At 40.5% G+C, this 144,179-nt stretch overlaps 1 protein-coding gene and 1 long non-coding RNA gene across 6 annotated transcripts; one reads left to right on the top strand and one right to left on the bottom strand.

The window, feature by feature from the left end:
• Nucleotides 1-25,993: 25,993 nt before the first annotated feature.
• On the top strand, nt 25,994-124,832 carry RBM33 (RNA binding motif protein 33). Of its 5 annotated transcripts, none has more exons than XM_068174602.1 (19): nt 25,994-26,238; nt 37,554-37,632; nt 42,643-42,691; nt 44,528-44,604; nt 47,038-47,338; nt 48,428-48,538; nt 55,185-55,356; nt 60,224-60,429; nt 62,244-62,553; nt 67,707-67,765; nt 83,656-83,815; nt 84,704-85,035; nt 85,525-85,767; nt 86,551-86,838; nt 94,209-94,847; nt 108,463-108,666; nt 110,056-110,244; nt 121,314-121,402; nt 121,585-124,832. In XM_068174602.1, exons 1-19 carry the CDS (start codon nt 26,211-26,213, stop codon nt 121,631-121,633), a joined length of 3,585 nt encoding a protein of 1,194 aa, XP_068030703.1. In that variant the 5' UTR covers nt 25,994-26,210; the 3' UTR covers nt 121,634-124,832. The 5 variants fall into 5 exon arrangements, with proteins under 5 accessions (XP_068030703.1, XP_068030695.1, XP_068030725.1 ...); XM_068174594.1 differs by having other exon boundaries at nt 108,460-108,666; XM_068174609.1 differs by having other exon boundaries at nt 25,997-26,238; nt 62,397-62,553; nt 108,460-108,666.
• LOC137463436 (uncharacterized) lies at nt 124,331-125,472 on the bottom strand. The gene is made up of 2 exons (XR_010993920.1): nt 125,355-125,472; nt 124,331-125,322 (listed from the first exon to the last, which is right to left on the bottom strand). It is a non-coding gene; the product is annotated as an uncharacterized lncRNA (long non-coding RNA).
• Between the last annotated feature and the right edge of the window lie 18,707 nt (nt 125,473-144,179).

Raw genomic sequence — 144,179 nt, 5'->3', positions numbered from 1 at the left:
TGTGTGTAAGTCCATTATACTGATATTTGACACGAACTGCCGAAGGTCTGCTAACAATGAAACCATGCTGAAGTGTGTCCTCTGCTTGGCATATTTTATATGAGATAAAAATCTGTTAAGTCTACAGTAACTGAAACTTTTCTTCTTTAACTAAAATAAACAGAGATGTGAAATGTTGCTGTAACTCATACTAGGACCACCATGATCCACACGGGTTTTGGAGCTAGTCCTTTTATCACACCTCTATCACAGCTGCGCTCTCAAATCAGTCAGGAAAGCTTTTTGTGATTGTTTATCTGTGTGGCTTACAAAGAACAGGCAGAGGTTTCATAATAAAGCTCTGATGGAAGATTTGATCATACTCCCTCCAAAAGCAACGGCACTGTCACCAACTCCAGTGGAAGTTGGACTGCTGCTCAAGCCCCTGGGAAATGGACTTGAGGAAGAGTCTTCTGGCTGAGGATCTTCCCAAGGAGGAACAGCACCCCAGTGCAGCAGCTTGCAGGGGAAGGAAGCACAACCAGACCCATTTCTCCACAGAAAGGAACAGCTCCATTCTATATGCCATTATATTGCAAATGGGAACGATAACTGAAGGAACTCTGGCTCTGTGGCTTAAAAATATTTTCCAGTGCCCTACAAATTCAGTTTCCCACTCCTACCACCTGTGCTTCAGCTACAGCCTCAATGCAATCCCGTGAGACTGTGATGTCTGATGTAATATATTATGGGTCTTTTACCATGAGAGAAATATAAAACTTGAGAAAATGGCTAGCTGATGGATATGAAGACTGCTCAGCCTGCCACTTCTTGAGATTTATAAACCTAACAATTTTTCAGTAGTAGTAGGTAACATTTGCTCACAGCCAAGGGAGCTGTGAGTACACAAGAGCAATGGAAAATAACAGTCAATGGCAGGCACTGACAACTTTCTGGCTCAAAAGATCACTTTAAACTGAAAATCCAAACTAATTAATTTTGAATATGTTAAAGATTTACCGTGAAGTGGGCAGAGGAACACTTAATTTTTGGAAATTTGGTCATTAGAAAATGCATTTTTTCACAAACAAATGCAATAATTGATAGGGGAAAAAAACCCTAAACAATCCCACCTGAGACATTCTCTGAGACTTTGGTTCCCATAATATTTGCAGCAGACAATCCCAACCAGTATCGAAGTGGAGCGAGCCCCAGGCAGACACGGGTCCTGCCCTGCCCTGTGTGATGGCTCCCACTAATGGCAGCAAGGGAAAGCTCGGGCAGTCCCAACAGAGCAGACAGAAAAAACCCAGTGCAAATCCTCCCTCTACCCATTTTTGGTGTTTGGTATTAAATGTCTAAAAGTATTGTTACCAACTAGATTTTCATTATTTTTTTCTATTGTCAGAATATGATCGTGACAGAAAATAATCTGTATATTAGAATCCTTGGATGGGTTTTATCTCACCATCAGGCAGCTGCAATGGAGACTTCTAGAGATACAAGGGAGCAAGATCCAGGGTCTGATTCCCATTGATGGTCTGACCTATTTCAGGCATGGGCTGAGTCATGAATTCGATTTTCCTACTCACTTCTATCTTGATTACATATGGAGTTGGGGCAACTGGTCCAGACACATGATGGATATGGCCCCAGCATGACTGCAAGGTGATGTCACACAGAAAACACCATCTTTGTGCTCAGCCAGTGAGGAAAACCATGTTTGAAATGAGGACACTATGTAGGACTCCCTTCTAGGGAGCCCAAACTGTGGGATCAGGGCCATGGGATGGAGGCTCTTGTTGATGGCTGGGGAGACTTTCAACCCCCTTACCATGAGGTCTTGGGATTTTGGTCAAGTGTGCGCTCCACTTCTGTTTACAAGGAGAGAAAGTCCAAAAAACTTGGGTGAAGACTGGTAACCATGGAAGGAGATGGACAAATATATTTGTTTTACATTTCAGTTTTGAGTACAACAGAGATTGCTAAAACAGCTGAGTAATTTTCTCTTTGTAACATTGCAGAGATATCTTCTTGCAATCAGACGCAGAAACCAGGTGCAGACCATCCTTGGGTCCCACTTCTAAATCTCAGATACATTTTTATAGGTTCTCTGATTCAAGGAATAAACATGAGAGGATTACAGCTAATCAGATAAGTATGTCTTTATTTAACTGCAACATCAAAAATTAAGCTTGCAGTATGTTCTTAAGAGATAGAGTCTTCAATCTAATTCAAAGATTTTTTTGAAAGTTTTTTTTCCTTGTAATTAAATTGTGTTGATTTTATTTGACATTTGATTTGAAGCAAGCCGCCAGAGTTTCTCCTTCACCGTCTGCCTCAAATCTATGTGTAACATGTCACAGTCAAAAGGCCTCCCCACTTCTCCTGAGCATTGCTGCATTTCAGGTTCTCTTTGGGTGAGACAGATCAGCCCAGGTACAGATCAGCCCCTGGAACATTTCCCACTGAGGATTTCTGTCCTGTGCAGGTAGCACGGTCGGCATTTGGCATATATACGTGCAGCAAAAGTGAACCTGCTGGCACAGGATGGGCTTTCCTCGTGCCAAAGACCAAGTAATGCTGGGATCAGCAACAAAGCAAACACCTTGCAAATACCCAGGAAGATATCTTGAATAGCTTGTCCCCCTGCACTGGTCCACAGAGGGGTCAGACCAGCACCTAACAGGTATGACCAATAGCAGGAGGCTGAAGAGAAGTAATATTGTTCCTTTTCAGTAGCCTGTCCAAATCCAATGTATTTTCTATTTCAGCTCCATGGGTGAAAGCCTTAGGGCTTATCTGGGGTCATTTCTCTGGTCTGGACCCAGTCACATACCTGCCATGGTAGCACAGTGGTGGAGAGGGGAAGGGCAAAGTTGTCACTCTTGATAGCAGTGTTGCAGGACCACAGCGGTGGCCTGTGAGAAATTCCTCATGTTCAAGTCCACACACATAACACAGAACCCAAGGAGGAAGCTACAGAGATACTCCACCAGCAGCAAAAGGAAGATTAGAGAAAATGTGGGGCTGCTGATGAACCAGATGGGTGTCCCGGTAATGGAAAATATGGAAAAGGTGGAATTACTGAACGCTGCATTTGCCTCAGCCTTTGCTGATGTCATAACTGCTGGGAAAGAGCCCTGTACCCACTCAATTCCCCTCTCATTTGTTGCTGAAACTGGAAACTGCCCAGTGAACAAGGCAGGAAATCTGAGGAAGAAGGAGACATGGTGAAGGCAGCTGAATGGTGTCCTGGGGCACTGGCTGTTATCTCTGTCCCTGCTGAAGACTTTTTCTGAGATACTGCCAAGTCATCCAAACCATACATTGAAAGCTGTGTCTCGGTAATTGTGTGGGGTTTTGTTTTTTGAATGCATAAATTAATACCCCAAGTTCTGATTCACAAAACTGCTGAGCACTCATTGCTGTGAAAGAAAACAAGGGCATTGTCCTTCCAGCACATAAAATGCTAAAGAACGTGAAGTGTTCAGAAAAATCAGGTCATTAGGCATGCAAATTGGGTCATCAAAATTAGTGGATCTTTTTGACATTAATCTCTCTAGACTTCTTCCTGGGAAAACAGGGAGATCCCATACCCTACAGGAGAGTTGTGAACTAAATTAATTTAATGTTTGTTTCTCTACCAGCTCCAACCCCATCTGATGCTGATGCTATTTGCATGTCAGGTGGGTTGTTTCTTCCTCTTTCTCACTCACCACTATCACTGAGGACATGGCTGTACTGGCATGAAGCATCCCAAGCCCTGGACAGACATGGAATGGGAGTCCTGCCCCATCCCCTAAAGACACGCCAAGCATCTCTGGTGCTGATGGTTCTGTCTGGGCTGCTGACCACTATGATTTTTGAGCTCCCAAATTTTCAAATTTGCTCACATTTCAGCATTGCTTCACACGTCCAGAGTATTCTTAGGATGACATGACCACTGCCCAGCTTTAGGGCAGCGTTCCACTATACAGAGCTTCCCAACAGCAAAAGCAACTTCTGAACGTGCTTTTTCCTCAAAGTGCTTCTGCTCCCCTTCCATTTAGACAAGCCCAAGTCTATTATCCCTAAAGTAAAACACTAAAACTCCTACCACAGATGTTTAAAGTTAGAATGCCTCAGAACAAAGAGCTTATTCAGCTTGAAAATACTTACTACCTACGGAGAAGTGCTAAGTCTTAGCTCCCCGCTGCTCCAGTCCCTGGCATCTGGGGGCCGTCTCAGTCAGTGCTCAGCTTGCCGCCCCAAATCCTGCTGCAGGCACAGGCAGCAAGGTGGGACCCCTCAAAACTGCTGTGCCTCCATCACCCACGGCTTTGTCAGGGGATTCGGGGAGAGAGATACGGCTGCGTCTGAAGTCACGGCGATCATCAGGGAGGACTTATTTCAATATGTTCTTGAAACTATCTGATGTCAAGTTATGTGTCTCAGGGGGACGCGAGTTCCGTGTAGCTTGTTATGCCATCTGTTAAGAAAGGCAGCCACTCGTCTCTCCGCTCTGTGACCACAGATGGGGAGTCTTTCCCCCTGTGTGCATTACTGTCAATACATGCCAAAGCCTTCCTAGCTGGAGCCAGGTGGAATCACCACCACGACGAGCACGCCCGGGAAGAAGGGTGCTGCTGCATGGGCCTTCCCAAGAACTTTGGCTCACAGCGTGCAGATGAGCTGAACAAACAGAGCAAGCCTGCACTGGCGAGGACAGGTCCCCAAAATCCCTCTGACTTGCAGGACACTGAGCAAAAGCTCCAGCAGAGGAGCTCAAGGAGGAGGCTGTGAGGCGCCATGCAACATATGCAGCCCCACTGCAGACTTGATCCTCCTGTTGGTTGGCTGTGGATAGTGCTTACCCCAAATCACCGTCTGGCAAGAGCACTGTGAACCTCAGACACAGATAGAAAATGCAAAGCTTCAGCTGCTGCTTCTGTGGAGATGCCTCAGCTCTCAGTGGAGGCTTGGTGTGAGCTTAACTGAACACGGTGCCCCAGTGCCCCAGACTGCAAAGGAAACCTGCTCTGCTGACTGACCCACCAAGTCCTGCAGGGAAAAAGCAAACATGGAGTGAGCACCACGTCCTCCAATGGCCATAAGCAGCCATTGACTTCATCAATAATGCTCCTTTTTTCCAGGGCTGATTATCATACCTTTTAATATTGAGCTGACACTTTTCCAGAGTAACTGGGTCCATTTCTGAGCCTGTGGGCTGGAAGTTTTAAAGGGAGACTTTACAGAGAGAAAACTATAACAGGAAGTTGAATTCAAAATCGGAAGTCTTATGGAAAGGGGATGTTGGTTGGGAAGGAAAGTTTTACAGAAAGAGCCCACTCAGACCACTCCCACTTGTGATCCTTTTGGAACAGGTACTTCACCCAAGCAGAATAGAAACTGACATTGTATTTCTTTTCACTGGAAAGCAAATGTTTGTCCTGCTCTCACAGCACTTCTCCCATCACAAGGGTGACAGCAGCCAGTGGCATTTCCCAGTGCAAGCAGCTCTGCTGTCCTCTGGGAAGACACAATTCAGCAGCAAAAGCACCAAAGCATTTGCGTATGAGGACGCATCTCTGAGGTGGGCATGCCAAAAAGGCCTTCTGAAAATGAATCAAAAATATCATTTTTTACACCAGCGTTAGAAACATCTTCCCCTCTTCATCCCCAGCCCTGCTCCCAGCAGCCAGAGGTGCTCAGCTCTCCTGCAAATCTGCTTTCTAAGCTCAGACCTAGATGCTCCCTAGGAGAGAGGCAGCATTTTGGGGTGCCAGCAAATGTTTACATCTGTCACTTCTTACAGAAGCCAAGCAGGACTCAGTGAACGCAGAGCTCAACCAAACCTTCCACCCTGGCAAAGCCTCAAGGGCTCTTGCTGCTCACACCTGCTCTGACCAGGCTCTGTGCATCTGCAAAGGCAGCTGAGGTGGTCCCTGCTTCAGATGTGCCACACTGGGCACCAGGTGTGAACCTCAGGAATAATGAGGGACGTGGGGAGAGCCTGGGGTGCCACGGAGGCACCAAAGGACCAGCACTTCTCAACATAGATTTTTCCAGACACATACAGCTTTTGACTGATGCCAGTTCATCCACGCAGAGATTTCACCTTTGAAGTTTGTGTGGAGTTAATGCTCCTTCCTCTCATCTCACCCAGCAGAATCAGGAATTAATTTACCAAGTAATGTAACTAAAAAAAAAAAAAAATTAAACCACTTAAATAGAACACTCTGACTAGAGGAAAGGATAACTTAATTTGCAGATCTCTTCTCTACTTCCTCCATTAATTTACTTCTACTATAATTTAAGTCCACACATGCCTATGAAACAACCTTAAACTCTTAAAGCTCTTTTCAAAAAAACAGGTAAGTTATGCACATACATCTTTGAGGCACGTGACTCTCTGTATTTAAAGCAACTTCCAGAAGAACTCTGCCTGTCATGAGCTCTCAGCAGGGTCTGCCTGCACACATTCATTCTGAGTGCCCACATATTGCACCTGAATGTCTGATGGCATGGCAAGGGGACAGCTGGCAGGGTCCCCTGGCTTGGGGATGCCTCAGCCATGGACCAAGCTCACCAGCATTTATGTGGGGACCCACAAAATCAAAATTTTCCTCCGGGTCTCTTACAACTGGGAATCTGCCAGTGCTACATCTGCTTCTAGAAGCTGAGTCCCATAACAAGAATTTGGACTCCAAAAAAGAGGACCCCAGGAGGGAAAGGATTAGGCATAACCCTTAAAACAAATGAAGTCTTTGTGTTTTGATATCTGCATTCACATTTCAGCCTCTGTCAAGCTTTTCTCCCAGTGCTTTGGGGGGTGGGCAGGCCAGAGTCATGACACCTTAGAGGGATCTGCTGGTTGAGGGAGCATGTCCTTAGACACCAGGAAGGGCAGAAACAACAGAGACCTTTGAAAAGAGAAACACTTGCTCCTTTCTGCACCTGTATAATTCCCCAGATGGACACCCACTAGGGCTGCCAGATCTAAAATCTGATAGCATGAGGTGCAGCAGCCAGAGCAACTGGAGGAAGCTGTGAGGAACTATTTTTTCATCATGTCATTCCAAAAAAATATTGGAAATGGAAAAGAAGATTGGAATGGAATTAAAGTAGAGGGAAAAAAACCCAAAAAAGAGAAAAGGAAGAATAAAAGCTGCAGACAGCCCAGGGCAGAAAGGAGAGGAGCAGAATCAACAGAAAACAGGAAAAACCTCCATCACTTTCAGCCCTGAAAATGAGTACTTTTGGAGAAAAATAACAATTTTGCTCTTACAAAATTTTAAAGCAAAACCCAAAGAACTCTAAATGGGCAAAAATGCCGGCCCTAATAAAAAACTCAAGATCTCAATTTTTTAGGCAAATGACCAGCAACATCACAACTTTTACACATCGATCCTTAGGAAATAGCTCTCTCCCCTGACTCCTGTCAAGGAGGACAAGGGATTAGCTCAGGCACTGAGGAGCTGACATAGTTAAACACTGCTGCTGGCAGATACAATCCAGTTTGTAACTGAGGTTGTAAAAATACGCATGAAAGCAAATTCGTAAGAAAGAGGCTCTAATGAAGATGTATAGAAGGGCTGTAATGCCACGTAGCCTCTTGATAGCTAAGGCCCTGATCCTGCAAATTAAGCTAAGCGGCGAAGTTAATCAGATGCATAAGCATTTGCAACATCAGTGGTTTTTTTTCCTCCCCAAATGAGCTAAATTCAAAAAGCCTTGGTTTAAATTACACAAAGATATTAGCAACATCAGTTCTTTATTAGGAACAGTTTATTCATTCAGGGTGTACAGTACGGAGCAACACGCCTGGCATGGTTAGCGATGCGTGAACCTGAAGGGGAAGAAATCCCTTTGCATTCCCTTCAAAGCCAAATTGCACAACAATTCAGGCTGCTGCCTCAGCAGCCAAATGGGCATTTTTCCAAGCCTAAAAGTCAGCAACAAACCCAAGTGTTAAGGCAGCTTTGTTCTCCTTAAAGCTGACCAGATATCCTTCGAAAACTCCCTTGGATTACCCTTCTTCCTCCCCATCTTCTCCCTGACAGCCTCTTTCTCTAAAGTATCACAACCATGATGTTCCACTCCAAATCAAGGGGTGAAAGCATCACATGGCATCACAGAGTGAACAGCAAAACCTCTGGTTGATGGCAAAACTCTGGAAATCCTGGTGAGGATGGCAAAACCAAAGCAGTACACCTGAGGTATGAGGAGAAGTAACACTCCAGGCTCTCCAGCACTTCTGTCTCAAAAGTAAGTTTAAAGCTGTGGCAAACAGCTTTAAACCAAACAGCTGTGTTTGGTAGGGTGACACTCAGGAGTCATCCTGTGCTTTTCTTCACGGCAGGGAACGAAGCCAGGCAGCAAATCCTGCTTATAATTTGCACACCTCAAACACATAATTAAAAACACCTCTTTTGTGTCAGAAGCTGAACAGGCAAAGGAGAGTGAGAATCTTGCTCCATGAGCAGGGCATCTTCATGATCACAATATAACATGCTCAAAGCTGGGAGGCCAGGGGACTTTGTTGTCCCCTCAGTACACCCATCAGCACCCAGGTAAGGCTTTCTGAGTTTATCACTGGAATGGTAATGGTTTCTTATTTGAGTAAATTTTTAGAGAGGATAACAAAGCTCATGAGACACTGCTGTGAGGTGAGTGGGGATGACCTTCTCCACAGTGACAGGCAGGGAATGTTGGGATGAGATGTTTAAGCTAAACCTTGATATACAACAATCCTGTATAAAGGGTAAAACTCTGTAAACCTTTTAGAAAGAAATTACTTTATTCAGGAAGAAATACAGCACCACAGAGAAAGAAAAGGAACAAGCAAACAAATGGCTTTTGATCTTCTCCAACACTTCTTAAGAGTCTTAACTGAAAATTTCTAAACATATTTTTCTCAGTATATATCCTCTCCATTTTCTATTGTCTCTGATAAGATTAATTTCTCACTCAAGCATTCCAGCAACCTCCTTGACTAGTATTGCCTAGTTAACAAATATTTTCATCCCACATCATGGTTGTATTTGACACCTTCATGCAAGTCTGGGCTGAATAGCCACAATGCATTTAGAAACCAAGAGTGCCTATAAAAACTTCACTGTGCAAGACCTGAAATTTCAGGGAAATCCCCCAAATTCAGAGGTCACTTGTAGTCATTCATGACTTAAGTTTTGCAACAGGAGCAAAGGATCTAACCTTGTCTTTGAACCTTGGTCTTGTACTGAGAAGCAAGATAGCAATGACAAGAGTGAAACAGTTTTACTCACAAATATGTAATTTTTAGTTCCTCAGTCACAAATGTATGGAAAATATTTTGAGTACATATAATTGTTCTTCCTTTTTTGGTCTTGGCTCTAAATATCTCTTACTGGTCTTTCCTGGAGATAAATACCGCGTCAGATGGATTTTTGTTCTGACCTAGTACACAACTTACATGGTTGTAGGACTAAGACCTAGCTTTCCAAAATCCTCCAGGATTGGAAGCATTGAAAAATACAAAAGAAAAAAAAAAAAAAAAAAGGATTGCCATCAATCTAGTAACAGTTTTAAGTTTTGGTGGCTGTTACTATTATTAATATTATTATCCTCTGCACTATTCATAATAACCAGGAAAGTATTAAGTAGTAACAGGGTGACAAGAAGAAAAACAAAGGAAAAGAAAGGAATCCCCAGCCCCTCATTTTATTTCCTACAAGTCAAAAAGAGATGAAATGAGTATTAAATTTATCTTAAGAAGTGAAAAGAAATGCTAAAAGTTATTAGCTAAAACAAAATGCTGCTTCAAAAATGCATTTCAAATCTGCAAGAGAAAACTGGATATTTTAAAAATTTATTAAATATTAATTAAATTAATTCCATTCATTCATGAGGTAACCTCTTTATTTCGGTTTAACCTCTCTGCAACAGAGTGCCGGATGAAGGGGACACAACAGGAAAAGAAGAGGGAGCTTCCTGGAGTGCTTTGTGCTGAGCCTATTTTGGGTTGCGTAGCAGCTGATGGGCACTGTGGGCAGCATCCATGAGCTATAGCAACGCTTGGGGTGACGGCTGGCAGCTGTGCCAGCCCTTGGATCAGTCCCGAAGCCCAGAAAGGCAAAGACATCATGAAGCTGTTTTCCTCCCTTGTCTTGTGTTGAGCCTCCTGGGAGGCACGAGACAAAACCTGGCACTGGCGTCCTTCTTGATCTCTGTCAGGCAGAGCTTCCACGCCCAGACACATCCAGCCCATATGCACCCACAGAATTGGACCAATGTGTGTCAGAGAGCTCTTCTTACAGTCAGGACCACAACAGACTCCACACATACTTCAGCTCTTAGAATAACTGCTGGAACAAGACCAAACTGGTAGGCAGGATGTTCAGACCAACAAAACCTGGCTTTCAAACTCAGGAAAGTTTGATAGCAGTGCTCCCTTAGCTGGATACAGAAGATTCCTTTTGCTAAATTTAGGCACTAAACAGCATTGTTGACCTATTCTCTTTGTAGGATGCCTGGCATGGTGCAAAAGCACTTTCTGGAATAATCTGTTCATCACAACACCATGTGTGCTGCAGTGCATACTTAAGGATACACCATGAGCTGGTACTTGTGCAATCACTGACATTTGCTCTTGAGTGGATTTGTATTGTCAGTATAAATATAAAGGTTGTTGCTGCAGGCCCCCAGCCGAGTAATAATTAGCATTGACTCCATGATTGCAGAAGGCTGATCAATTGCTTTATTATTATCCTATCCTATACTTATTAAGAAACTCAGTAACCCTTCCAGCCCATCCGATCCAGCTTTGACCTAATTGGTCAATCCATCCAAACACCACCCAGTGCCCAATTAAGAAATCACCCTTTGGTAAACAAATCTCCATGACACATTCCACATGTGCACAACAGCAGGTGCAACAAGTGGAGATCAGAATTGTTTCTCATTCTTTCTCTGATCTTCTCACAGCCTTCCCTGGGATAATGCCTGGGAAAGTCTGTGCCTGCTCTCTGTGGCCTGAGAGCTGCTGCCACAAAAGGTGAATAGGTTCTGGGAGGTACAATGCAAAGTCAGCACCGTTGATACCAGAGCAGGCAGCACAGGCCCATGACAGGTAGCAAATGTGCATTTCAGCACAGCTCCTGCTGGAAAGAGAGGAATGCAACCATCATTCCCTGGCTTCTGGCTATCTAAACACAAAATACTTGTCAACAAAAAACCAACAAAATCAATCCTGTTTATAAATGGCTGCCAAACCTGAAGTAGCCAAAACATCAAGTGGGAGAAAGATGCTGCATTTTCCCCTGCAAATTTCTGCCCGCAGAGAGCACTTGGACACAGTTCTCCCCAGATTACCAAGGTCAGCAGGTCCCATCAAAGAGCAGCCTTTGCTCTGCAGCTGAAGCCTGACACCTGTCAGCTTAATCAGCTGGATTTGAAACCTTCCCCAAACCCACCACCTCCATCTGGGAGCAGGCAGCCCAACTTGAGTTCAGGCTGGACTCATTCAGAGCCCAAGGCTGATCAATAAATGTCTTTCCTTCTGCTGGCATCTGCCATCTGGCACCTATGCTGAAGAGACACTGCACTTTGCTGGTATGTCACAGGTCTGTTTCAAGGGCTCTCTGCTACTGCCACCACCCTAGGAGGTGACAACAGCGGCCAGGAGAACCAGGGAGCCTCGGCAGCAGAGCCTCCTGCCATGCCTGCCATGGAGCTCTGGCCAGGTAGTATCATGGTGAGGCTGGAATTGGAGTTCTCATGGCAAAGTACCTGGGGCAAAATGACCTCACTGGAGACTTAGTACAGGATTTCTGGATGATGCAGTAAAGCTGACTGTAATGCTAATTGTCTTACAGGACCTGAGTGTCAATGGTTGCAGGATCTGTCCCCTCCCCTTCAGGGAATTTGCATCCTGCTTTACATCATCAGTTAAAATAGGATTTCACTAATTCCCAGTTGATTGTGTCACACACACACACACACACACACACACACACACACACACACACACAGAGTGTCTTCTCCAGAGAGATTGAGAGCAAGGATTTTGAGTCCATGAGGAGGTTTGGGTGGCAGCTTGTGATGGCGTCAGCACTGGTTGCTGCAGTCACAGAATCACACAACAGTCTGAGTTGGAAAGGACCCAGAAAGATCATTGAGTCCCACTCTTAAGCGAATGGCCCATACAGGGATCGAGCCTGTGACCTTGCTGGCACCATGCTCTAACCAAGGGAGTTAACCTCAGTTTTGCTCAACTTTCTTATTAATTCTTATAATCCTTATAAATGCTCTCATAATAAGCATAGTCCCCTCATCCCATGGCAAAGGTGAATTATGCTTCCAAAATAACCTTAAATGCAGCAGATTGAATGGCTAGGCTGCCTGGAGCTTTTGCAGTACCTTATGCAACAGGACAATTCTCTTGCTTCCATCTTTTGGTTGACACTGGAAGGTTGGAATTTTCAGTTTTTCACCCCTGCTTTGGAAAGACTGGAGATAAAGACTTCATCTCGCCCACCTTCACTTCCCATCACAGCCAAATCGAAGGAAGCTCCCACAGCTGTCGTTCTGAAATCAGACGACATGAACAGTCAATAAGCAAAGAGCCATGCAGCTAGTTCTGCTCTTGTCCCTGGGATTGCCCAGGGATGTGGAGCAGGGACACTTCCCTCCCAAGACCCAGCTGCCACTGCTCTCCCTGGACAGCAGGACATGAAGTCACCAGTCTGTACAGCAGGTGCTTCTCAGTATAGTATCCATACAACCTTCATATAGACATCTCTAGTCCTCCAGTACCTCTCAATTCATTTCATATTCTTGCTTTAAGCAATGAAAAAATGTTGCAGTTTGTTGGGTTTTTCCTAAAAAGTAAAACTAAATCTTGTTCCATATTGTTAAGCCGATTTTTGTCTGGGAGCTACTGAGAAGAATTTTTATGGTATTTTGTGGTTTGACGTTGAAAAGTGCTCCTGTCTTGAAATATTTTGTCTAAGCTTAGTTTCTTTGTCTAACTAGATCAGTAAACTAATGTGTGACTCAAACATAATGACTTCCTTTTTAGATCAGTAAAAACTTCAAAGGAACATGTTCATTGCACGCTACAAAACTGCCCTAGAATATTCACTGAGATACATCAGAAAACATACATATTCATTAGCAGCATTTATTTATCTTCAAAACACTACAGATCTGAAAAAAACAAATCAAACAGAAGTCTAAAAAGCCTTTGTGTTCAGCCAAGACTACTTGGGAAATGATTAGTATTACTGCAGTTGTACTGAGTAGACAGGGTTTTAATTAAGACATACTGGTTTGCTCTGGCGCACTCTATCCTCAGCAGAAGATCTGTCAAGTTATTGTGGTTTGTACAAAAGTTTTTTCCACATTTCTCATTTATTTTAGAGAACATTTATCATGTTTTCTAAAATAAAAACCACTTGAGGTCTTCATGCTTTCAAATTTCTCAGGGCTCTATTCACTGAAAGCAATGTCAAAAATCCTACCCACCACAATGCTAATGGACTCAATTTAGAAATGTATTTGCTACAATTTAAAAGTATATTTCTGTTCTCTCAGTAAATAACCCCATAATTTGTTTTATGGGCCTTCGAGTCTGGGAACAACTGCCAGCAGTCTGTGTTCTGTGGAACAACAATCTTCTGGAGATTTGTGTTTGATTCGCCACAGAAATGAAATCTAACCTCCTAAGAAGGGAACAATGACCCAATAGTCCTGTATGAGGCTGAGAATTAGGGCAGAGGAATTCAGTTTTGCCATAACATCAAACTTCTTGTGTGATCTTGGACAACATCCTTGTGAAGGTCCATGCTGCTCTGCCTGGGAAGCAGCGTGACTGTGATGAATTGGTGTATCTGGAGCTGCACGTCACTGCTCTATTCCTGCCTCCTGAGCCAGGTCCAAACAAGCCATGCTGGTATCCCTGCACTGGTCTGCATTGTAACCCTGGGAGTGTCTGTGGTCACAGACCCAAGAAGTCTAGAAAATGAGCTTTGATTCCTGTGACATTAGGCTTCAGCAGTTTCTGACGTAGCTCATATGTCTCTATAGACCCTTAATTCTCCTGTGGCATTTTATTCTTAATTTTAAAATGGTAATAATGGTGGTGAGTGGTGAGGAGAGCCTGGCCACCCTCTTCTGGGGGGTAACAAGAGTTCAGTGAGCTGGACCATTCATCCTGGGGACCAGAGGGTGACCTCTGATGTCTTCTCTTTACTGACACAGGTGTAGCCATTCTCTTAAGAGAAGGACTAATTTGCTTTTTAAATAATGGTCCTATGGTGGGTAGTGTGACCTGAGATTGTGCTGACTGAATAAATGACCTGTAAATATATCATAATAATACAGTATTGATGTCTAACAGAAGGAAATCTGTATTTTCCCTAAACCAAACTGCAAAGAAATATAAGCAAATTTGACCCAGACTTCAATAAAAGACAGTGCACATTATTTTTCTTCTGTTTCTTTAGCTAATTTTGCTAGTAGCTGCTCAAAGTAGAACTGCACACTGATTCCTAATCTTCCTCAAGTTCTGACCAAAGTGATGCTCTTATGAGATCTTTGTGTTTCTTTCTCCTATTGAGACTAGGATTTGCCTTCTCCTAGCTTTTGTGAGTGTCTCTACCTCAAAGAACTCACAGACTAAACATACAAAGCAATAAAAACAATATCTTGAAAATATAATGAGGACAGTAATGAGGATCATAAAGGAACAGAGGGGCAATGATGGGAAATAAAATGGCCACTGTCACAGCACACCAACTCCACAGAAAGCAAGTTGCATGGTTTATGTCCTACGGTAGGCACAGCCACCTGAGCATTGCATGAAGGAGCTCTGAGATAAGCACAGCAACTCTTTACCCCTCACACACTCAACACACAGGCCAAGGCTGCAGACTGCACTGGGACGAGCCTCTATTTGCAACTCCTATTAAAACTGGCCTTTCTTGAAAAGTATTCCACCTGGAAATTTCAGAGATAATACTTTGTCTGAAAAAAATCATCAAATGCCTTTTGGAGATGGGTTTTTTAATTCTTCCCTCAAAGTTAAGAAGAACATTTCAGTCTCAATGGAAAATTTCAAAACACTTAATTGATATTCTTATCTTTTCTCTGACAAGTAGACATTACTGGATTCAGCCCAAATCCCTGTGTCCAGCAAAGCCTGAATTATCATCAGCAACCTGGTATGACTATTGTTTAAGTTCTGATGTGCTTAGCTGGAGATACATTTTCTTCTTTTTACAGCTTTTACAGTTCCTCACCTTTTTTATTTTTCAACTCTCCTTACTCCACAAGTCCTTCAACTCCTTTTCCTTCATTCAGGTTCTCTGTAAGAGACTTCTCATGCCCTGCACTAGGAGGACATACACAAAAGTGTTACACTTTCAGCTTCTCTGAGTCTGCTTCTGAGCCTGGAAGTTCCCTCTGCAATACAGGTCATCTCTCAATGTGAAAGCTTTAGCCTAGATTGATGCTGTCAAATACTCCATGGAAAATCCTATGACTATTCCAATTAAAATGGGTAGTCTTCATACACCATCTAGCAGAGGGAGCAAGACTTGATCTTTGAATTTACCAAAAGGCTCTTGGCAAACATTAGGGGATTGTCTGTGCTGAGGTAAAAACTCTTCTACTTCAGTGGATTTGAGGTCAAGCTGTCAAAGCAAAGCAACCATATGGAGCCCACTACAGAGCTTCCTACAGCTTGCTGGTTTCTTCAGGAGTCTACCAGATGAGATGTTGGTGCTAAAGATTTGTGCACACACACACACACACACACCAAAAAAAAAAAAAAATCAGTGCTTTGAAATAGTGTAAGCATCTAAAATTCCTTTGGATGGTTATACTATGAAGAGTACACAACATACATGTGGAGGATGGGAAGGAAATAAAAGCAGAGGAGGTGTCATGTCTTGAGGAAGGTCATGGAATAGGTTGGTAGCAAGATTCAGAACACAAAGCAGGTGTTCTGGGTGGGGTTTTTGTTACAAGAAAAGACTGCCTCCTTTCTGATAGCGATTGCTCATCTTACCATAATGCTGCAATAACTGCTGCAGGGATCCCACAAACACAAGCAGCAGCCAGCTACCTTTTCCAGAACATAAACTCTAAGAAATCTTGGTAGGTATCAAATGATCTCTTCCCCAGAACTCAACACCAGCGTATGGTTGTGACACATGCAACATCATGGCATTGTATCAGCAATACCTGGCAATGCCCTTTGAAAAAAAAACTCTTGCATTAGATGGCACATTCAGATGCACACAACTTGAAAACAGTAATAACAAAGGTAACAGCTATAGAGTCACCCCTGGTGGACTGGCCATTTCTACCAGAACTGTTTCACCTGCAGGCAATATTTTTCCTTCAATTCTTGTTTAAAGATTAAAGGACTTTTTCTTCCTTATTTTCTCACATGATACAAGGTATTCTAATTACTTTTGGACGATGATTGTAATGTTAACACTATATAATTTACAAAATTTATGTCCATATTGACACCAGAATAAAACCTGAGATTGCACCACAGTACTGTGGTTTTATTATACTGTAAGTACAGTTTCAAACATAATAGGATTTATTCATAGCATATTTACTCTGCTGAAGTGAACATAAATATGTAAATATCTAAGGCTTAAACTGGGAATTGCCTACTGCTGCTTTCAAGTCATGCAGCACTCTCTGCACTCTAAATACAGGCTGACAGCAGGAACGGCAGAACTGTACTTCCAAGGAAAGTATTACAGATGGATCAACCTTGCATATCATTACCTTACCCCTGACTTCTAACACAGAATGACAGTGGACACACAGTTGTAGCTTTCACACTACTTTAATGGAACAACTACAGCGAGAGAGAGAGCACACATTGCTGACTGGGGCAGCTCCTGCTGGAGTGTGATTTCAAGGAAGAAATATCCCTTTTTATAAGATACCATTCAAATGTACTAAGCAAAATAATTTTCATTTTTAAATACATGTAAGTGAAGGGCTGTTGAATTTGTTCCCACATTGTCAGGGAAGAAGAGAACAACAGAAGTGCCCGCAGGTAACACTCAGACAAAATCTTTTTCTGAGTGAAATAAACATGAAGTGTGTGGTGGGAAAGTTATTCTGCTGAAGCCAGTGGATGAATCTTCATTGGTTTCTTTGGAGTATGAGGCAGCAAAACCCTGTTTCAAAGACTTGCAGGCATAAGAGGCCACACCAATGTAAGGGAACTCCATGTGGGGTATATTAAAGTGAAGGGACCCTACTTATAGCTATCTCAGAAGCAGAAAGCTCAATCAGTTTTCAAAGTTGCAAATAAATAAGTAAAAAGGCACAGCAGAATTGCTCATGGGGCAATTACTGGAGGATAGTTGGAGCAACAGAGAATAATACCAGCTTCGCAGTCAGAATTTGAGATCTAAGTAAATACCTGAGTTTTCGTCTTTAGCTGTGTACATATTTTAATTCACACCTTTCCACTCACTTATTGCCTCTGTGCCAGATAGTTTTTAAGAATGGGAATCAATTGCCCATAAAAGGTGTCATATTTTCAACAATGGAAATGAAATCCCCTGGTTCCTGAACAAACAGGCTCAAAGCAGCACTACAAACTTCTGCTCACCGCTGAGGCAATTTGCCTCTCGTGTAACCTGGAGGGTATCTCTCATTATAATTGCTACTCGGTCCTGGCTTGAATTGCTCCAAGCTCTTCTAATACAATCTGATCCCTTCAGACTCTGCTTTACTGCCCTTGTTCAAGCATGAAGAATTCAAGCTGGAACAGGTGCAGAGCAGGATGATTAACAATCTGGGGAACAGGGGGTCTTTCACAAGCAGAGCTGCCAACGCTATCAATTTATGTGGTAGACAACTGCTTTGGGCAGTAACCTACTGAATTTCCAGTATGTGGCAGCTTAGGTTCTTGGATGCCTGGAAATTCAGGAGAATTTCACAGAGCATACACAAAGCAACTCGAGGTGGAACGAACAGTGAGTCTGATACGTCCCCGGTCCCAGAAGGGGCACAGAGTCAATTGGTGGCTGTCACTTCTGGACCAGCAAGGACAGAATGGCCCAAGGAGGGTACTGTGGTAAAGGGTGACTGATATCTGGGCTTACATGAGGATGGGAATAAAAAACACTGGGAAGGAAGAAATGTCACTACCCTAAAAGATAGCATCAGCAGGGAAGAAAACACATGTATGGACTGGCCAGGGATACAGTCATACTGTAAGCTGGAAGATGCCAGGTAATTATGAGTGTACAGATGTTGCACAACAGCCTTCCTCCAAGGGAGGGGGAGGCAACAGCCCAGCTACTCCGAAAAAGAGCTTGAGGCTTTATGAAACGATTCTATTAAAAAAGTGCCTGTAACATTAGGGACTTAATCAGCTAAATCCAAAAATCCTGTCCTGTTTTCAACCATGCATTAGCCCTTATGTCTGCCTTTCTCATAAAAAACATATGCTCCTCTCTCCTTTCTCTGGAATTTACTCTGTGTTTTTCTCTACTGAGCATTAGCAGTACTATTGTTTTGTGTTTTCCAGTGTGTTAATCTCATTCTAAGTGCCAGTTCTTTGCATTAGCTTTAATTTCTTTATATGTTTTCTGCTTACATATCTTTACAACACATAGGTAAAGGACTAGGGATCATTTAGCTTAGCTGACAGAACAGTCATTAAAAGAACTGTCTTTAAATTATTTTTCCTCTATTTTTGTCTATTGCAAAATCACAATTTTTCCTAAACTTCACAACATAATCACAATTACAACTCTCTGAAATTGTCAATGAATGAATCTTTTTTATGGCCATGGGATCATGAAGTCACTGGAAAAATCAGAGGCTGAATTTCTATTCATCTGAGAGCTGGTACATTGTGAATAAAAATGACATAAATCCTATTAATTTCACACAGTGAAGGTGACTGGTAACATTCCTCCCTACTATAACCTCCCTCACAAAAATCCATCTGAATCTTTAATACTAAGTCATGAAGAAAAAACAACCTAGAACTTAAAAAAATACGGTCTTTCAATTAAAGATTTAAAAGCAGAAGGCACCTTATGTACCTTTTTCTTATCTTTCAGATAAAGACCTCTTGGGTAAGCTTGGTAAATCCTTATCTGCTAGATAAAGGGCCACTATGATGGGCCTTATCGCTTAATTAAATCCTAGTACTATGTACAATGAAGTCAATAATTTGTTATACAAGATAGCACTTCAACTTGTGCATTGGATAATGCATCTCTATAGGTTCCCTGTACCTCAGCCCACTGTAATGGCTCATGTTCCATAACCTGCTCCTGGGCTGCCAGGAATTCATTACAAAAAGGGTACTCAGCTTAACATGGACAGGCTGTGCTAAATAAATCAGTTGGATCAACTAGATAATTAAAGTTCTCAAATCAAACTGATTTGATACATAAACTCTAATTCTATCATTCTTCCTTGTAAGTAATTTAGCTGAATGTAAAAAATTTGTGGATTTTAGACCAAATAAAATACTGGTTCTGCTAATGACTGTATTGGAAAAACAGTATAACCAAAGTTAATGCTAGAAGGTGTTGCAAAACCTGTGGACCAAATGTAGCTACTGAAAAAAAACACATGATAAGGTCTAAATCCTGAGCATCCTTGTGTTCATTAAGGCTCACATCACTGGTTGCATTTGAATCCACACATATCAGGATGAAAAGAGAAACTGATCAATAACAGCTATAGCAACTATCACCACATATCATACTGGCAGGTCTTCCTGAATATAAACCCAGTTCAAATGATTCTGTTTTCTACACAAACATATTTTCATAAAGCAGTCTATTACTTGCAATGCTTCATTTCACTAATTGGCTTATTAGTAATGTGATAGAATGATCTGTCCCTGAGTCTGTTTGGCAACAACACTTTTGTACATATGGAAAACCCATAAAATCAGGTGCATTGTATCCCCGAGTCTTTGAAGCTCCCCATTACAGCCTCAACCCGTTACCCATTAGGCCCAGCAAACACAGAAATGGCTTGGTTCTGTAACAATGCACTGAAGCTCTCCAAGCCAGGAGTCCTTCCCTGGTAAATGTGGAAAATGTTGGACTCGAGATCCGCTACGGCACTAATCTTGCTCAGTACTATAAAATTAGAGACTCTGGCTGGGATTTATTTCCCTTCACTTTGACCAAGAGAGGTCTCCCAGAGCTGAGGCACCATTCAGCCCATCTAATGTAACTCAGTGAAGGAGGTTACACAACGAGCTTAGCTCTGACCTTTACACGACCAGAGGCAGAGAACATTTATCCTGCCCTTAGAAAGAAGCCCTGAGGAGCATCTAATCATGGAGCTCTATCAGTGATACAAGGCAAGATGTCTGTCCATGAAGGATGGGACATTAAAATTCTCAGGTGCTCAGTAAGGTCCAGATGAGGATGTGGTTCATGCTAAAGATGCTGAGAGCTTTGGAGTGTGTTATCTTTACTAATTTATGCCAATGATGTGCTCAGACCTGCACTCTCAATGTTAAGCAGAGACAGCTCCTAGCCACTGGGATAAACTATAAACCAACTCTATGCCACTCTAAATCACCCCCATTAGGATTATTCTGTAAATTTAGCATCTCCACACATTTACAGGGTTTCTTGCTATCACATTCTGCTTTCATAAAGCTGAGGGTGCAAAAACTGCTTCCAGGAATGGCTGGTATTGACGCCAGGCTAAATATGCTCTAAGTTGCTGGAGCTGTGTGCAGGAGTTCCTGGATTTCACAGCTGGCTACTTCTAGCAAATTGTACTCCTTTCTGTGCATAGTCCCAGAGGATTTACCCATAAATGCATAGACCTAGTTCTTGCATGTCTGGCAAACTCCTCTTGTATGCTTGCCAAGTTTTAAAGGGCAAGGAATCAACAGCTGATAATTTATGCCAGGAACCTACAATGATCCAAACTCACCCCTCGTGTAATTCTGGTAAAGACAGCAGAGTTCCAGGGGAGAAGTTGTTGGCTTAGCAAAGCAAATTTTCACTGACATTTGAGGAATACACAGTATCAATTAAAGCAGAGCTAATTATTGCTGCTATTATTTGCATTGCAGTAGTTCCCAGAGGCTTTTAACGGGATTATAGCCTTCTGGCACGAGGAGTTCTTAGGAACATGAGCTTGTATCTGGAAGTTCATACACAACTGCTGACATTTGGTACCTGTGCACAATGTTCAATGGGGCTCCACAGAGCACCGTGCTTTGCTTACAGGTATGGGTCACAGGAATCTGAGCCACAGGAGTTCCTTGTGATGCCCTGAGGTTTGCCTAGAGCCATCACATGTCCTTCTGCTCTTTTACAGCCTGGCCTGTGTCCAGAGAAAGCAAGCTCTTCCCAAAGCTCAGCATTTGGGCAAGGCCAACAATGCTGTATATTGGCTCCTCGTCAGGAAGTCTTGGGAAACACTCCTAATCTTTATTTATTCTGACATGTTTATCATGGGGTACCACTCCCTTTACCTAAGAATGGGGGATCTTAGACATTATCCACTACATTGAGTCATTCTTGAAAGGAAGAGCTGCCTTACATTTGTCAACTTCACCCTGATTCATGTGCTGTCCTTGACATCAGATGGGATCCTGGTGAAATGAAGCAAAGTTCAATAAGATTTCCAGCATCCAGACTGAAAAAAATATTAGAAATAAACCACTGTGAAACATTTAACACTTGGATTTCCTTGGTGTTTCTTGATTTCTTTTCACTAGATTCCTAAAATATATTGCAAACACTGGGGTCCGGAGCACTACCCAGGCTTCTGAGTGCTGCTCTCTATTCAGAACCCAAAACACAGCCCAAACCTCCCTGCAGCCAGTTGGAGCTGTTAAAAATGAATATATTTTACACTACAACAAGGCATGTGTTCTGTTGAGATTTTGATCTTTGGTGGTTGACCAGCTTTCTAGGGACTCCACACGTGACACACCAATAACACACTTGACATGTTGCTTGCTCAGGCCATTTCTCAGCTCACAAGCTCCCCTGCTCTCCACCCTCGCAGCTGCTTAAGTGGTTCCAGGGTCACATTGCTCTGAAGAAATTACGGTTGAAATAAGATGCATCAAGTGGATTGCAGACTACAAGGCAGATAAGCCGCAACAAGGGGAAAAGTATGCAACAAGAATGCAGAAGGAAACAGAAAGAAAAATTACAGTGAAACCAAAATTGGATACACATGAATGCTGCCCACAGCTCTGAAACTATAGTTTGTCATACACACTCAGAAATGTTTCTGTTCAAAGTTTATCACCAGTGTTTTTCATATACTTTGTTGTAAACTTCATACTGCTCTTTTTCCTTAAGTACGACATTTATTAGTTTTTAAGACTTTGAAATTTCCTAAACTGCCTCGGCCCTTCCAGGGGATTGGCTCAAAGGGAAAGCACCTTTCATCTGTGTCTCTTTTTCAAGAGGTACTGCTGCCTCCTATCATTGCTGGCACTGCCAACAGGTCATAGATCAGGTCCAGTGACACCAACAAGAGAAAAAAATTGTTTTTGCACCTCTCATTTGTACACTTTAAATCCAGAATTTTCTGTCAGGTGTGACAGAACATTTGCTGCATCACAGGATGTTGCTGAAATAACCCAGGAACTGCTAAGTGTCTGGTTTGGAGGACTTCACCCAAAGACAGGTTTAACTTTGGATGGAAGATGTCAGGTGACACTGAGAAATTCAGCACAAGGAGGTTGTGAGCCAAACCCAGACTGGATCACCCATCTGGGCCAGCCTGCCATGCTGTGAAAACTCAGTCTGGTTTTGCCAGACTAGAAAGCAAGCTCACAAAGAGGTAACTGTGGTTCAAAAGTAAATAAAAAGTATATTTTGTCTATGGAATTAGGAAGCAACACTGTTCTAAACACCCTTATATTAATTCCAAGTGTTTAATGGAATTAAACTTGGAAGGTTGCTGTACTGGATTTCTCACTGATTTTTAACCATTCTAGATTGCAAAAATAAATAATGATTTAAGTATAAAAAATATTTTAAAATAGATTATGTCCAGAAATAAGTTACAAATTATTTTGAAAAGAAAATGTTAACATCCAAACCCACTGTAAATAAAACTGATAATGACTATTACTGTAGAAATAGGTTAACGGAGAGAAGTTAGGACACAACAATTTTTACTGAAAGATCTAAAAGAAATCTGAGGCAGGAAATGCAGCATGTGAATCAGGGTGAAGTTGACAACCTGCTCCAGTAATGCAGTGAATGCACAACCAGGATTATTGGATCTTGAGTTCTTTCTCTGTCGTTTACTTAATCCCCTTGCAAGACAATCTGTTGCATTCCTGACTGCAACAAGATTTGCTTGGAAGATGCACAGGCAAATATGTTATTCATGCAGAACTTCCAGAAGTATTTTTTTAAACAGATGATGATTAGTTCACCTAAATTAATTTTAACTCATGGGTTCCAGAAGCTCTATGTTAACTTAGCGAGAAGACACGAGGACATTTGCATTTTATAGCATTGTGTAGGTAGTACAGAGAAAAAGTTGGAGCTTTTATACAGAATCCAGAGCAAGTAGAGCACCTGGAATTTGAAAATTCATAGGAAGTTCTGAGTGAAGGTGAGTAGAGTTACCATACCTGTCTCTGTCATTATTATTTAGGTCTCTGTTTCACACCTGCTGAAGTTCGGACACCTGGGAATGGCCATTTTTTTTGTACCAGAGCTGTGCAAAGTGGCTAAAGTGTTTGTATACTAACAAAATAATAGTTAAGTGTCCTGTTATTCCTCTTTAACATTGGACTGGTCTGTTAAGAAAATGGTAAATTGGTTTCTGTTTGGACTGTCAGTCAAAGAAAATTTGCTATTAAAATGAGCAAAAATATAGAGCATAAAATATCCATAAAATGCAGTCCTCTACATATCTGAATTCCACAAAGCTGCCCATTGTGAACACTGTTTATATTTAAAAATTTCCCAGCATCAAACAAAAGGGATACAGACAATTTTGACAAGAGAGCTGTGAACTGTAAAAGGCTGCAGCTGAGCCTGGCTGAGTCTTGCCCCACACAGCCTTTAAAGGGTCCAGGAAACTCCTTCCCTTGCCAGGAAACCCTTTTGTATTGCAAACCAGCTTCAGGAAAGAAGGATCAATACCAAGAAGCAATCGGTGAACTCCTGGCCCCCCACTGCAATCCTCATGGGTTTTTACCATTGGTAGTTGTTGTATTCACTTATCACCCCTATGTCAGGCAATCAGAGCTGGGCTGATGGACTAGACATTAAATTATCAGCAAGCATCACCTACCGATGGCCTGTTTCCCACATTAAAGGCAGAATTTGGCTGTGAGTTTGTAGGAATGCATAAAGAATAAACCTCTGGCTGTATGGTTGTGAAGAAAACCTGAAAAATGAGATCAAATGCAATGTAGAGACAAGTCTGCAGGGAGCACAGAACAAAGTGACATGAGAACTTCCCTATTCTCATAGCGAGGGTTTAATCAGATAACGCTGATAATTTAAATACTAACATTGTTAATTATTTCCATGGGGACTTGTCCACCTGGGAAAGTTTTGCCGTTTACTTGAACTAGGCTTGTTATAGTAGGCTCCATTAAATTGTTTTAGGTCAGATTTGGTTTCCTTACAAGTAGCATAACCTAGAAGTTTGTTTTATATCATGGCATAATTTTATATTGCATTTAACCTGGCCTGTGCAGAAGTCTGGATTTCCCTGTTAAAACTTGGAGAAGTCAGGAAGGAAGGTTGGAAGGGAAACTTTTTGGTAATTACTTTTCTGATCAGTCATCCAAGCTGATGTACTCAGCAGCCACACTGGGTCCTTTGAAAATGAGAGGGGAGCAAGTAGCCAAGCAGCCAGGAGGGCAGTGCTTGGAGTGCCAGCAGGAAGGGATTCGCAGCCTGCAGTGAACTAAACTGAGCGTGTTGTAACTCTGAACCTGTAAAGGGAGAACTCAGGGGAGGTTTGAGTGGGGAAGCAAGAACCACATGATCTGAACTTCTTCACTTCAATTAATACATGGGTTAACTTCCCTGCATGCTCAAATCTTGAAAGATGGGGGACCACAGATCTCCCTAACACACCCTGATCCATCCCCTTCACGGTGTATTTAATTAATTAACTCGTGAACATTTTTGTCACCCAACAGGCAGCTGAACTCGGTGGTCCAAGCTGCACCTGGGACTCCTGAAGCCTCAATACAGCCCCATGCGTGCGGCTCTGGGACCTCCATTCAGGAAGGACGTTGGACCCGCTGGAGCCGCAGAAAGGAAACGGAGCTGGTGCAGGGTCTGAGGAGGAGCAGCGGGGGGAGCTCAGCCTGGAGAAAAGGAGACTCAGGGCGACCTTATCACTCTTCACAACCACCTGAAAGGAGGGTGTGGTCGACGGAGAGTCGATCTCATCTCTAAAGCAATCTGCGTTAGGACAAGAGGAAATAGTCTTGAGCTGCACCAGGGGAAGTTTAGGTTGGACAAAATGCGCGATTAGAGATTGGAATGGGCTGCCCGGGGTGGTGAGGAGTCCCGGTTCCCGGAAGCGTTTGATGAAAGACTGGACGTGGCACTCGGTGCCGGGGTGCAGCTGGCATGCTGGTGTTCCGTCACGGGTGGGCCTCGATGATCTCAGGGGTCTTTCCTAAGCTGAGACCGGGATTCAGTGCGAGCCGCGCATTTCAGCGGTGGAACGAGGAGTCACCCGCGTCCGCAAGAGACATGTACAGACCGCCATGAGGGAACGTCTCCCTCCCACTCCCCCTGTTCGCCGAGGCCAGGGGAACCTGTACCAGCACCAGCTCGGCCGCCCCGCCCGCAGCCGGGACGGCGAACCCTGCCCCTGCCCCTGCCCGTGCCCGTGCCCCGCCCCGGCCGCCATTCCGCCCTCACGCCGCCCCCGCGCGCGCGCCCCGCCCTCCCGCCCCGCGCGCGCGCGCGCCGGGGGCGCGGGAGGGACCAACCAGCGGCGCGCGCCGCCCGCCCGCCCCCGCCGCGGGAGGAGGGAGCGAGGTCCGCCGCCGTCCCAGGATGCAGCGCGGCGGCGACAGCGGTGCCGGCCGCCATGTTGTGCTAGTTTGTTGTTCTCCGGCGGCGGGAGCGGGGCCCGCCGGGCGCTGAATCCGAGCCCTTCCCGGCCCGTTGCCCGTGTCATTCGCCGCGGCACCGGCACCCGCCGCTCCGGCGGGCGGCACCGCGGCGCTGCCGCGACCCGCCGCCGCAGCCGCCTGGGCCGGGCGAAGAGCCATGGCTGCCGCGCTGGGAGGAGGCGCAGGTGGGTGCTCGGGGGCCGCGCCCGGGGGAGCGGGGCCGGCTCGGGGCGGCGCGGCCCGCGGGGTGCGGGGACCGCGGGCTCCTGCGGGGCCCGCCCGGGGCGGAGGCGCCTCCGCGGCCGCGGGCCTGGCTGGGGGCGGCGCGTCCCGCGTGGTCGGGGCCGGGGGGGCGCGGACCGGGGGCAGCAGGAGCTGCCCTGGCGCCGCAGGTTCCCGGGAGCGCCGCTCCGGTCCTGGGCGTCGTGCGGCGATGGGGGCTGCCGCGGCCGCTCGGCGGGGCAGGGCCCGGAGGGACAGCGGCCTCGCCGCGGGTGCGGGGCCTTCGGGGAACGTGAGTGGGTTTTATTGAAAGATATTCACGGAGTCACAGGATCAGTTAGGTTGGAAAACATCTCTGAGACCATCCAGTCCAATCTATGACCGAACAGGACCCTATCAACTAAACCGTGCTACTAAGTGCCACGTTCAGCCTTTCTTTAAACACCTCTAGGGATGGCGGCTATTTTTTCACACAGTTTTTACAGATACAGGCTTGAATAACACGACTTTAATCTGCGGTGTAGTTATAATTTATTTCATAGACTGTGCAGAAGTGGAATATCTGACTTGAGGAGTGTAAAATGAAGTCAGTGTTTGACTCCAAGACTCTCAGGTGTTGCACTGTGCTGCTGCATGACTACGGACACCTCTACACGTGGCATTTTAATAGACAGCTGTGTGGTTCTGCTTAAACAAACCTTAAAATGATACTATTTAATTGGGTGATTAAAAGGAAGTCTTTCAGGGGTCTTTCCGGAGTCTTCAGGAGAGGTACAGTTAAGAGGATTTGTGTGTTTCTGTGCTTGCTTTCATCAGGAGCAGCAGTTTTCGATAAAGACTGATCATCGTGGTCAGTTGACCCACTTGTCTTCGTCTGTACAAAAGATTTTGGTGATTTAGTCTCTGTAAGTTGTTGTCGAGGAGGAGAGGGATGATTGGTTCATTGCTCACTCAGCTGAGGGATCTGACTGTGCTCCATGTTGGTTTGATGGATAACAAGGCACATAAACATAATTACATTTTTATGGGAAGTCTTGCCATACATAAAGGTAAATGTTACAAAGAAATTCCCAAATTTAGGAGTTGAGTTTGGGGATAAGGCTGGGAAGGACAGCACTACTAGTAAAACAGCAAATAGTTTAATACCTTGAGCATTGTTATAATAGTGTTAAATATACTGCAGTATTGGAGTTACTTTTCAAAAATCTTTGTGTGAATTTCTGTGGTTCAGATCTGTGGTTCCACTTGTGATGTGGAAGGAAGGTTGCCATTCATGTACTAGGTGGAAGTTTTTGTGATATTATGAGGATGGAGTAATTTAAAGAAAGTTTCATTTTTCAAGCATTTTGCTTCTTATGTTTAAAACTGCTTCAAGTTGAATGAACGTGTTTTGTGTACAAGGACAGGTGCTGCAGCACATAACCTTCAGCAAAGTGGTGAAACTGCCACTTCAAGGCTGATTTTTGTTGCTGTTCTGGAGTTCCATTTGTGTCCAAAGGTGAATTGGGACCCCTTTGTTTTAAGTGGGCACAATGAGTTGTTTGTTCAGTGTTCACACTGTGCTCATCAATAAATGGTGGCCACTTAAATCTGATCCCTCCCACATATAGACAATGTTTGTTTAGGCTTGGTGCAACACTTGCTGAATGGAGGAACCACAGGTCACACACATTCCTGGTTGAGGACGTTCAATACACTTCTAAAGCCCAGTCAAAAAACCTAGAACTTACAGAAATGGAATATGCAACTGTTTTTGGAAAGGGACTGCTATCTAAAGTCAGTAGTGGTAGCATGCGAAAGAAGTTCCGACCTAAGTGGTTTCGATAATTTAAAATTTTAACTGTAGAAACTAATGTTTTGGATTTAGTTTTTGAATTTTTGGGGTGAGGAAAAGACTTCAAAATTCGGACATAACAGCACCCCACTGTTTAAAAAAAAAAAAAAGGGCTAATGATTGGTAAAATAGTACAAAATAGGTATTAGGAATATAAATTAGTGTTAGTTTGATGACATTGTAGCATAACAGCTGACAGAATTAGGTAGTTTTGGCTTTGAGGATGCAGATTAAAGTTTAAGTCCTCTGTAAGTGTATGTTACAGGACTTAGAATGAAATGTGGCATGTCTGCATTGGCTGAACATTTAAATGTATTTGATGGAAGGAAAGTGATGTGTCTGTTGGACAGCATGTATGCACTCATCAGTCATTTATAATCTTTAAAGCTTTGGGGGAATGCTGGTGTGATTCTTTAGAATAAAGCATTCACGTGTACTTTTGTGACCAGATGTTGGTGCAGCAAAGCTTTCTAAGGATGAAGGTTAAGGCTCTTTTGGTGTTGGGTTTCACAAACTAGAAAGTTTTGACATGATGGTCTGTGAGGTCTCTGGGAGTAATTCACAATTGCGTAATAGTTTGCAAATTCTTTAACTAATCAGCCTGATCCAACCTGCTTGAAGTTCTAGAATGGCTGCATGTTGAAACATGAAAAGTCGAGGTGAGTGTGCTAGTGATGAGGGACCTTGAGGGCTCATAGTTACTCATTGATAAGGCAGTGCTTCCCAAACTTCATTCCAATTTTGCATACAAAAACGGAACCAGAGGAAACACTGAATATTGAGTAACATAAAGGGTGAGTACAGAGAGGATGGAGGCTTTCTCTTTACAAGGATCCATGCAGAGCAGGCAAGGGACAGTGGCTACAAATTGCACCAGGAGAGGCTTCACTTGCTACAAGAAAGACTCTTAACAGGGAGGATAATCAGTCACTGGAAAAATTTCCTCAGGGACATGATGGAACCTCTGTTACTGGAGACTTTCAGGATATGTTTGGACAGGGTGCTTGATAAAATATCTCATCTAGGCTCCCTTTTTCATGGAAGACCAGGTGGTGTTGGAGGGTCCCTTCCAACCTGGACTGTTACATGATTTAATGATGATACAAGATAACAACCATTTTGTATAGATGCTGAAATTTTTTCTTGATATTTACTGCAATCACTGTGCAGCTAGATATTAGTATCATTTAGGGAGAGATGGTTACAGGTTAAACAACAAACCGTGTTTAAAACAAAGCAAGGAGAATATTTTCATTGTCTGCCATACTGCAGTAAGGGCAAATTATTGTAAATTTTCTTTTCAGATTAGTTTACTTCTGATGAACATCAGTGGCCTAGAAGACTTTGGGTGGAGATGTCCTGGGGTTGTGAGGCATGACATGGGATGGAGTGGGGGAGGAGTTGGAGAGGCTCCCATCGACAGATTTGTCCCTTCCTGCTGGAAGTCCTGCACGGAGAGCAGCAGAATGGGTGTTTCTTTACCTCTGAGGCTGTCAGCAGCTTCATTTCATTTGAGCATGTATGAGGTTTGCTGTTGCACTCTCAGCAATGTCAGGGCTTTAAAAGCCTCTTGTGAAGCAGTTGATAAAAAGGGGAGCAAAGCTGATCCTGCTAGCACAGCATGTGTGGTACATTCTGTGTGGTGTGGATCACTGTCCAAGGATGCAGTAGAAATTGTCCAGTGTGACAAATTCAGTTGAACTTGTTGTGCTTTGGGCTATTCAGCAGTGGCCTCCAGGGACCAGAAATAGATTCTGCATTTGTGTCTAGGTGATGCATACATTAAAACTTCTCCAAGTCTTAGGTGGTCTATAAAGTTTACAGTTCATGAAATAATATGCTCAGGGGTGTACCAAAAACTAGTGCCCTTGTGTTGTACTTAGTATTGTACTAAGAGCTAGTGCCAAAAAACAAAGCTACTTCTTTGTGCTTGAGGCAGGGAGATGTCCTTTAAACACAGCAATTTTTAATCTCACTGCTTTTTTGACATGGTTTCACTGTTATGAATGTCTTCTTTTTTCAGGTCATCTGATATCAACATAGCCTTGGTATCAGTTGTTTTTACAAAAGCCAGGCCAAACTATTTTATATCAAATACTAAACCTCAGATTTTAGATCACATAGAGTTTGTTATCGGAATAATTTGACTGCTGTCACAGACTTGACCAAAAAACCTCTAAGTAAGTGATGTGATTCATCCTGTGTTATGTTGTGCTGTGATGCAGCCTCAGTTTTAAGTATAACTTTTGGTTGCTGTGAAAGATGCTGGAGAATTTCTGGAGAGTTGCAGTTTCTCATCATTGTCCAAATCCATTTGGGAAACAAGCTCATGTGGATTTTGTGTAAACTCTTGGCCTTTCTTCTCTGTTCAGCATTTGTAAAACGAGGACTATAGGACTTCTGTTTTCCAAAGCAAATGTATTTTCTAGTTCAACCAGACTTTGGATATCATTACTTTTTACTTGAAAGTAGTTTGGGGGTTTTTTTTGTGACTTGGTGGTTTTGTGTTTATATGTAGTTTATTAATTAAAAAAGAAAAGGAAGAAGAGGCCCTGTTTCTTTCAAGCATTGATTAGAAAATTTCAGTTCCAGACAGCATATCATAATTAGTTCTGATCTTGCATATTGCTAGTGACTTGCTTTGCATGCAAACTCTAAATCAAAGTTGGTTGTAAGAAGATAAAAATAATTTCTTTCCTGTAGAACTTACTTTTTTTTTTTTTTGCTTTATTTCTTTGAGGAAGCTAAACTTCATCTATAGGAATAATTTGGAAACAAAACATGAAATACACTAATTGAGGAATGTGTTAGGCAATTGTTAGGTTGTTATACTTAGTCACCAAGTACTTAAGGCTTCTATGAGTAATTGTTTACCAATATCAAGGCTGCCTGGTGTCTGTTCCTGAACGGATAAACAAAACTGTTTGTGTGGTGTATTTGTGCATAATGTATAGTAAGACTGAATGTGATTTCTGTGATGGTATACAAAGGTTGATTTTTTTGCAATAAGTGGGACTAGATTTGTAGTGAGCTTCATTAAGTGTTGGGTTTGTGGCACAGACTTGGGTTCAGAAATTCCTGTTGACCTCATGGGTTTTTTCCAGACAGATGCTGTCAGGATTTGTTACCAGAAGTTTTAGTTAAACTGAGTACAGTTACATTGCCAGCCTGTGCTACAGGCACAGACATTGCTCATGAAACCTGTTATTTTGTGTTGCATAGCAAGAGATACCAAAATTCACTTCACTGTTCATTGTTTTTACATGGTGTACGCAGGTGCTGAAAATCAAGTTTTTACAATTCCTGTGTGTTGTGCAAACTTTAACAATGAAATATGAAGAAAAATATTTTGTAGAAATATGCTATTACATAAAGACAATCTGGTAGAATGTTTTTAATCTGGAGTCTTGCTCTTGAAATGCTGCCAAGTTGTCATGTTCAGTGTTTTGAATGGGATAGAGCAAGATGGGCTTGTTATATTCAGTATTATTTGAAGAACAGAGAAATGGTGTTTTTTCTCATGTGGTAAATGACCTTTTCTCCTCTAATTTTCTGTTTTTTTTGTTCTTTTACTAGCTCCCTTACCTATCACAGAATCATATTTGGTTTATTTTTATTTTGCCTGACAGCAGTGAGTTTTAGTGACTTCATTGAAAGATCTGTTGGGTAAAGAGTACATAGGACTTTTTTATCCATTGATCTATAGAATCATGTGGCATCTCCATCTTGTTTTTGATAAGGAGAAGTCTTCAGTGTCATTTCAGTGCCTGAAACTACAATAATAAGCTTTGTGTTCATGAAAGTGTAATGCTGAAGCAAACCAGAACACAGAATTTTGAAGTGTTCAGGTTTATGAGACAGCACCTGGTTAGTGTTCCAGAAAGCTTTCAGGTGTAGGTCTGGGAGGACTAAAAATGCAGTTGTCAAATGTTTTCCTTACTCCAGAAATCTTGGCCATGGCAGTGCAGTAAAATACTCCATCGTAGCAACAGTTGCTATGTGTGACTACCTTTTTAGGCTGTTAGTACCATTTTAAGATGTTAAGAGCCCTGCAGTGTTCTGCTGATTCACCTCCTACACTTGTGAGACTTAAACTATGCAGCTTAAGATTTCCATTTTACACAAAAAAAAAAAAAAAAAATAGTGAGGATTTTGTTGAAGGGGTATCCACAGAATTAGAAACTGCCATCAGCACAGCCAGAGAATAAATGAGGGTTGCATTTTGTGGATTTCTGGTTTGGATGATCTGTTCTCATAGAACAGGAAAAAAGATACCAGTTTTGGCCATATATCATAGAACCAGAACATAAGCTGTATGGAACAACTTGCATCACTGCTGGTGCAGCACCAGGGTAAATATCGATAAAATAGGAACCTTTCAGTGTGGGACCCGAGTGTGTTTGTGTTTACTTCACAGCTGGCCAGAGCCTTGCATGGTGGGCTGGGCTAACAAATTTAGTCCTTCTCTACAGCATCCTGGACCTTCCCTGCCACTGCTATCACGGTGATTTTCTTAGAACTGCCGTAGGAAGAGCCAAGTGGTGGATTGGTTTGGGTTTTCCCTCTATAACCGGCCTCTTCTGCTTCCTTATTCAGATAATGCTTTTTTTTTGGTTTTCAATAGGTCTCCTCTGGTTTGCTGTGGATTTATTTTGTTTTACTTACTAGTTTTGCCTGGAAATTAGAGGGGTCTTAATGTGTTTAGAGATCACCTATCAGCATCTTCCAGTTGGTACCCAGCTGATACACAAACATGGTCTTGGTGAGCTTTGCCTTTGCCATGGGTGCCTGGAATTGGTAGGAGGAGCTGTGGCCAGTGCCTGGTGTGTCTTAGCAACAGTTGCTGTTGTTTGGCTGCACCGAGACTGCTGGAAGAGATACAGAACTTCTTCCCTGCCGTAGACATTTTAATGCTTTAAAATCTTACGTTCATGGATTTCTACCATCCATTTTTTCCTACTATCTTCCACACAGTAATACTGAGAATTATAAAAAAAAAAAAAACAGAAAAAAAAAAAACAACTGGCTGTTGCTCTCAGTGGTTGTGAACTCTGCTGATGCTGAGTGGTTTTATTTCTGTGCAAGTTAATGTTTTACAAGCATTTAACCACCCGTGACACAAACATTGACTTACAAGTTTCTCAAGGAGAAGCAGCTGTTAATGTTACGTTGATTATTATTTACTGGTATTTTACGATGTTATTGCCTGGACAGGTTGAAGAAAAATAAAAGTCTGTGTGGTTTCAGAAATGGAGAGAAAATGATGCCTCATGAGGACTGTTAGGTATCACGTCACATTGCAGGTGCAAGGCCTGAGTCCATTTCAGAGCTGCTGTCTCACAAATAAAGCTGGCACAGAATGCTGTTTGTAGGTGTGTGACTGTTGTGACCTCCTTTTCTAAAGGAAAGTTGCAACCTGCTCTGGGCTCTGACAGTCCTTAATGTCAAAATGGCATAATTTGTAATGCTCATTGTCAGTGTCAGCTGTCACAGAACAAATAAGCATGAAAAAGAAAACCTTCTGTCCCAAAGATCTTCATATTATGTGTGTTGAGATGGAGAGAGATGAGAACAGGGAGCTGAAGGGGAAGTGTGGAACAGTGCTTGCAAGGTGTGGTCCCTACATGCAAATGGACCAATCATTTTGGAGGATTTTGTGTGCATCCTGCTAGAGGGCACTTGGGAAAAGAGCTTTGCTGCATGTGATTCAGCTCTGAATTTTGGTAGAAGTTTCTCATAAGTAAGGAATAAGATGTGAGAAATTTGGAGGGGTTGGAAGAGCTGGAGCGTGGAGGTTTCATGATGTTGGCTGAGTGGTGAAAGTTCAGGTCCACACTTGTCAGGTTCAGAAACTTGCCAGGATATGGGACTGTCCTTTGCTATAATTTCTTCACTAGCAGCAGGAATAGGTTAAAACATTTTTATGGCTGTGAAACTTTGAACATCTGGGTTGTAAACGTCAACCTTGAGTTGTATCAAAAAGTGTTTCACTGTGCTGTGGAGAGAAGAAGGGTTTGGTGTGTAATTTTGTGTTGTCTAGATTTAAACCTGGCTGTTGTGAATGTCCATCTCTGGAAGGATTGTGTGCTAAGAGCTCAGATCTTCAGGTGCTCTTGGTTTATTTATAATGCAACTCTAGTGCTACAGGGGTGCCTGGCATGAAAAAATATATATTGCAAGCAGGCATAGCTTTAAAAGAATTTACTCTTTTCCTGATGGTGGTCATTGTCTTGAGCTGTGTTAGGCAATATGTGGACACTTGCTATTTGGGTTCTTGCCAAACCAATTACTTTACCTTAAAAAATTATCTTTGGTGGTTACATCAAGTCAGTGGATTACTGTAATCCAGCTGTAAGAACAGTGTCAGTGTAGGATATTTCTGCCCTTAAAATGTCAGTGCACTAAGACAGGCACTGCAGCATGGTTTTGAGTGACCATAGAGAGGGCAATGTGGCTTTTTTTTCCCCCCAGAGACCACAGAATTAGTTAATTTAGTGTTCAAGAGAAAGATGGGAAATACTTGTGTATTTAGTTTTCCTCTGTGAGTAATATAGGAATTGGAATAGGAGGTTGCAATACGTACGTGTTTGAGCACAGAAATGTTAAACAACTGTTTTCAATGGTTTTAGCTTATGTAAATCAGTTAAATGTAAAAGATTTAATTAAAATATAGACGTATCTGTTGATAGTAAAGGGGAAAACATCGTCAAGGAGAATTATTTCTAGCTACTGTTTCAAAATAAGAGTGTCCACACTTGCATTGTAATTCATACTGAGCACTCTTTCTTTCATAGTTATTTATGATTGAAATTTCTGGTTTCAGTGTTCTTAATATAGTGATGTTGCAAGATCTGGATTTTCTCTTTTTAATGTTTTTACATTCTTTTAAACTTCCATCAATCACTAACACTGATATTTTGATAAGATGAAGTGAGAAGTGAATAGGTTTGTCATGGCATATGGGAAATAGTCACTTAAGGATACTGGGCTGAGTGTAAAGAGCTGAAGACAGATTTGGTTTTGTAGGTTTATTAAAGAAACCAACCAAACAAAAACCCCAGTTGAATAAAACAGTTGTTCCTTGGCAGTGTACTTTGTCAAGGAGTTGAATGCAGATAGACTCAGGGGAGTGAGTGGATTTATGGCATCTCAGTGATCCCAATTCAGAGTGTCAGACTGCAAGGGCTGGATTGCTTGACCTCCTGTATCTTGCAGGCCATTAAACTGCAGCAGCTTTCCCTCTATGTTGAGCATAACTTTTGTCTACTTGTTAAATTCTTACCAAAGTTGTTAAAATGTGTGAAAAGAGAGTGAATCCAGGTGTTCATTCTCTGTTGGGCTGAGAGAAGGGGAGAGTGGAGGTTGAGTGTATATGAGGGTATGTGTTTCCAGTTTCCATGTGACAAAACATGATGTCTGAACAGAGCAAATGACCTTTGCATATTCTCATAGAGAAATGGAAGTTTTTATATTTTTAAGTAACAAAATTGTCATTTGCAAACTAAGCTATGCAAGAGGAAGTGGTGGGCTAAATTAGGGTATTTGTTGAGAGAAATATGGAGCAGCAGTTGTTTCTTGGAAGGCAAGGGCATGTTTAGGTACAGAGTGTAATCTTTAGTGACTTCTGGTGGTTTTACTGCCCCAGTTGAGATGACTGATGGTTTTTCCACCTGACTTCTCTCGTCATTGTTGCGTTGCTGCTGCTGACCTGCCCTGTGCTGTCCTGACGCTGACTCTTATTTTCAAAGTGCCTTTGCAGGCTCAATGTTAGTAGATGAGTTTGGGGCCTCCAAGAGAAGCAAAGATTTGGCAGATGATGCTAAATCACCTCCACTGCACCTCAGTTTCATGCATTTCTGGGGAGCTGCTGTTCCTGGAATGACCTTCACTGGCACATTTTGCCAGTGATTTAGCTCGTGCTCTGTTTCCCTTGGATGATCCTTGTTGCAACAGTGAGAAAAGGCAAAGCTGTGTAGTACATTCTGGGTTTTTTTATTGTTGAAGCATGAAGATGCCACTTGATAGTGGCTGACCATGAGCCAGAAGTGTGCCCAGGTGGTCAAGATGGCCATTTTGGATTGTGTGTGTGGCCAGCAAGGCAAAGTCTGTGATCTTCCCTTTTTACTTGATACTGGTGAGGCCACACCTCAAATCCAGTGTTCAGTTTTGGGCCTCTCACTACAAGAAAGACACTGAGGTGCTGGACTGTGTCCAGAGAAAGGCAGGGAAGTTGGTGCAGGGTCTGGAGCCCAAGTCTGACAAGGAGCAGCTGTGGGAGCTGGGGGTCAGCCTGGAGAAAAGGAGGATCAGGAGAACCTTATCTCTCTGAGAGGACCACCTAAGAGGAGACTGTAGCTAGGTGGGTCTGTCTCTTCCCCCAGGTAACAAGGGACAGGGGGAGAGGACATGGCCTCAGGTTATGCCAAGGGAGGTTTAGATTACATATTTGAAAGGATTATAAAGCTTTGGAACAGGCTTCCTAGGGAAGTGAAGTCATCATTCCTGGAAGGTTCAAAAACGTGTGGATATGGCACTGAGGACATGGTTTAATGGTGAACATGGTGGTGCAACTGGTTGATGGTTGAACTTGGCAATCTTACAGGTCTTTTCCAACCTTAATGATTCTATAATTCTATGCTGGTTTTTGTCTGTTTTCTTCATGTTAATTGAGAAGTAGAAAAAGGTATTTTTACATCTTCTAAACAGCATGCACACCCCACACCCACGCAGAAAATCCCATCTGTGTGGTTGCTTTGGCAACCTCTCATTTTGAATCAAAGGTTTAAAGAAATTGAAAGAGTTAAGAGTTTAGCTAGATTTAGTTAGGAGGATAAAAACAATTTATAATGATTAAGAGTATACCAAGAAGAGTAGAAGTAATGGGGAATAGTTAATTATTAGCAGATAGGATAGTTAAGGCTAAGATATCAATCACTTACTTGTCTTACTGTGTTTGAAGAAGCAGGATAAATATTTGGAGCTGTTGTGAAAATGAAGAAACTGTGACCTGCACCTAGGCCCTGAAACTTGAGCTATGGCCAAGGGGTCCAAAGCCTGCCAACAAGGCAGAAGCAGAAGGTCGCTGTGATCTCAGAAGACCACAGACCCATTTCAAAGCCCACTGACTTAATTCAATCAAGAGACTGCGCAGATGTAAAAAGAACTTTGGACTCATTTTAATACATTTTAATACAAGGTGGGGGTGTGTGGGGTAATGCATTTGTATAGTTGTATTGGGTAATTACATGAATATGTAAGACTTTTGTGAATAAATGGAGAGCCAGAGCTCTGTGAATTTTGTACATCTTTGGGAGGTTACTCCCAAAGTGTACCCGGTGCTGTCACTGAGCACACCACTTTCTAACTTTAACTAGTTAGAGAGTTCTGTTCTGTGCTTCAATTTCAGTAAGAATTATTTAATGTAGTCACATTTTTTTTTTACAGATGATGACTTTGATCAGTTTGATAAGCCTGGTGCAGAAAGGTCTTGGAGAAGAAGAGCTGGAGATGACGACTGGGACAGGTAGGTAGAATATTTTTGTGTTCAGTTTCTGTATGCTGAATTGTGTTGTTCCGTTTTCCCATTCTGGCATTTTGTACTCTAACATTTAGAGCAGTGCACATTTAGATTCTAATGAAGATGTTGGTTGTTTTGCATGTGTCAGCCAATGCTAGATTGTGCCAAACGTGTACTTGCCTTGAGGACTATAGAGCATTGTGAAGAGATGCCATTTAAAATTGGATAAATACAAAGTATTTCTGGTGTGTAATTTTGCAATTAATATTTTGGCTTTGCTTTTAAATATTTAGTAGACCTAAGTGATTTAAATAGAATTTGCTAGTACTTGAATTTGCTCAACTTAATTTTTATTTATTTTTTTTTATTTTAACTTGATGTTTAAATTTCTATCCTCAAAGCTCTACTTCAGTTTTAAATAGGGGAAGAGGAGGAGAGCTTAGGCATGGGCTTCTTCAACATGACTGTTCTAAAGATAGAGAAGTGTGTGTGCTCTGGGTTATTTTAGGGGAGAATGTGTGTTCTTTTATGAGACAGGAATCAAGCTGCTAGCTACACTGGTCTACTCTTTCTGGGAGAAAACACTTCACTTATATCTGTTATTTTTCTATGATTCCTTTGTAGTAATAGACTTGTTCAGACTTTGCCAGTGGTTTTCACTCTAAAAGGGAGAAAAAAAATTCCAAGTAGATTTCTGTCTTCTCTAATAATCACTCAAGTGATCGTAGTAAACAAATTTTACTGTAAGCAGGTTTCCACTGAGCTGAGCCCTTGGAGTAAATCAATTGCTCTAAATTTATTGCCATTCCAGAGGCATGAGTTTCCTCTTCCTTGGTTTTCTGCTTGGTTGAGTGTGTAGTTTTCATGGCTGCAGCAGGCGAGTATGTGACTGAGGAATTTGGGCAGTAGCTCTTGTCCATCCAGGGTGTTCTGCTGTTTGCTGATGAGCAGTGCCTGCTCTCTGTCAGGCCAGTTCAGCTGTTAGAGGGTTGGATGCTGAAGTGCACCAAGGAGCTGCTCTGGTTTGAGAGTGTAATTAAAATAACTTGCTCATGCTGGGTCTCTCCTGTGCTGCCTCCCGTCCCCAGGACTGGCTGTTCAGAAACCTTAAAATCAGTGTCACAGGCAGAATGTTTTGTATTAGAATATTTTCTGAACTTTTGGCCTTTGTTGCATAAATGGGTGGGCTCTTAGCTGCTAACTGGTCACATTTGGGTATAGCTGCCCTACTCATCACTTGATAAGGTTTGAAAGACCAAGCAGCTGTTGCATCAAAAGTTGGAAACTTTTACCCAGAGGTAAACTGCTTATGCAAAGCTGGTTTTAATAGGGCTTGACAGTAGTTTTAGAGTATTTTCACAGAGCCGAGTCTTTGAAGTATACAAGGACTTAGGTTTAGAAAAAAGTTTTAATTTATGTGTTTATTATTAGCTGTATCTAGTTAAAGAGAGATGATAAAACTTCAACAGTGAAATTGTGAGGGAAGTGTTTTCAGGTGCAGAGCAGAAGATTCTAGAGTTTTATCTTGCTGATCATTTCAGAATGATCAACTACATCTATTTTATTTTTATGTATCTATTGCATTTTATTTTACAGCTGCATCTAATAAAATACTATTTGCATGTGTTGGAATACTTTTTTTGTTGCTATTATTCTCTTCAAATTGCAAAGCTCTCTTTGTAAGTGTTGAGTTCTGTGGGTGTCTTCGCAATTACAAATGCTGTACTGGATATGTTGCCTAATGCAATTGTTTGGGGGTTTTACCTACTGGCGTAATTCAGTGTAGGACATAGTTTCTCAAAGATGGAAAAAAGGCTGAATGAACACAGTAATCTCGGTGTTTTAATCCTTCATGTGTTGTTTTCAGCTAAAGCATCATTTGGGAGGGGGAGATGAAGGAGTTCTGATAGTCACACGTCCTCATCAACCATCAGCTCCTACTGTGTTGTTACTTGACTGAGTCTCATCCCCCAGTCACTTAAATGATTAAAATAAATAATAAAATTTTGAATATAGAGGTGATATATTTATTAGTAGTATGTTTATTTTATATATAACGTTGAATTTTCAGATATGTCCTTTCTTAAACCCTGGAGGGTGTTAACTGAGAGCTGGAAGGCCCCAGTTATTTGGGAGTACAAATGTAGCATTGTTCTTGGAGAATTTTCCCCATTTTTTCCAAGTTCTTTTCCTGAAACATTTGTGTCCTTGCTACTGCTCATGTTTAATGAGGCATGCTTATGAAATTGGAGGCTTAAAAGGGCCAGTCTGACGTCTTTATCACGTTAATTTGTACATTTATCTCATTAAGTAGCCCAAAGCTTGAGTTTGGGGAAACCTGCATTTCTGGTGCTCTCCTTCAAGATGACAGGGCAGATTAAGTAGCTGATTTTTGCTGAAATTCACTTATTCAGACCCTTCTTTGAGATTACTGATTTCTCTATGCTGACTGAAAACTTTCCATTTTTATTGTCTGGTTTTTTTTGTTATTTCTTTCTTACTTGAGTAGGCTAAGTTTAGTCAGTGAGGAAAATGTTGGGTATTGGGAGTTGAGGAAAGGGAGGAAAATCTGTCTCTTTCTTGTGAGAGCAGCAAACCCAAAATGACCTTAACCAAAAATTTCCTAGTATTGTGGTTTTGGAATGACTTTCGTGTCTTGATGATAGCAAGGGTGAGTTGCTTTTGGAACTAGCATTGGTGTGTACTTTTATTCCCGTTTATTTTATGTGGATTTGTGTGATATCAAATTGCAATCATTAATTTTTGTCTATTTCTCTCAGGTAGCCTAAGATCTGTTAGTGTCTGGGGGTTTTCTCTGTGTTTTCTTGCTTTATTCTTTTGTTTGTTTGCTTTGTTCTTTAATGGTCAGATGTAGTCCTTTTGGTACCTCTTTTTCTCTATAGACAGCTTCAGATTTGGCTACTTAAAAAGGAGCTGGAGATAATTCCACTTTACTGTGCAGGTTTTTCACTCTTACTTTGTTTACTCAAAAAGTTACTCATGGTCTTTTTTCTTCTAATTTATCACTGAAAATACTGAATGACACTGAGTATTTTAATAGGTTTTGAAGGGCACCCCATGAATGTTTTGCTTCTCTTACAAACTTCATCTGTATCCCGGTGTTAATTTTTTTGACTGTCAAGCAATAGGTCAGAGTTTCTGAAAATCTAGACTATGTTTGCAGTTAATTCTAGAGATAAAATGTTACTTTTTTTCTAAAGTCAAGGATGCTTTTTAGTAGTGTGGTAAATAGACCTAGGTATGTTTAGATAATTAATTTAATCTTTCACTTCCTTTTGCATTCCTTTCCCTAATCTGAATTTCTTGCTACCTGAACTTGTTTTTTATCTTTGAATGCTGCTGTAACATATAATCTTGCCATCTCTTGGAATTTCTCTAGTGCAGTTTTATTAAAAGCTGTCAATAGTGGGCCATAGTGCTGGAAATATTTTCAAACATTTTGATGCATTTGTTGGATTCCTGGCAGTTGAAAAGATTAGTGATTCTTTTTTTTTTTTTTGAGACAAAATTGAAGTAGGAAATTCTTCTGCAACCATTTCTGTTACATAGAGGTTACTGTCTCTGAAAGAAAAGGCTGAAATTCTAGTCAGTTTGCTCTTTGGAATGTGTGATATGTCTTATCTCCCATTTCTTGTTTAATATTACATTGAGCACAAAACAATTGCTATTTGTTAATGTTCAGTCATTCCTGGAACTATTTGTGATCAGTAACAGTGGATAAATTCTGTATACTGATGATAATGTCCTATTTAGGGCTTATTTAGTGTATGATTTGTTCTTTCCTAGCCCACAAGATTTTTACTGCTCTCACTACTCCTTCCCTCCTGTGTTATCTGTACAGTAATTGGCTGTGAAAGAGATCGATCCATCTGCAAAACCAGCTGATTTAAGTTTTGGGATTATCTCCCCATTTTCAAGTATTTGCCATGTAGTCCTAAGGAACTGTTACACAAATTCCTTTTCAGTTCATATAGGCCAGTCTCACTTGGGATGATTTGATTTTTATGTGCTACCTAAGGCATGGTGGTTTTTGTGTCTCTGGTTTTTTAAGGTGTGCAGGTAGAAATAGTCTCCTCTTAAAGTACAGCTCATATTTCAAATCCCTGGCATCTCATTTTAGCATTGATACTTGTATTCTAATACATGTTTTTGTCAGTAACAAGTGATTATTATTGAAGGAGAATCTGGTCATCCATGTCACTAGATAGTTCTTTCACTGAAGGAGGAATGAAATCAGCATTTTTTTCCTGAAGTTTAGCTCACCTTGAATGTAGTTCCTTGCACTAAATTGTATTTATGGGGCAGTTGCACTGTGATGGCAGAAGTTTTTTAGCCAATATTTCTGTGCTTCCTGAATTCTTGTGCACAAATATAAAACTGATGAAACATGCATTAGATTTTGTCACCCTACGAATGTGTGTTTGACCTTACCCTCAACTTGAGGAGGAGGGAATAAAGTATTTATGAAAGATCAAGGCCTAAGCCTGGCCTTCAGGACAGATGCAGGCTCCCAAGCCAGCCAGCTTCTCAGCCTCCCAGCTCCTTGCGGAGGTGCAGCTCGGGCCCCCTGTACACTGAATCTTGCCCACAGGACATTCCTGTCTCATGTTCTCCCTGGGGAGCTGGAAAGCAGCAATTTGGAGTTTGCACAATGTGTCCAAGTGGCCTTGGAGTGAAGGGTCTAGAATGGCTGTGTTTTGGCTGGCTGTGCCTATGCTTGGCTAGGTTTCTCTGCTGTGTTTAGTTGAGAGGATATGGAAAGGAGAGCATATAGAAATGAAATGACTCTGCAATAGCAGACTTATTTAATGTGTATGATTTGTTGTTTCACTGAAATGTTAAAACCTTTTATTCCCTGAATGCTTTGCTAAAAAAGACTTTGTGCTGGCTTGGCAACAGTTCTCCTTGAGGCAGTTTTTAAAGACATATGCCCTGTAAGGTTTGTGGTTTTGTTTTGTTTTGTTCAGCTTTTAAGAAGTTGTTACTGTTTTACAGTGAACTTGATGATGACTTGCTTGGAGAGGATTTGCTAACTGGAAAAAAGGTAAGAGATAGGCATTAAAGTGAATTGTTGCAGATATTAAATGTGAATGTTGTTCAGCTTAGACAGTTTTGGTGTTTGGTTTGACCTCATGTATTTTACAGTCACCTCCCCAAAGCCTGACAGCCACAGATAACCTGAGGTCTGCCTTACTGCCAGAGCATTCTGCACCCAGGGCTTTGTTTCCTTTTGTGAAATACCTCCAAGTGTGGCTTTTTAAAATAAAACTTAGAGAAACATTTGTTTTCAACCCAGTTAGGTCTCCTGAATGCTAATCAGCATGATGGAAAATGTAATCCAAGTGCCGTTTCCTGGCTATTAAAAATCACTTGTTAAAATACCAGCAGTATTTACCAGAGAGGAAATAAAAGAGCAGTCATTGTTGTCTTTGAATGTTCACACTCATTGTGAATTTTCCTGCTACCTTGCTGTCTGATGAATATGCAGAGGATTTCCCCTTGCAACAGCTAAAACTGAGGAACATAAACAAGTTTTCCCTGTGTCTGCTATAGGCTCTTCCTGCTGGTGCCTATTTCCAGAATTGAACTCTGTGAAAAGAGCTAAATGTATCTTTGGATTTGCCAGATATCAGTAAGAGAAGACAGGACTTCTGTTTGAGAAATCAAATTGACTGGTCACCTCTTGCTATATTTTATCTTCTAAATGAACTAAATTTGAAAGTAGTTTCTGAAGTTCCAGTTGGAGATGAATAGGTTGTTAAGAAACCCAGCTCTATTAATAGTTGAGTTTTATTTGTTATAGTTTTTTATAACCATCCTCTAAGTGTTGGATGTTAGCTTCTTGAAATTATTATAGTATCTGTAAGCATTTCCTATTAAAGATAGGAAGTTCTTTATTCTCATGTGCTGGTTTAAAGAGAATAAAATTCCAGGAGGATAATGATTGCAAATGTTTGTTACACAGTTACCAAAACCAGAAGTAATTAACATTGAATGGAGGTGATAAAGCTACTTACTTATCTTTAAAAATTATATGTGTGAATACTAACCAGTACTTGATTCTCCAGTGTATTATGGTTATTTTTGCTTTTTCTATTATTCTTTTTGATTTACCATGTTATAGGGCAGTATCTATGGGTATGGACTCATGTGATGGGGTAATAATGGATTTCTCAGAAAGTTTTCCCTGGGTTATTTAGGCTGAACTTCCTTCTATGTAATCTCATCTCAGTACTTTTAGATAAATCTATCTTTGTGTAACCTTTCTGGCCCTATTACTTTAGGGGTTGGAAGTGTTGCTCAGCAGAACTGCAGTTATCTCTCCCTAGGGGGTAATTACTAAAAAAAAAAAAAAAGAAAAAAAAAGAACAGCTGAAAGTTGCTTAATTTGTAATTTGACAGACAAATTAGGAGGTGACACAGTATTTTCTTATGTTTTTTTCTTCTCTTACAAAATAATAATGATTTTTCAGTTTTCTTTCTCATATCCTTTCCTCCAGTCACCTATCTCTTCTCTCTAAAAGTTGCCATTCATGCATTTGCTTGACCTGCCTAATGCATCAAGGTCACAAGGCTGTGTACAAGAGCTAACCTTCCTTCCTGGTCTGTCTTAATTGAGTTATCATCTTTGGCCATATTTGAGAATGGATCAGTGAAAAAGAAGTGTTGATAGATAAACAAATTTGAGTTCTGGAAATTTCCATAGGATTGTCTAAGATGTATTTTAAAATTTGGGATCTCGTGTGCTTTTTTCTCATTGAATTAGGTAATTTCTTTGAGGATATGGTCTTACTTTTCTTCATGAAAAATATTTGGCATTCAGTACTTTGTTAAAAGTTTGTATCTTTTGTGTTCATGGTTGACTTGTTTTGAAACCTAGAATCAGTCAGACTTGTCAGATGAAGAGCTGAATGATGATCTCCTGCAAAGTGACAATGAAGAGGAACAAGAGTTTCGGTATTTCTTTTTTGAATCTTGTTTTTGATAACTCAAAGCTATAATTGTCTCCTATTACTGATAACTAATAACTTTTAAACTAAACTAAAGTTTTTGGTATATACTTAAAATAGTTTTGCTTTTTACCTAGCCAGCTACTTAGTGATGAATATATAATGTACTCAGTACCATTCTTAACATTTCAATAAAATTATTTGTTGTTTATTTTGATCTAATAAATTTATTCAAATCTCTGAAAAGCTTATAAACAGAATTTGTGTAATCTGCTGTGCATACAGAATTAATTATAAGCACTTACAGAGCTTTCTTTACTGCCTCTGTATTGCTTACTGTGGTAAGCTTCCTTCTCCTGATGCCAGATGATATTTTGCCTTTTCTTTTATATACAATTTATATCGCTTTTATGTATCCTCAGTACTCTTAGCATGCATTTTTGTAATTCCTTAAGTCTGATAATGTACATAGTCCTAGTATTCTGTTAGGCCAGGAGACCAAACATCCTAAAGACCTCATAGTAGGAGGCTGGAAGACCCTATGCTATCTTGAGACACCAAGGTCCTCTCTAGAATCCATCCTGTAAAGTGGAGATTTGGCCTCTGCAGGGGGGAATTCCTTGGGGTGGGAGGATATTGCACTATTCATTCAAGCCTCTCACTGGGGCATCTTTGTTAGATATGCTAATTTGTAAGGTCTATATATTGTGTATGGGATCTGTCATGTGTTGTGTGCATTTTGGTACATTCCACTTTGGTGAAATGGTGCACCATAAGGATCCTTATTAAATACCAAGGTAAAAACCCTTTATCATCCCTTAACCGTGTCTGGCTCCTAATTTTTAGGTCCAGGGGAAAGGCATCACTCATATATAGTCCTTTTCTGCCATCTTTCCTTTAAAAATCTATCTTACCTCCTGAGACTCCGAGGAGGGGAATTTGTGACTTAAATATTTGTGTACAATTACATAGCAGAAAATTTTGAATAGACGGGAGCAGATATTTCCATGGGAGTTTACTGAGAATCCTGCCCTGTGAATACCCTGTGGTAGTACAGTTCCTCAGCTGAATTATGGGCATTACAAGTCAAAGTGAGTGTCTTGTTGTTTTTACTCTTCAAGCTGGACTGAAGTAGGAGAGAAGGTGCTTGTAATGCCGAAGTAATGCCGAATGGATGTATGTGTATGACATACATAGGTGTATCTCCATCTCTGAGATGTCCTGTATTGGCTGTAATTAGGATAAGGACTCCTGTCCTTATGTCAGACCGATGAGGATGTGATAAAATGCTGCACCATCAATCTCTTCTTTGGCTGCCATTTTCCTTCCTGCAGGAGTGAGGGTGGGATTGTTCCCTTCAAGAAGGGGAATCCCAGTTAGAATTCTTGGCTGTTTTTTTTTGCTGTATGTCCTCCTTGAGACCCCTGGGTAGCAGGGATGGCTGTGCGACCAAACACAGTGGTGATAAAATATCTCAAATGTGATAATATTGCTCAGTGGAAGCAGGTTTCTGTAGACAAGTTTTGCATTTTTAGCAGTTTTCTTGCCAGAGAGAGCCTTTCCCTTCCTCTTATGTTTCAAGTCAACCTCTTGTTTCTGTAGTTGGGAGGATAATGATAATCCTGCATAATGTCTTCACTTTCGTGTAAAATCTTCTCTCTCTTAGAGATGCAAATAGCTCAAAGCTGCCTGGATCTTGGTCCCCCAAACTTAGGAAAATGGAGAATAATAGGAATGTTATTTAAAAAAAAATCTTTCTATTCCTTATACACAGAGCTCTTAAATCAAGAACAAGTCTGCTCTTGGTTAGTTGCTTTTTTTGTGTTGATGGCACTGGCTTTTATAAATAGAAAACCCTGAGCTTTGCTTTGCTTGCCTGCAGATTATAAACTTGCCAGTTTTTGTATTGATTGGTTTTTTTAGTGTCTCTGTGAGTTAAGAATGTCTTAATCATTTACATTACAGTTCTTTACTATTTGTTTTATATTAAGTAGAACACTAAATCTATCATAAAAATGCAAGTTTGAATTAAAGATAATCAAGAATGAACAATGTTAATACATTTAGTAAAAAGTATTTTACTAGTGTATTCTGAAACATTGGGAAAACAGATGCAGTTATAGTCATTTTGTGTATGGTTTTTTGTTAGTCTTGGAATTAAAATTGAATCTGGTCTGCTTTGGTTACCAAGCAGGACTTTTGCCAGTTTGACCTGCTAAACCATCTGGTTGGTTTGATTCCCCTGGTCAAATAGCCTGCAGCTGGTGATAAGCTGCATTTTAGTATGCATTATGAGAACATGGCATGGAGTCAAATAGTGTATGGGGCATCATTCTATCCACCAACTTGGAGATCTTATGTTTGTTGGCTTTGTGTTGCTGAATCTTTGTGAGTAGTTGCCAGTTAGACTTTAGCCTCTGAATTTCCCCCTTTCCCACAGCTCTCCAGGTGTCACAGTGAGCCTCAATGCCACATCTGGCATGCTGACATCCTACGAACTCTCCAAGTCCATCAACGATCCCTCACTGGAACATGAGTCTGAGTATGACCAAGGGGAAGATGAAATTGGTTATGACAAATCTGAAGCACCTGAAGAATATGCCTCAGAGTATGCAGAGGAAGGACATTATGAAGGCAATGATCCTGAACTGACAGAAGACCAAATAGAATATGGAGAAGAGCCCGGAGAAGAAGATGAAGTGCTAGACCTTGAAATCAATGAACCCCTAGATGAATTTCCAGTGAGTTTCCTTCTATTGTATCTTCAAAGATAACATTGCTTCACGTGCATAGGGTTTTAGACTGATTTAAAATCTGTTTACCTCCCTGGGGAGGAGGGGAAATTAGACCTATTATCACTGTCTGCCAGTTTCTTTATCTAGGCTGTGACAAAGTTTGTGTTGACAGCTTGTTTGGCGGTAGGTAATGCTCCTTTGTCATGCTGGAAAGCAGTTGAGAATCATGACCTTGAGGGTTGTATCCTTAAGGAAGAAAACAGCTTTGTGTGGTGGAGATACACTGCCAATTGTTAGAAGTACTTAATGCAAAAGCTTTTATCCAGGCTTTAGACAAGATCTGATAAAGTCCTTCCAAGGTGAAAAGATTATTGACCTGCTAAAGACATCTTTAAGGTGCTAATATCCCAAAGTGATTGATGTCCTGCTTGTTCATCCTTTTTGTAACTGAGAGCTGTCTAAACCTGAATAAAGAGATTGGAGGTTAGTTCAGAAAATGTCACCTGCATAATTCAATATAATTTAGGCAGCATATTAGAGAACATGCACTGACTTTAATTGTTAATGAAATGATTTAATCTTAATTAAAACTGTATGTGATCAGTGAGGTGTTTGAAAATACAAGCAAACTTAAGCAAGATTTTACTTTTGTTTTATGTTCATAATTTTTCAGAGTTGAACCCACTCATATGTAAGCACTTGCAGAATGCTTTAAAAATGTTTATATTTGATGGGATGAAATCTGATGTTAATGTATATGTGCTATGGGCCAGAAAGTCCTGCAGTGTTTGCTTCATGAATTTGTAATCAGTGGATGCAGGTGTATAGAAGTAGTTGGGACAAACAGTATTAAATGGGATCTTTATGATGACATTGCTGGGATATGAATGGAAACTGGTTTGGTTTTGATAATACTGAAATCATTGTCTAGTTAAAAGCCCTGCTAATTAAGCTGTATGTGTGCCATATCACTTATAGTTGACTATTCCCAGAGATGCCATACTTCTCTTCTACTCTGGAAGCTGCAGCAATGCAGTCAGACCCAACCTATTCAGCTTGCCTTGTGTTTTTTCACCTTCCTGTTTACTGCTTTAGGATGAAGATTACATGCAATCATATAATGAGCAAGCAATGGAAGAACAAGAAGAGTATGCAGCTGATGAGGAGTTGGAAGAATCCCAGACAATGGCTAATGAATCAGAAGAGGTATGTAATGAATTTAATGGAAACTTAAAATAACTAGTTCTCTTACAATTTGATTTTGTAGAATTGTACATACTGCTGGGTAAGAATTGATGCAACTTTGCCAGTGTCGAATTATTGGTGGTAGTATTCTGTGTATAAAGTAAATTGTGATAGCATCTATATTGTCAAATACATCAGATCCCCTCTCCCCCTTGGGATTAGAGTCATAAGGGGGAGCCCAAAATGTGCATATTTAGTCTTGGCTTCAACATTAGAAACTTAAGGAGCCCATTTGGGTAGGAGATGACAGTAATGCTGCACAGTCTGTTAAATCTCCAGGACTGTGCTGCTTCCCTTCCCAGATGGATCATTGGTGTTGTTGGGATGTACATACAGTTCTTGGGTATCCCCCTCTGAGGGAGGGGAGTGTAAGCATGGAAGGTTTGGTATTGTAGACAGGCAAAGAGGTGGTTGTTTTGAAAGTTGTGTTGAGACTGAAATTCCTGTGAGATTGATCTTCTTCAGTGAGGAAAATGGAGAGTTCCTTCATTTGCAATAATAAATCTTATGCTAAAGTCTGCCAAGTATGCATTCACTAATTATAGCCTGGTAGTGATGCCTAAAGGTTTTTTAGCATTTTTATATGTTTTTCATATATCTGTAGCCTTTTAGATTTTTAATACGTATTTGTGTAGCTTCTAGTATTTTCCTGCCCTCTCTCACAGTTAAACAAACCTTTACTATACATTCTTGAAATTCTGTTTAGTCTTATTCTTAAGAAGATAATTCCTGACAAGGGCATCTTATGTTCTACCAGAACCTAAGAGACACAACAAGAAAAAAGGGAAAGAAGCCCCTGGACTAACTGACCTAGGGTTGGGTTACTGGCATAACTGATTTCCTATTGGATGTACTGACTAGATAAGCTAATTAATTAACCTTATAAAAATTACAGAAATCCTGTATCATGCATGTGCAATGCCAAATTTTGTGCACCTGCAAGCTTTCATAAAAGAATTGTTTTTTTATCTTACCACTTCAACTCTGTTGCAAGACTTTCCCTTTTGTTATTAGGCAAGAGTATCACAACTGTTTTTAATTTGCAGCAAGTTTTTTGATGTAAGATTTTTTTCCTTTCCCCACCAGGAATCTGCTTTAATATTACTTTTATTCCAGTTCTTAATTAAATAGGATTGAATGGATTACCTGCTGAGAAGTGTAGTCAGAGTGTATTTCCTCTTTGGAGCTTTAACTCATCAGGAAATTAATTCCTCAAAGACACAGCAGCATTACTGTATGAAGTTCTCACAACTGGTTGTGCTGTGATGCTCCAGTTGTATCAAACCTATCTTGGTAAAAAAACATTTTTTGGTAGGTGGAGATCTGCATTGAAAGGGACCACCTGCATCCTTCAGCCTCCACTGTTGCAAGTGTAACATCTTGCAGCAAATACACTTTCTTGTCAGTAATTTCCTACTTCCCAGGTGTTAAATTTACCCTTCAGAAGAATTGTAAAATCCTTGAACACTTTTTATTCCTTCACTGTATTGGTGATACACACTTTTGGTGTTTTGGAGGTGAACTGATTTATTTGTGGTGTCTGCAGCTGCAGTGTGAGGTGATGGACACAATGCACATCATGTAAAATTAAATTCATAGCTGTGGCTCAGTGCTAAACTTATTGCTGTAAAAAAGCACAGCTCCATTTTGGGAGTATGAACTCCACAGTGAGAATTGTCTAATAATCACATTGTCTAAATTTGTCTAATTCAGAATTAAATTTGTTTCATTCAAAAGGTACTATCGATGCAAGTTTTTAATTGATTTTGTAAATAGAACATTTATGGAATTTATTCATCATATAAGGTGAATGTTTTGGCCATACCTTCAGTTACTCTACATTTTGGCTTTACTCTGATGGATTGTAGATTGTCACAGGTTTCTTTTTTCCAAAAGAATACCATCTTTTTGTTCCTTTATTATTTTGTATGGATCTTACTTCCATTTGGCAGTAGGCTCACAGTTGCACTCTCCAAAGAATACCACCATGGGAGAGAAACTTTGTATTCACTTCTATTTGTTGCCTGGTTAGGTGCCTGCCTCCAGCTCTGAAGAGTTTTGTTCTTTATTCAAGTGTTATTTAACAGCACTTTTCCTTAAATCTCATAATATTCAGTGCTTGTAAACAGGGGTAAGGATTGGTATTCTCCTGCATCACAAGAGTGGAGCTGTAATGGATGTGGTACAAAGAAAGAGCATTATTGTCTCGTGGTTGAAATTTGGCATCTGAATAACAGAGAAGGATGTTAGGTGATGTTTTATTTTAAACAGTTACCACATTAAAACCACCTAAAGCCTCTTATTGTATTGCATGAAGAAATAAGAAATCTTTTTGTAGACCAAAAGAAAAGCTGACTGGCTGGGGAATTGGAACATGATGGGGGAAACAAGTGAATAAGGGAAGTGAGACTGTTGTTACAAGTGGCACTCAGGTGGGAGAAGTGGGGAATAGGCAGATAAAGTTTGTTTTGAAACAGTGCTTAAAATTGTAGAACTTGGATTTTAAATAAGCAACACTCTGTGGCTTCCTTGGAAAATGTAGCTGTGCTTCAGAAAATATTTTTGCCTTCCTAAGGTATAAAGCAAAAACCAACACCTAGAAGTTTCAGCAGCAAATAGGTGTGGTAGAGCAGCCACATGACATATCATGTCCTACATATTTTAGAGGAAAAATATCACTAAATACCTCTGTGAAATGTTCGTAAGAATTAATCCTCATGAAATTAGAATTCATAGTGTCTTTGTTTTATATTGGAAGTAATCTGTGAAGTCAATGGTAGGGGATTTATCATTGCATAATTTAAACCGTGTCTTGGGTTATGCTGATAAGAAATGAAGAGTACTTTTAATCAAGAAAGCATTTCATGAAGAAATGCTGCATACTGCTTTTCTTTTGATAGAATAAAGGCTTGGGAAAAAATGGCTAATGTGTCTGTCTGATTTGTCCCATCTGTGTTTAGCCAAAACTTCTGCACTTCAGTTCTGTTGTTCAAGGTTGAAAACATGACCTGCCAGCCTGGAGGAAAGTGGTGAAAAGAGTGCAAATCAAAACAGCCAATTTTAAAGCATATTTTAAGGCACTTAGATTTGTTTTTTGGTTCCATTTTTCTTCTGTGGAATTGAGGTGCCCTTGGAATAGGTTCAATATCCTCTTATCTGCCCTGTTATTTCTTGATCCCCTGGGTTTGAACAACTGCAGCTTCTTTGTGTTAACCTGTAGTAGATGCCTCCACTTCCTTTTTTTACAGCTTGTTAGTAAAAGTTCTTTGTTCCACCTTTAATTTAGTTGGTTTTGCACATCTTATGAATCTCTGGCACAAAGCCCTCCTGAGCACTTTGGGAGGATCCCATGTTTGGGAGGATCATGTTGTCAGTGTTTCTGCAGCATCCCTTGAGCTGTGTCTGTTCCCATTCCTGCAGCTGCCTGTAAGCAGGGCAGGAGCACTCACCCCTTCTCCATAGCAGATCATCACCCAGTGTGAGGAGTCCTGCTCAGTGCCTGGGATTTTAGGGCATAGTTATTTAATGAGGATTGCAGGAACCCCTGACCTTGTGGCAGAAGAAAGGTCATTCTCTTTCTATGTAAGGGTCAGCAAAGCTCTTTGGTAGCTTTGTGCAAGGTGTCATAGTGGGAAATGTAAAGCTCCCTTTGAGAAGCCTGGGCTGGTGAGTCCAGTCCAGTGACCTCAAGTGGCCACTCAAGGACTGTTAATATATATGCAGAGATATTAATGATTAGCAGGTATTAAAGCCAATCCTGTAAGTAATAATATGTCTTAATTCTGTGTCTCCAGTTGTGTCTTTTTGAAATATAGAATCCATTCATGCTGTGATCTTGGCAAAACAGCTTCTTCTGTGAGGCTGGAAAAGATCATGTAGGAATCATGCAGGAATCTTGCATTTTACAACTGCAGAACAAAATGCAGGGCAAAGGTGTGTGCTCCTATCCTGCTCAGCCAACCTTTCCTGGAGCTGTATGGAGAGAACATATGGGTGGCTCAGACATGTTTGTGCCTCCATTGCATAAATCCCTCAATAAAAGGTGTAATCAGGTTTGTTCATGGGTCATTTACCATTCTCCAGCACTGCTTTGCCTTGGTGCCTGTTTTTTCATTGGCTCCTTTGATATTTATTTTGTCTTTGATATTTAATGCTTGTATGACTGTTGCTGGCTGATGGGTGGCATGAGCATTATGCTGCTGAATAAAGTGAGTCAGACCAAGACTTAGAATTAGTATAAGTGGATAAGAGTAGAATAATGCTAGTCTAGAAAAGTTAGGATTTTTTATTGTTCTGTAGGTAAGTAGTTGTCTGATAGTCTGTCAGAAATTGGGATGTTTTCTTTTTAGAATAGATTTTTTTTCCCTCAGAATAAGTAATTGTCAAAATGCAACAGAGTTTCAGGGTTTTTTAATAGCACTTAATTAAAACGTAGCAGAAGTTTTCAGGACAATGTGGACTTCATTACCCTTTCTAGTTCTGATTCTGAAGTTTAAGCTACACATAGAGCCTTGCACGATTAAGTTTAGCACTCAGAGATGAGATTACATGACTGAGACCAGTCTTTGATTAATAAAAACCAGAACTTCAATGTAGCCTTTAAGGGCTGTGGATGTAGAGAGTGGGTGTGTCTGGGATTTGTGCTTTAGAATAGGTAAAATAGGAGGCTCAGTGTAGTGTGAGAATGTCTTGTGAAGCAGCTGCTCCAGTTCTGACTTCCAAATCCTGATCCTGAAGGAAAAGTTTCTAAAAAGAAGCAGTGAGACAGTAAAATTATAGGGTTTATGGTATTTATAAAAACAAGATTTGATAGAGATATTGCTACTCCTTGCTCTTTTGGGAGTCCTTTTTTTCAAAGTAAAATGCCAGCCCTGTCTTTCTCTCAGTGTTGTTTGTTTTCATTAAACCATGTTAGCATCTCTTTCCTTGCTAACATCCCTCCTCTGTTCCACTAGTATCACCTCCTTGCCCTCAAAGGTATTTTGATTATATGTGGATATGTTAATTAGACCAGTTGTGCTCCGTTGGGTTTGCTTTTGAGGTTTGGATTTCTTTCAGTCTTGTTGAAGGTGTTTTTTTTTTCTCCTGCTTTCCCTGTTTTTTTTTTTTTTTTCTCCTGCTTTTTTTGAATATGATAAAGTTGTTACACCAAAATAAATATATTTGTAACCTGAAAGCCTTTTGTATAATTTGACTGTTCTTTTAGCTATATCTTAAAGAAGTTTTGTGAGGACAGGAAATGGAGTGCTTAAAAGTTTGTCTGGAATGGATAAAACACAACTTGGGATCAGTAGCCCATTAATGCCCTGTAACTAAGTATACAGATCATTTATTTACCAGACCAAAGCTGGAGTAGTGCTGTCTTTTTTAAAGCAGAAACTGTTTTGCCAGATCACCCTGTCTCTGAGCTTGCTTCACACTTTTTTTCCTTTGGTTATGGATGAAGTTAGGCTGCTGGATAGGGAAATTTGCAATCTCTTGCACAATTATGCCATTAATTCTTTCTTGATTTGTGATTTAATATCTGTCCACCTGACTGTCACACTTGCTGTGCCTTTCTCATATAAATTTCTGCACTGATCTGGTTAATTAGAAGATTAAACCATTTTTGCATGTTAGATTTGGCTCATTTTTTAACTGTCCTCAAGCAGCATAAAATTTATCATGTATTTAGTGGCTTTGCATAGAATTAAAATGCATGTGCATTTTTATTTAACAGGCTCTAAGAAATGAACAAGTTGGCTTGTACAAGAAATAATCAAATACCCAGTAACAAAAAATTTTTATGGAGAATCACACGATATTAGAACACTTCTAATTTTCAGCTGTAGAAATCCAGTATAATTTGTGTAACACTGGACATTTTCATCAGGCCTACATAGGAAAAGGAAATTTTTTTAAAGTTTCTATTAATCTGAAGGAGAGGGATCCATTTTCATTTGGAGCACTGTTTTATTTAAATAAATGTTCTCTGTTTTAGAGAGAACTGGAAAGTAAATTCCATTAGCATTCCAATAGCATCCAGAATACAAATTTAGTATTTTCAAATTTATCCAATCCTATTCTTTTTCTCCCCATTAATTACTGAATTGAAACTGGGAAGTATTTGAGGAGCAAAGTAAAGGCATACATACCTGGAGGAATGGGATTGAGATACTAGGTTATGTTTGTTGTTGGTTGGGTTTTTTTAACAGCATGGTACTGAGAGTTAAACGATTAAAAAAAAAATAGGATTTTACTGTTCCTATTATTTGAATCTGGTAGTAGCCAAGGTTTGCACCATAGTCAATTCAGTGGTAAAAATCTGTGTGCAGAAGTACCTACTAATCAGATGGAGGGAGGTTCTAACTGGAGTTTCAGTATTTCCTTAAATATTACAGCAAATTTGTTTTCTAAATATATTTTATTTATTATTTATTATGTAGTACATATATTTTTATTTAAAAAATCACCAGCTCTTAAATGTTCACTGAAATATATATGAGCACAATGTATAATAGCAACAAAATTTGTAGAAAGGGGCTTTTAAAGAAAGTTTTGCTTTTGATACTGTTTACAAGAGACTTGGTTTTTTGAGGCTGCATGTCCTCTGGTTTTTGTCCTTTAGGCAGCTATTGGGTCTCTGGAACTTCAAGAAGAAACAAAAGAAGAGTCTGATGAAGAGGAGGATGATGATGAAGAGTCTGGACGATTACGTTTCAAAACTGAACGGAAAGAAGGAACGATCATCAGGCTCTCAGATGTGACAAGAGAAAGGAGAAACATTCCAGAAACATTGGGTGAGGTTTTGTGGCAATGGATTGTTTTGCAGAGCTGTAATGAGTGATAGTAAAAGGCAAAGGATGTTTTAGCTGAGGTGCATTCCAAATATGTTTGCAATCATAAGACCTTATTTCTACAAGGCACAAACAGACTGTATCTTGTTTATACAAAAGGTGTTGGCTTGACAAAACAGAATATTTTAAAAACAAGAGTGCACTGGAATAACCAAATTACTGCACATAATTGCAAGATAAAGGACAGTTGCATTTTTTTTTCAGGTATCTGTGGATTTATTCTTTAGTTTAATATAAAAACAAGACCAGCCAATAAGGAGAAAACCTGTAGTGGAGCTTGACTATTAAAGGAACAGTGATTTGAATTAGACTTTTAAATGTAATTCTAAGTGATCTGAGATGTAGCTCTGAGATACAAGGAAAAGATAAGTGCACATGTGGATGATTCTGTGAAGAGGTTTTTAAACTGTTTGGCAAAAACACAGTATTACTGTTGTGAAATGATTTCTAGTCACACTAGTTTTTCTTAATAATTTGCTGATAGAGACTAGATAACTGACCATGTGGTAGAAGGTTAAACCACAAAAAATTCTGTTTGCATATAAATAATCTGCTTCCTTTTAAGAATATAGAGCAAATTTTTGCAGCTGCTATGGTTTAAAAATGAAATTTCATTGCAGACCTACATCTCCTTACTCTAAAATATGAACATAGTTCAGAAAACACTTAAAGAGGAATTAACATTTCAGTTGAAGTTACAAACGTAATTTCCATCCTGTCACATTTTGGTGACCTTTTGTGACAGCTTGTCTCTATTGGAGGAGTGCATTCTTACTTACTGATTAAAGATGTCATTTGAAACCATTTTATTACCAGCAATAGTGAAATTAATCTTGACACTTAGAGACACTAGAAAAATAATTGCTGATTCACTGCATTAACTGTGTGTGTGAGAACTGTACAGTCAAGATGAGACCAAGTGTGTGCTGGTAGAAAAGATGTAAAAATACAGTGTTCTCAGTAATGTGGCTAAGACCTTTCCTAAACATTTCTTCATCCAAGATAATGTAAAGAATGGATTTTCAAAGTTCAGAAGAGAGGTATTGTAGGACAGCTCTGCAATTGATTTCTAGCAATACCAAGTTTGTCACCTTTGATAGGAAGTACATATCTTTTTTCAGTGCCTGTAGGTGAACCCTTCTCAGAGTGGGAATTGCATTATTCTCTGGACATAGTTACCTGTTAAGGAATGTGAAGAGGAAAAATATCTTTGGTGTTACTAAACGAAAGTATTCCCTTTGTATCTTACGAAAATACACAACCCAAACCCTTAGATTTAGACAGAACCAATTGCAAATTGCTAGCAAAAGTCAGTTGGATGTGGCAGTGCTTCTTGTTATGGCCTGCTTAGTTGGCTTATGTTCAGTGTGATGCCTCATGTCTGAGATTTCAGGCAGGGCTGGGAACTTAAAGTGAGTGTTTTAAATTTGTCCAGTTGCTCTGTGTCTGGAAGCACGGAGTATAATTGGTTTGCAGATCTGGATGATGAGGAGAAATAACAACATGCTGCAAATATATGAAAATGAATATGTTTGTAGTTGTGCACGAGTTCTTAGCCAGGGAGAAGCTGTATTCATGTGAATACCTGGCTGTGCTTTGGAAGAGCCCAGGGAGGAAAGAGAATATCTTCTTCCTCTGCTCATCACATCTTTTCTTGAGCAGTCTGAGGTTGCTTTCAGGGAAGCAAGGACTGTTTCTGTTGCTTCCCTCCTTGCAAAACCATCTCCCATGCCTTCTCCTCTGCTTGATCTCTGTGTGTGGGACACTGCTCTCAAATTCAATATGCAGCCCCCCCTCCCCCCACAATAGAGCTTACTGTATTTTTCTGTTTGGTGATGTGTAGCTACATGCAGCACTTCGAGGTGCTCATGGCATCAGTCTTAAAGTTAGCAAGAAGGCTCTGAACCTGCACTTATGTGTCTAGGCAAAATTCTTCACAGGTAGGACAGTTGTCCTCAGTGGCATGTTGTAGAGGAAGTATGCTTGATATTGATGTAATCTTCTTAATTTTAAAATACGGTGCTTATATTGTACTTCTGTGGTCATAGATGTAGTATGAATTTGAATTTGTGTGTGGTTTTGCTTCGGATTTTTTTCCAAAGTTGGTCCCTACTCTGGCTGAAAAACTGAGTGTGTGGACTGTGCCTTTAAGGACATGGCCTTAAAAATCTGAGAAATTTTGTGTAAAATGAGGAGGAAAACAATTTATGTATTTTAAAGAGTGATTCTGCGCATCTGTGATTGACAGACTTGACTGCATGGATGCTGTCATCCCTTCCCCAAGCTTAATCAGCACAGTGCTCTGAGGTAATTTTCTTTGGAGCAGCCCACTCTTTCTTTCAGAGTTGTTTTTATTCAGTGTCCTTCAATGTGTGCTTAAGAGGCTGAGAGACTTGGCCATAGTCTTGCTTTCTAAGAAGCCTAGCTCTGTTCCCAGGTTCATTAAAAATTGCTTTCCACACATATGATTTCTAAGCTATTTAATAGGAACTTGCTTTTTATCTTACTTGACCATCAGTGGTAGGTACTTGTTGCAATGACCAAACTTTATTTTCCAGACTACAGCCCTGCTGAATTCAGAATTGTAGTGTGGAAGATGTCAGAAAAATTGCCCTGCCTGTCCTATTCCAGAGAAAGCAAAACAACTGTCCGAGCAGCAGAATGCTCAGGATGCCCTGCAGGGCTTGGATAATTTCTGGATAAGGGAAAGAGAGTTACTCTTTTGCAACATGGTGGCACTGTTTTCCCCCATGGATAGATGGGAAGTAGGGGTCTGTCTTCCAGGCAGGTCAGGTCAAAGCCCACATTGGCCCTTCCGTGTTTGTGGGTTTCTGGAGAAGCACAACTTGCTTCAGGTGGTGGAGAGGAAGAAGACTTGAAATCAGAGCTCAGTTTTTTCCCACCTAACCATCTTTTTTGATCCCTGGCAGCCAGAGATGGCTGTGGCAGTTGTTTTACTTGCATCTAATGCTTTTGATTGCTTTGGGCAAGAGTACATTTCTCTTAGTTTTTGTCAGAAATGTGCATTTTATACCTAAGACTTGAGGGACTGTGGTACCTGCCCTCATTCTAAGCATTCTGTAAGATTTTCCTGATAAAGCCTGATTGTCTTGGGCTCTGCTGTGCAGGTGCCTTGAGGGCAAAGGTAGCATTTCATTAGAGTATTTGTTAAGGCTTTATGCCGTTCAGTTGTGGTGTCAAGAGTTGAGAAAAAAGGAGGTAGAGAAACTTGTCTCATCACCAACATGCAAAAATGACACAGGAAACTTGGGCTTTTAGAAGTCTGTCATTTTGCTGTGGTCTTACAGGCCATCAGCAAGTTCAAAAGTTTTAAAAATTGGAAAGCTCCTGCTTTGTGGAGGTGCTGAATACTTCTGAAAACTGGGACATGCAAATCTATAGTCATTGCAGCTCAGTCATGCAGGTAGTTTTTGTAGGCAAGTAAGAACAACTGCCGCAGAGGGAATGCTCAGTGCTCACCCTTTTCTGCCCTTCTGTCAATCCTCCACTTCAAAGACTAATGGAGATTATTTATGAAGATGTAAGATGGTGGTGGTTTAAGTAGCTTTGGCCTTTAGACTCACAAGAAATTGTAAGAATTTTCTAATTGATTTAGTTATGTATTCTTGGGAGACGTTATCTAGTGGTGTGGAGACATAGTAGTAATGTCTCCTGCCAGACACTAATTACTTTAATTCTGATATTCAGATATTATGGCCACTGTATGTAGTATTGACAAGTAAATACCATATTAATTCAAAATATGCTTTTATTTGTCAGGAGTGTGTTTGCTTTTAGTAGTTTAATTTTGCCTTGTTAGAGGCAGAAATCAATATTAGTGGTAACAAAGGATCTGACTAGCACATGGCAAAAGATTCAGCTGCATGTTTGAGGCAAAAGATTCAGGTGCATGTCTGAGTTAAAATTTATTACCTCTTGTAAGTGACTGAAAGCTGGTGAGTGGTTCTGCTTATACTTTCATGGTATGTTTCCTGAAGTCTGTTGTTGACCTTTTCTGTATTTTAAAGTGATTTCATTACCTGAGCCTATTACTGCATCATTTCTTACTTAATGTTGTCAGCATTGTCCAAGGCTTCAAGCAAATTTGTCGTCTTTGCCGAGTACCACGTGGTCTCTGGTGCTTACCTGTGATGTGAGTTGGGTGGGTGTTATCAGCAGCCATGTGTTTGACTTGAGCTGAGCACTGATTTTAATGTGTGCTCTCTCTTCAGTGGAATTACCACTTGTGAAGTATCGCTGGTTTGTAAACTACATATAATAAAACAAAAATTAAGGAGTTACATACTAGAAACACTTCAGCAAGCATAAAGTCCTCCTTTGGAATAGGCCAATGTGCAGAGGAGTCTAGTGCATAAAATTTCTTTATATGGAAGACTCAACAGATCCTTTACTGTAAAGTTTATTACAGATTCATTGTCTTGCCTGATACCTGCAGATAAGTGAGATGTTAAAGATAACAAAACTTTGAGAGGAGCCACAGCCTCCTCTTAGAGCAGAAGGCAGATTCATTACCATCTTCAAAAAAAAACAACCAAACATTTTTGTTCATTTTTGTTTAATTTATCTGCTGCTTTTTGCCTGTGCAAAAGACACAAGTATCTGTCCTTTTTCCTTTTTAAAATGTTTTTAACAAAATGTTAACATGCCACCTAAAGGAGATCAAATGCCTGCAAATTTTATGTTAGTTGCAGGGATTCTTCTGTAGTTCTGGCACTGTTTTATTTGTCATTGTGTTTTCCACCTTTTCAGCACAAAGCTAAAATAATTTTCCCCATTTTTCTCTCAACAGAGCTTTCTGCAGAAGCCCAAGCAGCATTACGTGAATTTGAAGAGAGGGAAAGGCAGCTTAAGCAGGGGCGATACGGCTCCAGGAGAGGAGGGAGAAGAGGAGGCTCAGTTATGTGCCACGGAATGGGAGAACAAAGGAGAGACAATAATGATAGGGGAAGAATGAAGGATCACAGGCCTGCACTGCTGCCAAACCAGCCATCAATGGTACCTTTCAATCCTTAGTGTTATCTGAGCATCCTTGCAGAAAGCTGTGGAAAAATGCATTTTAAATCATGAATCTTTGCAAAGGTGGAATATATATTCCAGTGTAGACCTTCTGCTCTTTCAGGGCACTCTTAGGCAGTATGAGCTTTGTGTGATGTGATGATTGTAAAGTATGTGCTTAGTCCTGTTACTGGCTTCACCTTGAGCAATCTCAAGACCTCCAAATGAAAAGTGCATTTTGACTGATGAATCACAGTCAGACTTACCTTCTGGTTTGCATGAGGATGGAGGAGAAACTGAATTTCTCTGAAAAGTCTACATGCAACATGAAAACATGTTCAGTTCCCTGTTATTTATAATAATGTAGTTTAAAAAATATGATTCTGTAAAACACTTGTTCGGTTCTGTCAAGGTAGTATTTTTGCTGATACCTCTTCAAAAAATCTATTTGCATATAAGCTATGCTACTATGGAGGTAAATAAAACCCTAGGACAGTAATCAGCACTTCACTAATAGATAAAGTTATTATTTTGGGATTTCAAGTGAAATTTATCTTTGTTACTGCTTTCTGTTTCTCTGCTGTGCTTTGTATCACAATACTAAGACTTTACTTTTTCCTTAAAAAAAAACCTTACAAAAACCAAAACCATGTCCAGCAAGTGATCAAGAGGTCAACACTTATTTTTGTTCACTGTCATAAAATATACTGGAAGCTGAGATTGTAGAACAAAGTCTTTGTATATCTTTGCAGGACAAGGTCATCTGTGTTAAGCAAAGGTGATTTTTTCCAACAGCAGTAAGTAGGTGCTGGTCACTGGCAGGAGTCGGTGGCTATCTCAGTGCTTCAGAGCTCTGCAGTAGTAAATTCCATGCTTTTTTAAGGAGTGAAGGTTGAATAATTTTTTTTTCTGTTTTGCTGCAGTCATTGCAGGCTATTTGGATTTTAAATGTAAATATTTTTGTGCTCATCACAGTGTCTTCTTGTGCATACTGTGTAGCTGCTTTGCTTTATGTATAGGCTGCTGAAAGAAACAAGAAACAGTCTGTCACCCCTTTGTTGCTAAAAGGTTGCCTCTTCTGGTCTCTTCTTGCTCTGCCACTTGGAAGTTACTGGTCTAGGACTGAAATCTAGTAACTGTGACTTGAGAGGCAGAAGAATGTCTCTGAAAAGAGACAGTATTTTTTTTTTTATTAGCACAGATTTTGGCCATTTGTTTTTGAGAGCTGAGCACCAAGAGACTTTCTTCTGTGTTCGGAAGGATACCTTTGAAAGGTATCTTCAAATGAGTTTTTTCTTCAAGCAGTATGGATAGGTGTGCTGCACTGATATTGAAGAGTATTTGAATTTGTGCTGCACTGATATCTGAATTTCTATTTTGACTTTTGTTGATAGGTCTGTTATCTCAGAGAGCCTCTTGTATACATGTATCAAAAGGTAGTGGATTTGTTTTGGTACTAGGACTCAGATTTGTAGTGATACTCACATAAACCTTATTGCAGTTAATAACACTGACATATGGAGAACCCTGACTATATATGAAACTAGTCAGTTTCACTGTTAAAAATGAGTGAATGTCTGCATTCCCTATGCTTCTTTGCTCTTTGCTGTCTTCTTCTTCATATGAATGTTTTTGCTTCTTTGCTTTCCTGTGCTGATGGTTTTTAGTGGTTCCAGTTGATTATAGGGAAAAGAAGTTTCTCTGTTCATAATTGGCCTTAATTGTTCTTCAGAGATGTCTTGGTTTTGTGCTCATTTATGTCAGGATATTTTAACTTTAAAGCCTAGTGACTCTGTTCTTTTGTCTGACTTTAGACTCACTCACAGAGGTTAATTCCAACACACCAACAACCTGTTATGAGTCTGTTCCAGCAGCAACAGCAGCAGCAGCAACAACAACAACAACAGCAACAGCAGCAGCAACAACAGCAGCAGCAGCAACAGTTACAATCTCTGCTTCCTTTACAGCATCAGCATCATTCTTCTCCTCCTCCAGGGCTACATATGCCCCCTCAGATAGAAACACCTCGAATAATGATGACTCCCCCTCCAGTGACACCTCAGCAACCGAAGAACATACACATAAACCCACATTTCAAGGGGACAGTAGTGACGCCTGTACAAGGTGAGCTTTCTGAGCACCTTCCCAGCCATGCAGGCATGACTCAGCTCATTCTTTGCCAGAGATGGAACAATTTGTTTGTTTATCACTTCATGGAAATGTGCTTCAGGCTGCTGTTTTGTTTTTTTTTTTTCCTTGAAGCTTGAAACAAATGTTTTGCCTGAAGTAAGACATAATGTTGTTGGACTGTGGCCATCTGAGCAAGCAAAGCCTTTTCAGCTTTTATCATGTTTACTATTTTAATGTAAAGCCTGAGAAAAGCAGTAAAAATGGAAACTGAAAAGAGAATGTGCTTTTTAAAAAATAAATAACAGTTTTCAAAACTAAGAAAGTACTACAATTTGTAAATTTCCCAGGACTGTCTACCTCTTTCGGTGAGAGGGTACTGAGGCACTCCTTGCAATGTAATTTCTCTGTGAAAGATACCAGTTACTGTCCTTTCTTGACAAGATACATGCCCTCAATTCTCCTTTTACAGAATCACATCTGTAATTGTTTTGATTTGCAAATATGTTTTTTCTCTAACACAAATAGTTGGGCTACGCTTCTTAGGGTAGCTCTCAGGAAATCTGTTCATGTTACTGCTTATTTGGGAAGTGTTTAATCCCAAAGAGGGTTAAAAAAAGAGACACCAGCATTGCTCTGATTTCTGATTATATTGGGACAAGACAGACTAAAGAAATACATAAGTATTTATACATATTAAATATTAGATTTTCTGTATTTTCCCCCCTTCACATCAGCAGAACTCCAAGCTAGTGCTGTCTTTGCTTCATTGATTTGACCAATGAAAAGCAGGAATTTGGCAGGGTAGAATATTGCCAGTGTATGGAAGGAGGTCTGTTGTGCTTCTCACAGATGGCTTTGTAGTAGCTGTGTCAGAGAGCTTATTTTGCTTTTCCCTGTGGTGCTTCCCACAAAATTATGCATCAGGACAGATTATCTGGAAACACTCCAAAAGATCCTTTTACTTCTGGATTTGTATCTTCTGTGCATTTTTCTAGCACTACCAAAGTAAGTTACTGTTTAATAAGAAGTAAAAATTGCTTTTAGACTATTCTAGATGCCTTTTCTCTGTCCCTGTAAAACAGTACCAGATCTTTTCTGTCTAGGTAAGCAAATGTGATCATAATACTGGGAATGGCTAGTGAGGGTTTGTACTTTTGCCTAATGTCAGAAGTATCCCAGTGTATTTTCTTCCTTCTGTCTGAAGAAGTTTTTTTCACATTACTGGGCAGCTTCAGGCTCTTGCCAGCTTTACCACTGTCTGTGGCACTGTAGCTGTTGCAGGTCTCTTGCTTGATCTTGTTCACAGTCTGTTTTTCAGTCTTCATGCACAACCTCATTTCCAGAAAGTTGTGTACCTCCTGCAGGTTGGGAGATCTTCAGTATTGGATTTGTAAAGGGGAGGGTGTTTGTGGGTGTTTTTAGATCTTACATCTGCTGACTATGTGCACATTCATTTCTTGACTTGTAAAAGTTCAGGTGTTCTCTTACACTGAGCAGCCCTGGAGAGTGAGTGAGCGATTGTTGAATGGTGTTAAAACCTGCATTCAGCAAGGACATTCTTGCTCTCTGTATCAATGGCAGCTGCTTCATATGAAATCCCTTCGTGCCATTCATTTTGCTGAAAGAGTCCTTGGCAAGACTACTGAATTTTTCTGCTAATAGGTGTGCAGCATACTATTAAATATGATCTTTTAAGTCATTGTAGGAATTTCATCTTCTTGATTAGAGAGCATATATTGGAAGCTGAGTCTCCTGCAGTGACTGAGAGTAATGGCCATCTCAGTCTTAATCTGTAGCAGTACAATTAATGTTACATGAAAGTAAACACACACATAAGGAAAGTATGAAAATGTGTTGGAAATTAGGAGCTTTTTGTAGATAAATGAGCATAATTCTAACATCTTCAATGGTATTTGCATATTAAGGTGGATTTTAAAGCAGTCACTGCAGGCAAATGGTAGATAGAAATTCCAGTGTAGGAAGTGCTGTTCCAAACTTGCTTTTAAAAACTCTTCCTTTAATTCATCTACTTGAAGCCCCAGTAGGCAGAGACTGGTGGTTGGCAGCAAAAGTATGTGATTCATTTCCAGCATCATTTCTTTCAGGATAATAGGAAGGATAAAAGATCAGATTGACTTTGTGTTCTTGATGATGTCCTGCTCCTTCTTGGCTGAATACATTTCCAGATACATGAGGGGCTTTACACATTGGAGAATACAGTCACATAGGTGCAAAGTTTATTGGGATTCTGTTGTTGAAAATGTGATGCCTGGAAGCTAAAAATGCCATGTCTGGAAATGCATGATATGCACACTTAGGTTCTCGTAATTTTAATGGTGTGCTGTCATGTTTTAGTGCAGACTGGCATTTTTGCTCTCTAATTTTATGGCAGGATAAAGCTCACACATTTCTAATTGTCAGCACCAGGGACACTCTTCCTAACTGCAGATCATAGAAATACACTTTTTAAACATCTTTTTGGTTTGAGTTAGTCTTGAAATGCATCAAGTGTATCAGTATTCTCTAAAATAGACTCAAACCTCCTGTAAATTGTTACAAAATTTTCATGTGAATAAAATACCTTGTATAAGAGCTCTTAGTAGACAGCTACTTCAGCCTGAAAAGGAGTAGAAATACTGTTGAAGAATCCTATCATAGGCTTATTCCTTTGATGTTTCAAAGGCAAATCTCTTTACAGTGGTCACCATCTCCCTGCCCAGCCTTGAATCCTGATTCGAAAAAACCAGTTACTTTCAAGTCAGTTTTGTTTCAAATGGATTGGTACTTTTTTTAGTCTTTGAAGCTTTATAAATGATTAAGGACTTGGTCTATCAAACTCCTCGAAGATGCGTCTGTGGATACTTGCTGCAGGTACTGTGCAGTTGGTGTTCATCTGTGACTCCTGTGGCATTTGAATCCCTTATCTTTTAGCTTGTCTCATAGTTTTACCTTTTGTTTATGTCCTGTTCTGCAAGTTAGTTTTGAGCTGTAGGTAGTAATTTTTGCTGAATGTGTGTCCAAACTTGAGTATGATCAATTTATTAGTGCTGGAGAACTGTACATAGATGTCCTGTGAAGTACTGATTTAACCTGTGATAATAGGTGTTGCATTTTTTCCCCTTAAGTGTTTATACCACAAGTAACTATTTCAGGGATACTGTGGCACTGCCAAAATTGACATGAACTAATGAGCAGTTTATGGCAGCTCACTATGCCATTCACCTTGGTGTCTTGGGAAAAATCACGTTGTAATTCTCCTGAATAATCAGTGTGGGAATTACTTCTTCATCTTTTCAGGTATAGCATTGGAAATTATAGCAAGAAGCAATTTAATCTTCTTAAAATAGTGTCTTACAACATGCTGTGTATTATTTTTGAAACATACTTTTTACACCTATGGAATGTTTGACATGAAGAAAATGAGGACTTGAGACTTCTTTGCTGCTTAAGTAAGTGTCCAAGGATTGAAAGGGCACAGAGTTTGAACTACTATCTTTAATGAGTATTAAATTAATTTAAAATATATAAATATATGAATTTATATGCTACTGCTGGAGGCAGGATACTGAAACAGACTCTAGTTCAGTTGACATTTCTCCACATTTCCCACCTTATGTTTTTTTTCTCAGTGCCTCTTTGGCCCTTAATACCTGAAAACTATTTTAGCACTAGGTCTGTCAAGAGCATCTTACCATTTTTTTTTTCTGTGTGGCCATGGCTGTTTGATACCAACAGATGTTCATTAGAAGCCAGGATGAAACTATTCCATTCGTTTTCTGGTGTAATGTGATACAAAGCTTGCACACAGTCCTCCTATGCTGAAAGACTGCTGCAATTAGTTTACCCCATCAGTCTCTGAACCAGCAAACCACAAGTACTTAATGAAAGTGGATAGAAGCCAGACATGGACATGAACTGAAAAAAAAAAAAAACACTAATGCATTAATTCTTGTGCCTTGGTTACCAAGGGAAAAGGGATTTTTGAGGCATCTTAGCCAACTTCTGTGTTGGGAAATGCGCCCAACTTCTCAATATCTTTCCTGCTCGGAAGTGTAACACAGTAGCTGTCTGCAAAGTCAGTGTTCAACCCTGCCTGGAAAATGTTTCCCTATCACTTTCAGAATTGCTAAAAACAAACGGGAAAAGAATCTTGCTAAAAGCTAGTAAATGAGTAAACACATTATGTGGTTGGAAATGCTTTATTTAACTTCTCTAGGCCTTTCGTTTAACATGGAAATGTTTGTATTTTTAACCATTTACACAACTGTGAGAGGAGATAAAAAGTGCTCTGGAAAATAGGAAAGCTGTTATAACACTTTGTGTCTGAGATTCAAATATAGGCTCAGTTCCCAAGGTGATCCAGCTGTAGCACTTTGTGCATTTTGCCATAACATTAAGTGAATGTTTTGGGAAACAGCTTTTTGTGACTAGCATTTCAAAGTGCAGTTGTAAGGAGAGATCATCCATGTTAATCCCCCTGAAATACTAGTTTTAGAGGTTATTTTTTTTTCAGGAAAAGGTCTCCTGATTCTTCTTGGTATCTCTATGCAATCACTGTCTTTCATCTCAGATCAGCAGTTCTGTGACCACAGTTGCGCACACCACTGTGGTGGCAAGGCCAGACAGACTAAGTAGTTTTTGTGTGCTGTTAATTGCAGATGTTTGCCTCATTTTACCCTCATGAGCAGTGATTTTTACCAGTTAGTGTCTCTCATGTCCATGCTTCTTGTGGTAGCTTGGTGGTGAGACTGGGAGATGCCTAGGAAACGTTGAGTGGCATGAAGTTGAGAAGGCAAATTAATCATGTATCCTTCCATTTGAAACATGAAATTATTGTTAGTGTCTCTGTCAGCTTTGTCTAAGGGACATCTTTGAATAACCATTCTAGTTTGCCTTCCTGCAACAAGGAGCAATTTAATTCTGGAAAAAGCAGAACTAAATTATGTAAATTAACTAGGAGAATCTTAATTGCCCTGTTGCATGTTGTAGGGAGGGAACAGTTGGTTAAAGTTAATTGTAGGAACTGTGACATGTGAGGGTAAAAGTAGCAGATTTTAATCATGGCTTTTTATTGCAACTGCTTTTGGAAATAGCTACAACAACTGTTAGGTAAAACAAATGGTGTTAAAAGGTGCTTCTTGTTTCAGTGCCCTTGCTGCCAGTTCCCGCCCAGCCAAGACCTGCTGTAGGACCCCAGAGATTTCCTGTGAGTAGCAGCTGTTTCTTCTTCTCTGGTATGGATAAGCATACATTTGCAAGGAAATATTAATATAGCAAATAAAAGCTGTTCTAGTGAAATATAATTTTAAGGATTTGTAAATATTGACAATACACTCTGCAGTTGAAAATGTTTGTTAAAAGCTTAAGGTCAATGGATTTTTGAGAGTAGAATTAATTCTGTTGAACTGTAAAATTGTTGAACCAGTCTCTCCAGTGGGAAAGGCATGAATGCATCTTGTCTTAAGGAATATGGGCTTCATTTTATTACTCGACTCTTTCTGTATAAATAGAATCCTTATTTTATTTGATATAATAAAAGGCTATTTGAAATAATCCCTAAGCTTAAAAAGCAGTAATATGTATTTATTGTAAAATGCAGCAATCATTTTTATCATTACTGAAGGTATTTCAACACGCTCATGTATTTTATATAAAAAAATAGAACTGGCATTGCATGACCTTGCTATCTTTTTATGTTTCTAATTTTGAAAACAAACAAGACACTTAGCTGCTTCACTAGGCTAATTTCACTTCATAATTTTTTTAACTCTATGAATGGAAAGAGTATATGCTTCTAGAACTTTACTCATAATTTCACTTTTGTTACACTAAATTTCTTGTTGAAATGGCTAGCAGGGTATCAAAATAAACAAAAGACCTAGGCTGCAATATTACCTAAAGTATTTTCAAGTAAAAACCTGTATATTATAGTTCCCATAAAACACACAAAAAATATGTTGATATGTGCATTGCTGAAGGAGGAAAATAGATGTCTGAACATCTGTGTAGTATCTCTGGCATAGAGATCAGATGTGCTGGAAAGAAGCAGATTTCAGAAACCTGCTGTGACTTTTGATTGCCCAGTGTAGACCTGGTTGTTTTTAGTGCAGAATATTTTTCATACAGGACTTATGGCTGAGGAAATGTGATATCTGTGTTTTGCAGAGAAACAGTCGTGATATTGCTGTATTTCTTCTGTGAAGTCTTAAAAAATTAAGTTGTAAACCCACAGTTTCATTAAGTAAATTAATCTTATATCTTCAAGAAAATATTTTTGAGTTTTTTAATTAAAAATACTGTGGTTTTCAGAGGAAATAGTTTACTTCAACAGTCTTTAGTATTATGGGGAGACCTTATTTACATTTTGAAAGTAGTTTTAATTGTTGTTTTTTATGAAAACAAGTGTCTTGCATTTGTTTTTCTTTGATACTAAGTTGATTTGCTAGTAAACACAGTTTGGGATGGAAAAGAAATCAAGGATAAGGAGTATCTGTAAAGGCATTGTAATTGGCATCTTTGAAGTGTGTTTACATCAGCATAGAAAAATTGGAAATTAATTTTTTTTAAAAATTGAGTGTGAAATTAGATTTTAGTTCTGTTCATTTTTGGGGCTGCAAGTTGAGAAGTATTGCAAACCCAACTAATCTGTATGCAGCAGTTTTTAAAAGGGAATAAAGCAAACTGAACATTTTTTGGTTGGACTCTTGTTCCTTTAGCCTGCAGGAAAAACTTGACTGCTTGCTGTCTTTTTACTTATACAAGCAGTGCACCAGAAAAGAGTCAGTATAATTAAATTTTCATAAGGAGGAGGTGGAGGGCTGACTTAACTACAAGGGTTTGGCTCTGTCATTTGGTTGCCCTGACTGGTTTTTTCCTACTTCAGCAGTAACGTGCTGCATGACCCTGAGAAAGTTGCTTCATCTTTCCATGGCTCACTGAGTTATAAAGTGGACTTCCCCTATGAAATACTTTATAAATTTTGCATGGGTTATCAGTCATATTAGGATTAGGAATTAAGTGTCACTGTGTACATATCTCATGTTTGTTTTATTAAATGTAGTATGTTAGCTCTTGAGCTGAAGACAAATTTACTTTCTGACTAACGTTTTATCTTGCAGAACTACCTTTTTTGCTGTTACATGTCAGATGCCTTTGTGCTATTATAATTCTCTTGTTTATGTATAAATGTTGACTTAAAGCAATGCAGCAGTGGTTAGACAATTTTGACAAGCCATTTGAAAAGGATCAAAGACTTACTCCAGACTATGTACAGTTTATTCAGCCTTTTCTTCATTGAACAAAGAATCTCTGGATGTATAATATCTTGAATTTGCTCTTGTTTTTAGGATTGCATAATCAAAGGATAATAGTTAACTGGTTTTCCTGATTGCTTTGCTGCTAAAAGATAGTGGGATTAGGATTAAATATTTGCATTCTGTTTTCCCCTTGAACTTTGAACTGGATGGTTTCTTTTGATTGAATGTGACAGAGGTGGAAACATGAAGAGTAATTAAATTCTTGCAAGAAGAGACCAGAAGTGGGCAATGCCCCTTCCCAATACGGAAGGAAAATTTGTTTCTGAATTTCTGTCTTATCTAGGAGAGAAACTTCTCAGTGCAGAGAGCCTGTGTGCTCCAAATATGAGAAGAATTTCAATCAGAGCTAATCAATTGCCAGTCATAAATCTATTTGAAGCCAGGTGTTGTTAATTTAAGGCTGATGAAATGACTTTGTAAGCATGTAATGGTTAATTTTACAACCTTCTGCAGAAGGATATAACTGAAGAGTTGAACAAAGTTGTAATGAGCATGTTAACATATGGTGTGAGACCTGAATTATGGGAAATAACATAGTGCTATGTCAGGCTAGTGTTGATCAGGACTGAACCTGCTTAGAGTGGGGGCTGATTAAATTCCCTTAATCTTGAATCTCAGTTCTAGTATTTCAAGGTAGAGCTCATTGTTCAGTTACTTCTTCCTTAAAACTTAACTCCTGGAATGTTTAGGGAGGGAGTACTGGAAAAGATGCAAGGGAATGAATCTGTGTTGTGTACACAGAGTTATTTTACTTCCAGTAATCTTGAATCAAGCAATCAAGTTGTCTTACCTGTTACTCTGTAAGCATTTGAGGTGACTTGGTGTGAATGGTGTTTGAGAGCTATATGCAGCTGATAAGGACTGAATAAAAGGTGGATCTGAGGTGTGTCACAGCTGAGAAACATGGTGCACTTGTGGGATCTGGGAGTTAAGGATGTGAATTCTGTTTGTCTGAATTGCTGCACTGTGGCTGCACCACAGTACTCGTGGCTGTAGTTCATAGTAATCCAGTCTACAAGCATGGTTTGAATTAACCTGGACCTGTGAAAGTGCCAGCTACATGTTTTGTTTAAACAGTTTAAAGAATAGATTAAATAACCTCTTCGGCAGAGTCCTTCTGAAGGTCTAATTTTATCATCTGCCTTTGCTTTAAAGTGGTTAAGAGGCCTTTTCCAGAGTTCTTGTCCCGATGTCACAGTTGGTGACACAGTTTACTTTGCAGACTGATCCATTTACAGGAAGGTCACAGAAGACTTTATTCACAGACTGCTCATATGGTTCTTCTGAACTTTTCATGTGTTTTCTGACCAATTTACTAATTCTTGCAGATGCCCCAGTGCAGGGAAGGGAGCTGGAGGGTTTTATGTTACACAAGAGGGACTACTGTGATTTCTGTCCTTCATCCAGTGTTTGTTATTTGGGCTAATTTCTCTTTCAATTCCTGTGTTCTGTGAAGAAAGATGGGATAAAACAAGGGAAGATGAGATTAAATAGAAAATGGAAGAGGTATTTCAAAACACTTTCTGTTATATAAGGGCTGCTGCTAACTGACTATTACAGAGGCCGGAGCATTAGTGAGTGTGAAGCTGGAAGTTAAGGGATGAAAAAGTCTGGACCATCAGCTTTTTTGAGTCCACCAGCACATTCCATGTCTGAAATATTTCAGTGTTTGCCTGAAGAAAAATGTATAGAAGCTTTTGGCTTCAAACATCATTTATTTAACTTATGAACACTAAAATAATAGTACTACATGAGACGTGTGCAGTGTTTTGTGGACCTACAGAAGTGAAAGAAGTGTTCTCATGTCCACTTTGGGATGGAATGTGGCAGAGGGAGGGTGTCTGTTCTTCAGCCAGAAATTATGAGGTATCCCTAGCATCCAGATTTGTGGCTGGAGTGTGGGGCATTTGGGGAGAAGAGGAAGCTGGGGACAACCTTCCTCCCACTGCTAAAGACAGAAGAGAGGGGTTCCTCAGGTCTGAGGCCATTCCCCCTCTGTCCATGACCTGGATCCTCCTCTGCAGCTGCTGCGGAGAGAGCAGAGCCTGTTAATGGAGCTGTGTGCCTTTGGCCAGGAAAGCTTTCAGGAACTTGGGATCACTTCTCATTCAGCTGTTGTCCTTAGGCTGTCACCCTGGGTGTGGTGTGAGCTGGGCAGGTGCCCAGCCCACAGACATGCTTGGTCAACTTGAGTTTCAGAGCTGAAGTTGGAAACAGTCTGAAGTGGCACCAAACACAAGATGAAGTGGCACCAGTGTCTACCTGACTAATTTGTGCCAGGAAGGCTTTGCTATTTTTTAATGCACAAAGCTTTTCTCTTTTGATAGGACACCTCAGTGCCCTGGGTGAGTGTCTTTCAGATAACTGTGGGATTCATGTCTGAAGAAGCTGAATTGTAAAACATAAATAATGTTTTATTTAGTATTTTTAAGACTTTATCCTCATGCCTTGTGAATAGCCTATGTTGTATGTCTTTTTTATTCCCAGGGGGATTTTTCATTATTTGTTTTTGGAACTTAGAACTTATTTTTAAAACAACCTTTATCTCAAAGAATACTTTTTTTTTTTTCTTTAAACAGCAAAAACCTTAATAAACTTTCTTCATGTTCTCATTCAGCATGCTTCCACTTGATCTCCAGCACATCAGGTGGTGTCTCAAATGGATGCTGTGAAGGGCAGTTGATTAGTTTGGATTCATTTTTTCCATCATTTCTGGAATCAGTAGTTTGATTTCTGAGTTTTCAAGTGTTGTTTGTGTTCCAGACACTGTTTTTAAATACTTCTTTATGATTTAATCTGTGAGAGGTTTTTAAACAAGTGACTTCTCAAAACAGAAGTTGCTGTTCTTCATGGTCAATTGTTTGAAACATATATTTTAAAAAGCAATATATTAGTGCTATACAAATTAATTATAAAAGGTACATTAGAATATAGCATACTTATTTTTTCCCAGGTGATTCTTGGACTGACAAGGATCATCCACCATCATTTTAGCAAACATGGGTTGGCTTAATGGTATTACAGTGGGCCTGGGTCTGTGGCTGCACCACTTCTTTCTTACAGGATGTAGAGGCAGAAATTTGCAGTGCTTTTGAAAACAAAACTGCTTGCAGAAGTGTTTGCTGTGTGTTGTGGGAAATGCAAACAGGGAGATAATTTCCCCTCCCATTGTTTCAAATTCAGTCATGAGTTGCTACATGTGAGTAAGGTTTTTTTAGCAATTGTTATTAATGTGGACTCATAGACCACATAGTAAGGACAAATTATAAAGAGTCCTGCATCTGACCACAGGCAGTCATTTTAAACTGATATTTGGTAACTTGTACATGTTTGCAACAGTACATATGTAGGAGACAAACTGTTAATGGAAATAAAAAGCTGCTTGTGAAAATGATTCTCTTACTTCCTCACAATTATTTTGCTTTAGCTATGGCTTCACTATAATGAGTAACAGTAAATGAAATTTTCCCTCTATCACTGGGTAGTGGTGGCAGATCTCAGGTAGTGTAGAAAGCATTTTGTTTCCATTTAACAGAATACATGGTATCAGGTGGTGTTGATTGACATTTCTGGGATGCTGCTTTACACAGCATTTCATGCAAATCATGTTTGAATGAGACTGCTGCATCAAATTACATTTCTTTCAGATTATATCCCTTGCAGATGTGAGACAGAGCTTGTTCAGCGGCTAGCAAAAGGCTGTGGTTTTTAACAGGTACTGTTTTCACAACTTGACTGCAAAGCTCTGTAATTACAGCACTTAAGATAGTGAAGGAATGATGGGCACTTTCTCTTATCAGATCTATAAGTAGTAGCAAGCAAATGCAGCATGAGATCGCTCCAGCTGTCAAGTATTGTCAGGCTGCCATAGAGGGAATGCAGTTTAAAATGCAGGTGACATAATACCCAACATCCTCCATTTGCTAGTGGGCTTCTGATTAATCACGATTACCATACATTATCATACCATCAAATTTAATCATATCAATGAATTCCCATCTGCAGGAGGAGCTGCAGCAGCTAAACATGATGGTAACAGCTATTAAATAAGAGAGAAATAGCTGGTTTCTAAATGCAGTAACCCTTTAACTTGTCATGTTGGCTCCAGTGTGCACGTGCTCTGTAGACAGTAAAATGGAGCAGAAAACGTGTGCTTTTATATTTTACTGTCATTTATCTTTCTGTAAGGTGATTGCTGTTTAGCACAGCCAAGGAGAACCAGTAGTGTAGATTTTTTTTCCCTCTTTGTTAATGATGGTAGATTTTCTTCAATCTCAGCTTTAGTACCTGCTAAACACAGAATCACAGATTGGCTGAGTTTGACAGGGACCTCTGGAGGTCACCTGGTCCATCTCTTTGCTCAGGCAGGGCCACCTGAAGCCAGTTGCCCGGGAATAGGTGTGGATGGCTTTGGACTACCTCCAAGGATGGTGCAAGTGCTCAGGCAGCCTTACAGTAAAAAAGTTTTTGTTTATCTAGCTATATAGGTTGTACTTTGGTTTTGGTATATTTCTGTGAATAGAGTGTGAAGCTTTTAAAAAAACTACTGTAAGCAAAGCACAAACTTTAATCAATACAAAGAGAAAAAGAGGGGAAAAGTATTATGCTTTATACATGTACTTTTTTTTGCTGTTAATTAAGCACTGTTAAAGAGTTACTTTGCAGAAATCAAGACTTGTAAAGAAATCCAATTAAAATACAGAATCTGCTGAAGTACAATACAGTAAGAGTAATCTGGAGCTTAAACACTGAATAGAGAGCTAGAATGTATCTGTTATAATACTAGAGAGTATTAGATGATAGTATAGTTCTCTTAAGCTATTTCACTGAGATGGGAAAATGTCTTTTTAAAAGATAACTCAGTACATTTGTATCATCACAATATGAAAAAGAGTAAATCTGTAAACTGGTATTTGTTCATTTTCTTTGCCTTCAGTTCTTGCTAATTCTTTAGACTGTTTAAGGGAAAATGCTTCATTTTATTATAAAGCAGTAAGTCACTACTGTTACAATAAAATAAGGCAATTCAGAGAGATATTATGGGTTGACTGTAGGATACCAAAAACGACTAAAATGTTCAGGCCTTTTTACCCAATGCATGAATAGTACTTGCAGGCATACTGGGAACTCTTGAGTATGTAAAGTGGTCACATCAATGTGTTTGTAAGGTCAGAGATGTGCAGAACATCTCAAAATGAGATTTCCTAACAGAACTAAAGACCATCAGTCCCGTAATTTGATTACTAAGTAATCAGATCCTTTTCAAAGTCCAGGTTAGCAGCAATTCTCATTTTTCTTTTCTGTAAAGCTGGCTGCTTCTTGACTTTTTTTGTAGCAACCTCACCATTGCTCGTTAAAGAGAGAAGCATCATCCCCAGGTCACATCGAGGTGCTCAGATTTTAGATAAATTGTAACTGCAACTTCAAGCTTGGAATGTAGAAATCTTGAGTTTTATATTCATGATCCAGTTTAGTTGTAGCTTCAAGTTGTTTCTAATTGTTAGTGACTTGCAGGCCACCAAGATACACATAAACACTCTGATAATATTTCCATGGAGTAGTTTCTGCAAAGTCCAAGGGAAAGATCTTATCTCATTAGTTCCTATGACAGGAGGGGTTCCTAATTTTTTACACATCCATAAAACTGTTAGCTTTCAGCACAGGCACTATGGAGAAGGATTTTACAGTCTTTTACTAAATGATTATGAAGTCCTTATCTTTCAAGGGAGAGTTCATTGTTCTAAATGACATTAATGTTTCTTACACTCTTTCCCCAATTTGTTTGTATTGTACTTAACCTTAAAAGTTAGAGGGCACCAAACAAAAATGATCATTCGCTCTTCCAACACCCCACTCCTGCAGAGGATTGCAAACTTAAGTGAAACTGAATCTTCCAGATGAATGAATTTAAGAATTCAGTGTTGAAGAACTTCTTAGGTTTGTGGTTTGAGAGGTTTGGGTTTACTCTTCCCCTTCAGTCTGTGCAAGTTGCAGCATCTTGTCTGTCACACTATTTCTCATTATGGCCTGTCTCTGCTGGAGGCACTCACTCTTTATCCATACTAAGTAGATGGGTGGGAGTGTGGTCTTTTTGCACATCAGCACTTTAAATTAGGAATTTAAATCTAAAGTTGGGATCTTGTTACCAGTACATTTTCTATGTCTCCATTTCATCAAGGACTCTCTGAAGCAGAAGTCCTCCTATGGAGAAGTGGTTGCTTATGGGCCCATCTGCTTTGTTGCTTCCCTTAGAAACACACTGAAGTTGGGAGTGTTTTTTGTCTCCATTTGCAACATGAATCTGTTCCTGCTGGATGTATTGCAGGGATGCCCTGAAACTTGCTGAAAAGGGACACTTTTAGTATCCAATAATTCTAATTTTTAGCTTTAGTCTCCTGAACTGTTAGGGATTGTCAGTCTGCTGGGAATGCCCATCTCTGTCTGCATTGCCTGAGTTGCCTTAAATAACAGGGGATTCCTTGCCTTTCTCTCCTTGCTTGTACTGGTTTACCACGTTGGCTGAACTCTACTTTGAGACCCTAAACAGTGAAGTAGGGCATTGGTGATTTCTCCTACAGATGACATGGACTTCTGCCTAAGCCACCTACCACTCTTTCTTATCTCTTGGAGTTGTGTAGTGTCAAAGAGGAGCTTGTCCAAGTTGTGTGGTACATTTTAATATTAAAAATTACTTTCAGCTCAGTTGAAGATATCAACCCATTCTCTCTGACTCAGTCTGCCTGCAGTGCCAGGATCTGTGCAGTCCACAGACTTGAACTAGTGCTTGGCTATCTCTGTATGTTTTCCCCTCAGAAAATATTTTCCAGAAACTTTGAAAAGACTCATATATGGGTAACATAAAACTGTTGTCTGGACTTTTATGGGCACTCTGAACTTTTTTGTCCATGACTGGCATGAATTCAAGGTGTGTCTTGTATATTAGGTGATCTTATCCAAAATCTTTTGAGAAAACCATGGTGCTTGCTAGGCTTTAGTTCATCTTGATGGACTTACATGATTGTCATAGACATCAGAAGAACAATACTGAATCACTGAAACTATATTCAAAAAGTATCAAAATTAATTTTATAATAAAAAAATTTCCAGAGTAATTGCTTTCTGTATGCTGTGCAAACTAAAAGTACTGTGAAACTTGAAGACCCATATTTTGTGCAAGATACAGATACATATTTCTACTTGGAAATTTTTGAACCATATCCAAGATATATGAGCAGGGTTTCCTACACAAGAGGATGAAAAGTCAGTTTCTTGCACAGAAGGTAGGCAGTTTAGGAAAGCTTTTTGAAAAGTCTGGGGGCTACTGAAATAAGAGGATTAACATCTTGTGACAGATGGCTATAGTTTTAATTGTCATAGGTTATAGTGGTCATTATTCTTTGTATTTAAAGCCATATAAGAAGAATTAACTGAGTGGCCCTGCTTAACTGTCAATGGGGTTCTCCTGGCTCTTTGCATTTTAAGTGAGATTAATAAATGAAAACATGTTGTACAGGCAGGGTGTATTTTATTGAAAGATTCATGACGTTTCAATGACATTGTTAAGGTATTTAATTAGTCTCATGAAGAAAGTGGAGTGACCCTTTTAGAGAAGCTGATAAATCATATAATAGCTGTTAGATCCTCTTTATTCCTTGCTTTATAAGATTAACTTTGTGCTAAGCAATTTATGCTAAGTTTTCCCTTTTATTGGTAACCAAAGTTATCTGTGCTTCATGAATAGATTATTGGAGATAACATCATGTAATTAACAAGAGATGCAGAAAAGTAAAAGTACAATTTGTGTAAGAATTGTATGAGAGAAAATGTTAATTTCTTAACTAGGAAGGATATTTAAAGGGATAAAAGGAAGGCAAAATAGTGCAGTTCTTTGAAAGGATTAAAGTAACCTTATCTCGTGTTCTTTCAGAAGGTGGGATTGCATGAGTGTGTGAAAGTCATGTTCAATGAGCTATTCACAACTCTAATGAATTGTAGACACAAGCTGGCATTGCCTTTTTTTTTTCCAAAAGTGATTGATGAGGTGTAGGTTATGCCTTAGCTATATTGAATAATTGAAATTAGTAAGAGGGGAAATTGTACAACCTGCAGTTATTCAGAACTGTATAAAAATGTCAGTCTGAAGTGCAGTAAATTACGGTGTGTGTGGGAGGAAGAGTTGGTACATTTTTTGGTAAGAGTAAGCATCAGAAAATCAAAGATTTAAGACAAAATACCTGTCAGTAGCACTTCACTGTGGTGTTATCTTCTCCTTTGAACTATTTCTGAAATGTCTGTGATAGTATTCTCTTAAGCAATCTACACAGAATCCTATTTCCAATGTAATTTCCTTCTAGACCTCAGGTCTTGTATTCTTATGCACCACCTTTTCTTCTTCTTGAATTTTCAAAATAAAATTGCACAAGGATAAATTAAATTATGGAGTTCAGAGCTTTCCTTAAAAACAGGAAAAGATACAGATGTCTGCTGGGTCATTCCTATGGACATTTGGTAGCTGTCATCGTAACCATTTCTGTATGAGTGTGAACCAGCCTTGTGGGATCTCTCTGGGAAGGCACATAAATTTTTGTCCTTTCCCTCAGTGTTAGAGTTGGCCCCAGTGTTGGACTGAGATGTAGAACCTTGGAGCCGTGGCTGATCACATGAATTTTCAATTTTCTTTTATAGGTTGGAACCTGTTAGCTTAAAAATAAGTGTTCTGAACACTGAGTAAGGAAGTTTCCTGAAAGATTTAATAATGGTGAAGTAATAGTTAAAATGTTTTTTGCAGGGACTCTTAGCTGATGTGTGTACTGAATAGTTGGGTGTAATTTGAAACTGTCCGGGTAGCAAAACCATGAATAATGGGAGTAACTACTGTGCATATAAAGATTTATTATGCATCTATGTTACAGTATGCTTATTTTATCAAAAATAGGCCATTATGAAACCTGGCTTTTGCACCTGCTCTTCATTAATTTTTGAAGTTAAATAGCTCTGAGTGGTCTTTTCCACCAAATACCAGAGGGCACTTGGGGGTTATTAGCAACAAATACTTGCTGAATGTAGAGTTTAACATTAATGGTAAAATAATCCACTACTAAAATGGTAGTTTAACTACTGTTAAAAACAAAACAAAACAAAAAAAAAAAAAACCCACCAAAAAAAACAAGCCCACCTTCAAAAGCTTTAAGCAATGGAGAACTGTTATATTGCTTTGTACTGGTTTTAGGACAATTAGAATTTGACGTAAGTAAAAGCTGAAGTAGTAATATTGCTGTGTTTCTATGGAATTGGAAAAAAAGTAATGTCCTTTCAGAATAATAGACAAAGACCTCATAATTAGAAAAATACCCACCATAGTGTATGTATTTTCTTTTTTAAAAAGTGGTAATGTGTGTCTGGAAGTAGTTGAACGTTAGAGTTTTAGTTTCACATGTAGTGTGTGATATGAATCAGTTGCATAACTGAATTGCTGTAAGAATTATCCTGGGAGCTTTTTCAGAAGAAAAATCTCAGCAATGTAAGATATGAAAATATAAGCTTCCCCCTCCCTGTTTATACTGTTATTTAGCACAGAAGTTTCTATCTTTAGGGATATAGAAGCAAGCTGGTTTAGGAAAGAAGTGCAGGTCAATCTGTCATGACTGTAAGAAGGGAAAGAATCAACCTAATTCTTTTTTTTTTTAGAAGCAAACATTAGTAATTTGTTTTTCAGCAAATAACAAATGTCTTTTCAATTAATTTTGCATGATTGGCCTTCGGTTATCAGCCAAGAAATGTGATCAGTCATAATTTAGTAGTTTTTCAAAATGTCAGACACAAAGTTAAAATCTGCTCAGCAATCAAATAAGTAGATACTTGTTAGTGAATCGGGAATCTTAAAAAGTGGAAAAAAACCCAGAGTTCTTCACTGCTAGGGACAGAAAAGAGGCCAATAGGAAGAGTTCCAAACTTCAGATATTTCCTTCTTGTTCTTTCTTGGACTGTTTTAAGAGTTATTTTGACCAAAACTTGTATTGCAGGATGTACTTATATGACATATACTGCTAACTAGAGAAAAAAATTCTTAATGTATCTTAGTGAGCATTTGTTGGGATTTTTTGACACCAGATTGTGGATGACATTTGGATACCTGTTATTTTGTGTTAACGCAGTGCAGATATTTAGAGGACACTAAGTGTTTTGCTTCTTAAGATGGATGGACACCTTTGGTACTGAAGATCACAGGGAACTTGAAATCAACATTGCTACTATTTTTAACAGTAAAATGTCTTGCTGGTTATTGGTCCATGGTTTATTTGGGGTTTATTTTGTAAATAAACTATAATATAAGTTTTTTTTTTTTAAGTGTGAGCTTTCTTAGACTTAAAATAACCTTGTATTACTCTGTTCTAAAACTTACCTAAAGCTTATGTCATAAAGGTTTGTTTCCTTATGATGGGAAATATAAAAGTGCTCTCAGAGTGTGTGTAATACTAACAGACTTTGGTGGCCTAAACTAAGATTTTGTGCTGGTTGCTGGTCTCATTTTGAATCCTTTTGGTTGAAATTTTCCAAATATACTTTCATTCCAAAGCTGAAAAGGTGGAAAAATATTTTGTGCCCAAGTGAGTTATTTAGAAGTGTTTTATTACTGCTCAGTTTCCAAGGAAGAAAATTGAGTTTGGCTGCACTGAGGATGTTTCAGTACATAAGGGCTGTGTGAAATTCAACAGGACTTTCCATGCATTTGCAATTCAGGGCTGCTTTAGGAGGAGACAAATTTGGGCATAATAATGAGGGTACAGGTTGGCAGGAGAGGGAAGGCTGGTACAAAAAATTATTTATTTATAATAAACATACTGGATTTCTTTTCAACCTGTGCCTGCTGCTTTCCTGGCAGGAAAAAAGAGGGAAAGATGGCCTGGTGTAAGTGTACAGGCAAGGAAATCAGGGGCTGAGTGGGGCAAGTAGGAACTCGTGACCAGCTGCCACAACACAAGACTACCAGCTTGGAGTCTGGAAGCTGGAGCTGGGATTAGGAACCAATGACCAGATTGAAAGACAATGGGGATGAGAGAATGTATCTGAAGGAGTGAGCAGGACCAGGAGAACAAAAAGGCAAATTGAACAATTTGGCCAGGAATTACTATTGAAGGAGATGCTTGAGACCAGGTTACAAATGTGGTTGAGAAGCAGAGAGGGCTGCTTAGTTTGTAGCCTAAGCCTGTTGCCTTTCAGCCTAGCACTAAAACTGAAGTCTGGGAGTGAGAGGAGAGATTGATAAGGATCTGTTACCTCAACCAGGGCAGAATACATCGAGTTTGGAAGAAGCAGGTAGAGGAGACCATGATCACTGCCCTGCCATTTGGTGCTTGGAACCAAGCCCAGACAGATCATTGCTGCTGCCAGTTCTTCAGCTCGGGTGGCAGATATGTGACACTTAAGATTTATTAGCCCAGGTTTCAGTAAGTTTCCACGTAATTTGTTTTTTGCTGGCTATTTTACAAATGACTAAGATATGTGTAGGCATATGTCTAGGGAAAACTATGAGGAATTTGAGAGCTTGTGAGTCAAGCTCTCTGAAAATGGGGAAAACAGGTTGTCAAGACCATGCTCTGTCCCAAGATGCAAGATGAGCATGTGACTGTGTGCTGCAAATCAGATGCAAGGTTAAAACCATCTTGTGTGCAAGTACCCTGTTGAACTGAGTTCTCCCATGTTCCTGTTGCAATGGCCTTATGCATTATCCACTGGTTAAGTAATAACTAAGTAGCTAAAAATGAGTTGGTCAGCTGGGTGCCTCCCTCAAGGATGTGCAGCATGTGGAAGGGCTGAGATTCCCTGGGATTGCTGTAAGAGCAATCCTATTTTTGAGAAATAGGCTTTTGTCACCAAAGGTACTGAGATGAGGGAATGCATCTAACCTTATTTGGGAAGTAGCTCTTGCAGCTCCTGTGTGCAGTGCTGCTGGAGGTGTAGTTTGGGAGTGAAGGGTCAGGGTCCTCAAGGTTTGTGTTCAGTTGATCTTTTGGCAGGCAGCCAGTGCTGTCCTGCTCAACATGAGGGAAGGGCAAAGCAGTTCAACATCCTTGTTCAGCTAAACCTGGAAAGGATTTTATGGAACAAATAAATGTCACTTCTTTCCATCCCGAACAGCTCCATCTTGCTCCAACTGCTGTTGTTTGCAGACAGACTGTGAAATTCAAAGACAGTAGTCAGTTCCAAGGTGGCAGGAATATTGTGTGTTGTGACTGTTCACTTGCAGAAGTGTAGAACTCCTCCTACAAACAGTGTGTATGTTATGAGGACTGTCATGCTTGAGTGTAATATAATGTCTCTTCACTAAATGAAATACCCAAAGGAGACTGGCTGACTGGAAGCACTGGCAAGGGGATATAGACCCTTTAATCTCTAGGAATGATAATGTATTTAAGTTGATGGCTGTATAATGACATAAAATAAGTAGTCACAGTCTTGGTCCCAAATAAGAGGTCTTGGTATCTCACATATCCCTATTCAGGTGTTTCAGGAACGCCACAGATTTAATAATGGATCTGATCCTTGGTGCTTCTCATCTACTTATTTGGGCCTTGCCAATCCCAGTTGTATTGTGCTGGTAGAAGTCTGTAAAGCTGCCCTGTCTTGTGCTGCTTTGATTTTGAGTATGCTTTAGGGCCATTCTTGCTGTGTGAGAAATTCTTATCCTAAAATTCCAGTCTTGGTGCAGTACAAATATGATCGGGTGAGACTGTGCATACCCTTGGTGAGGGCAACTCAAGAGATAAAAGATAAGCTACTGCAGCTTAGTTGTTTGGTCCTTTCTTGATGACAATGCTTCAGTCTAGCAGGGAACTTTTGGTCTGGAATCTGTTTTGAAAAGCTTGTCTTCAGTAATGCAAGGTTTAAGCTTCAAGGTGACCATCACATGTAGACAGAACAGATCCCAACCACTGATTTCAGAATCTTTATAGAAAGCAAGGATGTTCACAGATTATTTTCATTACTTACTTGATTTACTCACATAGTAAGGAAATGGTTGAGAATATAATTTATGTGAAGCAAAGCTTACTCTGTATATCAGAGGTTGCCAATGTATGTTGTCAACTTTTGATATAAAAAAAATTATAGTGTGAATTACTCAATTAAATGTGTCTTCTGCAGAGTTCTGGTTTTGTATTAACACACTGCTTCCTGCAATATGCAAAGGCATTTAAAAAAGAAAAAAATCCAATGCCTTACTGGAAGAAAGAAAACGTACTCTTTCTTAAAATGCTTCAGATGCTAAACTGTGAATAGCTAGAAATGTTACTCTCCTCTTAATTCTTTTAGAAAGATGACTTCTTTAATTTTCTGGATGTCATAAATTGTCCTTCCCCCCTTTTTTTTTTTTTAAGTAAAGTTGCTCCCTTCTGTAGCTTACATTGTGCTAAATTGATGATGAAGAATGGTATGGTTTATGAAGATAAATGTCAGGAATGTCTTCTAAAGTAGACATGCAGATTTTTTTGGATTAATGGGAGAGAAGGTCAATAATTGCATGGATTTCAATAAGCTTGAGAAGAAATGGCATTCCTGTGGTGCTAGTGATTATTAAAACATTGTGAATTCATTTCAGGATACTGTACTTGGGTTTAATATATCTTCCATTGTGAAGGAATGACTCAGTAAAGGCTGTCAGTTTGTATGGGTGATAGGAGAGAGTTCATATAGCAGTTGTATTTTTGAGAGAAAAGTTATAGTAGACAATACATAAATTTCTATATGGTAGCCTTAATTTTAATTCTGCCTCATTAAATAGGGCCCTCCAGACTTCCAGCAGCATACACCTGGACCAGTTCCTACCAACTTCTCCCAGGCTCCAAGGCTGCCAATCCAGGACCAGTGGAGAGGGCCACCCCCACCACCTCCACCACTCCCTCCTCCGCCTCCTCAGGACAGAGATCCTTTCTTCTTAGCAGGTGAGCATTTTCAATCCCATTAACAACCAACACCCGCCTGTTGTAAAGTGACTGCACTGTGACTGCGTATCCCACAAAATGACGTGTTCAGAAGAACCTGAAGGCTGGAAGTTCCCATCTGATGTAGTCAGGCTGGTACATACCAGAAATTCTGGTTGTCTAGTATATTTTTACTTCTTTTCATGTGGATTTTTACTTTTTTAAATATGTCTTCACCTGTAACTGCCATGAATCCAGATAGTATATAGACACAAAATTAATATCTAAGTGATTGTTGTAATGAAGTTGCTGCACTTTGTTATAATTTGGATAACAAGTACTCTCCATACACTTGGGTTTCTTCTTGTAACTCTTTAAACTGCCTGGACTGTTTGTGTAGTGTAAGAAGTTTCTTAAGGTTAGATAAAATGATACAGCCTAGCAAAGAAAGGAGGAGGTAAGTGCATGTCTATATTTATACCACATATATGTAATGTATATATATATATAAATATAATATTTTTCAAATGTTTTATACATGTACTATAGGTAAAAATGTGCTAAATACTGGTCAGCAAATGGTATCAATGCTTTATGAGTTCTGTAGTTTAAATTATAATCGCTGGAATCCTCCATTGATTTTATTGAAGTAGAATTTCCAAAAGGTATTACTGATTCCAGCAGAGTACCAGTTGTGCTGGTCTTTCAAGGGTCAATTCCTCTTATACACAAGCGACAGGAACAAGAGAAACATAACCTCGAGGGTAGCTCTTACAATTAAAACATCCCACAGAGTTTTGCATTCTGCAAATTCCAGGTTACTTTCCAAAACAGACTAGAGCTCTGTGTTTCTGAAATATGTTTATGTCCCAGGAAGTTGTAATTGAATCAATTCTCTCATTCCCGCAGATCCGAGGTTCCCAGGTCATCCCTTGTTTGAGCAGCGCAGCCCCCCACCGCCACCGCCTCCCCCGCTGCTTAACAGCGCGCATCCCGTTCCTACGCAGAGCCCGATGCCGTTCAGCCCGCCCGGGCCCGCCTTTAACCAGCAGGGACAGCAGCCGGTGTATCCCCGGGAGCGGCCGGTGCGGCCCAGCATGCAGCCGCAGGGCCCGGTGGGCATCCTGCACTTCAACCAGCCGGGCTCCGCCGCCCCGCGGCCCTTCATCCCCCCGCGGCAGCAGTTCCTGCAGGCGCCCGGACAGCCCTTCCTGTCCCCGCACACGCAGCCCAGCATGCAGGTACAGGGCTGGGGGAGTAGCGCAGCCGAAGGAAGCGTTGCAGGTCCGAAGGGGGTGGCCCTGCAGTGCCATCACGGCTGTGCCTGCAGAGGATGCATCTCCCCGCTGCAGTGCCCCGGTCTCGCTCGGGGCCGGGCCGGGGCAGCGCGGGGCGGCAGCGCCCTCTGCCGGGAGCGGGCTGGGAGCGGGGCTGGGAGCGGAGCAGCGCTTTGGGGATGTGCAGAGGGCCGGGATAAACCGCATTAGAAAACCGTGTAGAGGACAGGAACCCTTGAATTCATCTTTTTAGTTTTTTACTTCAGCTGTTGCCTTACACAGGTTTAAGAGTAGAACGACCATACGCTGCTTTGGTTGGTCTGTTCTTTCCTCTGTATGATTTTAGTATAACCTGATTCATAGCTGCTTACAGTTCTAAGGACTTGAGAGGCTGGAGCTGCTTTTCTGGAGTTTATTACCTTGAAACTAAAATACTTTTTTTTTCATGTGAAGGGTCCCATGCATCCTCCATTACAGCCTCAGCCACAACCTCAACCTCATCAGCAGCATCACCAGCAGCAACAGCAGCACCATCACCAGCAGCAGCAGCAGCATCACCATCTCCAAGGGCCTCCACAGCCCCTGATGCCCATGAACCAGCCACAGTTCAGGCCTCACATGCAAGCCACACAGCAGCAGCCAAATAACAACAGGATGCAGTGTCAGCCACGACAGGGTCCAATGAAGCCAAGGCATGTAAGTACCACATGCGTCCATGTCCTACATGAGTAGCAGGCATATAAGCACAGGTTTCAAAACTCACCCGTGTGGGTTTTCAGTTCTATTTATTCCCTTCCTGCTCTTTCCCCTCCTTTTATCATTTCTTGCTCATTTTCTGCCTTGATCATTTTATAATCTACATTAGAAAATACCATGGATATCTTAATTTTCGCCTCTGGTCTTCAGAGTTCTTTTTGATTTGGGTCCAAGAGGAGATGTTTCAGTTGCCCAAGAACTAGCAGTGAAGGGGTTGTGAAAGATAGGTTTGCTTTATAAGGCTTTACAGCTGCTGGTAGTCTGTGGTTGTGTGGGAGCCCAGTTCTGTGACACTCTTTTTTTTTGAAGGCCTCTCTGTATCACTGCTGATCAGTTTTCTGGTTCAGATAATGCCTCTCCTCTCTTGTGAGTTTCCTCCAATGCAGCCTATTCTGCTGTTTTGTAGGTTGGGTAGGACAACAGCCTGGAGCAGTGCTGAAGACAATATAACTATAGTTTAGCATAATTGCTTTGATTAGGAAAGGCAGTCACACGGTGAATCCAGTTTCTGAGCATACTGTTAAAGAAGTGAGATTAAATTTTTCTTTTAATTAGGAAAAAAAAGGTTATTAAAATGTTCTCATTTCTGTATTTTAAAAATATTGTGCCACTTCACAAAGCTTGTTTTCCCAAACTGAACTAAATCAGGAAAATGTGAAACCAAACTCACTTCAGCCTGGTTTATGGTGGAAGTCAGCAGTTCTTTTCCTTCCTTCTTTTCAGAGTACCCCATCACAGAATATTGTCAAGCGTTCCAGTCAGCAGCTGCAGTCGGCTGCCCCCAGGAACAGCAACTTGCGCGAGCTGCCGATAGCCCCGTCCCACGCCATGGAGATGAGCAACAGCCGGCGCAGCTCCACCCCAGCTGCTCAGGTCAAACCCATCACCAGCACCATGTCTGCCACCAAGTCTGCCACTGGTGGTGGCAACTCCCAGGGAAGGCCTGAGATGAAAGCTAAAGCAATCACTCCAGTGGGCCAGGCAAAGCCAGAAGGAAAATGTGAACCAGAGGTAAGGGATTTTTTTTTTTTTTTTTTTTTTGTCAAACAAAACACCAAAAACCAAACAACAAGAAACAAAGCTCCCACCTTTAAAAAAAAAAACTTTTCTAGTCTGATTTATGACCTGAAAGCACACTTAATGTATTATCCACCAAATATTTTTTGGTGCCACTAGAGGCCTCCCTTCTGGATTGCACTTCTCTTTTATTTTAACAGCAGAAATAGTCTTCATTGACATAAAAGGTCTGGAAGGTTGGCAAGGCTGTAGTGAATTTGTTTTGCAGGAGAAGTTGTCATTTCTACTAGGAAAAGGCAGAATTTGAGTAAAGGTGTAATCAGTGATACAGTTCTCTGAAATACTTATTTTGCCCATTTTTATCTTTGGGAATTATATTTTCAGGTGATCATATTCTTCTAAGTCTGAAAGCCTCTTCTCTGTCGTTTTGTATGATGCTGTGTGGCTTAAAGGAAAAAAGAAGTCTATTTGGAGATCTGTCTTCCTCGTGCTGTTTTCCTTTAGGCTGTTCAGTCTCTACTAGGCCTTGAGCATTCATGCAGGAGATCTTAGCTGTGCTGTCTGTGGAGCTTCTTGCTCTTGGTCTTGAAAAAGAAAATCTCTTTTTTTATGAAACCTTTTCAGGTAAAGGAAAAGAGGAGATGCTTTTAAGTTTTCCATTTTGGAGAAGGTGGTGCTGTTTGCTCTGCACAATTGAAAAAATCAGATGCCAGTGTTTTCAGCTCCACTGGATCGTGTCGTGTGAGCAGATGACCGTTTCCCTGCACAGATGTTATGGCAGCTAGAGAAGACTCTCCATGAGCTCTGTTACTTTGAGAGAGTGGGTGGGATTGGACTGATGGTTCTCTTTATATCCTGAGCATGATGGCTAAATGCACTCTGTGTGCTTTGTCAGGCTATTCTGTGAAGAACTCTAAATCTTCATGGTTATAGTTAAGCATGAATCTTGTCTCAAGTACCAGGTTTTCTTCAGCAACCATTGAAAGCTTTAATTGTGATAATGCTGTCTTCCTTTTAAGCTGCTCATGATTAGCTTTTCATCTTGTTCTTGAATTAGGGATGGTCATAACTAATTTCCATAAATGAGGCAGAAAAGGAACCTAAAGCCATCAGTGTTTGACCTCCTGTGCACTTGCATTTCAATGGAAATGAAAAAAAAATCCTTCTTTTAGCTTTTAATTTTCACCTTTTTTGGGAAAAAAAGTAATCTCTTTCCTCTCAATTCAGTCTCTTGGAATAATCTCAGTCACAGAAAATGCAAAATACAGTGCCTCATAGAGAAGCCTTTTCTTTCAGGCCATTAGTAAGTCTTGAAAAATCAGCCACAGGCCTCCCTAGCTAATGCATATTGAAGTTATTCTGTAGTGTAGTCATATGAAAATTAAGGCATTAGTTCCAAAGTATCTCTGGCAGTATTTAGAAAAAGGTAAGAATTTTAAAAATTTATTTTAGTTAAATAGAAAACTAAACAAACAACCCCAAAGCAGTCATCTTGTTGTCTCCATTTTACATTTTAAAAATACTCCAGCCTGTGGTTATCAAACCAACTAATCCTACCTGTGTGAATTCTTGGTGTATAACAAGTAAAACTTTCTTTGTATTTCTCTGCCAAAACTGTCATTGAAAAAATTCTGATACCTGTTTTATGCAAGTTTTTGCAAAGCAGGATAAAAAAACCAGAGTTGTCTTGGAACAAGTGAAGTCTCCTAGTAAAGCCCTTGTGGTTATATTTGGCAGGCATTAGGAGAACCTTGTCCTTCCAAAGCACACCTGGAGCAGAGCCTGGTGCTGCAAGCAGTGTAGTTGCTGTTGTCCCATTTCTGCTGTGCCACTGCAGTGCTCTTGTTCACTGCTGCTGCTTATTGTCACTCTTACAGATGGGAATGCTGCACTAAAAATGCTCATTTATAAGCATTTAATTATTTTCTTCACTGTTTTTGTAATGTAGGTTATTACATATCTCTCCTTAGGCAGATTATAATGTTTTGCAGTCTTTTTTGTGTGTGGTTTTTTTTTTTTTTTTGTAATTAGCTGACTTCATCCTGTTCTTTTGCTTTTGATGATGGTGAGAAAGAGTTAAGTTCTGTCACCTTTTCTAGCTGTATGGCACATAACTGAATTGGGCAGGTTATTTTCCAAGTGTCTTCAACTGGAAAATTAAGACTTTTCTTTGCATCTTTCTTCCTAAAGAGTCAGTGGCTGTATTTATGAGTGGCCTATCATTCAGGAAGCACCAAAAAAATAGCAATATTGGCTGTTAGAGGTTTTGCTCACCCTAAATATAGATGTTTGAAAGGTTTGCAATGTGAGTGAATAGAAGATTAAAAACTGTATGTTAATGGAATGCTTGTGTTCCTGTGAGGCTGCAAAATACTGACCTTAAATGCCTGTTCAGAATAGCTTTTACTCCCTAGGATTTAAATTGTATATCCTTAGTCTGAAACATCATTTTGTCATTGAAATAGGAAAGTCTGGATGATCTGGGCCTAATTCTGCTCCTGTTGAAGTCAGCTTAGGATTAGAGGAATTAAGGCAGAATTAAGCATTCTTGAGTTTAAAGAAGAGGGAGAATGGAGAAAGGTGATGTGTCTTTAGGAGAAATGGGTATTGGAGAACAGGAGGGAAATCAGTAGAGCACTGCGTAGTCACTGGTGTATTAATGTTAGTACTTACACTGGGGATAATGTCCTTGATGTACTGAAAGAAAACCTTTGTGTTCTGTTCTTCCAAATCCAGTAAATTGTGAATTTTGTTGGATTTTACATTGCTGTCTTCTCTAACAAGGCTTACAATATGGGAAAGAGTTGCTGCACTAAATTACTACATCAAATGTATCAATATTTTCATCTTTTTAATTATGAACTACTTGAAAACTTGCAGCATTTTCTCCAGTTTAAATAACTTGTCTTCCAAATTTTTGTAATGGTGCCTCCTGTCTTGTGCTTAGAAGAGTCTTATCACAGTTTTTGTTTCCAGTTGGAAATTAGCAAGAGGGCAGTGTGCTTCTTGGAGTAACTTGTAACCTTGTTCTTCACTCTCTCCGCATTTGTCCAAGATGTACAGCACCTCTGCTTTGTAGGGTGTCTTACACCTTCCTCGGGTTCAGGAGCTGATGTTATCAGCAATGTGAAATGTACAGTGTGTATACATAGGTAGCCTTTAATTCAGATATTTTGTAGTTTTGAACACAGGCAGCCAAATGATGCAATTTGGATCTGGCTGTGCCTTTTGCAAACAATTGGCATGAATTTTTAGACAAATTATTCTAGCTTCTTATGTTTTTAATGTTATAGCTTAAAAAATAAAGACAAGCCTGCTAAATAGATTTGTGTTTATGCCACAGATCAAACCATTTTGACTGCTTTGTTCTTGCACCCATTTTACTGAGACATTTAAGTAATCCTGGTTGCATGATTCCTTTTTTGTTGCTTGGGAGCCAACCAGAACATTAACAGTGTCTGGTTCTTATTGCCCCGGCATTTAGTTCTGTTATTTGGCAATTAATCCTGCAGACTTCTGGAAAGGTGTGGATTTATTTCTTTTTAATTCACTACATGAAAAGCAAGATACTGGTAGTAGGACTTAAATTTCAGTAGAAAGTTTAATCCCTTGATTTAGAGTATGTCCTTGCTGTCTTTTCCTAAGTCAACAGTACCATTCTAGGTTCCCCAGAAGAAGGATGTGGGACTGCTGCTTCTCTTGCTGGTGCTCTTCAGCTAGATTCAGGAAAGCAGCCTGTAACGTTTTCTTTTGGTGCTTTCCATCAAAACTATCTTGGATCTTGAGGGAGAAGAAAAACCTGCAGCTAAGGCTCAGTCTGCCTTCAAACCTCAGTGAAATGCATTGTGTTAAAGCTGTTCAAAGATGGAAGAGAATTTCCACTTAAAAAAAAAAGAAAAAGAAAAGAAAACAAACTCAGAACCTGCCAGAAAAAAAGCCACCCCTACAAAACCAAGAGCATGTCTGGCCTTTTGTACTTTGCAGCCTCCTGTAAAAGGAGGAGCTATATACATGTGCAGTATACCATTTCTTCATGTTGGGGAGTTTTCTACCCAAAGCACATGAAGCTTAATAATTGTTTATCTAGGGAAAAGGCTGCTCCATGTTTTTCTGCTTTTTCACCTACAGATAATGTTGCTTCCATACACGGGATGTGAAAATTAGTGGTTTGAACTTCAAAGAATCTGTGCTTTCTCCCAGTTGATTCTGTAGGCAAAATGCTTGCTTTCCGTGCCTTTTTCTTTTTTTCCTTGGCAATGCTGTTGTTTGTTGAAGAAATCTATACTGGGCTTACTGAAGTAATGGGATGGAAGTCATCAGCAATAGGCATCATGTCCTATGTTCATCTTGACCCTGTCTTGCTTGTTCCATATGCTGAATGTCTTTATTACATACTGTCAGTCATTGATATGTACTGTGCATCACATATATACCCTCACTCTCTAGGATGGTGTATATAAGGTGCTCTAAGTGCTGAGGAGAAGGGGGTTTAACTGCCCCTGTTTTCATCCTGAGAAGGAGTTTGCTGTCCTTCTCAATCTGTTGGGCCATTGTACAACTAAGTTGATAAAGCTGACTTCTTATGGAGATACTTTGATAATCATCACAGGGTCTTTCTGTTATCTTCCTCTAGCTGTGGGGGCATTTTGTTTAGAATTTAACAGTAGTAGTACCTTGCTTTTTAAGGATTTAGATCTACCTCTAATCTGATCTGCAGTTGTCATATAACCTCAGGGCTCTTGATGCTTGATTTTAACTTTTAAGAAGGGATTGACTTCCAAAGATCATTACTAATTTCCATGACATATTTGAGATCAAGTTGCCTGAATATTCTACTAAGCATTCTTTGAACTGCATAGAAAAACAGAGTTTATGTCTAGTTTATATCAGTCGTCTTTCTGTGTTTAATTCTGGCATAGTTGGAATCAGTGTATCTGTCCAAGGGCTGTTGCAGGGATGTATTAGTCAGAGTCCCTTGGGATGTTCATTCCTTGTCTGCTGGCAGGACTCATTTGTGTGCTGCAAAGCACACATCTCTGTGCTGCTGTGTGCAACCTTTGAGTTGGTGTTCTGAGCCTGCCACATCATGATCTCTGTCTCCCAAGGTCTTTAGAACTTGTTAGGTGATAAAATGAGCCTAATAAAGGGCACCGGTAGAAGTGGTGGTCTCCTGAACACTCATGCTGCAATGTTCCAACTGAACATAAGGGGAAAAAAATTACAGGACTACCTCCAAAAGCAAACTTGGTATTGGCTCATGCCATCCATCATTGTTTATTTATCTAAACAAGCCAGGCTTGTTTGGATAAATTGTAGAATATTATAATCTAAACCAAAGCAGGTGAATAAACTAATTCATTAAGTTAAGTGAAACAAGTTTTCCCTCTGAACAATTGTAGTAATTGTGATACTTAGTTTCTCTGAAAATGACTGAAAATTTTATTAATTGCATCAGGATCTGCATAACAGCACATCCTCCTCCTAGCTGGAGCTTACGTGTTTTCTCATCCTTTGCAAACTATTTTTAAGGGTCTTAATCTTTCCCTGTATTTCATAAGGCTATTATTCTTTTTTTTTTTTTGCTACAATCCAGCATCTCCAGTAGTCAATACAAGATGAAATATCTGGGTTTCCTCCTGTAGAAGGATGTTTCTGTACCATCTATCAACACAAATCTCTAATTTAGTTGTCACAATGATTATTATTAATCACCACCATCATGTTCCACGAAGTATAGATAAAGATAAGAACTTCAGGGTGGATGGAGCATTCTCATGTAAAGAATTGTTAGAACTGTGTTAGACCTCATCCCTGAACTACAACCCATACTTAAAAAATAAATGCAAGTTTTAAAAATGCAATTTGGTTAGTCTTATTTAGCCATTGTTTTGGCTTCTAATTAGACTGCTTATTAGATGCTTGTAATTGGACTTCTAATTTGAGACAATGAGCTGGTTTTAGTAACTATGAGAATAATCCCTGTCAGTACCTGCTCAGGGAAGAAGCAGCTACAGCTGAAGGAAACAACCATTCAGGATTTGTGCATTTGGGTGCTGTTAGTGCAGATCTGGCCCTGTTGGGCTATCACATCCATGAACCAACATTATGGCTGAATCTGTTCTGCTGGGTTTTTTCTTGGGATGGGGAGGATTCTAGGGTGCACTAGGATTAAAAGCACTTGAGTATTAAAAAAACCCCAAGCCTTCAAGTCACACATTTGGGTCACATATGTTCAAAAAATGGCAGTTTTGTCGAAAACAGTTTGCACCCAGTTGCTACAAGATACGTAAAGATTCATCCCAGATTCCCAGTTTTTGAGAAATATTTTGGCACTCTATGCTAAAATAATTTACCAGCCTGCTGAGTATGGTTACTTGGAGAGGCTGTTGTTAGGAGTGATGGATGCATCTTGAGTAGAATGTTATGCTCATTACCATTTGGAAGCATTCTCTATAAGTCTAACTTAAATATTTCAAATGGTTAAAAAGAGAGAATATAATAAAAAAGCATGCTTCCTCATTCTGAAAAAAATATTTTATTGCAAGAACCATATGATTTCTTTTCCAGGATGATGAGAATCTGCATTTCCTTGACTCTTGTCCATTTTTATACAGCTTTTCATAACAACCTGTTCTTCCAGAGTTGAAGAATCTTTAGGAAGGTTATTTAATGGTGTGTAGTACTTTCAGAGAGGCCCAGGGCTGGAATATTAAAGGCATTCTCTATATACCATTAATATTCCAACACTGCATTTGGCAACATTTTGATTCTGAAGAGAGTGCATGAGTTCAAGGTCAGAGAGATTGACTTGTGCTGTTCATTATAACCAATTATTGTGTGACAAATGAGTTTGAGATCAGGCTTAAAATTCTGTGAGAAAAATCAATAGTTCTAATCAGGGCCTTTCAGGTCATTTACCACCCTACCTTTTGTTACTTTGTCAGAAAAGAGCAAGATAAAACCTATGTGACAGTGGGTTGCCTCTGTATTGTTACCTTCTATTTGAAACATATTTTGATATCTTGAATTATATTAATAGTTTAATTGGTTTTGGAAACTTTTAAATTAATTCCAATTTGTAAAACTTTTTATATTATTTTTTTATTATTATTCTGATCAGATTTCTCAAGTGGTATTAAAGCTTTTCTGTCTAGGAAGTAGTATATCTAAGTCCTAAACCAGATTTGAGCTGTTTGTCTGTAATGAATAGCAAATAAACCTTAGCAGATGCACTCCACTAATAGCCTTGCTTTGGTATCAGGGAAAATTTAAAAAGCTCTACATCTGAAACAATTTCATGTTGTTTTGACGGAGCTAGGCACCTGTTTAGAATTTTATAAATTCATTTGTTTTTTCCTTTGTAGTACCCAGACGAAGATGAAGAAACTCGGTTGTATCGTTTGAAGATAGAAGAGCAGAAGCGCCTGAGAGAGGAGATCCTGAAGCAGAAGGAGCTGAGACGGCAGCAGCAGGCTGGGGCCAGGAAGAGAGAGTTGCTGGAGAGACTTGCGCAGCAGCAGCAGCAGCAGCAGCCTTGCTCCCAGCAGTCCTACCTGCAGCACGAGGAGGACTCCTCCGAGTTCCCCACCAACGGCAGCCCCTACATACCCCACTCCGGCTTGCAGACCAGGCACAACGTGAAAAACAGACTCCTTGTTAGGAAGCAAGACGCGGTAGTTGCAAACATCCACCCCAAACCCACAGATTTCCCCCAGGGCGCAGGGGACGGGCAGTACCAAGGACAGCAGATGAAGCCGGTGAAGCAGCTGAGGCAAACTAGAACAATTCCTGCGAGTCAGCCTCAGGCACCCCAGAAAGTGTTACAGAGCAAACCTGCTGCGGCGGCGCTGCCCACGGCGCAGGCGGCTCGAGTGGCCTCGGTCCCCGCGAGGCCCCAGGAGCAGAAGCCGGGGGTGAAAAGGACTGTGATGCAGCGGACAAACAGTGCTAGTGATGGGCCCCATGTCGGCAGCAAAGTCAGGGTGATTAAGTTGTCAGGAGGGGTAAGTTTACAAGGCTCATCTCATCTCTGTGTCTCCTCGTGGTTTGTTTCTGTGTGTTTGACTCTGTGTAATCCCAAAATAAAAAATGGACCTGAGCTGGTGAGGGAAGTAACAGGTTTAGCACGCCTAATAGTTAATATATTATATTTTCAGAGCTGTAATTTATTAGCAGTTATTAAACAATTAGTGTTTCCTGTAATGCTTTACTGCCAGGTAGTTGCCAATGAAATCATATTGAAATACTCCTTTGTTTTAAGTTGTAACTTGGAGTCTGAAATCTGAAAGACTGCTCAGTGGAGCTCCTTTTGCTTAAGGGTGATAGGTCTGATAATTGCTCAGAAAAAAGAATTTAGGTGACTGTATTTAATTAAGGTTTGGTTAAAAAGGACCTGCTTATTTGGTAAGTAAGGCCACCTAATTTAGTTGTGTGCAGTTTTTGGTCTTAGTATGGTTTCTACTCAGTGGAAGATGGTTTTTATTTTCTTAGGAAGCATGTTGTGAAACTTAATTAAAGCAGTGTGTTGGAGGGGGGTGTTTTCTGTTACAGGCTGGGTTTAAAACGTTACCATTTCACTTCTGCATCTAAATGAGATTTCCTTATCTCTTGATGAGGGGTCTTTTATCTGCCGTGTGTCCCTTGAGCACTGGTGTGGAAGACTCACAATGATGGTCTTGAGGACAGTGTGCCTATTGAAAATCTGGGGTTTTGGTGAGAAAGTCACTCGACCAAATTTCTTCTGTCTTAATGAAAAGACAAGTTAATTTGCTAGAGCTCTAAAGAAACTAAGATGAGGGGACATAGAGATCATGTTGTCAGTGTTTGAAGTCTGTCCTTGGGTTTATGCTGAGGAGGAAAGAATGATGCAATGTAGCAGCACATTGGGGGTGTTTTTCTGGAAGAATGCTTTTAAATTATTTGCAGAATTTTATAGGGAAAACAAAACAGTGTGTAACAGGGACTGAACAAGGCCTTGGAGGCTAGGCTTTACTCTGTAGAAATGGGGAGGAAGTTGAAAGGCCAAAGTTGTAACTACTTTTTATGAATTTTTTTCTACAGTTCATAAAACTTAATTGCACTCAGAACTGTGAATTGTGTAATGACTGTATGGTCTTTCCAAATATTAACATACAGGGCATTATTGACTACATAGGATAGGCATCCTGCACATCAGGTTGTTGTCAGTTCTAATTCCTCAGACATGGTAACTTAAGTACAGGAGAATAAAGTACAGGAAACTGAAAGAAATTAATTCTGTTGAGCTAAAAATATTTATATATAAAAGTATGTCTGCAGGAATCCCAGTGGCCTGCACGAGGTATGACAGGTTTGTGATTCATGCATAATTGAATAAAGCAGTCATGCACAACTTCTTTTATTATGTGATGAAACAAAACAGTGCCAGTCACAACTGTGTACAGCTCCTTGTAACAAATAGTTATCAGTGCCCACAGCAGCATTCACAAGGAAATTGTTTTTATCACAGTGCTCTATTTCAGAAGACCATTAATGATTTGTTTCAGATAAGTGTCATGGTAAGCAAGAGCAATTAGCTTAATTAAATGCATGTGTAACTCCTCTTTAATTGTGTACAGAAGCAGATTTACTCTGTCCTCCTTAGCTTTCAGATACTGAGGTTTCAGCAAGGTGAAGCAGGTTCTTTATGTGTAGCCTTTGTCACTGTTTTCATGTTGCCATGGACTTCTTAAATTTCCTTCCAGCTGTGGGAGAGCGAAAGCAAGCATTGCAATTAGCTGTTAACACTGATCAAGATAGTTGATGAATTTTTAATCAGTTATTGACAAGCTGAATCTGTGACTTTGTTTGACCACACAAGGAAAAAAATATAAATTGAGCTTCAGGGCAGACAATCTTCTAGTCCATTTTTGACAGAATTTAAAAGAAGAATCCAAAGGTGCTTGGGCTCCAAATACTACCATGATTGGAGATCATATATAGTTTCCACTGCTTTAGTCCTGCCACGTGCTTAATTTGTTTTCACTACTTCTGCCTGAGCACTAAATATAAAGCAAAAGCCAAATCTCGCTTTCCCTAGCCATTCTCCTTAGCATGTAATAGTGCTTCCTCTTACTCCTTGCCTTTGGCCAAAGTGTTGCTGGGATCTCTTATCTGTATGCACTGGCTCGATCCTGCAGCAAAGCATCCCTGCCCTTGCTCTCTATCTAATTCCTTGTGCTCTTCTCCTTTCCTGGGCTCTTTTGTGCAGAGATGTTTTGAATACATTTGTACAAGTGGGATGGCTCATGGTCAGACAGAATGCAGGTTCCCTCTTGAAGCTTGCTGGGTTCAAGTGAAGGCCTGGCAAGTCTCTCCTGTTGCACAGCACCGCTGGGGAGCTCTCAGCTGCAGGAGCTGCTCCAGCCCAGAGCTGTACTAACTCTCTCTCTCTAGACCAAGCTGGCCTAAGCCAGAACCTGGTAACAAGGACCATGATTAATTAGAAGGGCCATCTGTAGAACCCGGATTCAGTGGTTTGGTGTTGCTGCTGCTGTTTTTCGTGTAACATTGAGGCAGTGTGGTGTGTTGGTGAGAACTGTGGAGTACAGATACTGTCAGAAGAGAATGGCTTCTTTTCCTGAGGGCAGTGTCTTTACCAGGCTGAGCTTTTGTCTGTTTGTGTGGCTGAGCACAGCAGTGCTACTGAAGATCTCTGACCTGCAGGTAGAAATATCCCTTGGGTCCTTAGAAGACAAAATGGTCTTTAATCTGTTTCCACAATATTCTTTTGTGAGAAGATTTTACTTTTGGAATTTTAAGAATTACCATGTAAATTCCAAGAATATTTTAACTTGTTCAGTTTTCCTGATACATAAGATGCCTTAATTTATGACTTCTTGTTCTTCAGGAAAATGAAAGTAGAAAATGATTCAGCATTTTCAGTATGTCAGACTAAGTCTGTGTATCAAGGTGACACGTTAGGAACTGTCAGTAATGATTTTATTTTTTTAATAAATCCCACCCTTCACCTCCCCCCCAATACTTTGCCCATCCCTTTCTAATATACATACAATTTATGCAGGAATGACAGTAAAGTGCATAGTTTTCCATTTTAATTACTCCTTTAAATGTTATGTTCCTGGAAAATTAGGCAGTGTTTAGCACATGGAATTGGATTTTTTTTATTGCTGATTTGATTTTGGATTGGGGTTTTTTGGGGGGGAAAGGGAGTGGGTTTTGGGGATTTTTGGTGGGTTTTTTTTGTTGCTTTCTTTTTGGTTTTGTTCTTGGTTTTATTTTTTCCAAGGAGGCAATATCTTTTATGAATCCAGTGTGCTTTGTTTTTGTGGCATTTCCTCAGAGCTGTCCTTTTCAGATACAAGAGCTCAGTGTATTCACTGAGTAGTCATACTTGGAAATTTTACTAATAAAGCATCTGAGACTTGCTGAGCTTGCTGAGGAGCCTGAAGTCAATCCTAAAGTTACTTGTAAGTATAAAGTCAATGAAAGTGTAGGAAAGAAACACCCTAATAAATCACTTGAAAATGTGATCATAAAATTATAGAAAATAAGGGTGAAAAGACTGTTGAACTAATTTGTCTGGAAAGGATGCATGAACTATGAACAAGCTATGTCAAGGAAGGTATAGGTTGGATATTAGGAAAAAAATTTTCACCAAAAGAATAATAAAGTACTGGAATTGTCTTCCCAGGGAGTGGTGGAATCACCATCTCTGGATGTGTTTAAAAAAAGACTGGGCATGGCACTTGGTGCTATAGTCTAGTTGAGGTGTTAGGGCATAGGTTGGACTTCCTGATCTTAGAGGTCTCTTCCAACCTCATTATTCTGTTTTTCTGTGATTCTGTGAACTCTGTAGTATTCCTGACAGATTTGTCCAGCCTTTTTCTGAGATCTCATTATTGCAGATTTCCCAGGTCATCTATTCCAGTGTCAAATGTGTATATTTAGGAGAATTTTCTTAGTGACCAAATCACATTTTCTTGCTATAATTTTGAATTTCTGATTATTTGTATTATAGTTGAAGAGAGATGGGGAAGAATTTCTCTCTCTTTTTAAAGATATCTTAACTGTTTCTGACCTCTAATATCTTTCATTCTCTCTTGATGAGTGATGTTTTTAACACCTTGGCTGTTTGTGGTGCTGTTTGGGCTCTCTGTCATCAATCTGTCTGATAAGAGTTCTAGTACCAAATGTAATTTAATTCCTTAAGTCAATACATTCAGAGTTGTTTTAATCCTGGAAGAACAGGTTTGTACCAGCTATAATCTTAGATATCTAAACATCATGTGGAATACATGCTGAACATGTTTTCTGTTTAGTTGGAGGTTCTGTGGTAAATTACAATATCTTAAAATATCTGTATTATTGTCATCTTATGTTGTTGTTGGATGATTTCTCTCTTAGCCAGAAAATGTCCTGCCATGCTCAGAGAGCTGTGTGTCTGTCCCAAAGGCCTGAAAATGCGGGTTCTTATGCTGCACCAAGAACACACCAATCTATGTCTCTGTGGAAGGCTGCACAATGAGGGTTTTTTCATTAATACATATATAGATAAAAATACAGAAAAATCTTGGTGTTCTCTATTGCATTACAAGCAGTATCCTGTAAGTGATTCCTGAAAACCTGAAATTCTTCATATGAAAAGCTTGAAAAAAGAGCTGGCAAGTTCTTTTGTTTGAAAAGACTGTCACAAAAAATGTCCTTGGATTGCAAAAACAAGATGGAAATGGAAGATAGACAACTTCAGTCGTATTTCAAGCAACTGGGAAGTCTGAGATGAATATGGAGTTCTAAATATGGAAAATAATTCTGATTGAGATGATTCTTGTTTGATAATGTAACCTTATCAACCAACTTTGTTTAATGTTTGTACTTGTTTCTACTTGCATGTATATGTTCAAGTTTAATTAAAAATATTTGACTTGAAAGCTCTTAAGCGCCTTTCATCTAAATATGTCAGGAATTGCAGACACTAAGAATTGTGGCATTTGTGTGGGAAGTTCACGAAGCCCTTTCCCCAACCCTTGACAAAGGAACTCCTGTCCTGTACAGTCTTATAACTTTTTAAGAAATGGGAGAATGACTTTGGTATTTATTTGTATCCCACAGTTTGGAGGAGGCATGGATAGTGCCCACCTGGGAGTGGGCTGGGGGAGCTGCAGGAGCCAATCTGAGTGCCCAGGTACCATGGCAAAATGTGCAAGACCTCTGAAGCAGCATTAATGTCAGTGCTGTTGAAGAAGGACTCTGCCTGCCATAACCTGCAAGATTTCACTCTGGAAATGTTTCACAAGTGGACATTAATTTCTTGATTGTATGAAACTGTTGATATGTGTCCAGAGGAAGCCACAGAGTTGGTAAGGGGACTGGAGCACCTCCCCTCTGAAGACAGGCTGAGAAGGTTGGGGTTGTTCTGCCTGGAGAAGAGAAGGCTCCAAGGAGACCTCACAGAACCTTCCTAAAGGGGCTTACAAGAGAGCTGAAGAGGGACAGTTACAAGGGCATGGAGTGATAAGGACAAGGGGAATGACTTCACACTGAAGAATGGTTGATTTATATTGGATATTAGGAAGAAATTTTTTTCCTGTGAGCATGGTGAGGAACTGGAACAGGGTCCCCAGAGAAGCTGTGGATGCCCCATCCTAGAAGTGTTGAAGGCCAGATTGGACAGGGCTTTGAGCAGCCTGGTCTAGTGGTAGGTGTCCCTGCCCATGGCAGGAACATTTCAAAATGAGTAATAAACTGTGTCCTCACAGGCCTCCAGTGAAGATGGTCCCTGTAGAGACAGAGTCTCTTATTTCATGAGTTGGGGTCAGGAGGTGAGCTGTGCTGTACTCTTTAGGACATACTCGATTACTGGGAGAAGGAAATAAGGGGACATGTGTGGGCACACTTAGAAAGTGAGAATTAAGGTAACAGCCAAACCAGACAGAGATAATATGTTTTATAGGCTTCTCATAAAATGTGTGAAAGGAGGAAGAGATATTTACCTAAATTGAATCTGACTTTGCTATGGATAACATGGATTTAAAGTGCAGTAAAGTATTTTCTATTGTAGACTGCAGAACAGGTTTTTCCTTTTCCTCGGGAGACTTTTAAATTGCATGTTGAAGAAGAGTGCAGCTTGGTCCTGAACACCCAGAAAGCAGAGTGTTTGTTGCTTGTCACTCTTGTTAAGTCTCAAAGGAGAGTTTCTCTGCCATGGTAAATGTTACAGTGCAGAATTCTACCTGTAGGATCTTGGTGTTACAGAGTATCTTGGAGCCCAGTTTCCTGATATAGATAGCTATGACACCACTAAAGTACTTTACAAATAGAAAGTCAGATTTCATATGAAAATGCAGTCTCTTAGCCTGGGAGACAAGCTTGCAGAGTTGTAGAGTTCAATGTTTTGAGAAGTCACATCCCTCTGCTGAGAAGTTGGACCACTTGGAATAGGCCTTTAGTGCAGAGGTTTAGCTCTTGAGTCAGCATTTGGGGTGGGAGGGAGAGGGGGTTGTCTTTATTAAGGCTTACCAGCAGCTTCAGGCAGGAGACAAGAGGGATTTGATTTGCCAGTAGTTTTAAGCTTCAAGGAACATGAACTAGCAAGTAGAAAGGCCAGACACAGCACAAGAAGGGAAGCTTTAGTTGTACAGGTTTCTGCTATCCAGTACTGGCCTTCTGTGCCATAGCTGGTGTCCAGCTGGGAAGTGCTCCTCTTGGAGCTTTGGGCCATCACAAGTTTTGTATCTGATATTTTCCAACGGGAGCTTTTTCTCTTGGTCTTTCGCTGCATGTCCAGTCTCTGCTAAAATTCCCTTTTCAAAAACCTCTCAGACAGGCAGCTGAAAAGTGAACCAGGAAATTTTGCTTAAAACATTGTTTATCTATGTTGTATATCTGCAGAGGACACATAAAAATGAAGGTATTTCGAAGAGTATTAGACATGTCCATTCCAGAACCTTAATTTTGCTCTAAGTTTGACATACAGTTTTTATTATTTTCTTTTCATAATGAGCGGGTGGGTGGTTTAAAAACCATGTAGTTGTGATTCAACATTGATTCAAGCTGTGCTTTTGTCACTCCCAGTGAAACTTCATGCAGCATGGATATGGCTGAGACTCTTCAGCCAGTTCTCCATGCCTTAGTTCTCCTTTCAGGTGGATGAGGAGATACATCAGTTAAGAATTGTGTTGGTACATGGGATTAAATGGAATTAGCTGCTTTTTCTGCAAGGCGTTTTCTTCTTCCTGTTCTGGCTTTTCATACACCATTAGGCACAGAAGATGCTCATCACATCATGGCTCACTGAAGCAGTGTAGCAGTGTCTTTTTATCACAGGAAGGGAACTATTTCTGCATTATATTTATTTATTGCTTAGTCTGGGTGCTCTTGCTTGGGTCAAGTTTGGCCTATACAGAAATTTTAGGCTGGGAAAAATAACTGAGTGTGTCTTTTTTCTCTGGTGTGAACTGGGAATGATTTGGCTCTTTCATCCCTTTTGTAGTCTGGCGTAGCTTATTGCTGTGTGTACTTTGAGTCAAAACTAGCCATTAATATGTCTTGAAGCAGTTGTTAATGATGAGTTGTCTATTGATAGAGTGGCATTTTCTAGACTGGTGGGAGAGCAGTTTTCTTAACTACTGCTATTCTTAAAAAAAAAAAAAAAAGAAAAAAAAAGCATTTTAAAGGTCCTAGAGTGCCTGAAAAAAAAAGGTCTCCAGGTGTTTCTCATTGGCATTTGACATATTGAAAACAGATCGTCAACTGTTCAGAAGCAGTGTTTGGTCATGTCACTCGGTTGTGGGATATTTGGCAAGTGATTAGGCTTCCTATTCCCAGGTCCCCAGTCTGTCAGCCAGCTGTATCAAAGTGGTAAAACATTTGGAGCACCAGTCAAAGAGAAATAGCTCATTATTAGGGGTTTGTTTCTAATACATGTTCCTGATAATTGTAGTGAAAAAGTACTCCTATATATTAGATGAAAGTCACTGTTGTTCTGTGTGGGTTTTGCCTTTCATTTCTTTCTCTTTGTTACATGGGAATCACAGCTGTCTTTGTAGATGTCTGTTTTACTACAGTCACTTGCAGTGTCAGTAAAATACAGGTTTACCTATGCAAACCTATGTAGCTCAGAAATAGTAATTTCTCTTGTCCTGCAAATAGAGATGAATTTAATAACCAAAAGGATGTTTTCCTCCCCCACCTTCTGTGATACTTTAAAGGTACTAATTTCTAGAAATATTAACTTAAATTGGTAGCAGATGAGGGGTTTCTCCTTTCTTACAAGAAGTCAACTACAGTACAGTTTTGGACTGAGATTTCCCTACAAGATTTAAGTCTTCATCGTGCTACAGAGAATTTGAGTTGTAATGCATCTCAGAAAAGCTGACAACGTTTTGCTTCTCTGTGTTACTTTTACTCAAATAACCAGAGTTTATTTATTCCCTTATCCAGCATGCGCATCCCTTTGCTATTGGATGATTTTGAATTAGCTTTACAAAGATTACATGGATAGACACAGCATTGTGGTAGTTAATAGAAACCTGTGCAGTGAGGTCTGTGGGCTGCAAGATCACTAACAGTGCCAATGACAGTGAAGTATGGCCTTATCGAAAGGAGAATTCATAAGAGGCTGCCCTGGGACACTGCACCACTGTCCTTCTGTGTATCCTGACAATGTTATCTGTCCTCTCAGTGCGGAGTATCAAATGTCTGTCACGAGTACAGAAATTAATTTAATGTCACCTGAAGACATGCAATTAATCTTTTAGAGGTTTTCATAATACCTTTACAGAAAGAGTTGCCAGTTTGGCGGATTTGGATTTTGGGGTTTAGCAGAAGATAAGGAAAATTAATTTTTCATCAGGGTTAATACAAGCTAGCAGGGCCACAAAGGCTGAGAAAAATGGTTTGGGAATTTGTCAAGTGTTGTCACTCTAGAATAATGCTGCTTAACGTCTGATAGGTGTAATCAAGAGTTGAGATTTCTATAGAGGGGGATTAATCAATTTGCTCACTACAGAATGCAAGTTGGTGATACCATTCCTTCATGGGGTTTAAGAATGAAAATAAGATTTGATCTGTCAAATTGCAAGCAGCTCTGACAGTATCAATAGGCATTTTTATCAGTACATTTTAAAGCATTTGTTATAAATAAATTTGTCCTGCTAATGTTGGTGGCAAATAAACTTCATTTTCATCATAAAACTGTCATAATGATTATGACAGAGGCTCCAGCTTGCTAAATTCAAGCAGTCCTTCATAGAATTCTGCTTTTAGAATTTGTGATCTCATACTTGACAGAATTCTTTCTAAGTTGCTCAAAACACAACACTGACTATATATAGATCTGTATAGTGAGAGGCTGATGAAAAATAGCCTTGATAGGTATCAGTGAATTGGTTCTAAAAGTCATGGTCATTGAATGGCATCAGTTCTTTTTGTTAGTCTAGTTTCAGGTCAAACTGCAGATTCTTCCAGGGCAGAGGTTTAAAAAACATTCACCATGTAAATCAAATCCTTTTACCTCAATCTTTTGACCTTTGTTTTTATACATATAGTATTTGAAATTAACTTGTTTGTGCACTGCTCACAATCTTTCAGTACTTGAAATTTGAAAGATACTTTTTATACTTTCCCCTGAACAGAACTGCAACTTAAAAAAAAAAAACAAACCCAAAAAAAAAACCAAAAAAAAAAAAAAACAAAAACAAAAAAAAAAAAACACAAAAAACCCCAAATTTTCATTATTCTGGCTTTAATTGAGTAATAGAAACATTTCTTTTTCTTTTAAGAGAACCCTTTCCTGGCCAGATTTTAGGAAGGCAGACCCTTTGTGAAACTTGGAAATTTGGAGCTCGAAACTCTGGATGGCTTATAATCTATAAATTAAGGCGTAGACAATAAGAGGAAAACATTCTTCCTTCATTGATTTGCAGACAAAGAATGAAAATTTATTTTCTACTCAGGACTTTAGAGGAAATTTGAAGTATAAAATCAGAGCTTGTATCAATAAATCCCAGGTCTCTGTGGTCAACTAAGGCTTTCTACATGGGCTCAGCATTTAGTACATCAAATTGTGTGAGACAGGCCATGCTGATGAATAGATACATCTCTGAAAAATTTAGTGCAGCCCTGTACATTGTGAAAGACTCTGGGAAAGAAAATGTATTTTGACATGAGAAGGCTTAAAACTTTAATACCTCCCTCTGTTGCTGCATATTTAAATCTGGGTAAGGCAACAATGTAAGCTGGTGAAAAATAACAATACAGAAATTGTCTTTAGGTAAAGCAAAAATTGATTTAAGATGAGCTAGACCTGAGACATTTTCAGTAGAAGAGATGTTAGTAATTTAGCTTCTGTGATTTAGATGTCATTTGGGGTAGCTACTGCAGTACAGCTTTAGTGGACTTACCTGCTTGTCTGTAATTTGCTGTGTGTTTTGGTGCCAGCTTCTTGTACAGCTCATGAGGGAACATCAGGTTACAGCATATGTACAGTCATCTGTGCAATTGTTTGTCCTTTCCAAAATCCCAGTGTACTCCTATGGGCGTGTGACCTGTCCATAACGTTCTGAGCTTTTGTAGCTTTAAGTCCAGAAGTTAAAAAGCTCTTTTCAGGTGTTTTGCTTGACTTGGTTCTTCATTGTTGTACCTGGAAAAGCCACTTGTTGTTGTCTTGCATAGAAGTTTAAAGAATGATGGTGGTGGTGAGAGTAATTCACCACTACATGGTACTACACAGGTTGTTCATTTTGGCTTGGACAGTGTTTGTCCTTGCACTGTCATGTCTTTAACCAGTGAAAAAGGAATTTACTGCTGAAATGCTTCTTCTGGGTCGTTTTGCTTGTTGGCACATGTCACTTAACAGTCACATTTGGTTTTTAATTCTTAAGAAAACCACCAGGTTTTTATCTTCAGTTGAAGCCAGACTGCCTGGAACAGGAACTAATGTCTTGCTGACTTGCTCAGCTCTCTTGGGCCTGAGGCACCATGTCTGACTCACGGACCTCTCTGGAGAACCAGTGCTGCAGTTTTGTCTCTGCTTCCCCTCTTTGACTTGTCTCAAAACCAGTAAACATTCAGAGCAGTAATGTAAAAGAAGGGGTTGATCCAGTTGCTTTTCCTTAACTTCTTTTTGCAGGATCAAGCAAAATTTGTTCCATTGCCATTCTTTATTGTTTTCTGTAGGTTTTCTTATTTCTGAAATGGATCAATTCATTTAAAAAAAGGCCAGAAAAGGCTTTCCACCTTTTCAGACTTGCAGAAGCATCTTGGTAGCAGCAAAAACCAGTGGTGGCATTTGAGACCCCAGCAGGGAACAAAACCCCATCAGATTTGTCATCAGTGCAAACCAATGTGGTGTGCTAATGCCTTTGACTCTGTTATAGTCCTCTGTTCAGTTTATACAGTTTTATTTGGTGATAATTGAGCTTGGTAGTTAAATATTGGGTGGTTGTTGGCCATCCTAGACTTTTATGTGAAATGATTGTTTGCTTTTGAAGTTTCAGTAATGAGCATGTTGGGTGTGTTTTATACCTGAGGGCTTTGCTCTCAGATGCTCTTCCAATGTGCTGGGATCATGTTTTGGTTTGGAAAGAAATGGTTGCAAATATTTGTGATTCTCACAGCAGGCATTTAGCAGAAATTAGATTTTTACTCCCAGTTATTGCATTTAAATTCCTCCTAAAATTTTTTTGTTTCTTTTAGTTTCATCATCTTCCAGCTGCTGTAGGGTTGAATAAAAGAAATTATCTGATCAAGGCATAGAGCCTATGGTGATGTTGATATCAGAACTAATATTAAAAGTAGGACTTAATGCTGGTAAGGTTTTGTGCATATGTTTGGGTTTTTCAGGAGTGCTTTTGCTTTTGTATTTTTGAATACAAATTGAAGGGAAACCAAAGGGAAAGGTTTGTAATTTCTCACTAATTGCTGCTCTCAAAGGTCTAAATACAAAACTTTCCATGAAAACTTGGTGCCTACAACCTATTTGTGATAAGAGGTGGAAAAGACAGATGCACATTTCTGTTGCTTTCTTGTTTTGGACACTGTGGACAAATGCCATGGTGAGCTTTAGGATTTTCCCTGTGACAGATTGTGCTTTTGAGTTGTAGTGCAAGGAGGTTTGAAGCTCGTTTGTCTGGGATTTAAGTACTTGAGTTCTTGAGAAGTTGTAGCCTGCATATACTTTGTAGTGCAGAGGCCTTGATTTAGAGGTGTAAATTCTGACCTACTGAACTTGCAAGCCTAGATACCACAGACTGTTTCTTAGCTGAGGCTTAGTAACCAGTCCTAACTAGGTATTTCTTTTGCTTTTCTTTAATGGAGAGAGGTAGTAATTTGTATTCTCAATTAAAACTATCTTGCTGTTAGACCGTAAGTCTGTTCCTTCTGCACCCCTGTGTTTTGTCTCCTTATCCACAAAAAATGTGCCAGTTAGTATGAAACCCTCTGGTTTGTGATGTGTTACAGATGCAAAAGGAATTTTGGCTTGTGAATATTTAAGGGAAGGGGAAAAGAAAACCCTGTGTAAATAAAAGTGCTTCCATAATATTTTACTTTTTTCCCTTAGAAACGCATTCTATTTGAGGGCTTCTGTGAGGTTACCAGAAGTTTTTTAGGGAGTTAGTCAAAGCCTTCCCTCTGCAGATGAAGTGTTCACTAGTATTTGAGGTCTAAGGTTGAAGTCCTGTCAAGGTATAGGTGCCGCTGTTGAAACCATGCAGTAATACAATGCATGTCATGGATGCAGAAGTACCTGATCTTTTGTCGGACTCTGCTGGTTCATGCTCCATGGAATTTTCAGTGATTGTCCTAATCTGGACAGGCAGACACAAATTCAAGAATCACCTGTTTCTAGGAAAAAAAACGAACTGTTGAGTAGAGGCAGTGGAAGGGAATAATTTCAGTGCTTTAAGCTCATGGTTTTACTGTGCCTGATTGCACCAAGAGATGTTATGGCAAGAGTTATCTTGGATGAGAGAGACACTGAGATGGTGTTTCACTGTGTTTCTGATTACAAATCTATATAATAAGGGCTTTGTAAGGCAAACAAAAAAAACACCTTGAGGAACTGTTCCAAGTACAGACAGTGTCTGACGAAAGGGACTGCTTAAAAAGCTGCCGGTATAGAAGTTGGTAGAATGAGTATGCACTTCAAAATAAATATCAGTTTTTAACTAAAGGGAGGTTGGAGGTTTAAAGATGAGCAGAGCATTTTCCTAATTCTTCCAGCCTCCACAGTTCTTTGCTCCTCCTTCTGCAATGTGTATGTCTCTCATTGTATTAAAAAAAAAGTAATAAAAATATAACACACACCATAGTTCACATGTAACCTGGAAGGAAGAATGATTTGGAAAGAGAAGTGAAAACATCTTGTTGCTTTGTATATGAAAAGACATGATTGACCATTGTAATTATAATAAAGCCTGAACAAAGTGAACTCTTCTTCAGATAGCACGGATTTATTTTAGGCTGAAGTGCAATTTCCAGGCTGAGCATTTGCACGTGCCTGCCACAGCCACCAGTTTGCTTTAGCAGGCAAAGCCCTGGACACTCTGTGAATGAGCAGGAATGTGGCAGGAGTCAGCTCAGGGCAAAGGTGTGCAGTGCCTGGACACTGAGCCGCTGTTGTGTTGTTGATTTCAGCAGGGGGGAGAGGATGCTGGCTTTTTTCACCCAGAGGGCCAACCCCAGCGGCCTCAACAACCCCCGGAGCCGAAACAGCAGCCAGTGCGGAAGGTCACATTGACAAAGGGAATGCAGCAGCACCAACAGCAGCAGCAGCAGGCACAGATCCATTCACCAGCTCCTCAAGGAGTCAAAAACATCCAGGGAATCCATCAACCTAAAAAGGTGATTTTTAGATGCGTATTGCTGCTAGAAGTTTCACTGTCTAGCTGTGTTGCTCTATTAATAACCGGCATTCTGTTTGTCAGTTGCTAGTGCAGGACTGTATGACCCAGGAGATGCATAATTGCATATAAAGATTTTAATCTAGAGAGACTTGTTTGTACCCAGCACAGACTGGCAGTGCCTCTAGGTTGCGTCATCTGCTGATGTTCTGGCCAGCTCAGCACTCCCTGGGGAAGTGCACGTGTCCTGAGACAGCTACTGGAGGAGATGGTAACCAACGTGCTTTCTGGCTTTAAAACCAAATGGTTTTCTGAAGTTGTGCTTAAGATTTTATTTTGGCTGTTTCCTGCATATGTAGGAGCACACAGTAACTGTTTCAGGATGCTCTTTGCTGGATCCCCAAAGCTGGTATCACTCAAAACAGTTGGTGATCTTGTAACTTGATTTTTGCACTGATAGGAGGCAGGGAAGTCTCAGGGTGGCAGCGGTGTGTGCCTTCTCTGCATTTGCAAGCTGGCACACTCCTTGAAAGTAGCTGGCATTTTGGCTTTTAAGTTAGTTCTTGGTTTTCAACTGTTGGCCATAATCTCCCTGCTTCATACAAGGATAAAGTTCTGTTGCTGATGTTGAAAAGTTTTTACCCATCATAGGCCTTCCAAGTAGGAATCAAGAAACTGTTGAATGTTGACTCAGTGTTAAATGTTAATTCTGTTTAATGTTTGTTACTCTGTTTCATTGTTATTTTTCTACTCTCTGACTGTTCACCATTTAATTTGCAAGAGTTAAATCCATGCATTTCCTGCTCCAGAGTACAGGGGAGAGGAACTTAGAAAAAAGTTATTTTAAAGTTACTTAGCCTTATGCAAATAAATCTTCATTCTGGTAACAGATCAAGAATTGGTAGCAGTAGAGATTGAAGGTGCTTTGAGCACTTTGCTGATCTTGTGAGTACATTAAATTTAACTATGGGTTAATAATAGAAGAAGTAGAGGGATCACCTGTTGGGTTTTTTGTCCATACTCAAAATGTGGGAGCTGAACACATGCTGCTGATGTGATCACTGTTTAAAACTAGGTTCTATATTTTTGTCTGAGATCCTCCACTGCTTGATTGATCAATCTGTGCTAGAGCTGAGGCTTCTAGGATGAATATAGTATATATAACTCAATATATAACTTGTTATCTTGCTAAAAGACGTTTGCATAAGCAGTGAATGAATGTGTTAGAAAGTGGCCTTTCAGATTGGAAACATCAACAAGCTGTTTTAAATTACTGTGAACTTTAATCAAGTCTTCAAGTAAATAGCCAACTTTTGTATCCTCTGTCAAGTGCAGCAAGCAGAGTCAGTGGGTAAGTAAATCAAAATACTGTTACTTTTGTTGTTGGCAGGTCATTATGCACGGCAGAGGCAGAGGAGTAGCAGGCCAGATGGGCCGAGGACGCTTGATGCCAAATAAACAGAACCTGCGAGTGGTGGAGTGCAAACCTCAGCCCTGTATTGTGTCAGTTGAAGGGCTTTCTTCATCAACTACTGATGTCCAACTGAAAAACCTGCTGATGTCAGTGGGACCCATTCAGGTAGGTCAACCTTGGTTTATCATTTTTGTGCCAAAAGGCTTTCATTCCAGAAAGCTCAGTTAATTCCCTGACACTAAATACAATGTGTATTTATTGGTAATTTATGTTTGAAGGCACCCCCACCCACAGAAGCTACACCTGGTAGCAAAGACAAGCACATGATGATATTGCAGCACAGGAGGCACAGTAGGATTTTGCTAATCACCACATTCCTGCTGCAACATTCTCCTTCATTTTGGAGTTCCTGTGCTATCTCTGGTATTTTTGTAAGCAAAACAAGCCTGTCCATTCTGTGAGGTTGTTAAAGCCAGATGGTCATATCAAAGCAAATGTATTTTGGGTGCTCTCTTTGTTTATTGTTGACTTGCACCTACTCTCCTTTTTGACTTTTACCTTTTCCCGTCGCTGCAGTCCTGGGGTACAAGCACCTAATGACCCAGTGGACATTTTATATTTTGTAGCATCCTCTACTTTTTCAGAGTAAAACACAGTCTTCTTTGGAGTATTTTATTGATCCTTTATTTCTGAGAAGGTTCTCTTCGGTAGGGGCCTGTGGGCAAGGTTATGACATGCACACACTGTTTTATCTGCTGTGCAACTTCTGTTCACAAACTGCCTCCTGGAACTGATGTGTCAGTTAAATGACTTGAGGAAAGCAGGAGGTTTTCAAAGCAGTGAAAAGCTTAGGAGGCCCTGTCTGACTTATTGTTACTGCATTTAAAAATATCAGTCAATGAATAATGAAAAATACAGGTGAGAAATTTTTTTTCCTTTTGACAGGAACAACATTTTCAGACAAGTGCAATGCATGAATTGGAGGTGTTCTGTGAGACTTCTTTATTACTAGGATCATCTCTCTGTTGCAAAACAAACTGCTCTCCTAAAAATGAACACTCTGCCTCACTTACTCCTAATTTAGTAAATGGAATAATGCTGAATTATTTACGTCATCAATTCAGAGAGGTTTAATTTGTTTGAAAAAGCAAAACTACCCTCACAAAATACTTTGTGCCTTTGTGTTCTGTAGTACTCTAGGAAATTATTCATGCATTTCCAAAGTACATTTGTTCAGTGTTTATTTGCTGAATCTTGCATGAGAATATTAGAAGGAGATTAACAGAAACCCTGCAAGGAAATCTCACCATTGAGAGAAGTTACAGAGAATGTGCTAAAAAATTTATTCAGTACTTGCTGTTTCATAGCAGACTCCAAACCCTGGTCTCTCAATTCAGTGTCACAGACCTTTAGAAGCATGTACTTACAGGAGAAAAAACAATGACTAATTTTCTAGTGGGATTTGATGCATATCTGTGCCCTCCAGAACTTGTATTCTTGCAGCAACATCAACTGTACCTTTGGAAATTGTGCTTTCTGAATCATCATCCATTTTCCTTACAAGAAATCTAGAAGTAGTACTTGAACAAGATGCTTGAATTTAGCTAATGATGCAGAACGTTCTTGTGCTAATTTTGCACTTGAATTTCAAGTCTGACTTGTAGAAAGCTAGAAATTTCCAGGCTTGTTTGAGACTAAATGATGTTTCAAAAGTCTGAATGGTGAGATATGCAGGAAAAAAGTGATGCTTTTGTAGGAAGAAAAAGAGACTGGTTCCACCATCTGTAATACTTAAGGTTTTTGATTTTGTTTTTTAATGATACCCTGAGAAGTGTTAATGCACCAAATGAGGAAGGTGCAATAACAATTTTAAGTGACTTGGAGGACAAGAATGGAAAACAGAATGTTTGAAAATCTACATTGTTGCTGTCAACAGCAATTAGTTTTGTACTGGTGGTGCTAGATTTTCAAAGAGGTCAATATCCTGAAGTACAAAAGTGGATTTTCTCCTGGCTGTAAATTAATTTTTTAACTCTTGTTTGTGCTTAGTGCTGCACAAAATCCCCTGCAGCTGGGAGGGTCGGGAGGCTCTGATAGCAAAGGGAGACTCAATTATTTCCTCATTCTTCCTTTAATATGTGTTTCATGTGAGGGATTCTGCAGGGAAGGGTGCTGAAGTGAGCTGCTGAAGAGAGCCCAGTTGTGGCTGCTTTCCCTGCAGGCTTTGGGGGTTCCTGTGTGAGGACAGTGTGTGTGGGTGGCATGGACCACAGCAAACAGTTCTTGGGTACTGCAGAGCTCTGGTCCTCTAAGATGAAGTGTTGCAGCTTGATGGACTGAAGTAGGAGGGATGTGGGGAGATGGCAGTTGTGAGAAAATAGCAAGGTGTGAAATTCTAGCTTCTTTTGTTGTAATTAGGCCAAGATGCCCAGGTTTTTAGCTGGTTTGTGGTGGAGCTGAAGAAACAGTAAGAGGAGGAAAGGAGAGTCAGTTCTATCTGACTCAGTCTTTAAGATATAGAATATCCTGTCTTCAGCTGTTGACTATAGTCACAAAAATTTTCCTTAAGGATCTGAACTCTTTTGAGATCAAGACTTTTCATTTTATTTGTCTCCAAGGGAAATAAGTTTGTTGAAGTCATGCTTATTTTTTGCAATTCTAAAGGAAATTTAAATCTGAATCAAAACTTAGGGAGTTCTCTTCATGCCTAGATAGTGTCTTGAAATGACAGATATCCAACCCCCAATGCCTGGTTAAAGGTAAGGATTCACAAACTCTGGGACACAGCCCTCTGATGTTAAACAAGCACCTTGCTTTAAAGCAGCATGCAGACACAGCTCAGAAATCCAAGTATCTCGTGTATCAATTTCTGCTACAGTCAAGATTTGAACGTGGGAGTGGCTGAGACAGAGCTCCCAGAGAGGAGAAAGAAATCCAAGGATCTCCTTGCTCTTTTACAAGAAGAACAGACCACAAGCACTTTTTCTACCTGGTAGAGGACCTCTGCCTAATCTTCACTTTCCATGCTGGGGCATCTGTAAAGCAACCGATCCCACACCAGCTCTTTGTTCCAAATATCCTGAATTTGTTTCAGTGTGATCATCCTGTGTGTCTTTCCTCAGAAAGTGAATCTTTGCTGGCAGAACAGTTTTAAATTGTGGGAAAAGTCTATAATCTATCAATGGAGTTAACAGGGAAGAAGAGATTACTTTGTGTCCAAAAGGCTTGGGGTTTTATTTTTAGCTCTTTCTTGTCAGTATCATTCTTGAGGTACAAGTACCTTGCACAAACCTTGGGAAGGGAAGTTAAAAACTTCCCTCAATTTATGATGTTTGATGCTCCCAGCTTTGCCATCAGCTTTCACTGAGGTGTCTGTGAGTCACAGTTTGGGAACAACTGGGCATGCATAAGTCAGGATGAGGGAAACTTAGAGTTGAAGTTGGAAATTTGGCATTTTTCCCTTCCCGTACCCTAGAAATGGAGAAAATTCTCTTTTCTCATGTATAACCTTTGAAATACCTTCTGTTGCCTAATCACTGAAAACTCTTTAATTCTCATCCCTGCTTCACTGGAGGTGCTCTGTTATTAACATAAGGAAAAAAAATACTATTAAGATTCTCAAGACATTGAATATAAGAAAATCTTTGGGGCTCCAGGAGCATCCCCTTTGTTATAGCTGCCTTTTACTACTCAAACATGATGAAATTAGCAGAAATGCTTCCTTCCAGCATATACTTTGCTGCCATGCTCTTTCTAGAGAGGATGAGCTTTCAGAAGCAAATAATGTACTTGCAGTGAAATTCCATTGCTGATCCTAAAATAATTATGTGTTATAAATAAAATTATGTATTCCAAAGTGTTGGAAAGTACAGGAGTTTTCTGTGCACATCACCAAACTAAACCCTCCTGAGGATGGCGGTGGAGCAGTGACATTCAATGCACATCCATCCAGAACCGCTTGGTGAAGTAGATTACTAATAAGTTGCAAAGGTCATGAGAAACAGCACTTTTTGTTTTTTTTTTCTCTTGAATCCAGGCTTAATGTTTATACTGTCTAAAGAGATTTGTGTTCAGCTAGTTATTGCCGCCCTCAGATGAACTGAGTTTTTTTGGGATGGTGGCAGGTAGAATAGACTGTTTTCTAGATCTCCAGATAATTTGAGTACTGAGGGAATTGTTCTATGGAGGTATTCCATCATCTTTAATCATGTTTTCTTACATCAAATTGATGCAAACGTAAAACATCAGTGCAAAAACTCAGTATTTGTGAAGATTTAAGATTATAAATTCAGATGCTTAAAAAAAGAGAAAATGGGAAGATACACTGTTGCATATCAGAGGTGAGGAGACTGTTGGGATTGCAGGTGTGCTTTGAGTAGTTGTACAAATAAGGGTTTTGCTCTGCTAACACGGTCATTTCTGGTCTGGGAAGGGAAAGGCAATTCCAATGCTCATGTGCCCGGCTTGGCTTTCTTGGGGTGACAGTGCTACCTAGTGCTCAGCTGGTGCAAAGGCAGCCTCAGCCAGCCCCCTGCCCTGACTGCATGCCCAGCTGCTGCATTTATCTGCGGCCACTGAGGCATCGGTGGAGTTGCCATGGATGCGCACACCCAGAACATGGGTGGCCCTGCAGGTCAGCAGGGAGGTTCTCCTCTTTCATAAGGTGCTCAGGCTGACTAGGGGACCACTGTGAGCTTTCTACTTGTGAAAGCAATTTCGGCTGTGGCAGAAGCTAGGGGAGAAGATATGGCCAGTCCTGCTCCATCCTTGGGGCTGGGGGAAAAGAAGAGCAGCTCCATCATGAGCCTGTCCAGTTCAGCCTTGCTGTAGAGCTGTGTGGGAGTGCCAGATGCCCAGCTCAGGGACAGAACAGCCTTTCCCCTCATGACACCTTGCATATGGAAAAAGAAAGCTGAGTACTTTTAAGGGCAAATAATAGGAAGTCAAAGGTGTCAGAAAAGTAGAAAGGAGGAACAGAAGGTGGAAGAGGGCTTGCAACAGCTGAGGGTGAAATAAATACATTCTGTCCCAGCCCCTGTGCCTCCTGGTAGTGGCTGGGAAGTGTCACTGCCAGGAAAGATGCTTCAGGTATCAGGAGACTGTGAGGACAATGAAAACATGTCTGCATTTATTGATGGGAGGGAACAAAAAATAGAATCTGGTCATTCTGTTCAGAAAGTGCCTGCTGTGCTGCTGTTTGACTTGTTGCAGAACAGCTTGGATCACACACTAGAGATGATGTTGGCTGGGGAAGTTTGCTTTCTTTCTGCATAGACTTGTTTTTTAGCAGCTTTAAATGAACTGTGATCCCTAATCCCACACCCACTGGTGAACTGAACGCGTGGTCTGCTGGGAAGTACATTGAGTTCAGTGAGAGAAATTAAGTAAAGGAGGAAACTTTCATTTCCCATGTGTCTCCAATAGTTGAAATGAGTGCTTGCTCCAGTCTCATTCCTACCTGCTTGGTTTCCATCTCCCAGTGCTCTGTTACTCTCTGTGTAACCTCTGAGAGCTTTGGTGTCAAAGGTGTTTGCGTTCTGCAAACAGTCTCTTGCTCTGTACTTGAGGATGTCCTGCTGTTTGTCTCAAGGCCCCTTGGTTTTGCAGTGAAACTTTACTAGAGATTAATGTGCTGCTATGATCATACTGGCTATTTCAGTATTGTACAAGTAAGTGCAAATTTAATTACAGAGCTTGGATAGAGAAGACGTTTGAGGGCAGTGTAGATCTTCAGGCCTAAGGAAATAAATTCAGAGGGAATGGTCCTTTTATGATATTCATGCTTCAGTCACTGGTAGTAGTTCAGTTGTAGAAGAAGACAGAGCTGCTGATTATTTTTTAAGCTTTTGAGTTATATAGTATGTTTTAAAACAGCTTGTAAGCAAACTCTCAGTCAAAAGTGTGATTATGAAATACTGAGTTTCTTGAATTTTCCATTCAGCCTAAAATCTGCATCCTTCCCATGGCAGTTCCTAAGCAGAAAAAGAAGACAGTCAAGATCAGTATGAGCTCTGTGCTTCCTAAATCCCTTCCATGTAAAATACTCTTCCTCACTGTAAACTAGCTTTTTATTTTTAATGCTAGAAATATGTCAGAATGTAATCTCTGTTCTCCAGAGTCACACAGGAACATGCTCAGAATACCTGTGACCTCAGGCTGCTATCAGGAAGTGCTGCATGGTAGATCTGTACAGCCAAATCTGTGAAGTAACCGGTCATTTGAAATCCCTTGGAAGTTATTGTGTGTATTGTCAATCCTTTCCACCTGAGTGGGTCCCAGAAGAGGTTTTCATCCTCTGGTGAACATCTGACTAGGTCTACTTAAAGAGAAGATGTGAATGAAGTTGTTTTCTCAGAGCTGTGACGTTTGGGAGGATTGTGGTATTTCAGTTTAGGCTCGTGATAGGAGATTCTGGTGTTGCCCAGTGTGGCAATGGGGAAGTCTCCTGTGGAGGAAGAGTGATGCTCACTAGAACCAGCTGGACTCCAGAGGCAGTGCTGCATCCTCCCCTGCCTCCCATCACTGGCCTTTCAAAATCTGTAGGTCACAGAAAAATACCACACTCTGATCAAATTCCTGTTGAAGTGTCGTGCTTTGGGAAACACAGAACCATGTGTTTTGTCATTACAGTGGAGATCATCAGACCAAGGATTGCTGTAGGAGTGTTTGTTCTTTGAAAAGGAGAGAGCAGCTGTCCTTAGTTGGGTGTGGTGCTGCCTCAGGTCTGAGAACAACACACTGAATTACTTTTTGAGAAATATGTACTGGATTTGCATGGCTGTGTTTTTGTAGCTTCTCACAAGGGTGGCTTCTGTGAGAAGCTGCCTGAAGGTTCCCCTGTGTCTGATTGAGCCAATGCCAACCAGCTCCAGGATGGACCCACCACCAGCCAAGGCTGAGCCCATCACCAGTGGTGTTTGTGCCTCTGTGTTTTCAAATAATAATGTGTTTTCAAAAAGGGAGAGAGGTTATTGCATGTTATCAGTGAAAAAAAAAATCTGCCAAATTATTCAAAAAGGATGAAGAAGTTTAAGTGAGTTAAACTAGCAAGGTAACAAGATTAAGATTTGCAAAATGAATTAACTTTTGGATGTATTTTCCTAGCTTGTTTGTTTGGAATCAACAAAAGCAGAAGCTGATGGAGTAAGTCTTTGAGATAATGCCTTGAATATTTTGAGATAATAAAATACCACAGAGTACACAAGGAATGTTTTCTTCTGACCATAGCTGTTAACATCATCCAAATGTAGCGTCAGCTCTAAACTGCAAATCACCCCAAATTCAAAAAGACAGAAATAATCCAGTGGAATGAGTATGCAGTAATTTCACTTCAGGTTTCTGCTGAAGTGGAACTCTTAATTTTTATGCCCAGCCAATAGCCTGTCTGCTCAGGATGGGATGGCAGCAGCTCAGGCCCTGCACCTGTGGTAAATGTGTTGTGTGCCTTATCATCAATGTTCTTAAAACATAAAGCTCAAGGCTTAAGCAGTTAAGTGAGTAAGAAGGTATTGTCCCAAAAATCAGAACATAAATAAAGCTGTGTTAGCTGGATGCATAATGTTCACACATGCAAGTCATGATAGATGAGGATTTGTTTGAAAACTCAACAAAGATGGTGGCATTTCGGACCTGGTCACATCTTCAGAGTAACTTAGCTTAGTAATTGTCTTTTGTTAAAACAGAACCAGAAGGGATTTTTTTTAATCTATGCCCAAAGAAAGTGTATGTATCTCATATACCTTAAAAAACATGAAGTGATCATGCATCATTTTTGCTGACATAGTCTGAGCACAGCAGAGGCTGAGAATTTGGATTAAACCCATTTAAATTAATTTTTTTTCAGGCAGTTTCCCACTGGAGCAGTATTGTTTGTGCAACATTAGTTTATCCTTTGTTTTTCAGTCCTTAATTCTCAGCCTTAAATCTAGGCATGTGTAAGTACAGCAGTTTGGAAGATGCTGCCTTTCCCCAGGCTGGGTGATAGGTTATGTTTAAGCAGTTCAGTGAAGGATCAGGTGGGTTGGTTTTTTGTTTCCATAGTTGTACTGACCAGTGAAATTAAATCTGATAAAGATGCTTTTCAGTAAACTTACCCAAGAATTGATGCCTTGTTGCCAAAGCAGTTGAGTATTAAAATTTAGTGTTTTGATTGCTTTGGGGTTTTTTTTTGCTTTGTAAAATAAAGCAGTAATAGAGTGTAAGAGCACAGTACCCAGACTAGTCAGTCAATAAGCTTATTAATTCATAAGAAAATATAAATAAGTTATCTATAATAATATTTAGGTGCTTTGCCTAATTTAGTTAATAAGTCTGCCTTACACCAGAATGTCTTCATTTAGTCCATTTCTTACATGCTAATATCTGAGAAACTTGTTAATAATTCATCATCATGCTTGTATAAACCGCAAAATCAAATTTTACTTTTGAGCCTCTCAAGAATATTAATGCAATAATATCTCAGTTCTTGTGGAAAAATTCACCAAAAGCAGCTTCTCTTCTTCAGTTGGTCACAACAGGGATCTGGAGAATAAAGCATTGGGAGAATCTGCTGTGGTAGTGGAGTGAGACCTCACATTGTGGGGAGGATCAGTTGGCAGCAGGACATGCAGGGTGCAGCTGGAAGGATGCATCCCTAGGATCTTGTACAGCTCCTCTTGTTGAACTGTTCACTGAAATATTCATCCTTTTGGTGATTCAAACAGGTTTTTCTCTTATTAAAAGTGTTGACTTCTTTGAACAGAACATTTTTTGTTTGTTTTTAGTTGTAATTCAGAGATACCTTTGTTGTCAACTCTTAAAGTTTGTTTTTCCCAAATCTTATTTAAGGGCTGTGTTTAAATTTTAGTCTTCAAAGCATAGTCCTCAGTAATAAGACTTATTTAGTTCATGGTTCTTTCTTTTTTAGCGAGCAAAGTGGTGTCAAGATAACATGTGTTAAGATCTAATTCTATGAATCATAAAAAAGATCAGTAAGGGAGGAGAACACAAACTTCAGCATCTCTGTCACTTATTCCTGCAGATAAACCTGCAAGTGAATTGAGCTTTATCCAGGGTCTTTCACCGCTGCTTTTTGCAGCGTGACTGCGTTCTTATTGGTAAAACGTGCTTAACTGTGTCAAGAGCATTCTGATTTAAAAAGAAATAAAGATCATCCACTGAGTGGGTTTTTTTGAAAGCTAAATCTTATTTCTACTGGCTCAGAAATGGAGAAGTTGCAGTGACTTAACTATACCTTTTCATCATAGCAGCTTTCCAAAAACTATAAAATGCAAATTAACCTGCTGATACTTATCAGATTTGCTGAATCCTTTAACTTTTACTCAGCTTTCACTTTGAAATCACAGGCTGGTGGAAATACTAAACATCTGTGATTTTCCTGGAGACAGGAAAGTTTCCTGTCAGTTAGAAGGTGCAAAATTAATTGCTTCAAAATCACAGATAGGTAAGTTACAGAAAGTGGCAAAGCTGAATTGTCAGACTTAGATACAAAGAAACATGACTTATCAGGTGTCATGGCTCTTGTTAAATACACATTTACCAAGAGAGTCTTATGTGTTCAAAAAAGAAGTAGATAATTTTAATAACAAATTTCATCTAGACATATGACATCTTGCTTAAAATGCTCCATTAGATTGAATGAACAGAGAACAGATTAGTGGGATTAAAAATTCTTTCACTAAGAGATACCAAAGTGTGTCACTCTCAAAATGTATTGAGTGGGGTTGTGTGTTGTTTCCCAAGGAATCATTGCTTTCTCCAAAGATCTGTGGTGCTTTTTTAACAGAATTTTTGAAGGCAAAGTTTAAAATTCTGAAGACTGACCATGAGAGGGCTGGAATCTTCCAAGTGAAGGGGATGCAGCTGAGTTCCAGGCAAAATGCAGGAGCAAAGAATTATGCTTATACTTATCCATATCAGGAGGTCATAATCTAGAAAAGTTTTAAAGTGTCCATATACATGCATTTGTCTGTGTGTGTGTATATATATATATATATATATGTATATATAAAAATCTCAGTATAGAACTGTATTGCCTTTAAGTAGAAACTCAGAAAAGCAGAATCTTAATAATTCTTTATTCTGCATCCAAAGCTGTAAGAAAACTGGAAGCTGAATCAGAGCAATTCTGCCTTTAATGTGCTGCAGCATAGGCTATTAAACATCCAGAACTTTCTGTGAGATGTTGGAATCACTGTGGTACTGTGAAATTTTGATTGAAGCCTTCAGATCTGTTTTAACCTCATTACTCTGAAATCTCTGGCCTGTCTTCACAGGCAGCAGGATTTCAGGATCATATTTCCATCCTGAGTATTCTGTGATGCTGAATACTTGCTGGATGTTCTCACTGATTGTTTGAGGATGTAGCTATTTAATGTGTAAAGCTTCACCTTCATTTCTCAAGTGTCTTTTAGAAAATTATTGTATTATAACTGAAGGGCTAATGCAAAGCATAAACTTTAATCTTCATAAGTGTGATAACACCTCTTAACCAAGGCCACAGGACTGCTCTCTGGAATCAGCAAGCAGGGAATAAGGACATGAGTTCTCCAGAGTCCTGGCTGAGGTGTGCTGTAGTTTTGGAGAGCTCAGTACTATGTAGGGGGTTTGTCATAGCTAAAGCTTTGTGAACTGCTGCTCTCATGGTATGGAAGGCACGTGCCAGCTGGACTTGTCTGAGGAGATGTGTGTTGTGTGGAGGGGTTTTGTGGTGGTGTCTGCCAAAAGCTGGCCACTTGTTTTATAAAAGCAGTGTGAAGATACGCAGTTGAGAGAACTTACCACTTTTTTCTGTTTCTGCCCTGCTTAACCTGTGGAAAGCCCTGATCCCTTAATGTACATCAGGCAAATGACTCCAGGTGCTTGTGTGGGCAGTTGAGCTCTGACCAGTTGAATGCTTCTTACTTAGTGGGAGTTTGGCTGTGGGGCTTGGCTCATCTGTGTGGATTGAATTGAAGAGTTGTCACCTTTGCTTAACAAGTGGTAGTCTGGGTTTTCCAGGTGGTACACTTGCTTAAAGCACCAACTCAAACACCATCAGCTGGGACCCTGACTGCAGTCTCAGAAGTCTGTTACCAGTCAAATCTTTTATTGCAGACAAATAAGAGAACAGAATTATGTTTCTGAATAAAGAAATACAGCAAAATTTCAGTCGATTTCATGCAAAATAAGGGACTATTGTGAAGTGGATTTTGAAATGAATATTAAAAATATGTTTTGGCATTTTGTTTCTGCAGAGTTTACAGATGCTTCCTCAGCAACGGAAAGCCATAGCAAAATTCAAGGAGCCAGCACATGCTTTAGCATTTCAACAGAAATTCCACAGGTAAATAATTAAGCATTGCTGCCGCCGTGGTTCCTTCCCTCCTTTCAGAAGATAAAATCAGTCTCCTCTGGCTCAGTGTTTCTTTAATCCAACCAAGCATCTGTTGATTAGTGACCCTCATAGAAGCTCCATGCCTAAATCAATCTGAGCACCGCGTTTAACTTTCTTTTACCTTTTAACAGGCACATGATAGATCTGTCCCACATCAACGTGGCGCTGATTGTGGAGTGATGTCTGCTGAGAGAAGCCCCTGCACCGGCCTCAGTGTACTGTGGAGCTACAGACTCACAGAGGAAAATCCATCAGGTTGGGAGCCCTGTCAGCCCAGTCTGTAACTGCTCTGTTGAACTACAGAAAGCACCAAGGTGACCTCCAGGAGAGGTGAATTCGAGAGGATCTGCAAAGGTGGAATTTCTGTTCAGTTTCTTCACACTCTGTTGTAACCACATGGAATTATAGAGGTTTTTTTTTTTTCAAAATGCTTTTGATGCATGTAGACATTGTTCTTCAGGATCCTGCTGTGTGACCGCAGTGACTTGAGAGGGAACGGTTACAGCGAAAGAGTTGAAAAACTTTCAAAGAATAGCAAAGAATATTTGATAATGGTTGCTCTTATCTTCAGTGCAAGGTATTTGAATGAAAACTCATTTTTCTAAACAAATTAGTTGCATTGTATACCTGAGAGCACAGAAGGTATTCTTGCATAGATTTGAACATGGTCTGCTTCGCTGAATAGCAGTTTGCTGAGAAGCTTTGGAGGTGACACTGGAAAATTGTAGTTTTGTTCTTTGTAAATAAGTCTGTGCATTTTTCTATTCCAACATAGACTTCATTTTCTCTTTCCAACTCCACTTATTCCATAAAATCCTGTGTAGGAGGAATAACACTGCTGTATTTTCCCTTGGTTTTTAGAAACAAGGATCTTCACCCTTCAGTAGCATTGTGGGGTAGTGAACTCCAAGTTGTAATTAGGTTGTTTTAAATAACTCTGCCAGATGCAAGGAAAAAAGAAGTATTTGGTGGGTCATTTCAAAAATGTTATGCAGGAAGAGTGGTACATTCCTGATAATTCTTCTGGGCTAGTGTTTCATGGTTGCCTCATGCTTTATTTTGATCAGGTTTTTTCTTTGAGATTTATTTTGTCATTAATGCTGTACCGTAAGAAACACATAACTGAAGGGACTTGTTTTGATGTGGTGTTCCTGATACATAAAGGACTATAAGGACATTGTGAATCTCCTGATGAACGTGTCAGTTCCCAAAAATGCCGTGCAAACATTAAGGAGCTTATATTTTATTCAAAGTAAGATTAGTAATATTTCCTTTTGGTTAGAACCATCCAGACGGGGTTGCCAAAGTAACAGTTTTTTCAGTTACTTCTGAATAAACTTATTAAAATGTCATCTTTATATTGGATTCCAGTTTTTATGAACATTTCCTTAGTTTTTGGACCATGATGTTTTGCTTCATGCTTTATTTTAGGAATACTCTTAAGCGCTCTGCCTACTTTTTGAAGGAGGAGACTTGCAGAAATGTAGGTGTGTTACCTGAGTGACTGCAGAAAAACACTGTGGGTATGAGATACAAGAGCTGCAAATGGGGTCCAAAATAGGCATGCCAAGCTGGAAGGCATGAGCTAAGCAAATTTATAATACCTTTTTTTAATAGTATCTTTCTTTTTTTTTTTTTTTTTTAATGATTTAATGGCACAGATACCTAATTGGCTTTCTTCCACTTTTGGTCCAGGTTTTCAATTAAGTAAAAGTTACCAAAAATAATAAGGGAATAAGTACTGTCAAAAGTCTTCTAGGTAGACCTGCTCTCTGTTCATTGAAATAATGTAGAATGACATGGTACTTAGGAAATATTCTTTAAGTCAATTAAAACTTAGTGACAAGACACAGTAACAGAATGAGAACCTTTTCATGGAGGTGGGGTTTACACCCACCTGTATAATTCATGCATAATGTTTAATGACAGCCACAGTTGCTGTACATGAAGAGCTGTTAGGGCTTCAGGGTAGAGCCAAGCCCAGGACAGAGCATGAGCTGCAGGTAGGAGGTGCCCAGTGGGACCAACCCCAAAGACCTGCAGAGTGATCAGCCCCAGGCTGTTTAGCTCCTCACACCATTAGCTCTGGGACCCCTATGCTGCCTCCTCAGGTTATGTCACTTTTATTCTTAAGAAATAACTGCTGATCTTTAAAACAAGGCATTAAACAGTTGCTCATGCCACTGTTAGGGAGCAGCTTCTCTGCAATGAGCAGGACAAGGAGACATCTCAGAGTGGAGTTATAGTAGTGCGTGCCTGGAAATCTGGGATAGATGCAAACGCCAGACAGGCCAGCAGCTGAGTTCAGCAGTAGGAACATCTGCAGTTGATCAGCTGTCCTGTCAGAAGCAAACATTATTGGGGTTAGAGGGTTTCTTGGAGCCTAAGAATATGGGTTTGATTCAAAAGTCAAAGAAGTTTGTAGAAACACTCCTGCTTTGGGTTTTGAATCCATCCCAAAGAGCCTGAGGTTCAGCCAACTTAAGTTTTAAAAATTTTTATTCAGTTGGGTTTTTAAACTTTTTTTTTTTTAGAGACAAATGTGTGGCTTTGGAATAAAGACACGAAATGGCCTCATATCTATTTAAATGAAGGAGTGACGTGAGCAGTGCCTGTTTAATGAGTAGATGCGTCCTCTTTAACAGCAGTTGCAGGAGATTTATGCTTGTGCATAGAGAGGGTATGGGTGGATTGCTGGGGATTAATTCAGCTGCCTACTGCAGTATCTGGGTACCTTCCTACATGTAAACCTACCATATGTATGTATGTCTATATTTGTTTTATTATACACATACATACATACTCACACCCTGTGTTGTCACCATATCTCTCTAATGTCCTAAAAAACTCAGTAGCAAAACTAGCAGTTAGGTGAGTCATTTTTTCAAATGTTTGTGTTGTCTTACTTCTCAAATCCTAACTTAAAGTGGATCTCTTGGCATTGATCAGTTTGGATGATACAGCTCCTTTAGATCCATTTGTTGTCTCCTCCCAAAAAAACCCAAAGGAAATAGAGGTAAAGCTAGACAGACGTGTTCTTGATGTGTTCTCTTCCAGCACAGAGTTAAATCTGAGCATTTTAAGTTAACTTTCTTGGAAGATCTGTTGCAACCATTATCTTGTTCTTTCTTTGTAGTGAATTCACAATACGATGCATAATGAAAAAAAAAAAAAGAGAAGGCATTTAATGTAGTATGTAAATATTGACCTTTTAAAATTAAAATGCTACTCAAAGTGCTTACAGTCAACCACATCTTAGCTATTTGTTATTTTTTTGTGTTGTCTTATCTAAATTTAAATGGATATGGTTCCATAAATGTTGATGTGTTTTTGTGTATATCTTCAAATTTTTATAAAGATGCTAGTAAGTCAATACATATATCCTGATCTGTGTATTATTTGTTCAGTTTTTATTAGCATAATTTTATAATTATTTAAATAGGCAACTCCAGTAGGTGGTTGTATGAAGTCTATGAAGTCAGCTTTTTTTTTTTTTTTCCAAATTATTTCATTTACATCTTGTACCACTGGAAAATTCACTTTATAACTATTCATATTTTACCTTGACTAAAATATTGTAGTACCCATATGATCTGTGGTATTTTAGTTGAATGTTCTACTTTTTTTTTTTTTTTATTAAAAAAAAACCTAAAACACCTCTGTCCTTTAACTTCTGAGGGGAAACACTGTCAGACCAAGGCACAGGGTCTCTCTGGGTTTGTTCCATTGTGCTGTTTGCAGGTACAAATTGAGTCTGTGGTGTAATACTGTCCTCAAAAGTTGGGGCTGTTTTGGTTTCACAGTTTGGGTTTCACATGTTGGCCAGGTTGGTGGCACGCTGGTGCATCACAGTGCTGTCAGTGCCACACCTTATCAGTGCCACACCTTATCAGTGCCACACCAGCCTGTGGTGTGGTGCTGGGGACGCTCAGGGTCCTTGCTGCAGGCAGAGGGACAAGGACAGGTCTGTAGCATTTCCACAGCCAGAGGGATGCTGTCCTCAGCCCACACATATCCCCAGTGTGACTTTGGGAAGGAGGAGTGCATACAGACACTCCCTCTGCATGGTATCCTTGGATATCTAGTTTATCCCCCCCATTTAAATCTGAAGATTTGCTTCAGGTTTCTGAATTTCTGTCAAGAAGTCCTTCTAGCCTTTAAAATGCTAAGCAGACTGAGCATTTTAATTCACTAATGTTAGGTTTCCACTGCAAGGACACAGATGAGAGTAAAACTGAAGGTTATTTCAGAGTAACCTTGCAGGTCCTCAAAGTTTGGGGTTTTTTTTGAACATCAGCTACTGGGGATGAGGAAAAAAAACCTTTTACTTGGTGCTATATTTTTTATCTTTTTTTAAACATAGTATCTTTTATCTGTGTAGCTTGAAATGATGCAGTTTCCCTGGAAGCTGCTGCAGGCACTTGCTGCCGTTTGCACTCATTAACTGCGTGGCTGTATGTGTGTGTGGCTGTGTCACCCTTGTAGCTGGGGTGAGAGGGGGTGGGAGGCTCTGGGGTTTCTCCTTTTGAGAATTTTTTTGTCATGTTTTTTTTTGTTTGTTTGTTTTTTGGTGGTTTTTTTTTGTTTTGGTTTTTTGTTTTGTTTTGTTTTGTTTTTTGGTTTTTTTGTTTGGTTTTTTTTGGTCTGCTTGGGAGATACCCTGGATTTGTCCTCTGGCATAGTATTGTGCTTTTCCTGTCCTTTGTGTAGTACTGTGTCTGTGATGCCAGTCGAGGTACTTGAGGGTAGAAATCTAACGTCACCTGTTCACTGTCAAAAAAGGCATTTTTTGTTCAGAGAGACATAAACCTTTTTTTAATGCATTTTTTTTGTGCTTTTGTTTTCGTTTCTTTTTTTAACATCATGATAGGTGAGAAATTAAATGTAAAGGAAACAAATCCTGAACAGATTGCAGAAAGTTAGCTGTATTATAAAGGTCATTTAGGGTAACATAGAGCTTTTGTTTCAATGTTACCTTAAATCATGCCTTGTCCTCTAATTAATTCATAAACATAATACTTGAAAGTATTTTATCATAAATTAGTATCAAATCCTAAGGATTTTCTGTAAGGTTTTTTTGTAACCTGATTTTTAAACATGGAGATAATTTACTGTCCACATAAGCACAGGGGCTTGTGTACAAAACCAGATTCATATTGGATCCTTGCGTATGCCAACTTCTGGTATCATATGGTTGGGAAGGATCATTTTGTTCTTTATAATGCTGCTTTTGACAGGGTTGGGTTTTTTAATTCCAAACAAACAAACTCCCTTTTCTACTTCTCTGCTTATTTTGGTGGAAAGTGTGGTCCTTATTGCACTAAAGAAAACCTCGAGGGGAAAGTTAATCTCACGGGGTCTTTTAGGTGCCTGTGTTGCTCTCTGCTTTCTTGGTTGGATGCACTGATTTTTCTAACTAACTGGAAATGGGCTTTATAGATACCGTTTTTCAACAGGTTACACTGCTTTTATTTTATGTAACAGCACTTGTGTTCAGTGGTTTTTACCATCTAAACTTGAAACAGTATTGCAGATTAAAAATACTTTTGTAAAAGAACCTGTGTACAGTTAAATGTAGCTGTATTGCCATGTTGTGTGTAGTCACATGGAAGATCACAGTTTCAGACACTGCTTTATTGATGTTCTGTTTGTTCAGGATTTTCTTTGTGTGTATCTAATGGATTTTAATATGCATGGTATTTTTTCCTAGTGTCTGTCAGGCTGAGCTTGGAACTTTACAGTTTTATCTGTTTTGAGAATAACAAAACCATTTGTTTGCAGGTTTTCTTTTTCAGATGATGAAACTTCTTTCAGCAGTTTAACTTCTAATTAATAGACATTTTTTACTTACAGATCCAGCAGAGACCAGATGCTAACACTTATTTATTCACAGCTGACCTTCTGTACAATTGCATATAATTTTATTTATAAAGGAACCCTTGGATTAAGTCAGCTTTCTTTTTTCCTGTGGTACCCTTTGCCTCTCTTCTATGCTTTTTCTCATTTTCATCTCATTTGCCCCCATTTTTCTTTTTCCATTTGTGTCCTTATGTTCCTGCCCTTCTCACTCCCTGTTCATCTCTCCGATTTTTTTCCTGAGTGCATTGCATTCAGTCTTTTGCTCTGTTTTCTGTTCTTCCAGCTCTTTTGAGGGTATTTGAACCCAAGATGTCCTGCCCTGAAATCCACCCTACCATAATTTCTTTGCAGACTCTGGTGCCTGAAGTTGAGGTTGCTTTGATACAGGTATCACCCCTTAGGCCATGCTGCCCATCCCGAGCACTGGAGAAGCACCACTTAACACTCTTGCTTTGCAGTTTTACCCATGCTGGGGAATGTAGACATTTCCTTTACATGCATGAGCATTTAGCCAGGCTGAACAGGATTAACAACTGTTTTATCCTTTTCACTTTTTCAGGAGCTCTGTTCTTGAATTCAGTGATAGTAATAGCACTTTTTGTTATTGCCACGTAGAAATACCAACACTGTCGACACGATTCTACCTCCTATTACTATTACTGAATGTGATCCTTCCTAACCTGTAAAGTCCTAAGCAGTGTATATAAATATATATATATACACACACATATATATCTGTATCTGGGTGTTTTGAGAATCATTCCAAATGTACTGCTCTAATCTGGATTGCAGAGTTTGTTTATTAGCAGTTCAGGATATAAATTCAGCAGCCGACTGTATCATGCTGACTGCACGGGGAGTGCGTCTGCCTCATGTTTTCTACAGCATCATCTGCACAAGGTGTGCACTGCTGATTGCTTGAGTGTAATACTGGACTATACCAAATCCTCCACGTGCATAAGAGATCTTTGTCGTACCTGTTTGAGTGACTGTAAAAATGGAAACACAAAGATGATCTCTTGTACAAGTTTTTTTACATGTATTTCCATGTTTGAAATGTGAACATGTAGATATATTTATTGTACCTAAAATATGTCAATAAAACCCGATATTAATAATTTCCTGCGTTTTTGCTTGATGAACAACTTCAGACTTGTCAAAAAAAGGCTTCACACATTGGATTATTTTACCATTTTTATTATGGTATCATCTCTGGGCTTACTTTACATCAGCAGCATAACACAGGGTTCTTCACCAGCTGTGTAAAGGTGCCCCAGATGGAAACAAAAGTGGCTGAGGGTAAAAGGAACTTGTGCTTGTGTGCCTGGTTCAAAGGGTCTGGAAAATAAGAAGGGTCTCTTTCTAAAGAGATAACATACATACAGGAGGAAGGCTTGTGAGTGTTAAAGCTTTTCTGGTGCTTTTTAGCCATACTGACATGTCTAATGGAAGATGTCTACTTTCAAATATTACTTATCTTAATTCATGCCATAAAGAGGAGCTCTTGGCAAGCTCAGTTTGGTAACCATCAATTACTTCCTGAACACAATTATAGCAACATAAATGGAGGCTAATTCCACTGGTCTACTGTAGATCAAGAAAAGAGGTCAGAATCAGCTGTCTTGCACTTCATATGGGTTTTTAGCAATCTGTTAACATTATTCACAAAGTTAAATGTAAAAATCCTGGCATCACTGGAAGTGGCAGCTGTGATGCAGTGTATACATTTCCAGGGAAGCATTGCTAGCTTGTCACACAATCACTGGGGTGGATCTCAAGAGAACCTCATTACGTGGGGCAGACTAACGACACCCCAAGTTGTTTGTTCTGCTGGTAGCCTGATGGAGGGCACACCAACACAGTGACCTCGAAGGCTCATCAGGGTTAACAAATTGCCTCTGATTGAGTGATTTAAATAGGGAGCCATCTTAGTGAGCAAAGTTACAACTTAGTTTTCAGCCTGTGATTTTGTCATGTATTAACAACAGGAGCACAGTGTAAATATCCGACTGCAGCATCGCCTCTTCCACATCTCCTCCTTTGGACAAGGCTCCAAACCAAAGTAAACCTCACCAAAATCCCTCAAACCCCAAACTTAATGAGTCCTATCTCCTCACTTCCTTGTACCACCTTTCCCTGCCCCTAGCAGTCTGTGGTCTTGGGGCAGGAATTTTTGTTTTAGTGAAGTTGAAGCACCACTGAGCATTGACTCCAGTCCGCTCCTGCCCTAAACTGAATGGACTGAACGTTGCACAGCTGCCTTTTCAAGAGGGCAGGTGAAGATTGGGCGTAGAAGTCTGTTGATCTTCAGAAGTTAAATGTTCTGCTGATGAACTTGTGATTTTGTAAGATTGCAGGATTCACGCAGGGATGAGCTTTGAGAGCTGGAAGGCTGACAGCCAGGGAGAGAGGGATGAAATCAATGTGGCTAAGAAATGGTTACTGAGGGGATGAAAAGGGAGTAACCAAGGGAGGTGCAAACAAACCTTTAAAATCAAATCTTGAAACGCCTAGTTGTGTGCTTCAAAAATTGGTCTTGATTGACCTTAATTAATTTGTAATGATTTGGGCAGGACAAGTTGGAGCGTGCTCACCAAGCGTGCTGGGAGACAGATGAGGGAGGACTCAGCTGAGGAGGAGGATCAGAGTATCTTAGAGGAATTGGATGAGCTAGAGAATTAGAATAATAGAGGTGAGATTAAATTTAATCTTGCAAAGTGCAAAGCTATGCACTATGGTATTAATAAATAAGGATTTTTGCTGTAAGAGTCAATGGGAAAAGAGGAAGAGCAGTGAATTAATTGCAGATACCTGATCTATAGATGGGGTGATCTATGAGGAAAAAGACTGCTGCCTTTTTAGGCTGGATGTATCAGGCACTTCCAGAATTGAGTTATTAGCATGTGTATGTGTGGTATGAAGATTTAGTGCTGGACATTAAAAATTGCAACCAAATCAACCACCTCCTCACTGCCCTAAGTGGTAACACCCTGTGAATATTTATTTTGGGAAGATTTTTAAAATGGTTCATCTATCAAAGATTTCCTCTGCTTTTGCTCTACACATTCAGCCTTTCAAAGACCAGGGCTGAAGCTGCAGAAAACATCCTTAGTTGGGTTCAATGAGAATTGACTGGTAACACGGTGCCACTGCTCCTTGGTTTCAGATGTCAATTCTGGTGACTGCTGAATATACATTAAATATTTTCACCCATCTGTGCTGTTCTGAAAAGATCCCAGGAGAATGTGTGCCTTCAACTGGTGAAAAATTAAAGATGCTGACCAGGAAAATTGTTCTGTGGAGATGCTATTGGCATTAGGAATGCTGTGGGGAGAACATGGGAATTAAGCATTTCTATTTCTTCTGATTCTAGTCCTGTATGCCACTGATTGTTACCTAATCAACAATCTTTTCATTGAATTACTGATGAGAGGATTCTCCTTTGATAAAAAGGATTTTAAGACAGCACGAGGATGCACTGCATAGGCCCACAGCCTTTTCCAGTCCTGTTTTCTAGAGTCTCAAACAAATTAGGCTGTGCCTTCTGTAAGTGTGGTGTTCCTGTACAGCAGCACACAGTCTTTACTTGCAGCAAAGGCAGTAAGAGCAGAGGGAGGGGGGCTTGGGAGACTTTTTCCTATGTTTATCTGTGCATGAGTCAGGTGCCTTCCACAGCCTTCATCACCATGGATCCCACTGCAGGACTTGAGAAATGGGGAATAGCTAAAAGCTTCGAAGAAAAAAAGTGGAAGGCAGCTCTTTCATTTGTTTTGATTAAGATTCAAAAGGTGTTCAGGGGGTTGGGATGCCTGGCTGCTCCTTCAGCCCTCAGTCAATTCTTCATCACTTTGTAGAATTTGCTTATTTAAAAATATTATTGCTATCATTATTAACCTTATTATTGAAACTGGCACTTCTGCAAACAGTAGCTGGATGCAAAATCTGAATCACGGGGACTGGATACAGTCTGAGAACCCTGGCATTGTAAATATGTCCTTTTCTGTTTCTAGCCTGGACTTTTGTGTGGCAAAACCAGTTCTGGCAGCCAAATCCCAATTAACTGATGAGAAGATAATTTCCCTGTGTATTTTCCATCTTAAATACTGCCACAAAAGGGTCTCTCTGCAAAGTGATCCCCACAGTTTCTCCTGCTTTAAACCTTTCAGACTGTTTAAAGATGCTGGCTTATTGCAGAGGGCTTGTGTTCATTAATTTGAGTCAGGAAAATTCAGGGATTGCATCAAAACAGGGAAGATGTGGTTGTTTGCAAGTCTTCCCTGTGCTACTGTTAATCAGCCCTATCCAGAGGGAGGAGGCACACTGCTTTTCATGGGGGTGAGGGGCAGGAGGAATGTAATCATCCCTCATCAGCCAGACCCTCAATCACTGCACTTGAAACAGCTGGGGGTACGTAACCTCATCTTCATTTGAAAATTTTAGTACCTTTTCTCTTAGCTGCCTCCATTTTATGCCCCTTTTTTTTTCCCTCATAAATTTTTATGATTTTTTTTTTTTAAGAAGAATTTATGGGTGAAATGGCAGAGACCGTGTGAAATGTGGAAGAGCTAAAAGGCTATCAGGGTGGTAAATGAGGCTAAATGGTTCTCTGCCACCAGCTGTGTGGAGCTCAGTGATTGAGCCTAACTGACAAGAAATAATTACCCCCTCTCAGGGAGGTGAAATGGGTCCTCACACTGTGAATGCTGCTGATGAAGGGGCTGTCCCGGAGCAGGCAGGATCCTTCCCGACAACAGTTTTTGTGCCACATCTTGGCAGCTTGAATCCCGTGCCAACATCCTGCACCAAGGTTTTCTTGCACAGGGTGATGTCCTTCAGTGACTGAGCACATCCCTCCTGCCCTTCTGCTCCCGGGGAGGCTCAAACCTGACACAACTCCTTGCAGGAATGAGCCCAGAGCGAAGATATTCCCTGCATTATTGATTACAACTGGCAAGTGTCTCTTAGCCTGTTTTATTTCAAAGCAAGAGCCCTCGTGTTTCTTATTGCAGAGATGTGCATTAAGATCTAAAAGCACCTGGCTTTTTTTCTTCTTGTCCAATCAATTGCAAGGAACAAATATGATGAGGGCATTTGTTTGAAAGCTGGAGAGGGGGAAGGAAAGGAAAGAGGAAAGGGAAGGGAAGGGAAGGGAAGGGAAGGGAAGGGAAGGGAAGGGAAGGGAAGGGAAGGGAAGGGAAGGGAAGGGAAGGGAAGGGGAAAGGAAAAGGTTTGGCTAGTGATGCTCCAATCTTAAACCTGCATCCTCAGAGATTGTGCTGGAGCCTTAAAAAAACACGCACACATAAATCAAACCCTAAATATTTTGAGTATGCAAGAAACATTAGGTCAAACACAAGAGCATGATGGCAATGGCTTGAATGCCTCTCTATTTCCCTGGCTCTATTAGCTCTGTCACTGATCTGATGACAATGCAAACACTGGATTCGTTGAAAATGATGTTTCTGAAATCTAATTAATTGCTCTTGTGCAAGAGCCCCTCCAGGGCTGTGCTGTGCTGCCTGAGGGAAACAGGTACCATCTCAGGGCAGCTCGGGAGGGTGGGAGGAGGCTCTGTTGGCAGCTTGACAGCACTGTCCCCGTCATTGCCATCCCTCACCCGTGTCTGCAGAAGATGATGCCTGTGGTCACCAGATGGCTGCCGTGAGCCACCGTGGTGCAAGCAGGGCTTTGTGGAGCCTTCAGCATGAGGGAGCAGCTCAGTGAGGCTCGGCATCAGTCTCTGTTTCATTGCTCCTCTTTTATGCGGCTGTTTCTGGTGAGACTCTGCATTTTGAGGTGAGAATTTAAGCCATGAAGTGTTCGAGGTCCTGCGGGTTGTGACAGTGAGTGCAGGTGTCACCAGTCTGGCCTCCTCCTGCTGAGAGGTGCTGCCTTCTTGACTTCTCTCCCTCGGTTTGGCCTCAGAGGAGATGGGGTGGGCACACAAGGCAGCGTGTAAGAGATCGCTGAGCCCCAGAGGCAGCATCCTCTGAGCATCTCATACCTGGCAGCATCCTTGCTTTCCCCTCCTCTCAAGGTGCTTAAATGAAGTAGGTGATATACTGAGCACAGAAGTACTTGACTTATCAAAACAGTATCAATAAATACCCCAAAAGCCTAAAAATACCCTAAAAGAACCCAAAAATCCCGCAAGCAACTCCAGCAAACCCATCAAACTAAAAGACCCAGCCAGGAAAGGCCTCTGTCTTCCCACCCATCATCAGTTCCCCACAAGCTCCTGGTCACCAGCGTGGCCCGGCAGCTCCCCCAGCTTTGTGTGTCTGCTAAAACATAAACTCTGAGGACAGGACTTTCCCCATGTGAACCCACAGTGATGGTGCCTGGTGATTGTATCATTCCTTAAATGCCTTTCAGTAGTACTTAGTATAGTCTTCCCCATAATTTTTCCAGGAACTGATGTTGAACTAAGGGTCTGTAGTTCCCTGGGTCTTCCCTCACACACCTTTCTCATACTGAGTAGCTCCCATCAGGAGGGGCCCTCCCCAGACTTCCAGGACTTTTGGTAGGGGAAGGGTCCTGCCATAACATCTGGCAGCTCCTTCAGAACTCCTTCAGAACTCCAGGATGAATCCCAGCAGGTCCCATGGACTTGGGAGCGCTCAGTTGCTGCAGCTGATCCTTTACCACGGAGGAGACAAACCAGAGCCCGTATCTCCATCCACAGGGGCTGGGCAGGAGGGTGAGGGAGGCCTCAGGTGGAGGTCATGCTCACTCCAAGGATCAGGAAGAGACCTGAGGGAAGCTGAGGAGGCCTCACAGGCCATGGGGTCAAGGTATTGAAGGCAAGCATTTTTGAAACATCAAAACCATCAAAGCAAATGAAAAAAATGCTGGCACGTTCTAGTCAAATCTCCTGGGTTTTATTTAAAAGTGCAGAGAGGGCAACACGATGGATGGCGACCTTCTCCATGAAGGTGGTGTTTATTCACAAGATATTTGGAGTTGCTTCCTGAGTGGAGGTGTGAAGTTACCCATGACAAGATACATGAATGCCAAGTGTAACAAAAGTCCTCAGATTTTTTTTAGGTTTCTCTATGTTGGTGAGTGAATCTTGAGGAGGATGGGCCAGTGTGACAGACAGTGAACGACTGTTGCCAGCTCTGTGATATTTTTGGCCCTGGTTACAAGAACTCATGCTGGGCATGAAGGTACAAGGGCTTTTCTTTTTTCTCAGCCTCATAAAATTAAATCAGTCTGGTATACGTCCTTCAGCCACACCTTTGCCCATCCCAAGGCCAGTAATCCATGATGCAATTCCCTGAGAAATTCTTCCCCAGGACCTCCCAGTCCCCTCCCTAACCCTCTACCCGAACTGTGCTGCCTCTTCCAGCACAGCCACTGGGATGGGGGAGCCTTGTCCCACCTCAGAAGGGAACCCTCCAACCCAGGAAGAGCCTGTGCCCATCTCTAATCCCTTGTATGGGTTAGAGATCCATTTGTACTGCTAATCTGTCCCTTCCTCCCCTGTCTCTGCAGTAAGATTTGATGATGGAGGGACATGGACCCACATGGGGTGGGCACAAGCCATACTGGGCCATGGGGGAGGAGTGATGCTGGACAAGGTGTTGGTCATGCTGGGGTTTTGGCTGCTCATGCCAAGCCCAGAAGTGCCAGGAGAGGTGCCTGGTGTGCTGGGAGGTGTGCAGTGGTGGACGAGCTGCCCAGCTTCCCAGGGGAGCAGAGAGTAGGGAGAGCAAGATCATGTTTCCTACAGGAATATGGTCCTTGTGCCATGATTTGAAACACCCGAAGGAAACACAAAGAAACACCCCCAAAGAACACCTTGTTGCAGTTGTACATCAGAATTGTTTACACCAAATGTCCCAGAATATTCTCAGAGAACCAGTTTTAACATGTGATTTTGGAAAGGGCGTGAAGAAAATCTTACATCAGACTGAGCCAGAGACGTAACCAGACTGAAACCCATTTACAGGAACTAATTACCAGTGGTTTGGGTAGGGTTTTTAATTTTTTTTCCTCTGGCATCCCCAACAGTCTTTAGACAGGAGCATAATGAACATAAAGGAAGCAAGCAGCTCTGGAAAAGCAGCCTGCTGCAGTCAGGGCCGCTGGGAAGGGCACTCCTTGCAGGACCCAGCTGCTGCCACGCCCATGTTCCACACCAGCCTTCCCCCTCGTGGTAAATCAAATGTCATAGAACCACAGAATGGCTTAGGTTGGGAAAAGCCCCTAAGGTGCCGAGTCCAGGTGTTAACCCAGCACTGCCAAGCCCACCACTAAACCATGTCCCCAGGTGCCACATCTACATGTCTTATAAATACCTCCAGGGATGGGGACTTCACCACTGCCATGGGCAGCCTGTTTCAGTGCTTGACAGCCCTCTCTCTGAAGCATTTCTTTCCTAAAATCCAATATAAACCTCCCCTGGCAGAACTGGAGGCCCCTTCACCTTGTCCTGCCACTTGTTCCTTGGGAGAAGACTGACTCCCACCTGGCTGTGACCTCCTTTCAGGTGGCTGTAGAGAGTGATAAGGTCTCTCCTGAGCCCCCTTTCCTCCAGATTTAGGAGATCAGGTAGAAAGCAATAGTTCAACTCAAGTTTGTTGCTCAGTTGCAGCGTTTGAGGGATGCCAGGGTCCTGTGTGGCAGAGCAGAGGATTAGTGCAGGGAGAGGTGGGAGAAACAGGAGGAGACTGCTGCCACTGAAACTTCTTTACCTGCAGTCAGAGGGCAGCAAAAACCATAACACACCACAAGGGTCCACTGAGACTGATTCTTCTTCATATTTCACAGGACAAAAATTACCAGGCCCTTGTGCCATGTGAGACATTTTAGGAGCAATGTTGTCAGTTGATGCTGAGTGAAGTCCTGACTGTCACACTAACCTGGAAAAGGGGATTTGGATCATAGTGGGAAAGAGGGGCAGTACCTGCAATGTGGTCTCCATACTGCTGGCTGCTCTCTAAATGAGCTTCATTATACACATAATTAAAGGAAGAAGGTTGAATGCTACTTAGCCATGTTTTAGGGGTATTAATTTCAAGATTAAGGGCACCTGGAGATTAAATAAATTAACTCACAACCAAATCAGGTTAATTGTCAGTTTCTTTACCTGGAATGAAGCTGAAAAACAGAAGGTTTTAGTTCAATAATTACTGTGGATATATTAAAGAGCAGATTCTTGAACCAAAGGAAACTTGCTATGGGAAATAGTGAATTGGGCACCAAGCTGGACAAGGGAAAAGCTGGGTGTGGGCTTCAAGTTTGGCCAGGCAAAAGTCCCTTCATCATACTGGGAAGAAACTGGGCTCTGGCTCTGAGCTGTGCACTCTGTCCATCCAGAAACCACCCAAAAATGGACCCTACATCAGGGACTGCCCTGTGCACCCTTCTGTGGTGGGGTAATGCTCCTGGGCAGGAGCAGAGCTGGCCTGAGGCTGGCCTCAGCAGCCCACACTGAACCCTTCACGTCCTACCCACATCACATCAGCTCTGACTGCAGTCACCAAAAATACCATCAGCCATAAGTGAGCGTTCCCAGGCGCCTCACCTGGACATCCCATCCAGGTGTGCACATCTGTCCTGGATCTCTTTCCTGCCAAACCTCTGTCCTCTGGGCTGATTTACCAGAGCTTGGGTTGGGATGGGTATTTCAGTGTCACCCTGACCTCTGCCCATCTCCTGACTGCTGCTCCAGCACCCAAAGGTCAGGCTGGCCAGTCCTGGAAGCCCCTCCTGACATGTGAGTGTAAGCTAAGCACTGTTTTAAGTAACAAGTAATTAGCTGTAGAGATATGTGTGAAACCTGTTGAAATTCCTGGAGAGATGTGATGTGTTGCTGAATGTTTGTTTTTCCATGGGTGGTGTGACATTTACCAGTGTAAATGTACATAAAGGATGAGCAGCCTTGAGCAGAGGGCCCGTCTCTAATCCTTCCTCTTTCAGAGTACACAACCCCCTGACTTTCTTCCTATATCTCCATCATCATCAGATTCACTTGAATTCTAAGCAAAACAATTCAACTTCAAAACTCCTTTTTCCTTGTGCCTATGTGCTTCTTCCCAAAGCTTTCCCCCCAGCTCTGGTGGAAATGCCTCACCTGATACCTCTTAGCATCATGTTGGATTTTTGCACAGGCATGCTACATTCCTGATGATTTCATGGATGTGGTTAATGCCTGAGGGACTCTGTTCTCCTTTCTTGCCTTCCATTTATAGCAGGAATAACTGTTTTTACTCACCTCTGATTATCATTTTCTCGTAATTTCTATTATTTGGTCAAGGTTGTCTCAGGCTTCCTGGTGAGTATTTTGGTCACATTTATTGACCGTGTCAGCTTTCCTCTTGTCACCCACCATCACACACGCCTAAATTTCTGCCAGGACATTAGAGTAGATAAGTGAAACAATCAATGTGTGAGGAAATCCATTTGTCTCTTCTTTCCATTTTCAGTGTGAGCTCTTCACAGCCCCTCATTGCCAAGCCTTCAGCCTGCACATCAGCCCTGCTTGTTTCCATCCTCTTGGGCTGAGGTAGCACATTCTAATGTATCATCATTGCAAATTCACCTTAGATCAATTGTTCTCTCTGAAATAAAATAAAATCGCTGACTTTATCAAAGAACCCTTCTATATTAACTGACCCAGTCTGGTACTATAAATCCCATTCTCTCAATCTCTCAATCTATGGCTCTCAATCTTTGGCGACTCAATCTTTGATCCTTTTTTCATCTAAAACCCACTCTGTTTTTTGTGCAATACCAGGGTCAAGATATTTGGCTTGTGCTTGCTCAGGCACTCTCCTCCCTACCACGAATTAGTTTCTACTTTCACAGTTGCCCTGCCAACCCAGCTGATTTGATGGACCTGTGTAACATCATCCTCTCTGGATGTGTACTCCCAAGTGCTGGTTCCCGTCTGCTCTTGGAGAGCAACAAGGCTTCTTGGTTAAGGGCTTAAAGGGACAAATTGAATTTCTGTAGTGGATCCAGTAATTTTCCATATGCATCCACGAGCCATTTCTCTCTTCCTCTCGTGTCCAGTATCAGCATTTTCCTGGACACAGCAAAGTGCTTTTCAAGCTGTACTTCAGTTATCTTTGACTTGCTCCTCTCTGCAGGGTGAATGAAGCTATCCCTGCGCACCTCCATCTCTACCTGGACATTTCAACAATCTTTAGGTTATTCCTATGCAAAGTCTAGCTGCAAAACATGGTTTATAGTAATTTTCCTTGTGAACCTCCAAAAGGATTGACTTCTTTGCTACTCAGAGGCTTGCTAGCTGGTCTCCAGGAGTGAGGTCTGCCTGCAGTTATGTGTCAGGCTCTGCGTAGTGCAAGGGTGCCTGAAGAGGACTGGATATGAATTTTCAACACTTTACAGCTATCACAAAATTGACTAAACCACAGACACAGCCCAAGAAGATACAGGGAGAAGAGCCACTAGTCTCAACACCTTCAAAGGGTGCTGTGCTTTCAGGCATTGTCCTTTCCATTAGAGTTAGGTTTTGCTGGTAAACACCTTTTTTTTTTTTTTTGGATCCAAAATGTGCCTTGCAGCTTGTTGTGCAGCCCCACCAGGACCAGGGAACCTTGTGTAGTTATAATATTTTGACTCATTGCCCTCTGGCATGAGGGAAGTCTGGAGGTTGGCTCCATTTGGAAACCCCTGCAGGAGAAGCTGGGGAGGAGCTGAAGGGACTCCTCAGCCCCAGTGCTTTCCCCTCCTCTCTCTTGCTTCTTCCTTGACATTTCTAAATCCACTCTTGGGTACCAAGGCAGAAACCCCAAATCTCCACAGATGGTCGCGAGGAATCTACAGGAGCACATTGTGCAGCACTGGTTTCTCCAGGCTGTTTGGGCAGTCTCTGTTCCTGCACCCCACCATTGCTTCCAGTCCCAATGAATTCAGCAAGATATTTTCTAAGGAACAGATTGTCAAGCTCCTTCCCTTAGGAAAACTTTCCTTCAGGCAGCAGTGAACCTTTTATAAAATATTCAACACCACTATGTTTCTCCTTCTTCAAGCAAGTGCCCGTGGAGGACTGGGGTGAGACTCTCCTGTGGACAGGCTGAGCTGGGTGGGCTGGTACCCAGCTGGCTGATTTACACTTTTCTATGGTTTCCAGCATCAAAGAATTTAAATGTTCCACTCTGCTACTTTTGAATCATCTCCTGATCCCAATTTCAACTGTGCAAACTTTACCATGACATAAATACAAGAGCAAGTTTTATTTTAATTTCCTTATTTCTTTTTATTTTTTTAACATTTCAGGTTCACATGTTTAATAATTTTGCTGTAGGCAATGAAGGCCGAAAGATAACCTGAAAAAACCAACACGATCTGGAACTGACATGCAAACACATTCTCACAGAGTCAAATTTAAAAATGCCTCTGAGGATATTCAAAACAAACAAAAGTTTAGTAAAAATACTCTAAATGGTCAACCTATTATGCAGTGTTTTTATGTGAGAAGTTCTGTCATCAAGACAATATTTCAGCAGCTTTAGACAGATGAGATTTCTAAAGGGGATTTCTAATTTGTATTTGTTTTTAATTTGGAGTTTGGATCACACCAGCAGCAACAATTTGTTTTGTTTTGTATTTATGGCTGCACATGTTTAAAATGGTAAATCTGCGCTGACCTATTAGACCACAAAAGTGAAACTAGCTTCTGTATTCTCATTCCTTAGCTGGAAAAATAAACCCACAGCATGCATGTGTAAAATAAATTATATTTTTACAGCTTTCAGGGTTGGTAACCAAAGGCTATGCAAGTATTTGGATTATCACAGTCCTGGCTTTAAAAAATAGGAAATCATTCTTTACCAGAAAGTGATTCTTTCAAGACAAAATGCATTTTTCTAGCTGCTGCCTTTCATTAAAATTATATCATTTAATCCAAAATGAAAATGAAATTTATAAGGAGCTTAATAAAATGTGCATATTTCTTTGTGAAAGAAATTAACTGATGCACAGAAGGATTCTGCTTTGGTTTAACACCAATAAAGATGCCTCGGCCTAAAAGATAATTCAGAGGTAGCACCAGATCATCCAGTGCTGAGCCCCCTGCTTTTTCTCATCCACCTGTTTTTATTGCTTTTGCTGCTCACAACAAATAAAAATGTTTCCCTTCAGTCTCCAAGCCTTAAAAGCAAACAGAGATTGAGCCAGATTTGACTTCACACAGAAATGTGGATGGGACCTGTTGCTTGGCCCCCAGTCATGGCTCTATAGAAGGCTTACCCAGGCAGAGCAGAGCCTGGGCTGGGACTCTCTGGTGGCTGGATTCATTATTGGAAGACAAATAGGTTTTCTCTGGCTGATTTCTAGCCCTGGACAAACACAGGCATCATTTTACTCCTTCAAGTTGCTTCATGCCACAGGATGGAGGAGGCTAAATTCAGAAGGTCCTGAACAGTGGCAGGTGAAATCATATGCTGACAATAACAGCCCAACACTCAGGTCCAACCTTGCATTTTAGGGGTAGGAAGCAGAGGTTTTTAGGAATACAGCCTGGTTTTACACCATGGACACCCCAGAGAGGCAGGAGGGTCCTCAGCATCCCTGACAGGGCTGGTGGAGCAGGCAGAGGGTCAGGCTAAGACAGAGAGTCAGGCAACTCCCACTGCAGAACTCCTCATTTCCATGTGAAGTCCTTCTGAAGTGTGTCTGAGGAATGTCCCAAATAGTACTGGCTGGTGGGAGTAGAAGGTGCTGACAAACCCAGGGGAAAAAAAGAATCTTTATTGCAAGTGGGTGATCAGCCTGGCACTGACCACAACAAGGGAGCTCGTTCCATTGCAGTGGCTGTGGCACAGCCTCCATGAAAATTACAGGGAATGCAAAATCAGCCCTGGAAATGATTTAAATAGCACTTTACTCTCAGCATGGCCATCATGGAGAGCTGACAGCAGGGAGAGAGGGCAAGACAGAAGTAGTGTTCCTGTCCTCCTTCCTGCAGATGTCAAAACTCATGGTCTTTGAGGGATATAGAGATAGGGCAGGAAAGAATCAGAAGTCAGAGATTAATTCTTCAAAACATGAATGAAACCAAAGCAGCTGGGTGGGTTTTCTCCTGGTAGGAATAGGGCCCTGGTTTTCACCCAGCCTTGATTCAGAGACTGACACATCTAACCTATGAAAGACTTGTTTTTTAAATATCTACACTCTGAGTCCCAGCAGTGCTCAGCATCTCCTGAGCATCTCCTTTGTGCCCATCCCAATCTCCTGTGCCAGAGGAATCAATGATTTTTTCTGCCTTCCCCAACCCTGAAATATCCCTGGGGAATACTGGGACAGAGCATACAGCCGTCTTGCTGCTGACAGATCTTCTCCTGCATTGCCTCTGAATGATGACATCCCATTTCTAACCCCCTTTGGTATTGATTTTCATGGTAAACCGACATAATTTGGCTGATACGCAATTTTCATTTCCCCCAACGCTGATGAATTGTAATGTCCTCTCTCTCTATGGTCTTAAAAAAAAAAAAAAAAAAAAAACACCTTAATAGTCTGGGAGAGGAAAGATGACCTTGCAGAGGTGATAATCTCTGGTTGAACCTGGGGATGGGTATGGCTTAGCCCCACAGCAACACTCCACACTCCCCACACAACTGGTAATAATTTTGTGATCGGCCTGTGATTGTTCCAAAAAATAGGAACAAATGAGTTAAATCACAAATCTAGTGCACTTCCTATCCTGTCTATTCCCAAAGAACAGCACGTCAGCAGTGCCAGAAGACACATGGATGATAAGTTACTAATAAATTCATTGTGTTGCTGATTTTTAACAGACTGATAAAAACACTCCTTTCAACAATGCACAGCTTGCATGAAAAGAAATTGTAGAGATTGGGAAAATATTCTACACTTGAATTGTAAGAATTGCTATTGTAAAGGCTGTTAATTGCTGCAATTTTTCATTAATCAGGTATTGATTGCATTTTTACCAGCTGAGAGAGCAGCACACATCCCCTCTCACCCCTTGAGCTCAGTGCAGGCAGCTGCCAAGCTGCACGGTTAACAGGGAATCACTAGAGGTCACTTTGATTCCACCTAATGCAACAAAGTCTGAAAGGTCTGGGGGTTTGTTTCTGCCTTTTTTGTTGTTGTTGTGAGACACTTTTTGAAAGCAGACTCTTTTTGCACATGTGGATAAGACTTGTGAATAGAAGCTCCTTGGGCTGAATTTTATTCTGATGTAAGGAGTGAAACTTTGAAGAAGTTTATAAAGCTGTGTCTGTATTCATCAAGAGGAAATTTGGCCATGAGTTTCTATTTTAATATGAAACATCTTCTACTGGATTTGATATTCCTGATAGCAGATGTCATTATTTAACTCTCAATAAATAGTTCTGTCCTGTCAAGATCCATATAAATAGGAAAAAAATAGCTCCGATGTATAATCTACAAGAAGATACTCCAATTTTTCTGCATATTCAGTTACACCCAAATGAGGAGAAACATTTAGGTGTATTTCATTCCTTGCTTCAGTTGATAAACAAAGTACAGACATATCCTTGTTAAGAGAAAAAAACACCCCTAAAAAGGAACACCTTGTGATCAGGCAAAACACTTCCCTGGTGCAAGGAGCAACTCCAAGGGGAGTCCAAACTTGGCCTTTTTTTACATTTGTAAAGAAAAAAAAATTGGTCCCTCCTTGGGGACCTATAGGATGAAATCTGACTTTTCTTTCATTCTGATCATTTGGGACACTTTGGCCCTGCCCTGCAAGCTTCTTTTGTCACAGGTTCACAAGAGCCTGAGCCCCAGGTGAGGAGCCCATGGCACATCTCCCTCAGGAATGGCATCACTGCTGTCCAGATGTCTCCATGCTGAGTCCCTGAGGGGGCAGGGGCTGCACAGAGACATCCCCCCTGCCCTGATGAGTGGCAGCATTTGGTTTCTAAATGCATTTGGTTTAATTCTGTTTTGGGAAAGGCATGAACCCTTGGCACACCCAGAATCTTGGTGCTGCTTAGGTCTTTCTTGCTGCACATAGGTCAGCTTTGGCTGCACCCAGCAGATCCCACAAAGCTACAGCTTTTCTTCTTCACCTGATATTGTTCAGCACCTGCTGGAAGGCACCACAGCACCTGAGGCATCTGCAAAACCCCATGCACTGGGGGGTACCAGCTGCATCCCTTCCACGGTGGCACCACCAGCTCAGCACCACGCTGCTCAGCGCTGACAAAAGCCAGAGCTGACTTGGAATTAAAATGTTTCAGAAGGGCTTGGCCCAATATCCTGTGCTCAGAGCAGAGGATATCCGTGCTTGTGCTTGGGAGCCAAGGAGCCAAGGATAACACCTGTGACGCTGCATGTCACAAAGAGACCGGGGCACTTGCTCCATGTGAACGCTTTCACATCCACACACCACTAAGGCAGGCCCCAGTGACTCCCTGGTATGTCCATGAGTGATTCCTGGTGTATCCATGACTGACTCCCTGGTGTGTCCATGAGTGATTCCTGGTGTGCCCATGGGTGACTCCTGGTGTGTCCATGAGTGATTCCTGGTGTGCCCATGGGTGACTCCCGGTGTGTCCATGAGTGACTCCTGGTGTGCCCATGGGTGACTCCTGGTGTATCCATGAGTGATTCCTGGTGTGCCCATGGGTGACTCCTTGGTGTATCCATGCATGACTCCTGGTGTGCCCATGGGTGACTCCTGGTGTATCCATGAGTGATTCCTGGTGTGCTCATGGTGTATCCCTGGTGACTCCCTGGTGTATCCATGAGTGACTCCTGGTGGGCCCATGGGTGACTCCTGGTGTATCCATGAGTGATTCCTGGTGGGCCCATGGGTGACTCCTGGTGTATCCATGAGTGACTCCTGGTGGGCCCATGGGTGACTCCCTGGTGTATCCATGAGTGATTCCTGGTGTGC

This window comes from Anomalospiza imberbis, chromosome 1, assembly GCF_031753505.1.
Source record: "Anomalospiza imberbis isolate Cuckoo-Finch-1a 21T00152 chromosome 1, ASM3175350v1, whole genome shotgun sequence".
NCBI lineage: Eukaryota > Metazoa > Chordata > Aves > Passeriformes > Viduidae > Anomalospiza > Anomalospiza imberbis.
The sequence above is the reverse complement of the archived record's forward strand: the minus strand, read 5'-3'. Positions and strand labels throughout refer to the sequence as shown.

Coding starts and splice junctions, on each gene's coding strand:
- RBM33 (XM_068174594.1), top strand. CDS start 26,211: ATGGCTGCCGCGCTGGGAGGAGGCGCAG. Junction 83,816..84,703: donor AGATCCTTTCTTCTTAGCAG/GTGAGCATTTTC, acceptor TCATTCCCGCAG/ATCCGAGGTTCCCAGGTCAT. Junction 85,768..86,550: donor GTCCAATGAAGCCAAGGCAT/GTAAGTACCACA, acceptor CCTTCTTTTCAG/AGTACCCCATCACAGAATAT.